Consider the following 121,896-nt stretch of genomic DNA (forward strand, 5'->3'; position numbering starts at 1 on the left):
TATTGGCGATATGGCCCTTCAAAGTTCATTTTTCATGTTTTCGGCACCCTTATAATTCCGAAAGGAAGCATTTTTGCACCCAAGTTGGACTATATTTTTCGTCTTATCTTGGTGTCAGGAATCACTTCCTAAACGTTGTCGGTGTAGTTTTGAAACACCCTGTTAATAATTTCGATTTCAAAAGGATAGGTCTTTGCATAAAGTCGAAAAGGAATTAATGTAAGTTGTATTGGGTTCATTGAATATAGCTGTAACAAGAATTACAATGTTGACTGTTATTTGTAATTATAAGTCAAAAGTAATACAGCGTCATGTTTACTTACTCTTAAGCTGTATTGAGTATGCATTACTTTTACTCCTCATATTTCTACGTTTTCTACTTTTCCTTGTTCTTTTTCGAATTATAAAATTTACAGCTCTAATAAGCACATTAGTGTAGTAATTCTAATTTGTACTATAGTTAATTATTTTATTACAGACAACCAACACAAAGATACGAAAATGACTGGGGGCAAATATTTAAGCAGAATAACACCTGCATAAAGTTAAGGAATATGACTAAGGGGCGTTTTCACTTAGTCAATTTATAGTCGATTCAGTTGAACTGACGTCACCTTCGACTCACAAGCGAAGGGTACGATATCAGGACTCGAGTTGCACAATAAGAGTTATATGTTCTTAAAGAGCATCAAGTAGTTAGTTAATTACCAAGTGAATTAGCTGCAGTCCGCCAATAGGGAAAAAGTTATGGGACTTCAAACGTAACATGGGAGTCTATGGCAAACACAAGGAAGAAAGAGTTTCTCCCGTCTCTCCTATGTATTTGATGTGAGATAGTGATTCAAATGACATGTTCAAGCCACAAAGTTAAGTAGAGAGTAGGAAGGGTCGAATGATCCGAAGAAAAGCAGTTTGTACAATGTGCACATCTTACAACAACGAAGAAAAACAACAAATTTCCGACAAATTTGTTTCTGCAAATGTCACAAGTCACGAAGAAATTGATCCTGGCTGGATGCACAGGACTAGTACAGCCCCTAGACGTGTGCTTTATCCGTTCTTACAAGAACTTTGTCAAGTTCGTCACTGACACAATCCTACTTTCCCAAGAAACCAACATCTGGCACCGTAACAAGTTCTTGAATCTCCAATCGTTTACGCTGTATCAGTTCTGTGCTCCCCTCTTCCACAACATGGTTCCACTTGCCTTCTACAAAGTGGGATACCAGGATATCGAAAAGAAAGCATTCCAGACACCATTCAGTACTGCTTCGACTTCCTTACCACTGAATTGTGTTATCACTGCGAGTCGATGGCCATTGTAAGATGTACACATTGTATCATATAAATTGTTTTTGTTTGGATCATTCGATCCTTTCTACTCTCGACATCAACTGTGTGACTTGAACATGTTATTTGAATCACTATCTCACCTCAAATACATAGGGGAGACGGGAAAAACGCTTTCTTTCTTGTGTTTGCCATAGATCGCCATGTTACCTTTGACATCCCATCACTTTATCTCTATTGGTGGACTGCAGCTAATAACTTGGTAATTAACTAACTACTTGATGCTCTTTATTGATATATAACTCTTATTGCGCAACTCGAGTCCTGATATCGTACCCTTTGCTTGTCAGTCGACTGTGTAAACAGGACTTCGACTGAATCGCCTGTTGGGTTAAAGGCGACTAATCGACTAGCAACTAAATTGAAAGACGTTCTATTTTCTGTGATCTATTCAATCAGATTGAATAGCGAAGTCGACTAGGTTGTCTAATGGAAACACCGGTGGAAAGTAGAACGTAAGAGCTTGAAATGACTCATTTTGGAACTAAAGAAGTAAATTGTAATAATAATAATAATAATTGAACTGAACACCAAAAACATGCCGAAGAAGAATTTTCAAAAAAAAAAAGTCTTGTGCTGGTGCGATAAACATATACCAAGAAAAAATAGTTCGGTTTCACGAAACTGATCGTATTTTAAGTCTCATCATACAAGGGTGAAGCTTCAAAAATATTAGACAAATCGTGCCGATTGTTGACCTGTTGTTGAAAAGAAAGCTACAGTTTTGAACTAAAGAAAGATTTTTATTTTATAATGGTAATTCTATTAGATAACTTACGGTATACCTGTCCTTGTAAGGTTACGACTTATGTTTATGTACAAATTAATGAGCAGAAATTTTCAAATCTTTCAATATTGCAATAAAAAAACATATATGAGTGGCCTTATACTAATAAACCGCTATTTCTATAGATCGTTAACATAAATAATTGCAGAATGAGAGCATCTTACTGTACATAACGGCAGAATGCTGGAGGCGCTGAAAATGAAAAAGTGGGCTCTACTTCAAGCCAATAGACCTTACAATATAATAGATACAATACAAGATACTGGTTGTATCTACATTGTACATGCCTGTTCCCTACGGACGCACCTGCACTACCGCAAAGTCATCAGCATTGGCCTAACTTGAACCGAAATGATGTACATATGGATTGTAGTGAGAATTTAGCACAGGTTGATGAGTAATTTTTGCACGACTAACCGTTATGACGTATTAGTTTCTAGATATATAAATCTGTACACAACTAGCGGCATGCATCAAGAAAAGGATTAAGAGCCGGCAAGTAGGTCCAGAAATATGAAAAATACATACATTTTACAGGAAATAATTTGTGAATCGGAGATTTCTCGTGTAATTCGAAGGCTAAACTAACCTAACTCAGTAACAGAGGAATATAAGGCAAACCAACTACCTAACCTAACCGAACCGAACTCAGTAACAGAAGAAATTAGAAAATTTTAACGTTTTAAGATTTAATATGTTGGACATACTCTGTGGCACAAAAACCCAAGAAAATAAGAATTCCAGAAAGCACTCGGGTATTAATTACACCAAAAGAGATATGTAAAATGTTTTATTAAGTGACCCCACTTTCTTCATCCACACTAACTATAGTTACGGATTTGGTGCTTGCATAATAATTGAGTTACCCTTCCTCATTGCCATCTCTTCAAGAAGAAACAGATTTTATTCGTAAATTTCTCGTTTTAATGCTGGGCTATTCTCAATGTGAACCCTCTGATATAGCATTTCCACGAAATGTTTCATAATTATTGGGAAATGAAACAGTTGGAGAAAAGGGTATGCAAAGCACGGCAGGTAAATGATACAGGCGAACAAAAGTACAGTACGGGTGCAACTAGTAGTATGGAATAGAGGTTTGTCAATAATTGGTTGGCGTATTTTACGCTTGTTTCGAGTACTCTCTTGAAATTTCTCTCATTCAAATACATGATCCTTCTAAGTACCTCATTCTCAAAATCCATTCTCTTAACCAAAATTGTTTTCTTTTCTTTTCCCTTGTTATTAGTATTTCACTTTCTTCTTGTAATTATCTTGCTATAACTTAATATTGTGATGCCTCATTTAAAAGAATGTAGAACTGATCAATTTTAGGTGAAGACATTTTCTAAGTACGTATAGGAAAATGTGTCAAAGGCACTGAAACATATAGTTCCACTTGTATCACACACATCTTTGTAAACGAACATTTACAATATTTGTTTCCTGAACAACGAACATTGGATTCATCATGATGTTGAACCTGATTTAAGACTAATAAAGGTAGCAAATATTGAACCAAATGTGGCAAGAATTGTCTGAAACGAAAAGAGTTATGATTTACCACCTACATTCAAATTCATATGTCGTATGTTTCTAACATAAAGGTTGGAAATGTAATTGTTCTTAACATTAGCTCTCAACTACTGCTTCGACGCAGATACCAAATTCCAAAGTGTACGGTTCCTCGTCCAAGTTAGTTTGTGGTGGACAATATTGTTTTCCTGGGTTTTCTCGGGGTATTACAGTTTCCTTCTACTCTTTCATTCCATTAATTTTCCATCATCATTTACTTGGACTTAGTCATCGTCTCCTTTAGCCTAAAAAAGGTATACTCGTGAGACATTAAACTGATTTTTTTTTTGGTAAAGCAGGGTGTCTATCAGTCACGAAAATCATGATAAAGTCACGAAATCAGAAAACGGTATGAAAGCAAAGAAATTTAGCTTTTGGGTCACGATTTTTTTATCTGTACAAATATAAGTACAAACTGTAAAATTTTGTTCTATAAAACGTCAGAATCCATCACCAAAAATATCTATGATCGGCTTTAGACGCTACCAAATCGCAAGCAAAGCACGCTTCTATCGCATGCATAAAAATTCGGCCTAATTCGCACCCAAATTTGCTCTTGAGAAGGCTACGCAGTTTTATGGTTTGGTAAAGAAAAGGTCACGAAAAAGTCACGAAATTTTATTTTGGAATTTTAGTAGATACCCTGTAAAGGGTAGGGTGAGTAGTTTGCCTTAAAAATAAAAATATAAAGAAAAGGTTCACAACTCTAAAGTAATTGGGAACCATTAAAATAGAGGATTCACAAAGGAAACAAAACCTAGCCTAGCGACATTGAATTCATATCGAACTATTTTGGGTACAAGTGAAGATAGGTTTGCAGGCAAGTTATATCGTAGGAATATATGAAAGGAAAGATGAAATAAACCAACATGTAAATTCATACTCGATTAATTTTCAAAAAGGCTTTTCCTCCGACGATGCTCGCAGAACTACGCGAGTGAAATGTCAGGAATCAAGAATAAATTAAAGACACAAGATATATGAAAACATTTTCTTATGATACATTATTTGCACAAACATGAAAATTGTAACTTATTGTCCGCAAATACAACGTTGTAATTTTATCCTGTTAAAGTTAATTCTAATTTCTGATTTTACGGCCGTACTTAAACCAGAACTTTTTACCGTCTTTTTAGTTTATTATTTGCCAGCGTCCATAATGACAAGCAACGTAATTTTAAAGCCAATAGAAGAACAAAGCCTCCGTGGGAAGTTACTTCACTGGAATTACCTACAGGTGGGACCGATCCATGCAGATTCTTTGTAATCCGTCGATGCTTTCACATTGCTCTCATCGTGTCATACTTCTAACTCCCATTTAATCGTTCCTTTTAAACGAGAGCAATCTTATATAACTGCCAGAAATAATGACGTTATGTATTTGATACGTTAATCACATCACCCAATTGAAGCGAGCCAACTAGCTGGCCAAGAGCCTTTCTGAGAAGACACTGTATTATTATTATTATTATTATTATTATTATTATTATTATTATTATTATTATTATTATTATTATTATTATTACCACCGCCACTACTACCAGGATACCCGTTTTTCGAACGGGAAGAATACGTTTAATTTTGGACATAAAGGGCTGGATTTGGATTTAAACTGCATTGGAAGTGTCACCGTTCATCTCAACGACCTAGAAAACTATGGATTTAACACTAATATCGGTCATTTTCGATCATTTTTAAATATCTCCTCTCCTCCGCCTCCCCTAAATTGCCGTCAAAGTGAAATGATAAAAATCATCCCAGTCCAGAACCTCATCTATGCTGAACATGTCATCGAGATCGGTTGTATGGTTCAAGTTATTACGTCACAAACTTAATCACTTTCATTATTATGTATTTTTATATGTGTCACCCCTCCACCAAATTGCAGTCAAAGTGAAATGATAAAAGAAGCCATCCCAGGTCCGAACCTCACCTATATAGCAAATTTGATCCAGATCGGTCGGGTGGTTCAAGAGGTACGAAGTCATAAATACAGTGACTTTCATTTATATATACAGGGTGTTTCAGATAAAACGTCCAGTGCTTATAAATCCGAAACGGCTGAGAATAAAAAGATGAAACAAAAACTGAGATAGGAAAATGTCATAGGGCGCATCACATGGTGTTGTTGTGGTGACTCCCAGGGCCCTCCTTCAAGGGGGCCCAGGGGCCAACTTCAAATTTTCAAATGGGAACACGTATTGAATCATACTTCATTCAATAGTACTTGAAAAACGAAACAACTTTTGTAGGAAACATTTTCGATTTGGGCCACCGTTTTCAAAATGGCCGCAAAAAGTGGGTTCTGTATCAGATAAAACGTCCAGTGCTTATAGGCCTAGATCAGAAACGGCTGGTAATAGAGAGATGAAACTAATACTGAGATAGAAACGATGATAAAGCATATCAAGTGGTGTTGTTGTGGTGACCCTAAGGAAACTCCGTGAAGGGGTCCCAGGTGCCAACTTCAAACTGATACAGGACTTTTTGCGGCCATTTTGAAGACGGTGCCCCAAATCGAAAATTGTTTCCTACAAAAGTTGTTTCGTATTTCAAGGACTATTGAATGAGGTATGATTCAATACATGTTCCCATTTGAAAATTTGAAGTTGGCCCCTGGGCCCCCTTGAAGGAGGGCCCTGTGGGTCACCACGACAACAGCATGTCATGCGCCCTATGATATTTTCCTATCTCAGTTTTTGTTTCAACTTTTTATTCTCAGCCATTTCGGATTTATAAGCACTGGACGTTTTATCTGATATAGGGCCCACTTTTTGCGGCCATTTAAAAACGGTGGCCCAAATCGAAAATTGTTTCCTACAAAAGTTGTTTAGTTTTTCAAGTACTATTGAATGAGGTATGAATCAATACATATTCCTATTTGAAAATTTGAAGTTGGCCCCTGGGCCCCCTTGAAGGAGGGCCCTGGGGGACCATAATAACACCATGTGATTCGCCCTATGACATTTTCCTATCTCAGTTTTTGTTTCATCTTTTTATTCTCAGCCGTTTCGGATTTATAAGCACTGGACGTTTTATCTGAAACACCCTGTATATAGATTATTATTATTATTATTATTATCAGCGCTGTTCACTTTCTAAGATAATTTTATTGTTTGTGTTTTTCGAATTGAATCAACGAAGAACAGAAATGGATATAAACGGTTAAGTTAGAATACGTACCTCATTAAATATTTTACTCCTTCGAGTCCTCTTGCTTTCTCACTTCCATTTCGTCTCTCAGATCATCATCGTCATCGTCGTCAAGAAGAGGTTCTGCGTTGAGCAGTAAATTATCATGTGATGGTGCCGGCCCTTGACTCAAAATCTGTTTTGCACTGCGCTTCTTTCGGCGCGTAAACACACGAGCTAGCTGGGCGAACTTTTTCCTTGATACTAGAGTAAACGGTACAAAAGAGAACAACGGTACATTTAAATACGAATCTTATTATTAAAAAAAAAAATGTAAGCTGAATTAAAAACTTAAATTTCAAAATTAAATAATAATAATTATGATAATAATAAAGCTTAAAGTAATCTAATTTTGCTTTATGAAAATACACACACTAGCAACCAAAATACCGTGTTCATTTAAAATTTTATAAATATTTACGAACTTGAGCTTTTCAAACGTTATGTCAAACAGGCATTTTCGGGTATATTGGAACAGGAAAATTACTAGTCAATGATAAAATATAGAAGAATTCCAATAAAGCATGTATTAAAGAAATCTATATACGGCACTAAAGATTATTATTTTCAAGTTCTGTTTTTAATGATAATGGCTTCAGTCCGAAGGGCTTTTCTATCTGATTGGCATTGGTTGCTTCGTAGCAGTTCTTTGCTACGGCTTAGTGAAAGCCATCGAACTTCGTTCGCGGCACTGACTGCAAATATTCTACAAGATGATATTACGATCGAAATACAAAAGGTTATCAAAACAACAAAATACTGATGAAAGTACAACTTTCCAAATTAATATAACATTGGACGTCTTTTCGCCTTCAGAACTGCTCTGATGCGACGTGCAATGGAGTCATGGAAGTCGTAAATGGTAACAAGTATAGTATTACACCATTTTGCGAACAGCGCATCACTCAGTTCTGTGAGAGAGGATGAAGGTGAAAATCTATGCCGAATATAAACAGTGAAATGTGAATTATAGAATATGAATAGTACAAGAAATTTAATTTTATATACGGGTGAATATTAGAATAAAGTAGTTATGTACGTCATAATATGTATAGAAAGCATGCAAACGGCTAGTATCCTATTTTGGATTCGATCTGCATATTAACATTGCATATATATAAAATACCAATTTAATATTTCATAAACCATGCACGTAAACACCTAAGCACAACCTTGTATGAAAATGTGAAATTTATTTTGTTTAAAAATTGAAAATTACGTAAGTATTGAAAACAGATTATAGCAAAAACTATTAACAAAATTGTACTTAATTCATATCAATTGCCACTACAAGGCTTTTCTTTTAAAACGCCTATGCTGTGAATAACGATTAACCTAATTATTGCACAATTTTATTTCTGTATTTAGCTAAATAATTTTCTTCTATTTTGGGAGTTATTTCACAAGAATTCTTCAGTATATTTTCAATTATGATATATTATTATTTTTAAAGACTAGCAACAGCAATTAAGTTTTCATGTGTAAAAAGATGAACGTAGATCATATCTTACGAATTTAAGGTGACGGGTTTATAATAAGTCAGGTTTGCAATTGCAAAAGAATAATAAGTATTAATTTTTATTTAAAGTAGAAATTTGCTTTTAGCGTTTACAGGAATAGGTGTATATCTCCTAACAGCCGCTAAAATGGTGGCCCTATATTAAATACTCAATTTACATTTATTATTATTATCAAAACATGTACATTTTAGGTAAGTAGGGGGAGGGGGACGGTGGCTCAGTGGCAGACGCTTACCTCTGGTGCGTGGGGTCCTTGGTTCGATTCCCAGACAAGTAAGTTTGTGGTGGACAACATCGTGTCCGTGGGATTTTTCAGGGTACTCCCGTTTCCTCCCACTTTCTCATTCCGCCAATTCTTCCATCATCATTCAGTTGCCTTAATCATACACAACGCAATTGGATATATCATACATTAATTATATAGATATATTTCGTAACAGACTCCCTATTTCACAATTTTCCCTTTGAAAGACACATTGTTTAAGCTATAACATCTCACCTGACATGACTAACTACTCACCTTTCCCCATATTTCGTAATCGTTCCTTAAACAAAGCATCATCATCGTGGCTTCCTGACAACGTTTTGGTGAATGGAAAGGCACCCATGGCTTCCTCTGGGGGACTTTCTGCATCATCTGGTTGATCTGGCAAAGCAAATGACAATATTAAGTGGACATAAAAATATACTAATCTAACATTCTAAGGTAATTTAATACTATAACTCTTTAAACTCTCTCTTTGATATTAAGACGTAATGCTTTATTAACCGTTATGTACTGTGTATAATATATTTTAAGCTAATTTCACGAATATTACATGGAGACACAAGGAAACTTAATGCCTTCCAAAGGCTTTCTTCATATGACTCCTCCTTCATTAATGATACATTAGCATAGAAGAAAACTGAAATACTTTGCAAAGGTATTATTTAAAGTCATAATAGCAATACATGTTTCATTCTTAAAAAGAACTACGCTTCGTCATACACCTACGTAGATCCAAGTTAAACAGCACAAATCAATAAATCAGATACCTCGCCATTAAAATCGATGCACAATTAATTGGAATGTATACATTAAGCTTACGTATTCCATATTTTCACGAAGTTATGCTTAAAAATATGGTTCTTGTCCTTTTCTTAAAGGTTTTATGTAAATTTAACTCCTTTGCTATTGTTTCAGAAACTACGACCTTCTGATCCTCGAAGTTATTTGAAATGTCAGCAAATAGATTTAGAACAATGTTCAACAAAAAACTGAACACTTACTTTTCTTCTGAATTATCTCTACCTGCCTCGTAGGAAGCAATGATTGGTTCTCACTGAAACAAGACTCATTTAAATTAAAATACCAGTACGCGAATCAATATACAAACTACAATTTCAGTTTATATTATGGCTTGAAAACCTGAACTTCAACCCTTTTGCTTCCTCCCCATACACACGTTAAAAAAAGTGCACAAATATCTACAGCTAACGAAGTTTTAACGTATTATTAATTGTTCTTGTACGAATATTAATATATTTCAATTACTGTGGAGAATTCGTTCTGTGTTGATATTAAGCATAGAATGCGAGAAAATGTGTAAGTTGGTAGTTGTAAGCAAAAAAAACCTACGAGAGAGAAATGATTATTGTCAAACAGATTCGCGATTAGTTTTTACTGCGCTGTTATGTTCCGTAACAGGATGGGCAATCGCCTAGTTTGGAGGTCGGTATCTTCTCTTAAAACTAACCCGTAAGTCCATAGTCTTAAGGTATTGCACGAGCCGTAGGTTTGTACCTCGTTCTTTTGTCGTTATGGCTGTATCATTTATTTATACAAATTGCTGGGCATTACCGGCATCTATGGCCCTCAACCCGTTACGGATGAGGGATAACGCGACCACATTATTCGGGGAAAGGGGAAGGAAGCTGCCTGTATATTAAGTACTATCCCAGCATTTGTCTGGTGTAAATGAGGAAAAAACACGAAAAACCTCACTCAGGATGGCTGACTTGAAAAAGCTTTTACAACTTTCCGACAGTGTGTTCCCATCAGGAATCGAACCCAGGACCACTGTTAGGGCTATAACCTTGAAGAGTAATGAAATCGAAACCTTGGGTACGAAACGTCCAAACCAGAGTTTCTCCTAGTTATACCTACTGATGAAAGGGCTTCCCTTGCAAGTAGAAATCTACCAGCATCGGGTGTGTTGATATCCGAGTGTTAAGGGAAGCTTACCTCACTTCATCGAACTACCAAGGTGTCAAATCTCACGGTACGACCACAGTCCGGCACAGACCAATCCAAATTTGGAATTTCTAGAGTTCCATGCCTACTTTCAGGCCCTGCCCACCCCATGAACATTTAATCTCGTGCTCTGGTACCACGAACACGTTGACGTACTAGATGCCTCCTCCTGGACCCAACAAAACGTGTCAGTCGCTATTTAGGAGGTGGAAACCTCACCCGGTAGGGTTATTCGAATCCACTCATCTTTGTTTAACCCCAACTACTTCAAGTTTAGGTCTTGAGGTACCAAGCACATTCACGTCGCCCATTTAGGAAACGGGTCTAAGCTTTTCTTCCTCCAGTTGGGAGGCAGCAGAATCAAACCTCCTCACATTTCTCAATTTATCGTGCTCAGGTAACATGCACACTCCCAGATCCAATGGCACGAGCCACTATCCTATTTGGGGAACGGCTGCCCTGGTAGGTTGTAATCCTCACTAGGGCTATATCTAACGAATGAAAGGAAAGATAGCAGGTAGCAGCACGAACATTACATAAATATACATACATATACATATGTTCTCTCCCATAGAGCTTCAGATACCGGTCACTGAGGAAGGGAACTCAACGAAGAATGGGGGCCGCTTCTCCTTTCTTAAAACAGACTAGGACTGACTACTATATCAACTCTTCCTCTGTATATATTCGTGTGAAAAAAAGTCATTTACTGAAAAAGGATTATACCTAACTTGCTACCTTCCAAGTACTTGCACGAATACAACAATAGAGTACACCATTGTAATGCTTACGTAGCAGTCTGCTTTCGATATTCTGCTCAATTAAGGGTGGGAAATTAGCAAATCTCACAGAGGTTAGTATGGAATCAAGAATGTAAGATTGTTATTAGATTAGGTTGGATTTGACTTTAAATTACTAGCTTATATCTCTATATCCTTCAACGTAGAGCACCATAAATGCATATGAATGATAAAATTGTAGACATTTCAAAGGAAGAAATAGAAGCACCATTAGATAAATCCCAATGTTATCCGGCCCACACACAGCACTAAGATCGAAACCTCGCACCAGATGTAAGAAATTTACACTGAGTTACCATTTAAAATCAGCCAGTAAACTTATTTCTTTTCATAGGACTGAAAATCTATAACTGAGTAAACTTACGAGCATGCAGCATCCGCATTGCTAATAAAATAAGAAATCATCGAATGACTCGATTGTTTTGAACAATCGTAACCTCAAAGCAGCTATATTATATTAGTAAATAGAAAAATTCAATATATAAGAACAAATCCATATGAAGTTACTCGTAAGAAATACAAATATTCTGTTGAAATTCCTGTTTACCTAGATTGATCAAATTTCCTGACCAACTTTTGAGTTTGAAAATTCCGCTAAGTGCCTGCTCTAATTTATGCAGCTCACATACAGAATTTAAAAACTAAAATGTTCAATGAATTAACCATATTTAGAATCAGAAGAATGCAAATAGCAACGCTGTAAACATTCATGCCTTATTGGTTTTCCATCTTTCTACTGTTGAACTCCATCTCGTTGGAATTTTTCTCAGCCACAAAAAAAAACGCAGTAATCTTCCAACCTTGGACTGGAATGATAACTTTAATGTAATTATAATTGTTTTTTTCAATCGTGTTACTCAGTACACGTCTAGTTTCAAAATTGGCTCTAAATATGTATTACTAAAATGAGAGCTCCATAACAGAACGCCACGGAAAAAATGTGTTTAGGAATCATGCATAAAGAATTTAGTACGAGATCGATTAAATTCGCCGTAACGGTGTTCAACCGTAATCCGGAACAAAAAGCAAAACAACTACGTTCTCTTTGTTTTTATAGTACATACTCACGTATTAGTGCAAATAAATAATAAAACGTCTTTCTACATGTGTCAGTTAATTACAAATCAAAAATGTTTCACTTAAAAAGGGATTACTCAACACTACATTTGGATAATTACATACATACATACGAAAAATAGTTGCATTAAAGAAGGAAACAAAATTTTCTCTTATAATACTTACAAATGTATTTTTTTTTTTTTTAACAATACCATGATTTGAATCAAAGACATTGCAAAAGGTTTACTTACAAAAAAAAAACTAATGATCTATATCTACTTTCTCAACACTACACCTTCATAATTACACACACAAAAACGAAAAATAGGGGATCGGGAGAGTTCCAAGTTCTTTTTGCATATCTGTTGGAATATGTGGCGTATAGTACGATTATCGAATGTTACAAAGCTACTTTAATCGTAAAATATATTATAAGAAAGCAAATTGGCACTGAAAACAAGATTTTAAAAACTCCACTTCTTAAAATAATAATAATAATAATAATAATAATAATAATAATAATAATAATAATAATAATAATAATAATAATAATAATAATAATTAAAAATAATAAATTCAGTTAACTCTTTTTGATTCTTGAACTTTTTGAGGAAAGTGTTGATTTTGAGGTTTGAATTTTTTTTAGTTTAACGTCCCACAGATATGCTCTTTACGCTGAAGGAGACGGATGACTATTGGAAATGAATGAATGATTTTTTTTTTCTGTAAACCAAAGCCATACGCGCTAAAGACTAGATCAGCAGGAGGGCTCTGTATTATTGGTACACGTATAATTAATGAATAGATCAATAACTATAAATTATGAACGCTTCAGTAACCTGATTCGAAATAGTAGTAGCAGATGACTTATCAATGTTCAGTATGGTTAAGTCCAGAGATCAGACTTTTCTATATTATTCCATCATTAGGTGTTGATGTTTGGAGTTCGTCGTATCTTTTCAGCATCGAGATGAAATTCAGTGATAACGTTTTGCTGTGTTATTCCATCATCATTTCATGACTATCACGAGTGCCTTTTGGTACTCGAGGTCCCGAATTAGATATCCGGTAAGAGTGTATCCAACATAAAGGGTGAACAAGAAATTCGTAGACTGGAAAAACTAGAAGGATTGAAATTTATTTCCAAATTCGGATAGTACATGAGAATGAGGAATCCGTACATCATCATCATCATAGGTATTGGCAGGTCACTTGCCACAGCTAAGCTTCCATGCTCCACGGTTTTCCGCTAATCTCTTCGTCTTCACGTATGATCTTTCTGTTTTATATAGTCCATTAATTGTAGCCTCCTACGCTGTCTCCCCTTCTTTCCTGCCACTATACCCTCTAGCACGTCCTTCATGATACAATTTCTTCTCAGGCAATGTTCTAACCAGTTTCTTTTCCTCTTCTCAATAATATTTAAAAGTGTTCTTTCTTCCCCACCATTTCTAACACCCTCTCATTCGTCTTCCGCTCGACCCAACGAATTCTTTCCATTCTCCTCCACACCAACATTTCGAAGGTTTTCAGTTGTTTTTCTTCACTTTTACTAATGTGCATGTTTCCTGCCCCATACAGTACAACACTCCACACGAAGTATTTTATGTCTTTCTCTCAACTCTTTATTCAAGGTACCACAAAATAGCCTTTTCCTCTTCCTAAAGACTTCTCTCGCCATTCCTATCCTTGCTCTTATTTCACGTTTGCACTTCATTTCATTACTAAGAATACTACCCAGATATCGAAAACTATTCGCTTGTTTCATTTTCTCCCCTCCCACCTTTATATTTGACACAGACCGCTTCGTTCCAACACCATGGCTTTTGTCTTTCTAACATTCATTTTCATCCCATATCCTTCAAAGCCCTTCCCCAATGACTCCGTACAAAATAATTTAAATAAAGTTGGTGTTTTGGAGGCCTTTGTACCCAATTTCCCGCAGATTATGTATCGCCTTCCGCATCAAGTCGAGTTCTGTAGTTCGCGCAACTTCTTGGCTGAGAGATTTCCAAGTCACGAAGATTTTTGGCCTTGTGGGGACATTCAGCATATTTCTATTTAATAAAGCCCAAAATGGCTCTATGGCCCGCGCTTGGGGTACATTAAGTGGGTTCTTTGCTTTCTCAACGAAGGGGATACCTTCACTACGAAGAAACTTGACAACATTCTTGGCGTAGTGCGACATAGCAAGGCCTGGCCAAAACAAAATGTTGTCACCTCTTCGGCGTTCGGATAAAAAAAGGAATCAATCTCTTCTTCAAACATTCCGAGAGATACACACGTTGGCGTTCATGGTGCCTTCAGATATGATGGGCTCCGAAACCGTCCCTCGCTGTCTATTGCTTTCCATATCAATATTTTCTTGAAAAATTTGCAAATGGTGTTTGTCCATCAAAAGTCCACTTGGCGGGGCCTTAGATCGAAACAAGGATCTCTTCGCACAACCATAACCGGAACAAAATAAGACAGTTCAGATCTAAGCAACTTCCGGAAGATTCAGTACACAGTTTAGAAACAACACAAATAAAAAAAAAATAAAAAAAAAAATTAAAAATACGATAAACAGTAGTAATAGTACTAGTATAACGCTGCATTATGAATTAGTCATAGTAAGCAATTGGTACACTACTTCTCAAATCTTTTCGAACACTTTTTTACTACTTTATACCTTGTTGATGTGTTAGCTTAAGTCAAGAGTACCGTTTGTCAGTGTTTACGACGGCCAATATATGACCTTCTGTCCTCAATTATCGCTTAGTGGGAGCGTACATGCAGTGCTTATCGCTGCTATTCCAACGACCATAAATTGGGCGCAAGAAACCATCGTAAACATGTTTCAAAGTATGGTAATTTTGGCCTTTAAAATGCTAATATATCAAAAAGTTATAATTATAAAAGTTGTAAAAATAGTCTTCCTTTCGAATTCCTGTCACTACACTGATCCCATTAAAAAAAAAAAAAAAAGATATGTTACCTCAACTTTCACACTTTTGTTTATAGTGTGCAATATCTATTACAATTCGTCTTTTAGTGAGAACATTTCAAAAATTACAATTAGACATATTACATGCAATATCTCTCAGATTCCGATCCTATTGTCGAGAAATTTTATGCTTTAGACAGTATTTCTGATACCCGGTGGCAAAGTTCTTGTGCTAAAATAATACGTAAACAATAGATGCTCACTCAAATCTAAGGTGTTCGAAAACCTTTCAGTGGTAGTAGTTTGTTAATGCTACAGCGCACAAAGTGTGTAAAATTAGATATTTTGTGACCTTTTCTGTGTAATCCGAATCTCAGTCCTATTCACCTGAAATTATCGTGATTCTAATGTAACTCTTTAAAACAAAGGTTTTCACCTTTCTATTTCCTACAATTAAGTCTCGTCATGTAGAAGAGCTATTTTTACATTCTAGGTTTAGAGATATAGTATCTGATCTGTTATTACTCAAAAATATGGTTTTACCCAGTAAATGTTAGAATATATACATGTAATAAAACTAATACACCAAAAAGCCTTACCATTAATTTATGTAACTATTATCTTACTAGTAAGAACAGCCGGTGTTGTCTTCGTCTATTGGTTACGGGTGAGATTTGGACAAAAATCATATCCACTATGAAGAAAATCAAAGGCACATGCAAAGGCACACTTCCCACTAAGTAACTCATAAAATGAACACCTAGTAGAGGAAAAGAAAAACCACTAAAATGGATCTAAAATAATAAAACAAGCTGGGTTAACAAAAATGTAACAGAAATATTTTTAATTAATTAATTTTTTCGAAACCGCATGCAACGTAAGCATTACACAGCACATAACAAAAATTATACATATATAAGAAAATAAATAAGCATTTAACATCCAATGGTGCTAAGTCTACGAGTTATGTTGCAAATTATAAGTGTTATACGTTAAAGATTTAACAAAACAAAATGAAATAAGATATTGTGCAGTATAATATTTTTTTTTAAATATAATAAAAACTGCAGAAAAGATACTGACAGTAAAATAAAATATGACAAATATGAATCAGCACTTCTATGATTGTCATACTTATCAGAGGGATTTTTTTTATATGCGTCCACGTAGAAGAGGAAAAACTAACTAAAGGCAATTTAATAAAATCAAAATAATACTTTAAGTTATTTTTAAACGTTATCGTATATATACACAGAGGATTGTTTCAAGTTAATGGTAACGAATTATATCGCTAGGTAGCAGCAAGCGCCAAAACGCCCGGCAAGTACTGAGGATAACTCAAAAGTGGTTGGTTGCTTTTGAGTTTAGCGTCCCTTTCAGCATCGAGGCTATATGAGACGGGACCTACTGATTAACATGGAATCCGAACCATATGAGCTCCCGCCGGGAATCGAACCCGAGTTTCCCACGCCTGTGTTGTCTTCCAGGAAGGAGGCTGTTGTGTGTGTGTATGAGTTATATTACGACATTTTGGGAGGACTACATTGTGCCTATTTCTACATTGATTATAATTACAGCCAAATAAAGAGAAGTCTTTGAGAAAACCTACTCACTGCACCTATTATCAAATTCACATATGGAGTGACATCAGAAAAAAAACAACTCACTTAAAAAAAGAAAGAAAAAGAAAAAACTACTCTCCATTATGGAGTCTAGTTTTCATATTACGCACTTTTTCGGTCCTATTTGCTCATATTTTCTTCATGATTATCCCTATTTTATTCAAATACAAAGCAAGTCACCATGTCGTCTTCCCGCACTGTATTATATCACTAAGTACACACAGACAGTTAAGATACTTTTACACAGACTATGTAATAAATGGAAGGGCACACACGAAGTAAATTGACAGAAATCTTTCCACAGAAGAATGAAGAATGTTCGACAAAGACACACAAATATTACAAAGATAGGTGAACTCTGCGTTACTCAAAGTAAAATTCGCTACATTTTTTTTCGTTCTTTTTCAACTTTCAAAATTACTATACACGTTAGCAAACCTAAAATTTTAAGAACAGCGTAAAACCTAGAAAGTGATACTCCTTTAGTGTCTTGACTATCGAAGGCTGCAAGACTGGTTGCAGAAATCGTATCAGGAATATAATCATCCGATTATGATTTCCAGGGAAATATGAAAGGTAAGTTAGTTAATTTTAATATTATAATGTGCCAAATTGTGTGTTAAAGGTTTCGAAAGATTTTTAAAGCTGATTAGTACGTCATAATCACATGATGAATAGAGAAAATAACTTACTTTTTCTTCTCATACCATATTTTCTGTAGGAAGAATAAAACAATGGACAATTGAACAAAGAATCGAACCAAGAACTATGGCTGATGGTTAACATATCAGCACGATTACCCGAAGATCTGAGTTCGTTTCCCGATCCAGTCATGCAGTTTTTCACCTCTTGTATTTAATTGAATTTCACGTCACACAATCATATTTCACGATTATTATTTTTATTTAAGTATTTATTTGTTTTAAGTGAATGAAATAATGGGAATTATTCTTTCAACAACTCCAAGAACTTTCATCTTCCACTACAAAATGAGACGCGAATCTGAATGTTTTGCCTTCAAACTTACTGAAGTTTTTAAACTGGTAGACGCGTAAGAACATGCTCTCCCTCGTAAGGACAGTGTGAACAACAGAAATGCTAGATATAATACCATAAAGTACATTATATACGCTCTACGCAGCTGAAGTACGCTACTATTCCCAAATAGTTTAATAGCAATTAAAGAAGGTATTTACAGAGAATAAATGGAAAACTTTTTTTTTCTTCACGGATTAAGTGTAGCTAAGGAGAGACAATCAAATAATTATTATAAACTTACATTACACTTAAGACACAAAAATACCCACGACATCACTACTTAGTTGTAAACTTTAATATAGATGAATTCTTTCCCTAAATAATATGAGCTAATACCACTGAACAATACAGAAATCAACTACATAATAATCCATTTCTTCTTTTTTTCTTAGTTGATACTTATATAGTACATGCAGTCTTGGATGCTAAGCAGTACTCCCCGATTATCAACCTGTCTTCACATTCAGAGTGAAAATGTCAAACCCTGGCCGAGTAGAGAAACCAGGTAACATTTGTAATTCAAATATAAGCAAGGCTGTTATCTAGAATTTTTCATAACTCTCGTCATAAATTCAAAAGTCTGAGGGAGAAAAATTCTGTGCAATAGTATAAAAATAGCCAACCACTCTTTTTCCTTCTTAAAAGATTCTATTCACATCCTTGCATAGAAAGTTTTAATATGAAGACACTTAAAAGGCTTTATACCATTGTTAAGTTTTAAAGCTACCAATAGATCAGACTTGAGAAGTTTTAAAAATGGAAAGATGATCAAAGTTTATTATATAAGAGTATACTTCACCATATAGCTTCGTTCCAGTCAGAAGTTAATTGGGATAAATGAGGAGAAAGAAAGGTTTCATATGGTTCTTTATATCTAATTATCATCTACCGGTTTCAGCTGTACTTTTATGACTGGTTTCGGATTAAAACCAACATTTCTAGAGATATCAATAGCATGGCTTTATGAATTGAAAGTAATATTTAAAATGTAAGCATTTTTAAGCAAAGAGAAAAAAGTCGAACACCGTAGCTTCAAATTTATCTAGTATTTCATTTATACTCAAAATGAGTAAATCTTCAGCAATATATTTCAAAGATGCCTTGCTCTCTATCCTCGAGCCTTGATAATGTGCTCTCTTTCCTATTAAAACATTGATTATTAACATTATAGTCCTCTTCTGAACTTGATATATTGAGTACGCTCGAAAATACAACTACTACGCGCAACAGAAAGCCGATGTCCTGTATGATTTCAGTCGCATGGTAGCATTTATAACAAACAACAGTCACTTAATTTATGGCGCATCTTATCCACGATAGAAATAATCGATTTTGAACCACTTACCTGGCTAGTAAACTCCCTCTCCACCATCGATTGTGCTCGATGTGACAGCCACAAGCCCGAAAGACTGCCCGGCAGCGTAGTTCCTACAGCAAACTTCTATGTAGAAAGGAAAGGAGGATTTGGCAACTTTTGAAGACTTTGTAAGGTACGGAGACGACGTCGATCAACTGTTTAAGGAGTCCTAACCCACAGCAGTTCATCGATGAGGCGTCCGGAGATTTCACAGGGATGGACAAACATGGAATTACTCGAATTCCTGCCTCTTCTGCCTTCTTCCTTGAGTAGAACGCCTGAGATCGAGTGGTATGGTTGGACAGCTTGTCCGTGTGTGTTATAGAGAGAATCCATGGCATTCTCTTGAAAGTTGCTACGATTTTGGTGTTGGAAGATACTTCGACGAGTGAGAACCAGAAATTCCTTCGAAAACTTTTCTTTGTATTGAAGCACAAAGTCAGGGTGACTTTTATGTTCTCTTTGACGGTAAAAATGAATTGAACTCTTTTGGCCTTATCTAGGTAGCGCCATATGCATATATTCACTTGTCCCCTGTGAGGTGTGTTCCTGGCATCTGTGAACCTCTCTCATGGATATTGCGCTCTGTTGAGGTGGTGTGACGCGCTTCCAATGTGAGGTTCTTCTGAATATGTAGGAAACTGTGCCTTTTGAGATACCATCAAGTTTTATGGGTTGAAAGATTGTCCTTTATCACTACTTTCATAATGGCGCGCACTGTATTGGGAGGGATTCGAATGTGCTGGGGTCATATTCTCCTCCTAATTTCCGGCCGACCATGTACCGCATGAGTTTATTGGGCACATCGTCGGATGATGAGATCCTCACCACTTTTGTTGACGATTATATCCTCTTCTTAGCACCGCTTCACTACAGTAGAGTGATTATAATGTGCAGTGGAAAATCCAAAAATGAATCCCTCCCAGAAAGCTGTCAGTTTTATCTTCATCGTTCCATGGATCGTGCTCAACTGATACTATTATCAAGTACAGACCCTAGTGTAACCAGCAATGTATCGGGACATAACAGTGGTTAAAGGAAGGCCAGTGAAGGTCGACTATTTTTATCGTGGACAATCTTTTATACACACATCTCTCACCATTTATACACTAGTATTATTTGTCAGTAAAAACGTACTACGAACTAATGTAAATTAAATTAGGCATTCAAAACTAAACAAAGTCTATGTAGTTATGAAAAACCAAAAGTGTGTTTAACATGCACCGTACAACTAAAGAACTGTTGCTTGTAACAAGTGTTAGCATAGTATGTGAATGGAACGCACTAATATTTTGCTTCTATGTACATAACTCTACATTTTCAGCTGTACTCAGCTTATCAAATTTATAGAACTATAGTGTTATTCACCAACAATGCAATACCAAGACGATGATGTATTTAGCACAATATCATGACCCGAGGACGGAGAGTGATATATCTCCGAAATATATCGCCAAATATTTGTTTTTTTTTTCTTTCTTTTTTTTTAAAGCACAGAAGGAATGCTAGGTATGTTTCAAACTATTGAGTACGTTTTCCTCGCGGTTTTTTGACTAATTAAATCGAACAAAATATTTTTACTCAGGAACTTCGTTCAATATCTTTTTTTTTTTTTTTTTTGTTTTTTTTTGTTTTTTTTTTTTTTTTTACTTACCTTTTTCGAGTGTGGATAAAAAGTCTTTATTCCGTCGAAGTTCTTGCATAAATTCTTCATTTTGTAGAAAGAGAGCAATCCGTTCATCTTCTAAATAGCGCGTAAGATCAGGATCACCAACTTCACCCAAAGCACCACGGCATTGTTGATTTTCAGCATATTTCTGCTGCAGCATTTGATGACTTAGAATAAAAGTCTAGTAAAGAAAGAAGGTACTTATTACTATTAAACAGAAACCAAAAAAATCCACATTAACAGTAACAAAAATTGTACTCTCAAAATTTGAAATTTCACACAACCACTATGAAACTTTTTTTGATATTAATCAAATATTTCCTGGATGATGCAGATGTGTATATAATTTTATTACTAAAGGAAATGTTTTTTATTATAAGTCATGTTACACGATGAATTCCCTGTAGATGTTTTAAGAAAACACCGCTGAGGAAGATCAGAGTTCCCATTCAAGATTTTGAGAATTACTAAATAACAGACGTACGCTAAGATCAGTCAGGTGAATATACCTCGGCACACTATTACAGTGTTCACACACTTCTATCTAAACATTAGTTGCTATATTACCAAGCAGATGACCAAACTATATATTTGCAATATATATTTATTACCAGATCCAATAGATATGTATCTGAAGAAATATACAACTGTCTCTCTCTCTTCTTTCTTTCTTCTTTATATGCATTTTATTCTGTTTCTATCCAATTTTCTCTCCATATCAGAAAATATTTCTTATTTGCCTATACAATTTTAAAATAATAAACACAAATTAGAGAAATTATGTTTTTTACCTTTTTCTGTGTGGTCCATTGTGATGGAGAGATTCGAAGGAAATCCTCAGGCAGCGCACCAAGTAAAGGAGGATTCCAACCATGCACTGTTCTTAAAGGAACATCAGCCTTTTGATTCACAGGAGAAGTTTTGGTTTCAGATTCTTTGCTATTTAAAAAAGATAATCAAAATTGAAAAACAACTTACATTGTTCAACAAAAACAGGATACAGAAGAATTGCATGAATATCTTTTGAGTTTATTTATAAAACCGCTCTTGTAAAGGCTTAAATGAATAATAAATTAAATTAACTTTACACATGTACATTATCAGCATCAAAATTACGCACAAATAAAAAATAGTCCATAATGAACAAGTCTCTTAACTGTGAAGCACTATTAACGACTACAAAATCATGTCTTATATACACAATGATCAAACTTGTTTTTCTTTGACCAACAAAATACAACTAAAGACCAACAAAATAAAACACCAAAAATGGCAAAAAATAAATTTAAAAAAATAAAAATAAAATAAAATAAAATAAATAAATAAATAAATAAATAAAAATGGCAGTTTATATTGCAAAAATTAATATATTCACTATTTTTATGTCATTAATTTATCTTACGTTAAGTACACTAGTACAGTACAGTAAGGATCATAAATAGTACTAATTTGTAACTATAATTTCGAAAGTATTAACCAAAATACATCAAAGCAACAACAAAGAAAGTAAGTTACAAATCAAAGAAATATTAGTATCATAAACATAAAACTGTACAGAAAATATACTAATGAATACCGTATCCAAAGACTGCTTAAAAAAGTCCATACTCATTAAATTATACCTTCGCACTTAATAAAGTTGTTATGCTATAAAATTCACCTCTTATAGAACGATATCACAAGCATTTTCTTCAACCTGTCTATACAAGTTACATTGTCTATTGGTTAAGATGCGTTTGAGACTTGAAAACGGTCGTTTAACATCTTCCTATGTGACAGAAGCATATTTCAAAAATGTTAGAACCTTGGATTTCAAAACAACATCAACCATGTTTTCCATGTATTTGGTTCGTCAATAATGGTTCATTCATTTCGGTGACGAGCGTTAAATTCATTGTGATCTGCATTCTACAAAAACGGCGACCAAAGAGATTTGTATTTCCGGATGAAATGTGAACAAAACTTAACACCTTGACTGCCCCCATATCTGTTGACCATTACCATCTGTGCGCCACGGGCAACAGTCCGCCAATAATACTTTGGTTTCACCTTTGTTTTAGTCGCATAAATGTATAATTTTCTTTGTGTATCGTTTTGCATACTTGCAGCGCGGACATTAAATTTTGACTTCTACGCCATATATATGTAATTGAATATACACCTGTTATGCCCCGCAACTGGCCATAACAGCTCTGTTGATATTTTGTCTACTTGTTCGTTATTTATTGTTTGTGATGACATTTCGCACAAGTTCAATTTTCTACAAAGCTGGAATTTTGATTTAATTGTTAAAATGTTAACCTGTTCTATATCTGTACCAAGCAATATTACAAAGTACATTGTTAATATTTACTCTGAATAAGATACCGTGTATGATATATCTGTACCCTGGCGAAATGGTTTTCTTTCTCGGAACAAGAAGAAGAAAAATTATTGATTTAAAGGATACTGATAAACAAGTCATATTCTCTGTAACTATTGATTAGAAACAAAATAATTGGATTTAAAGTGTTAAAAAAAAAAAGAAAACCACATTGTTTAATCTGGTGATATAATTTTAATAGTATTTATTTAGAAAATATTTGTTAAAACTCTGAAGATATATTTTAATTATGGAAGGCAGGAGATTAATAATTATGATTAGTTAAAGAGCTTCTTCTGGAACTTAAGCCCTTCTCCTTATATGCCGCCGAATAACTGAAAATATGTAATTTCACGATAAACCATAATGTTTCAACTAAATTTCAGTAATTCTGTATTAATCGTGTGGTAGACATAGAAACTATTATGAATGATATTAACTCAATTATATTTATTGACGTAATATTTATTCTTTAAAAAAACTACGATATATTTTAATGGCATAATATTTCTAGTCAAAAGACGTTAACAATTACGTTTAACAGCACGGCACTAGGTTTAATCTAGTTAAGTTATGCAAATTCAGATAGAACATGTACTTCTTTGTGATGCAGTTATGAGGTCATGTCTAGTTTGGTTAGCAACAAAACAAGGATATCTACAACATAGGCAAAAGGTTTTATTTATCATACAAGATGACGATAATATTAAAATACATAAATGTATCAAGGATTAAATGAAGTGTAGTAAATATAATATAGTAAAGAAATATGTCCCATGTGGAATATATTAGCCTTTTCGCTGAACTGTTGTTATCCTATGATGTTAGCTGGAACAGGGCATGGATGAAAGCTGCGAAAGAAGAAGTTTAATCTTGAACACATATGATATGATGCATGTGTCCGTTGCTTTTAATCTAATTTCGTTAATTTATTACACGCCTATGAATGTATCGTCGATTACTTTTACAAAATTTAATTACTTGCGAATCAGATGAACATGATATCTACAATATTAAGGTATATGGAACAAAGCCACTATATGGACTACGTCCCAAAATTAACAATATGAGTAATATTTAAATACATGTACTACGCTAGTCCCTATAGGGCCCTATAGATGTATTGTAAAATTTCATTTTAACTTGTACAAATAATTTAATGTACATTGTTCCGAATTCAAGATCTTTATAAACAGGAGATGCAAAAAAATTTGGTTTGGTACTTATTTCTTTAATTTCTGAGATACGTTTTTTTTTATAATAGTGTACACTCATGTCCAAAATTATTGTCGCATGTCTATAAATATGTTGTTGTAGAAATATAATCCGATAACGAATTCGCTCGGTATTTCGTATAATGTTAGTATGTGTATAATCTGCAAAGACATGTATGTGGCAAATTTCATGTCAAAAGATCAGTAAGTAAGAACAATAAAACAAAAATAAACCTTTCTTGTCCATTTAGCAACATTTTGTTTTACTCATTGTAATTTTCGTATTTATAATTCTTTTCCTATGAAATTTACCACAAATACACATTTCCCGATTATATACATAGTATCAGTATTAAAAGTACCCTGCAAAATCATCATCAAATTATATTCTTACAAGAAGACAGTTATAGATATGAGACAAACATTTTGGACATGAGTGTACGTTAAATTCTTTCTTCAATGACTGTATTACATATTGAGTCACGGTTGTTATCTCGTACCGTGCAATGTGATCGAGAAATCTTCACGATTAACGTTACAGCCTCATCACCGTACTTGGATCTGAAACAAATAAAATTTTCCACGGTTTTTCTATACGTGGTGGCGACTCAGCATGTCTACAAGGACTAAACGGTTCAGTTGTCATAATATCGCCTTCGGTCGATAGAATGGATGACTGCCGTGCAGGAAGATGAGCAACGTGGAACGTTACACATCTATAGAACGAACGGGACAAAAGTGCAATATATTGTTTGTGTATGGAAAATCAGACGTGGAGCTGCATGGGGAGTTGTGTGTATGAAATTTCATACACATGGCAGTCAACGTGTTAAGAAGCAATCATAAAATGGCAAATACGGCCAATCATCACAATAAATGGTATGACGTCATCATTTGTACACGTTCTTGTACAAATGATACACATGACAGCCACAATTGTCTGACTTTAGTAAGCACACAGAACACAAATAAAAATGCTGTTTCATTCCATTAGCCAAATTGTAAAAGCTCACAGATTTAAAAACAAAACTAAGATGGACACTGTGAGAACGCAAAAGTAACTTTGTTCTGAAAATTTGACCAGTAGTATCGCTTGGGAGAAAGTATTTTCGTTCCGCCCAACAAAGAGGGAAACAGACACTTGAATCCTCGCCAGTCCAGCGTTAACACTTTTCTATGAAATTACACAAACGCGTATATATATCCTTCTATAGACTATTTACCCACGGCGATAAAGAAAATAAAGAAAAGAAAATCTTATGACAGCATTCATATACATATCTTAAATAATACAGGAAAATGACAAATTGAAGCAGAGATTGTCGTGAGTGGGAATACGTGAGTCGCTAATTCCAAACTCAATTGGATAATTTAGCCAAATATAAATAAGTATGAATTTCAGTAGTGTCGCCTTCTATGTATGTTTCGCTATTGGTTAATTTTTAGCGGACTTCCGAAGAGAAACATCAAAAGAATTTAATGACTGTGTCCGTAGGGACAACTCCCAGTCACGATCCCCCTTCAGTTTTATTAGAAATAGGAAAAGGAAAAGGGAGAAAGAAGAGAAGGTGGGGGAAAGAAGAAAGACAGGAGGAAGGAAGAAGGAACTAGAGATGAAGAATTACTGGATAATGGTGGAAATGTGGTAAAGAAGCTTGAATAGTTATTGACAAGGTGATTCATATCTGAATTTTATTATTTGAGAATCAATTCTGAATTGATCCTAAAGAGACATGTTCCCTCATACTGCCCTGATCTGGATCCAGGTGAATGCACAAGTGGGAGTTGCCCTGACCCAGCCCAGGTGATAAGAAGTTTTAATTTGATCGTTTGTCTGTTATTTCCGAATGTTGAATAACCTTTATGCAGTAGCTGAATTTCCACAATGGAGATCAAACATACATTTGAATTAGCCAAGGAAAGAAAAAAAATCCAAAGTGATTTACACATTTTCCACAAATAGAAGAAGTTTCCGAGATTCCTGAAAAGACTGTCGTTATCCAAGATCATCCTGCTTTTTGGCTTTCCCTTCCGAGCCGACTTAGTATAATTTAAATTTAGTTGTCTTTCATGACCTCGGCCACGTAAATCAAGACTAAAGACTACCACTTAAGCTAAATTTGTCATTCATTCACACACACACACACACACATATATACAGGACAATGTATTGATATAGGTGATCAATACACACATATATGTGCATGTATGTATTCATTAATCTCATCTATTGCGAGGCACTTCAGTTAGTAAAATGATTAAAAAAAGAAAAGGTTTACCTCGGTGTAACTTGACAAGAATCCGTTTCTTCAATAGTTGGTAGACTGGGTGAAGTAGACACTATAAGTGGTGGTTGTTGCTGCTTTTCACGCTGTTCCATTTCGTTCCGTAACTTTTCGTTTTCGTTGTCTATACTCATGGCTAGCAGCTGATCAATAGTCGCATCAACAGCTCCTTGGTTAGCTCGAAGAACAGCCTAAACAAATACAAGAAACACGATTAACTTTACATAAAAAAGTCTTTGCATTTATCATCCTTATCTTCTTTGCATAACCAACTACGTTTCGAATCTATATATGGTTCTATTTGGTTTTTGATACAGGAAGAAAATAAAAGAGAAACCTGGAGGGTCTAAGCAGGTTTCTATTCTTTTCCCTTTCTGTCAGGATTCACTGGTGACCTAAATCAATGTGACTATTTAAATAGAGTGATCACAAAGGAAAAAAAAATATGATTCGAATCAATTTATCTCGCTTAAAACAGAAATAGAATCCATTATTTCCGACCACTCTTGGACATTTATAAAATCTAAATCTGAAACTTGCATCTTAATCTGTACTGCAATTAACTGATTAGGTCTTTATCGTTCCGTTTAGCAGCAACGCTATATGAGACATGAACCTACAGCTAGCCTGGGATCTGAACTACATTAACTCCACCGGAAATCGAATATGGATCTCGCGCGTAAAAGACGCATACGCTAACCATCTAATAGTGTAAGTAATGTAGGAATCTAATAATGTAAGTATGAGCAAAATATTTCATTATTTAAACTAAAGTTAATGGGCCAAGAATATTGACAATGTACTTCATTTAACCATTTTATATTATACCAGAGACTTGAGGGGAAAAGCATGAATTCATTTAACGTTAAATATTCACAATTGTTAGTTGCGAATTGTAAATATCGTAGTACTGCATATAATATATTCCGTTTATTGTAACTGAATCGTCTACATATTGTAATGTTTACGGGTAAAGTTAATGATGGACCGAGATGGATTTTTTATTAATTTTATTAAAAAAATAATTTTTTTGTGTTTATAAAAGTTTTAATAATAAAGTTTTTTAAAAAAATAATAACCAAAGTTTGCTGGTTATAATGTTTTGTACGGGTAATTTTTTAGTTTTATAGCAGCCTTTATAAAATACGGTATTGTTTAAGGTAAACCTCTTAGGTTTATAGCACCCTTTAGAGTTTAGTTGCAGTTAGGATAACCCCTTAAGTTAATAGCAGCTTTTAGAGTTTAGAATAGGTTGTAATTAGTTGGTTAACTAAAGCTTGGTCCTTCTCGGGTGGCTCGTCCTCTTGGATTTTTTCGTGTGGTTCTTTTTTTTTTTTTTCCTTTGTGTTTTTGTGTATTCTTTGCTTTCTGTAAATAATCGCTTTTGTTGTGATGTGAAAATCCTTTTACAATATATATAACGAACTGAACCCTTTTAAGTTAATTTTTGAACATAGATAGCACTTGACTTAAGCGGGGTTTTCATCATGTAACTTTCATCAAAATGTGAATCCTAAGAGGGGAGAGGAGTTCAAATGTTATATCAAAAATACAATCTCCAGGGCCCCTCAATTTAGGAAGACTACATCTCGTATATAAACTATTTATTTTTAAAAAATTAAAAAAAAAAAAAAAAAAAAAAGTATTCTGATGTTTTTTAGAATTAGCCTAAGAGGCAACACTTCGACAATATTTTAATTTCTTATTTTTTTTTATTCATAAAATGATGAAAACGGTTGAACCTTTTAAAACGAATCTTTAAACATAGTTGGCACTTGGGTTGGTCTTGGTGTTTATCATCAGGCCTACATTTTGAAATGCGTATTCTACGAGCAAGGAGGATGTAAACTTTTCGCAAATAATAAAAGGCTGCACTGTCTGAAATGAATTTTTGAAGATGTTTTAGCGTTCTGATCAGAGCGTTTTGATATTTAGCATTTCGATTCAAATACGCATCCTAAGAAAGTGAGAAAGCGGGTTCAAAAATTAGTACTGATTCACTTAGTACTTATTTCATTGGTTAAATATATTATAAACTCAGCACTGTATTCTGTGAATACTATTTTTGGTTATTGAGTAATTTCGGATCACGCTGGAACCTTCTAGTGAACAAATCCTCTTTGCTACATTGACCTTTCCAGAAACGTCATTATTCTTATTCATGCAAATAACTAATTAAACGTAGAAACAAACATACGTGAAATAACATCAATCAAACAACTAAGTGGGCCTGGCGTCAGACCTTTCTTAACAGACACAAGTTAAAATAGTGAAATCATATAAATCACTTAAGGAAATGTCTCTGACATATTGGGAAGTAATCTGATACTTGAATTTGTGTCGCTTAAATTTAAAACACATATATAATTAGTTCTCTATAATATATATGTATATAATAGATAATATATGGCATATATACTTTCAAGTGAACATTGCCACTCTTGCTTCGCTCCTTCCCGGTCTCACCCGGGGAAAGAATTAAAAAATCCTAACGGTTTCCTTAAACAGAGCTACACAAGTAACAGAAAAAATATAGAGACGATTCAATATCTTGGGAAGCATTTTTGTATTCGTGAAAATTGAACGAAAAAAATATTTATACTTGGTATTAATTATTTAATTAGTTTTCTTAAGTAATTTACAATTATTGTACAATTTATACACAAAATTAATATTCTTGATCACATTAAATTATATTTCCCAACCTACTTTCTTTTAGACCGTCAGTTCATTCAGCCGAGCGGTCGGTATCCATTCCGGAAGAGGACTCATTCGATCCCTGACCGAAGCAAACTTACTATTCTATCTTTGTCGCCAGCTTACTCGACTAGACGACTGTTTTAAAATGGGACCTAGCAGAAGACTCACTCGATCCTCTACAGGTTAAAAATGAAATTACTCTTCCAGCTCTAATTCAGCTGTTCCTACTTAAAACTTCTTAAATAATAGAAAAAATCCGCAGCTATGCATCAGTCAGATAGCTGAGTTTAAAAAAAAAATCAAACCGAATGTCCCCTAATTCAAGAGACAATCAAAAATGCATATCTAAATGCCCCCTCATTCATGAGACAACCACAAGATTTAAAAAGAAATCTTCGCAGCCGACATCATTCAGGCGACTGGGTATTAAAAGGAAAAAAGAACAGCGCCTCCTCATTCCGAAAGCGGTTCATTAAAAAAAAAAAAAAATCTGGTTCGTCGTATAACGACCGCCATCACCTATAATAATAATAAAAAAAAATGACTCAAGTTTCTCTCTATCAAACTCCCTTCCAGGCTCACTTATCCCGAAAGAAGAGTTATCATTATTACATTAAAATAAACAGTCTCTATCACTCAAGAGAGCTGCCCAATAAAATTTAGCACAATATTTTAATAATACTAGTTCAAAAATAAAAAGTAGACTCCCTTATAGTAGGAATCTAACAAAAAAATCCTTATTTTAGCCTATCTAAAAATATCCTAAGTTCCTAAGAAAAAAAAAAGTGATAGGGCATGTCTCAGAGCCGACTACTCATTCTGTAAGTCCGGATGAGAGGTGAAAAACTTCATCCCTGCGTCCCTTCAATTATTGGAGGCGCAAAGGGGTAAGGATCTCTGGGAGATGTGTAGAAGTCAGTGGTCGAGTAGAGAGTGCCATCCCCACAAACATGGATCGTATTTATACACTCTGCCTCCGAACTCACCAAGCAGCCATATGTTATAGTTATATATATATATATATATATATATATATATATATATATATATATATATATATATATACGCACACACACACACACACAAAAGACACTTTAGTCTTAAAAAAAATCTTTGGCTTCCTCTTCTAACTAATGCTAAAAAGCAACTAAAGCGCAAATTATTATAAATAAAAGAATTCTTAAATAACACCAAGAAATTAAAATTTCATGTCATTTAATAAAACCTATATACTATCATTAATTATGTAAAAACACAAAAAATGAATGTGTGATTTTATAATCAACACAAATTTAATTGTTATAGCGTTGTAACGTACACAGGCATATGTAATGGACCCGTTTGGTTTCCATTACAGTATAGGGTTATTTTCTTTGTATGTGTCATTATTGTTTACCTTTACCATTGGCAAAGGCATATTAATTATTGTTAATATTGCATTCATGCCATTATTTTGTTGTTTAGTTATATAAGTTAATGTTGGGTTATATTTAATCTGTGTCACCGATGTATTGGCGTTAATGACCAAGAAATTATAGCCAGTTATCTTCACTTTTTTCTGTTAAATTGATATTTTCTGCTGTTTATATTATTAGTAATTGAAATAGAAATAACTTTATATATAGTAGTGTTGATCAAGAGAAGAAAATCCGTGAGGATTCCGCAACTAGGTTGTATTCTCTCCTGTTTATAAATAACATCAGGGAAAATAATATATATTTGGTTCATCACAAATAACAAATCGGATGCCTGTACATTTGTTTAATATATTACTGTGTTTGCCATGTTGAATGAATCAATTTGCTTCCTGCACTAAATGATCATCCTTCTGCTGTTACGCGACGAAGTTAGTAGAAATATAATATAAATGTGTATTGGTGTATGTATATGATGAAACACGATGATTTAAAGGATTAATTGATGACATATACTGAAAAATATATTAATTATATGTATTGGTGGATGACTCATATCGAGAACAGGAATGCTGTTATGTAACTTAATGTGGAGAAATTTGGATACATGTATAAATGTTTGCATTATGATCGTACTGGTATAACTGTGTTAACTGTAGCCGATGTGATGAGACAATAGTTTGCTATATACAGTGACGGTAATAAAAGCAGCCCAATAATCCGTGGTTGTATTTGATTTTCATCTTTATCTTATGGAACGCACTGTGTATTCATTCCTGATGTACTTTATTCGATTCTAGTTTCCTGTTTCTTTTCCTTGTTAGCCTGTCCTACGTTGGCAACGAACTAGCTCTCGGAAGTCCGATGCTCTAATGTTAACCGAGCGATATTTCTAGCTGATCATACAATAAGCAACACATATTGTGGGATTTCCTGCGCCGTACCAGAACGGCGGAAGAAAGGGCACTACACATAGTTGAAATAAATAAAAGAAAGGTTTCATTTAACGAAATTAAATCAAAAAAATTAAGGGAGACACTGGCCGACTATAGCGTAAATGAGTAACAGCGAGAACTATATACTCTCCGGTTACTAAGATACTAAATTAAAAGAAAAAGAAGTCATCATTTGTTTGATTAGACAGTCGAAAAACTACCAAACCTTTCTAATACTATCTCAAGACGGCAAGCTGAATGCGTCATGCTGATTACGAACGCGAAGATACCAAAAAAAAAAAATAAAAAATAAAATAAATAAATAATAATAATAATAAAATAAAAAATAAAATAAAATAAATAAAAAAAAATAAAATACATACCTCTATGACGTCATCGTCCATTTCTGGGAACATTGTTTTGAAATCAGCCATGGCTTGGTGAAATTCGAGTTGAGTTGTTTGCTGCTGAACAGCTGCCATTATGAACACCTTGAACAGTCAGAAAAATGAAAGATCAACAGGTATATGAGAAAATAAAAAACACCAAAGCTGTTGTAAATTCACAACCTCGAATTTTCGTTGAATCCATGGTTAAAAAAAAGAAAATTTTAAAAAATAATTCTTTATTTTTATTATTTAAATCGAGTTTCGTAACTTGTTACTGATTCTCTTAAGAAAGCGTTTAAGCATAGTTTGTTTTGTAATAGATGAATTTCAGAGATATCCGTCTCTTTACATTACGATTACGTGATGTATTTGAATGACAATAAAAGGTTTTATACGGGATAACAGCGCTTATTTCTTATCATCAATTTACTATTAGCATCAGTAGACTCTATTATTTCACAGCTTATTATTATAGTTCCAATTAATAAGAAACTAATTCTGAACAAAATATAAAAGACTTTACAGTTGATATAAGTAATTTGGTATAATACAGGATCATCGAAAATGAATGCCGGGAATTTTATTAGTTACTATGAAAAAAACGGTTAAAAGTACTTCAATTGTCTTTGCCTTAAAATGTGTAGAAAATATTAAAGTTTTTGCACATAGTTTAGTAATTTTCAATGTGTGCTCCGTTTGTTCCTCTGCATCCGTCTAATCTGTAGTCAATTTCGGTCCACGTGCGTTGAAGCATATCAGGAGTAACAGTCAAGATGGCGGCAGAAATGCGCTGCTGAAGATGTACCAAGTCGTGAATTTTTTCTGCATACACAATGTTTTTGATATATCCCAGAAAAAGAAATCCAAAGGGTAAGGTCTGGACTTCTGGGAGGCCATGCAATGAGGGCTTCTCCGCCAATCCAACTGTTTGGAAACTGACTATAGATTATACCTATGCAGAGCGACAAACGGAGCACACATTGAAATTTACTAAGGTATGTACAAAAATTTTGATATTTTCTACACATTTTAAGGCTAAAACCATTTAAGTACCTTTAATGGTTTTCTCATAGTAATTAATCAAAATCCCGGCATTCTTTTCCGACGACCCTGTATGCACGTAACATGAAAGAATGCCTATGGTTTTCAAGCAGGAACTGCACCTTTTCTTTCTTTATCAAAATATTAGGGCAATAGATACAAATTAAATCCAAATTGTATATATTTACGTAATACACAAATTAACTCTTTGTTAAAATTCTTATCATATTAAGCCTTATCAAGAAAGATTACGATTTCTATCACTAAGAGATTTCTAGAATAAAACCGAACGGAACAGCAAAACCATCTGACTCAACAATATCGAGTTGCGTTCAAGGAAGATTTTTCATTTATAAAGGTAACCAAGAAAGTTCTGTCGCTTTTTGTGGAGGCCTGTGTTCAATTGGCCCCCACACCGTAAGTTGAATGCAAATAGAGATAAGGCAAAGGTCAGTTGCTGGTGTGGGCATATCCAACATACTATCTGGTTGTGGCAGTTCAGTTATACCGTGAACTTGCGAAGGTAAGAGTGAACATGGGACCTCCACAGAGCGTCATAAGAGCGTGTATGCTGTACGAGTTAAAACTGGTGTCAAATGACGCTGCATCGGGGCGGAAGATATGCCAGGACTTTGGTGAGGGTGTCGAAACTACGTAGACAGTGTAGCAGTGGTTTAACAAGTTTAAGGACGGTGACGAAACACTCGAAGACGCAACACATGTACAAAATGGAATCTTCAGGCAGCAATTTAGGCGAACAGTGGCCAAACATGTAAGAAACTGGGACTACAATTCAGTATGAGTGGAGAAATCATTCGGCAGCATCTCGATCAACTTGGGAAGTACTACAAGTTGGGTCGATGGGTCTCACATGATTTGACTTCGACCCAGAAGACAATGCGAGCAGACAACTGTGTTTCTTTGCTGTCTCGTCTGAGGAAGGAGCCATTTCTAGACAGGGTGTTGACATATGATGAGAAGTGGTCCTGTATGAAGATCCACGGCGCCGTTATCATTGGTTAGCATCCCATGAACCGGTTCTAAAACAGCCGAAACCAGCACTGCACCAGAAGAAGGTCCTCTGTGTTTGGTGTACTACTCGCTTCCTTGTGCATCGGGAACTGCTACTAGCTGATCAGAGCATCAATGCAACTGTGTACTGTGAGCAATTGAGCTGTGTTCAAGAAAAACTCAAAACTCTGGAGCCAACACTTGTGAATCGCAAAAGGCTCCTTCTGTTACAAGACAAAACTAAGCCGCACGTGGCTAGAATGACCCGGGACACCATTCTGTGCCTTGGATAGGAAACACTATTGCATCCGCCATACTTCCCAAACATTGCACAGTCCGATTATCATCTGTTCCATTCCTTGTCAATCACCTTAAAGAATGCAAGTTCAAATCTCTAGTAGAGGTGCAAAATGCACTTGATATCTTCTTCGCTTCACGGCCCACTAAGTTCTACTGCGATGGAATCCATGGCCTTCCAGAACGTTGGCAGAAGGTCACCAATGCTGATGGGGACTATTTTTGATCTTCCATCGTGGGTCTTAGGTGACATATCGATGTTCGAAGGTGGTAGGTGGACAAGCGACAGAGCTTTCTTGGTTACCTTTATGCGTGTAAGATATATAATTCATTACTTACCACAAAATTAAAAAACCTTCCGTAACTTAAAAAGTATATTACAAAGTTTTTGACTAAACGCTTAATCAGATACTAAATTTATGGTAAACATCATATCCATGGGTTTTCTCAAGTTCTTCCATTTTCTTATTCTACCTATTCTTTCACAATCATTCACTCTCATTAATTATCCTTCTTTAGCCCACAGAGCATATCCGTGGGACGTCAAATTGAAGAATTCTTTATTGGTTCATCAAATACGCAAAGGGAAAAATAGTGAGAAACTGCATGCATTTATAAGCATTCACAGAATACTGAGAAATACTGCCTATATTAAATGAAATCTTAATTAAGGTAAAGCACAGCGTTTTATAAGTACAACAGTAGTTGATATGAATGGCTGATCTAGAAATAGACTGGGTAGTTTAGTGATTAGGGCATAGTCTCGCTAAACCGGAGAGCAGGGTTCGATACGTGCTCATGTTAACTTTTAGAATTTTATATGCGCATGGCATTGAAAAGTTTCAGTCCATTTGTTTTATAATATTAAACTGGATCAAACAGTTTACTAATTTCTGAGAAGTACTTCGTTTTCCGTGTTCGCCTCGTGATCCTTTTATTCCAACCACAAATAATATCTAATTATGTTATAGTTTTTTTTTTCAGATTGAAGGTTTCCAAGATAGTGCTCAACTGAACACTTTACAATTACAAATTAAATTCTTTGTGCTCTCCCATGATGAATCGAACCTGCGCATGCTCCAGCCACTGACCAGCAGGGTGGACTGCGGAGTAAATGGTAACAAAGAAATATTTCAAATAAATGTTGAGCACATTGTCATTTCATGGAGTCCCTTTGATTGCAACAGTGTAACCTTGTACGTCATAACTAGAACACGAACATTTTTAAATTTAACTTCCAGTATCTGATATGGTACTTAAAAGCGATAACAACACTGCACTGTCTACCTATTTTAAAATATGAAAGCTAAAGTTAACAGTGATAAGGAGCACGGCAAATATAAATAAAGGCCGTAGAAACAGACAAGCACGGAATGAAATGGAATACTTGTTGTTTTCTGTAGGCTAACAGGAGCATGATGATTAGTTAAAATGAATGATTATCAAATAATTGATGAAATCATAACATGAGAGAAAACGGTAGACAACGGTGTCCAGAAAACACACACGGACACGATGCTGTTCACGCCAAAAACTCACATGGTCTAGGATCTAACCCCTCCCACCAGAAGTAAGCAGTTTAATCCTGAGCCATCGTTCCTCTCCAGGCACGATGATTCATCAATTTGTAAAAGTTGGTAGCTGCAAACAACAATATCCTTGAAGAAAGAAATAAGAAAAAAAATTGGAAGTAAGCTACTTAATCTTAATTAAAAAGTGTATCAACCGCGTACTCTAACTTTTCAATACGTTACTTATAACATACATTTGTCAGCAATTTCTCCAATTTGAGGAATTTCTTGTGTTTGTAAAGTCAGAGTGCATTTTAGCTCTCCTTAATATATAACTCTCTTAGCTCTCCTTATGAGCTTTTTGCTCATAACTCCTAGAGCTGGAGCTTGAATCCTAATATGCATTTTTGCTTGCTTTTATATTGTTTAATTTTTATTTACTATTTTATAGTGTTATTCTGAAAAATGTTCCATTTTGTTCATTCAGAAGAGAAGGGAAATGGAGCTATTTCGAAGATATTGAAATATACTTATATAATTCGGAGCCAATCACACTACTGCAGAATCTTTAAAAGGAAATGTATAAGCACTATTGTTCCAATTGCTTCAAACACTCTTCGCTCAATAATCTTAATGTTCGTGGACATTCTACGGGATGCATAAATTCAGTATTTATTAATACAAATTATTTAGCTTTATTTTCTCTATAAGTTTCTAAGTGAAACTTACTATTCTTTCTGCATCCAGTAAGCTGGTATTTCTTTTTGCTCAAGTAGAAAACAGCGATACTATTTGTTCAAGCGTTAGTTAGGAATCAATAACACAAAATACTAAATTAAAGCCAGCTAGTTCTTACTGAGCTTTTATATTTCTTGGAGCATTTCGGTTTCTCAGTGGAAACATTTTTATTTTTAATTAAGTCTGAAATAAATTAATAATAATATAATTTTAAAAAAATCCCTTCAAACACATATACATACAACCTGAGACTGAAAGTTAGAAGAGAAGCGATTTAGTATATACCAAAAGTTTGGGCCAAAGTCCAACTCTGCTATAAGCAGAGATACGAAAAAATGGAAAGAGACGAAAGTTGTTGGAAATAGGTTTTCAATCTAAAATGGTAGAAAATTTCAAGTTGCACCAGCCATTTGGGCTCCACACTGGTAACGTACCCTATACCCCCCCCCCCCAAAAAAAAAAAAAAGCAGCGTTACCAGTTAATCAGGTCGTTCCCTTGGACTTTCACCATAACGAACAATATAGCATTGTTGGAAAACGACTTTGAGGTGATCAAGACCCCCCTTCACACAACAATGCGTATGTTCTCCGTATCATTCTGTTGTCCATTTTACGTTCCGTTTTAACAGCTTGCTGAACTGAAAACATTTAATGCTGGGCGCGCTACTAGTATGGAACCCAAACGGCTGGTGTTATTGGAAAATTCCAACAACTCAGACTGCAAACCGCCTATTATCTACAACTTTCCTCCCTCTTTCCATTGTTCGCATCTCATAACGGATTTGGCCTATGGCTTCAGATTTTTGATACACCCGGTATAATCAAGTGTTTTGTGTGTAGTTTCCACGAATTATGACCTCCTTTATTCCTTATCCCACTTTTAACATTTCTATGAGTGGGATATACCAGGCTTTGGAATTTACGATGTTATTTGCTCCTGTGACCAACATTCGTAAAAGGAAACAAATGTAATTTTTTACATAGATCGAAAGAATGTATTGATGTAAAATATACTCCATTTTGGCTAGAATCTCCAAATACGAAACAAGTAACGACAAATGATATACAAAGAGTGAAAAATGCACGACTTGACCGAAATTCAAATCCAAATCCCGTGTCCATACGTTAACTAGTATGCTACCCAATGGGCACAAAAAATAATAGAATAATGACTGTTCACGAGTGGACTGGTGTTCCAGTCGTGTACTTTTTCATTTCTATATATTATAACTAACTGCTTCACGATGTTTCGTCAACATCTATACTACTACTACTACTATACTACTACTGTTCCCATTACGAATTGACTCTGGTACCATGCACCCTAACAAATCGATCACAATTTGATGTACCTTTCAAATGACCACAAGTAGCATGCAAAATAAATATACAACACTTACCTATAAAACTACTTATTTACAGAAGAAATTGTTTCCACACAGTATTATATGGTTTTCTACAAATTACACGTGTAGACACCGTAAGCGTAAGTGCTTGATGAGGTATGACTTCAAATTAGTAAAGTTGCACAGACTAGTATTATAAATGCTAGAGTTGCATATTGTTCGTGTTTCACTAACAAGCCTTACAGAAGCTTTGTAACTATTCTATTTATTGAAATAGCCAAGCTTCTTGAGGGCAGTAGTCAATAAGTATTGATTGGTTATTGTTTATACTTAAAGAGATTCGACGTGTACTTCTCTCTTTAAGAATTTTTTAGTAAATGTCTTCTTCATGCTGAAAGCATCAGCATCACATGTATCACTTTACTTCAATTTTAAAAACTTCGGAGATCCATTTACTGCATCGGATATGTAGGAGCATAACCATTTTCATTTGTTTTGCTCATACTTCAGGGCTAGAAAAAAAAAAAGAAAAAAAAAACAAAATTAATTAAATAATTTTGTAAACATATAACTGAATTGTAGTCTTTACCTCACAGACATTTATTCTTCACTTTTCTACTTAAATATGTTAGCATGCCTTATCAAACTAAACACTTTAACTAGATTCTTTGTGAGACATATTACTTACCTGTCTTTTGCGTGTTATATTTACCACCACTTCAAGGTGGGCACAAAGTCGGTTTCCCCAATATGTGAAGAAATAAAAAGGGAAAGCTACTTTGTGCTTACCACGTATATTTCGCCCGCATATTTTGTTGCAGGCATGGCAGGAATAAAGAAGGTAAAACTATGCAGTCTGTCACTTCGTGTGACGGCATCTTTGCAACCAAATCACTGACTTTCCGTACAAGAAAATATTCTCGCGCACTCTCAGCTGATAGGTTATTGGTTATATTTTTGTTGCATATTTTCTACGTTTTCTTTTTCTCAAACCATTTGGTTAATTTGTTATACACTGTTATCTATTTTTCTGTGTGTAAATATTGTGTATTTTGTAAGGCAAAAGGAGAAACAGTTACAGAACTAGAAAAGTTGACTGTCATATTATTTGACGGACTTAATCAAAGATCGCTTATAACATTAGCGATGAACACTACATATTGCAAATTTTGAACAATAAAATGCGAAGTTTGCTGCTCATGCTATCATATACTGTAGCTAAAGGATTCATGTGTTACAGAGATAATAAAATGTTATGTGTTGTCCAATTCCAACTGCTGACCTTATACAGTGTATGAACGACTGATTCGAAATTTTTAATTCCTCCATGCTGTTCGACAAAAAGTGTGTACGAAAAGAACTTACAATGAAAGAAAAGCAAGTGTCGAACGTAAACTAAGTAAGTAAACGTATGAAAGATTTTAGAGTATGCGGAAATAAACACAAACTGCCTTTTAAGACCGGATTCCAAATAAATTAGAAATCTATGTTCAAATCTGCGCAAGAAAAGTTCGGAGTACAGTTTCTTTCGACAAGGAAATTATATCAAGATTTATGGGTTTAAGCAATGACCATTCGGATTCTCTAGAATATATTAGCGTTTCTCACGAGACGAGGCAAGACAGAAATAGTTTTTTCATCGTCTCTCTCAATTCTCGGAAAGTTTTTCTCGAATCATCTCGAAATTTTTCTCGGCTCGTTTTGTAAATTTATGCCCTGACTTCCTCCTTAATTTTATCTAGAAGTTATCAAAATCTTTTCGCGTCACGAGAGGTTCACAAAGAGTGTGCTATAACAACATTAAAGATTTATTATTGGAGTATGTTGTATAATGAGTTGTGTATCATTAAACGTGGACAAATGGTTTCCATTGTATTCATTAAATTGGTTCATAATAAAGATCACTATAATTAATGTATTTTTTTAACTATGCACCATATAACACTATAAAAGAGAGTTTAATACTTGGGTTAACTAGAGTTGCACATGAGACTCAAGAAATTTCCAGTCTCGAAAAAGATACGAGAATTGTATTTCTCACCTCGTCTCGAATTTGAAAATGGAATTTTCGTCTCGCGGGCAACATCAAATATTTAAGTAGACAATAAAACGTTATATAATGAGAAAACATTTTGCTCCTTTATCTATCCACGGTAAAAATTTCAAAGCCATTGAAAAATCTTGTACATAGTAGAAAATCGTAGCATCTCAATTAAGATGTGTACTTGAAAAGCTCCGCACTGCATAACGAATTATGTACAACAGTACAACTCTTGATCATATTTTACCAGAAGAATAGAGTAAAATGAAGATCAAACGTATTCGTTTAATACAAATTTATCTTCAAGAGCAACGTCTTGAATTTGTAGCTTCGCGAGCAGTTTTCAAATTTAACATCAAATATGAGCTCTAAAAACCTCTTCAGGGAATGCTGCGCAACTATGCAATTGGATAAAATTAATCTCAAAAGGAGAATTGATATTTTCGTCAAAGGAATTTTTAGACAATCACATTAGCCAACAAATGTATTCTTCACTATCATGGTGAATTTTCCCGCAAAGCAGCGGACATCATTACAAAATTAACAGATATCATAAATGAAAATTTTTAGTTTCACGTCCAACGGCCATGCCGGTTAGGCTTAAAGAGACTGTGACTATGAAAAAACAAACGAAAATAGCGGAAATAAAGAAAGTGGAAGGGAAGGGGAGGACCGAGAGGAAACAAAAACACACACACACGCACAGTGTTCGTTCACCACAAAGTACACTTGCTCAGATATCATAATAACTAACCTTGATAACAAATGTGAATCGGAAGTTATAAACATATTCTATTCGGTTTAGTATGTACTGTACATAAGAATAAATGAACTGAAAAGCTCTCCTTCAAAAGATCTGTATGACCGTCAGGTCGGGCATAACAATTCACTTCTTGGACAAACTGTATATTTTCGCAGATTTGTAATCGTCATGCAAAATTAATATTTTATTCATGTGAACGGAAGTTATTTTCTTGCTTTGTTCTGAACGCTTTCGAGCCGGTGAGAAACTACTTATGCACACAAGTGTTCTCTAGACAGACCGCTACCGTCAATAATACAAAGACATTCTTTACTGAACTAAGTGGTTATCTCATTAGCAAAGTGCTTCGAAATAGCAAACTTTTTTTATTTTTCCGGGTGAAGTTACCAACTCAAGATTTTGGCTATTAATTGTAAGACTATTTTGTATATACTTTTCATATGGATGATTATCAACACTTGGAAATCTTTTTAAATACGAAATTGTTACATTGCAGACCAGATGCACATCAACCATTGCAGTCCGACACACCGACACTTTGATATCTCAACTACCGTGGGAACTGTGCTCGTAATCTGTGTGAATTGCAGAAAGAATGGTCAATCTCCACAATTGCCAATCTGTATTCTTTTTTATTAAACTGCTTTGTATTGAACTATTATGTGAAAAATCCATCAATTATAGACTGAATTCTTAAAATTGGTCTGCAACACTTATTTTAATTGCAATTTCGAGTTCTTCGTTCTCATGGAACTAAAGGACGTGTTGCCAGAACTACTCAATATACCATAACTATATTTGCATTAAGTATGAAAATATAAACTTGTAAATTTTCCATAGTAAATCTTATATATATATATATATATATATATATATATATATATATATATATATATATATATATATATATATATATATATATATATATATATAAACTGCCAACCAGTGACACTGTGCCGGGATTTTCTCGAATGTTGGCAGAAGCGAGGAGTTCGCGCTTGGTGTTCATAAAGTAAATCACATAAAAGACTACGTTGGACGAACTTACTTATGTTCTAGAATGTAGATGGCTACAACTAAGTATTAAATTTTTTGTGTATGTGATTGGGTGAAACTGGTGTTTACCCAATCTCGATACTCATTGCTCCTATTTTGCAGTGAAAGCCCAACTTCGACGTAAATAGTGTTTTAGTAAATGCATTAAAAGGAATAACCATAAGGGTCATATTCTAAGTTTTTTCATTTGCTATACGTATATCTTGTGTTTCTTTCTCTTGTCATACTAAGTGTTTTATATTTCTGAAGTGTGTGCGCAGTGTTGTTCGTTCACGCATTCATGCTGTATCAAGTGGAAATTTGTGTGTTATCAGTACGGTATCAATTCTTTTAATACATAAATATACACATGCATTCAATAAATAGGAATTCATTCAAGGTAATTTTCTCTCTTTTATTTGTGAGTGTGCGAATACTTATGGAATTATCAGCTTGCCAGTCGTATATACGCATACGTGTGTACAAAAGTAAAATACAGTTAAAACTGAATTTCCGAACCATTGAGGCTACCCACGTCGTATCACTTATTTGTTTATTTATTTATTTATTGTTGCTAATTTGCGCTTCAACAGAACATAAGCTCTGAGCCAGGTTGTTATCAACTGTTTCTTTAGGGATTATTCTAGAAGCCAGTACCCAAGAGAGACGGTAGGTAGCATCTGTTTATCAGAACATGAATAGTTGTGAATTTAGAAGATTGAAAGAAATTCAATAAGGACATTCTGATTGGCAAAAGCAAGTGAAGAGCCCACTGGGGAAACCTCTTAAAGAAAAAAAGAAAAAAAAGAAAGAAAAAAACGCACCACAGATAATACCTGTAGACTGGTAAGAAAACGTGTCTTATGAGTCTTTTATTTTCATTTTTAAAATAAAATATGTTCCCATGCCATTTATGCTTAAAATAAAATTCCAGTAATGTAATAGGCATCACCCTACTTCCCTTTATATTGGGCGTAAAATCGTTTAGAATATATTGTTGTAAAAACATACTAAAATCAGTTGCTAACCACCACTACCAGCACCAGTAAAAAGTGCTTGTCATTATTTCCATTGTTGCAAGGTACCATACTTTCTTAATATATAAAATAGACACGATAGCTCAACGTGATGAATGCTGCGCAGATCTCTAAAGACATTTGTGCTGTTTATGGGCAATGCACGTTATCAAAAGTAACAGCCAAAACACCGTTCAGTTGTTTTCTTCTAAAAATTTGGATGTTAAAAATGCTTCTCGCAGCGAGCGACCGATCATAGCAAAAGTGAATGATATACTGGCAAAAGTCACCAAGATCGTCATGTAAACAGTCATACATCGACAATGACCTAAACATCCAACATCATACAATGTTAAAGCATTTGCAGAAAACTGGCTACAAAAAGAAGCTCGCATTTACTCAATCGAATTTCTATCTGTGAATCTCCACCGAAACGTAACCATTTCTGAAGCGGTTGATCATGAGTTTTGAAAAGTGGATAACATACGACAATGTGCGGAAAAGATTGTGGTCGAAACTCTACAGTTTTTAGCAAAGACCACACTAACGTGCAGAAAGGTTATGCTGTATGTTTGGTGGGATTGGAAGGGCATCATGCATCATGAGATAATACCAACGGGCAGAACGACGAACTTAAACATGTACTCTTGAGAAGTAGCGCGAATGCACCTAGCAATTCAAAAGGGGCGGCCAGAACTGGTCAACAGCCAAAATGTCGTATACAATAATAAAACCAGACCACCAATTGAGAGAACTTGGCTGAAGGGTTCCAATATATCCACCCACCGACAGAGTTTCATTTGTTTTGCTCTGCATAACTCCCTATATTGTGTAAAGTTAGTTTTCAAAGAGGAATGTGAAAACTATATGTTACAGATTTTTTCACGGAAGCTCTTTAGCGATGGGACTATGGTATTGCTGAAAAAACTGCAGGTCATTAAACAAAATTATGCATATGTGTTTTCATGTTATTTTCCAATAACAATATATGTATTCTCGGTTTTGAACTACTAAGGTTCAATACTTTTCAGACAACCCGATAGAACTTCGAGGCATAGATTTCTGCAAATCGGTTATAAAGAACTAACGGTCATACCACTGATAAAAAGTACACAAACCAGTGCATACATTTTTAATTGCGCTTTTTACACTAAGCAGACGACAGTAAACCTAATGGGGACTATTTTTAAGCAGTCCCGTCCATAGAGTCGCGAAGAATGTGATCTCAAAGCTGGGACATAATCATAAGTATCTCAATTTTGACGTCATTTTGTTTTCGTCACCCCATGAACAGATATTTAAAAAAAAAATTATTGGATTCAGCATTTTCAAATAAATATCTAGGTACAATGCGCAATTAGAAATTTATCCGATCGTGGTCGTGGTCATTTTTATGAGTGACATGAGCGTTAGTCCTTTATTCTGTGATTCTGCTGATTAATCATCATTACAAATATATGGCATTGCCAATTATATCCGTTGTTTCCAGCTAATAAATAATAAAAGCAACAGAAAGGTAAAAACTTTAATTACATTATACTTATATGATCCGAAATTTTACAAACTCAGAAACTTACTATACTTCACTGTTTAACGATTAATAAACTATCAGACGATTTACAATACAGCCTGTTAGTTTGCCTCACAAGAGGAGTGGAAATCTGTTGAAGACACAGATATTGTGTTTAATATACAGTTTCATAACTGCAAAAGGAAAAATAATCCCGTAGGCACTCTTATCAATACTACTCAACACTTGCAAGTTTTATGTCTAAACATTGCCAAGAAAATAATGTCCTAAAGAAAACCATCTGAAAGTATAAGATACGATTTCTTGCAGGGTGGATTGATTTAAATCAGTCTGATTTAAATCACTTGATTTTTTAAATAAAAATCGTTCATTTAAATCAAATTCCGAAATAAATTAACTTAAAGTGAAAATAAGTAAAATCCCGTTTCTGTTATTGTATTTCAATTACGGAAGTTAATAATCATAATACATTGAGACTCAAATGTACAGTCTAGTATGAAAACAAGTGTCATACAGAGGATGATTAGGGAAAATCCCGTTTTGAACAGGTAATGGAGCAATCCTGCTTAATTCTCTTCGTAACACAGGGATTTTAAATCGTTAACTATTGCAACGGGGAAATCACCATTGACATTTAAGATGAAATTGTTTCGCGTGCGCGTCTGCTTGTTTGTTCCCAGATAATAGGGCGTATTTAGAGAGGTCCTATCCCCTCTCCGATTTTTTTAAAGATTTATAACTTTAGGCGAAATTTGTGTATTTCGTGCCTCAAGCTAGTTCCATTTTTTAAAAACAATATGCCCCTACCAAATATCAGTAACTTTTGTGAAAAAAAGTGACATTTATTCTATTAAAAATCGAATCTTCATTATTCGATTGAAAAAGTACCAATAAACCTTTTTACTTCGGTTTTTTTTTTTTTTTTTTTTTTTTTTTTTTAAAGACTGAAGGCATTGTAGGACATGTTACATATGCTTTCACGCCTTTCTGCGGCGAGTCATAGTTTGTGATGACATCATAATTTAAAGATTTTTTTTTGTTATGCCTATTATTCTTATTTTTTGGCAGGCTTACATTTTGCACTCAAAAGACTGAAATTTTGCACCGTCGTACACTGCACCGCTTAGTAGTTTTCAGATGTTATCAGATCTCTGCGTGAAAGAGGGGTCCAGAGGGAAAAATGTAAAAAAAAATATATTTTTTTTAACAAAATAGCTTTTTTCGCGATTCAGATGGAGACATATGAATGTTACCGTTAGAAAGGCTGTTCTATTCTGAAGAGAATGATGTCCGTACTATGCTCCTAGGATAAATAGGGATGTCTCAGGAAACTTTTACGTGAAATCCTGTTTTATACGGGAATCTGGGGTATTTGGGGAATATTATTTTTCACGGGCTTACTTTGCACCTAGGAGATTGAAATTTTGCACATTTATTCAATGCACCCTTAGTATTTTTCAGTGTTTCAGATCTCTACCTTAAAACAGGGGGTTGGTCCAGAGGGGTAAAAAGTAAAAACGGATATTTTTTAACAGAAAATCCCTTTTTTCGTGATTTTTCCGCCCCAGATACCCTATGGAGACATTTGAATGGTATGATTGAAAATCTTTTTTATTCTGAAGAGAATAATGTACAAATCACGACCCTAGGATAAATAGAGATGTCTGAGGAATTTTTTATATTACAAGCGGGTTATCTGGGGCATTGTGAGCATGTTTTTAGCTCACTGTTAAATATTTTCCCCGCCCTTACTATTCAAGATAGCTTGAAATTTTATACACACATTTAGTACACCCCTTAGCATTTCCCAGTTGATTTTGAGATATGTGCGTTAACACAAGGGAGTTCAGAGGGGAACAAAATTTTTTAAAAAATCAGAAAAATCCCATTTTCTCTCAAAATTTCCCGCTTCAGGGACATGATAGGGAAATGTGAATGTTACCGTTTCAAAGGCTGTTCTTTTCTAAAGAGAATGATGAATGAACCATGATCCTAGGATAAATAGGGATGATGATGTAGCTGCTTGACTGAAAGTCTATAATTTTCCTTTTAAAAAAGCCATAATTTAAAAGGGTTAAGAAACATTGTTTGGGATTGATATAGGTTAACAATTGGGGATTAATTCAAAATTCAACCCTAATACTTTCACTTAACTGACATAATTAGCATTTAATACTAACTCCTAATGCTTTTTCTTCAGTTTGTGACTTGTAATTTACGAGGAGAAAGATTTGATTTAAATCAAAAAAATCGATTTAAATAAAAAAAATCAACAAAAATGATTTTTTTTAAAAAAAATCATGATTTTTTTCCACCCTGATTTCTTGTTTAGAACTACGTACCCAACAGCACACTACTGCATGACATATTACTTCAAAATGAAGTATATTTCTTGCGAAAATTAACGACGTGGAACATATTTTTTAAATAGAGGTGCAAAGTGATTGACACTTTCACTCTAGACAAACTTAATCAAGTAGTGGGTATGACTGGGAAGTCTTAAAAGAAAATATACATCGTATTGCATCAAAATCGAATAAATTTGATGAAAATCATTTTCCCATCATTTTATAAATAGAAAACTACCACGTTTGAGAGAACTTATCTCCTTTTATCTGCTTATTCCTGTTCGCGTTTAGTCGTAACCAACCAGAATGACTGAAATGTCCTGATAAAAATGTTTCATCAAAATCGAATAAGTTTTCAAAGTTCATACTAGAAAATCGTATTGAGCGTATGTGCAAATTTGCAACATGGGATGGTTTTTGTCCCCTTGTTAAATTCCGAACAATAAGGTTATTTCTGTTGGTTGAATGAAGGTACATACAAAGATTGATTAAAATCTGATGAATTTTACAGAGATTGGAATAGAAGGAGAAACACATAAAAGTAGTTGAGTCGAATAGTAGAAGCTCGCTTCAGTTTTTTTTTAAGTTATTTGTCGTTAATAAGGTTATATTTAAACATTTATCAAAATTAATGTACATGAGTACTCGGAAAACAAGAAACAGAAACCTGAAATAAATATGGAAAGATCTTCTGTTCAGGACTTTCGATTTATACAGAACAATAGCGCCACTTACTTCAATTTTTATGTACAGTAATCTGTGACGATGAAACTCACCGTGCTGATCTCCCCCACAGAATTAAAAAAAAAAAAAAAAAAAAAAAAAAAAAAAAAAAGCCTTATGCGAGTTATAGTTTCTGCTGGACGCCGCCACTGTGGCAGCAATCTAATGATTAAAAAAAAGGTAAAATTCTTTCTAGAAGATTTTGACCAAAAAAAAAAAAAAAAAAAAAAAGACGCTGATGAAATGATGTTCTGCACGATACTGCCTAACAACATGAAAGATATATCTAGGATTTTATGTAAGAGAATTAGTGTGAATTAAGTCGAAGTGTAAAATAAGGTAATAATACACCACTCAACATGCACAGGCGACGTAAGGCGCAGAGATGTATAAATAGCAGAAAAATGACACCTGCTAGCAGTGGGGACATAGTTATATGTAAACTAGCTGAAAGTACTGAACAGAGACACACATGTTAAAAATAAGCATTTTCCTCTTTACACTATCTGTAATGACATATTCCCTTCACCCGTCACGTCCCCATGCTTCTTCCTGTACAGAAACAATTGCCGAGAATTTGCATATTTTTTTTCTTTTAAATTGCAGCCTATAAATTCATTTGTATCTTTCGAGTACAAACTACTAACGCCCTCCCGCAGGTAGTTCTCCAACTGAACCCGAATACAAGGGCCACGGTGGTTCAAGTGCTAGAGCGCTTATCCCCGGAGAATCATACGTTACGCCAAACGGGTTTTGTGGTGAACAACTATCGTATCTTATCTCCGGGTTCTTCTCTTTCCTTCAACCATCTCATTCATTGTCATCATCATCGTCGTCTCCCTTAAACTCAGCGTGTAATTGTAAAACGTTAAACTAAATAATCGAAATATGATATGTTCTTATCTGTGAGATGCATATCTACGTAGATATACTTATTGACACTCTAACTGTTAAGCATTGATTCGCACATAAAGTAGCCATTAATCACAGTATAGAAAATGAAGCGGACTGAATTATCTGCAGTCAGTGTTTTAACTCATGACGCGCAACCATAGGCTTGCCCGAGAGTTAAGGGATCCTATTAAAAAAAAAAAAAAAAAAAAAAAAGTAATTTTATGGTATTTTGGAACACAAATGTGCAATGAAAACATAAATAACAGCATATTACCTATAACGTTCTTAGTAACGTACAAGTGCATAATCTGGTAATTGTTTAGTAATGGAGGGCAAACACGGCTATCGTTAAGCTTTGGGAAGGGGGGGAGGACAGCTTTTTCACCTACTTTTTCGCTATATTCTATTCCGATTCGGTCCGATTCGATCAAATTAGGATTCACAGAAGAAGAAGACGAAGTAGTAGTGGAAAGAGGAGGAGGAACGGGTTAGAAGCCCCGCAGGGGTTCGTTGGGTTCTGTTCTCGACATAAAATGGGCAATCATTTCTGCTTGCCTTTACCTACTGCTTTTTAAAAACTGTGTACGATATTTTCTCAACACTATCAACTCATTTCCTCCTGTAAATCATCCTGTTTTTCAGTAAGGGTTAAATTCCAAAGTTGGGCGTCCGTTTCTAGCAAAATTTTTAAAATTTACAGGAAATATATGGATAATTTGATCGTTTGTGTGCTTGATAATATATAAGAGTCTCGAAAAATCTGTTTATTTGTTATATATAAGCGGTTATAAACATGGGACTATATGGCGAGCGGAGGGAACTACTTGGCGCAAGGTAACCGAACAGCTGCATTGTGGGAAAGAAACGAGCATTTATGTTACCAATATGGCGAATGTACAAGGGCAATGAACTAGCAATTTTAACATTAGTCAAGGAATACATTGATAACGAGCAAAATCTTTTAAAGGTTTGTGAAGAGCACGGATTAATGAACCTAATAACAAATTGCAGAAAGTGTGGAAAGGAGATAACAATAAAAAAAACTTGATTAAAGCGGACGCCCAACTTTGGAATATATGCCTTCAGTAATATTGGTCCCCCATTTCTAAACAATTACCGCCAACACTAACAAAGACAGAAAACAACGTGCCCTGCAGGGCTCTAACCCGCCTTCACTCGCTAACGCTCATTCCGCAATATTGTCTGAATTAAATGTTATTAACCTAACCTAACCGCATGTGAAAAAATATCGTAAAGAAGTCAGTTAAAAATCTGGCCACCCAAAGCTAAACAATAGCCCATAATCCAACGTAAGGTGTTTTTATACCATATACAGAATTTTGCACTATCCTTGTTTGTGTATGTTCACCGTTACTAACTAGCCTGCTCCCTACGGACGCACCCTTGCAAAGGCCCCCTGCCAGTCTCGGATTGCATTTATACTTTTTAACTGCCACCTAGCACACGTTGGTCAGGGTCTTTTGCACAATAGTTCTTATAATGTACGTATACTCAAACCCTAATAAACTGAATCTGCGCAAAGGAATGCAACTCCACACCCGAAAAACAATAGTTTTTAAGATACGAAGTCTCGGTGCCTTTCCTTTAATGAAATGTGTTTTCCTTTTTTTTCTGTGCGTGTATGTCTAAAGTTACTTATAAGTTGATTAATATGTTTACAATAATAATTCTGGGGGCAAAATCAAAGAAAGGATCACACCGGTTAGGCTAATTATTACGATACGTATGATTTAATTTTGATTACAATCCTTTCAATAAGAGTCAAGATAACTCAATTGTGCTTCTCGCAATGTTTAAACAACAAATCATCTAACTACTCTATTTAGATTATGATTAATACCCTGTTCGATTCAAGCATATGCTTTCCAAGAATTGATTGAATGAACAGACAGCAGGGATCACTTTACACTGGTGAAGACAGTAGCTCCCAATACTGTTACTTCTGTATATATTTACGAACTACTAAAACATAGGTTTCTCATACTGTAATGTTTACATTCAAGTTCATTAAACAATTTCAATAAAAAAGGAAAAATAATCAGAAATCCGTACGTACCACATACCAATAACATTGGATTACTATTCTTTGGAGTAAACAGCTGAGCATCGAGATTTTCTTTTCTTTCTTTCTTTTTTTTTTTTTTCCCCTGTATATGCGTATGTGTGACACAAATAGCAATATTCGAAGGGTATACTTATTTCAGGATAAATATTGACAAAATTTGATTCGTTATTTAACATTACTGTAAACGCAAACGAAAAATTAATTTTTTGCGGTAACATTCTCTAACGACTTTCGTCTACACAAAACAAACTTCTGCGATAATCGTATAACAGACACGGTCGTTTCATACCTGTCTTCGCAAAATTCTGCGGTGAATTGATATATCAGAATTTTACTACGACTTGTACGGAATTACTTTCTTGGCGACGGTTATTCCGTATCAACTTCGAAAAATCTGCGTGCAGCAATGCAACGTAAGAAATACAAGTCGATATAACTCAATGACGATTATTGCAAATTTCGCGGTGCATTGACGCAAACCGTATCGTAATCAGCACGTAGGTAATCCATACACAATCGAATAATGGCCCTGTCCATTTCAATTCAGGCAGATTTTAGAAAATCTGTTAGGGTGATGTCACAGATATCCATCATTCTGAAATATAGTGTTCTAGATACAATAGTGTTCTAGATACAAAATGATGTGACACATATTTCTTTGTTTTGTAGAAAAAATTGTTGGACCGACTTAGGGCGCTTCAGAGTTCAGGTCCATTTTGTCACAAGTTTTGGCGCCAAAAATTGTAAACGGCTGTTTCTCAGGAACTATTAAAGATATTTCGGTCTTTTTTTTTTTTTTTTTTTTTTTTGTATGTGAAAGGTAATGGAAAGGCCTTGCAAATGCATATACAACCAACGTCATAGGCAGGATTTGGGATGTGCTATTAATATAAATACCAAAAAAAAAAAAAAAAAATGCCCCCTCTTGGACCCGCAAAATCTCGAAAAGGCCACCCTAAAAAATTATGTAACTTGCAGGACAATTATAGCAATGCCTCAAGTTTCACATCTATAAATTACAGAGGGTGAATCTTCCTGGTTTCAGTTTTACAAACGATGTACATAAGCACATTTACGAGCTGAAAACGTGATCTTCACATTTGATGTGCAAGATAGGCAATGTGAACTAGCAGTGCAGAAGCAGCTTCTAGACTGGCTGTTTCAGTATCACATATATCATGCGGCAGTGGCGGTCGGTGGTTTGTGGTTTCGGGTGTTGCAGTACGAACGATCGGAGACAGAAGATATAAAGGGGACTCATTGACTAATCAGCATAACTTTAGATGCAAATGCTATGCGGCATGTTAAATTAAATAAAAATCTGCTTTTAAAAAATAAAAAATGGAGAACATTTAATCCGATTAATCACCTTATTTAATTAATAAGTTCATTCTTCTCTCTTTGATTGGAACAAATCTGCCTAATACATGCTGGTTGAACTCTAGTATTCTTATTGTCAGGTCTTTTTCGATGGAAAGCATAACCAATGGTGATAACCTTTCTTGGGACATTCAATTTCTTGAAAGTGTCAATTCTTTTTGATGTGAAAAAGGACTTTTCTTCTTTTACTGACGCCATAGGTACAGTTAATATTAAGTGCAGAAGCTTTGTAGATTCACTAAATATTTTTTCTAGATTTTTGTGAACAATTCATTCTAGCAAATTCAGTCCCTGACAGTGATCCGAATTTCTCTTCAGTGTAGACTGAAGAGAGTTCGTAGCAGAGATTAATGTTATAAAAAATGTACATTGAACACGCTTTATTCACAATTTATCTAGGAAAATTTCAAATTGTGGAAATGTGCCTAGTGCATACAACATTACTGCCATAAGGTCTCCTGTAAACTTAAACCGTTTTTTTTTTTCGAACACTCTCCTGAATTGCACTTTGCTTGTTTTGTCTAAGCCTTAATTGTAAGTTTTCCTCAGTTGAAAGCTGGGCAATTTTTTTTTTGTAAGTTATTTACAGAAGTCATGATATGCAATTCATTCAGAATTTGTAGGTTATGTACAGAATTAAAGCACACATAATAAAATTAAATCTAATAACTAATAACCAAAACAGCTGATACAAAAGAGATACTAGTATATGAATTGCGAATGTCACATATTCATAAATAGGGCTGTAAACTGGCCGGCTTTTCATTGGCCTGGCCGGAAAAATTGATGTTATTTTGATTAAAGCCGGTGACGGGTATAAACTTCTCACCAGCCCCTTTATAACTTTTTTCTTTTTTTTCAAATTTGTATCTAGTTCGAAGTATAGATATTGAAAAGTAGCTGTCATTCTGTAAACTCAAAACTGTTACCTTTCACCATGTATCAACGATTAATATATTTTGTTCACCTGTTTAGAAAATTTTAGAGAGATGACAGGAACTGTATCAGGGAAAATTTGAAATTTACTTTCAAGGAATTTTATACATTTATTAAGAGTGGAAAAGGACTTCTTAAAGCAATTTCCTATAGTTGAAGTAGAGACTATATGTTTAAAGAGTGAATTTCATTTTCAAATCCAAAATTGTCACGTAAAGATTATTATACTTTTGTTCATCTGTTTCGATAATTTTAAAGGAATGGTAGTTACTGGTAAATACAATAAATTGATCAATGCCGATTGATCAATTTCTTTTTCTCATTTATAGCACAATGTATCTATTAAGGTTATTAGTGAATCTTCTAAGAACATACAGAATATATGTATTAATGCACTTTCGTTCACGATAGTACATTTCCTTTCCATGGATAGGTCCGAACAGAGATACTTCACGCTGAGACCTATATCACAGAGAATTTTGAGGAAGTGTCGGTTCTTTTTATTTTACAGAGTTGGCAACCCTATTCATATATCAACACACACATACACACACACTTGTGCGTAAAAGAAAAAAAGAACTACATTCCAAATCATCCGTCTTGGTTGTTACGCAATGCACGATGAACACAATATACTTCCAGATGAGGCGAAACAATGTTTATCAACGTTCTGGAAAGCAACCTTGAAACCCGCCAGATATAGGAACAACATGTTAGCTGGGAGGGGTGGGTCCAAAGTATTTGAGGAAGGTCCAATACGTCTACGTAATAACGAACCCGAAAAGATCAGTAATTCTTAATTACTGTCACCTATATTTTTAGAAAAAAAATGATAGAACGATTTCTATAAGAAAAGAAAGAGTACATGATGAGGCGTAAAATAAAATATTTACCTTACATCAATCATTTCTCTGTTAAACAAGTATAGTTCGTTAAGAAAGTCTACAAATGCTAGTCGAGTTTCAAAATTTTGGGGAGGTCCGGGACCCGGTGGACCCCCTCGTGGCTACGCCTCTGAGCATTGCTAATTAGTCCCAAATTCAATGTGGCGTTCCCCACCATAAAGTTCTTTCTATCAAGAGTATAAAATATACTTATTTTATAAAAGAAATATGTTTATACTAAAATACTATCTACAGAGGGGAGGGGGGGATTCTGCATATTGACTTATTAATATTTGTTTCACAAATTACTGTAGAAGAAATTTTCATTATCTATATAAGCTAAGAATGAACTTGTAAATGCGGATCTACTTTCATTTGATTTCTGCTCTACTATATATTTTCTTTTTTATTTTGTAATTCTGCTATCACTTTTTTTAATTGTCATTATATTGATTTGCTTCAGTATTAGTACCGTAATATAAAAATATGAATGCATAAAAACAAATTTCATTTGTTAACTGCTAGTGAAATAAAATTTAGAAATCTTATTTAGCGCGAAAACCTTCTCGTTCACTCGAAACCGTGCTGTGTTGCAGAAGCACTGCAACGACCAGTCCCTTTAACTTCTGAGATAGGGGAAAGGAGACTTAACATTTGCTCCAATTCCCGCGCTGAAGGAATCAGGTCGTTGCATGCTCGCTGCAACACAATATAAATTAGAGACTCTGTGACGGATTATTTTTCGCTTTTTAAAAGGAAATAACGAAACGGACAGTTAGAGAAGTAAAAAAATATGTTATTTAAAGTATATATGGGAGTATTAGAAAGTATTTTTCTGTTCTTTACTACTATTGCTAATAATATTTTTTTCTTGAAATACTTTGGTCGTTGCGCAACGCTGCAACACTAACATTAGCCGCCACTGTCATGCGGTCTTCCAGATTGTTCAAGGGGATGTGGTGGAGAATGAACTTGCAGAATATTTCGCAAAGATATCACGCACTGATGTTCGTGTTGCCGAATGCTATCAGTGAATTTATAGCCCTTTCCAGGTCCATGTGGCAGCATAAAATTTACATGCACTTCTTGTGTCTCGAAGTTAACTATTTCACAGCCATTTGTGAAGCATGCGGTCTGGCGTTGTCATGGAGCATAATTGGTTCTTTGCGACTGACCAATACTGGGCATAACTGTTTCAGTTTCTTGTGCATTCTGTCGAGTTCCTGGCAATACCTAGCTGATGTGATGGTTTCGCTAGGAGTCAGGAAGTTATAGTGAATGATCACATGTGCTGACCACCGAACAGTCAGTAATCAAAACCTTCTGTGGATGCAGCTTATGTTCGGAAAAGTGTTTCGATGCTTCACCCTTATCCAGCCATTGCGCAGAACGGCATCAGTTGTAGTATAATATCCATTTTTCGTCGCAGGTCACAATGCAATCAAGAAATGGATCAGTTTTGTTGCGAATATGAAGCGCGGAGCACACTTCGTTTCGGCGAAGTTTGTGGTTTTCGTTCAGCTCATCAGGCATCCATTGACCCATTTATCGATCTTATATGTTTTCCCATTAAGTGCAAATGTCGAACAACTGTTCAATTGTCAACATGTGTAGCTCTTTTGCAACCTCTCCCGTTGTTTTGCGTGGGACCGCTTCAACAATGATCCTCAGTTGATTGTCGTCAATCGCAGCAGGACGTCCGCGTAGTGATAAGTAGATGCAAGACCAAGACCAACACCGGGGTGGTCTTGGTCTTGGTCTTGCACATCCAGTCTTGGTCTTAGCCTTGCACTGGAAACCTTGGTCTTGGTATTGGTCTTGCATGCAAGAGTCTTGCAAGTCTTGCATGTAAGAAATCTCAAGCTTTTCATAGGTAAATTTTACTATGGATATAAGGGATAATAAACTCTACAATGCGCCAGTAGTAATGGAAATACAATGTATGTTTCTAAATGTAATATAGTTTAACTTCGTGTAAGTATGATGATAGTGTACAACATATTTGATGAGCTTTATTTTTTTAATTGGTGCCCACGCTTCACTCTTATAAGATATGCATAAATCACAATGTTTCGTAATCTCTCTATATTTTTTAACAGACCCAACACTCCACTGGTTCCCAAACTGGGAGGCTATCCCTGAGACGCATGAAAGAAAATCAAGACGGCACAGATTATTGAAATACCATGAATTGCAAATTATTTTTACACTCTAAAAGCATCAGATCTTTCTTTTCAACCACGATTAGCTAATCGTTGTGTTAAACAAACTTCCAATTAAATATTGAGATTTCGTTTTACTGATTCCAATATGTACTCTATGGAGCAGAAACATTGACATTACGCAAAAACGATTTAAAAATTGCAGGTTCGAAACATGGGCATGGAGAAAAATAGGAGAGAATTAGCTGTGTTGAATTGAAAACGAATGGTGTTAGAAATATTAGCAATAGGGGGAAAGAAGAAGAATTTTAGATATTGTTAAGAGGAGGTAGAGGAACTGGTTAGGATATGGCTGAGGAGGAAGAGGAACTTATTAGAATATTGGCTGAGGAGGAACTGTATTATGAGGGATGTGCTAGAGGAAATTGTGGAAGGAAAGAGGGGGAGAGAGCGAAGGAGACTAGCTAAAGGAAGGTATTAAAACAGAAAATTGTTACGTCAAGACGAAGAGACTACCTGAGGACCGTCGAACCTTCACAGTTGCAGCAAATAACCTGTCAATAATGGCAGAATAGCTATTATGATGATGACCATATGTTTAGCAATATTGCCCAAAAAAAGAGAGAGAAAATTAAAATAATAATTATTATTATCAAATCACTTAATATTTTAGAATAATTTGAGTAAAAACTGAAAACGACTCAACTGTCTATGTCTTTTGTGTAAACTCATTTATATCAATACATTAGACCTGTATTAGAAATACAAAATAACGTCAGTTAACTCCAAGTTAATTGAAGTCTTACTTGTGAATACAGATTACTAACATCAATTACCCACTTCGTTGGGTTAAACTAATAATAATAATAATAATAATAATAATAATAATAATAATAATAATAATAATAATAATAATAATAATAATAATAATAATAAATATATTTTGTTGGTCAGTCACTTTTTACTATTAGTAAAGTGCTCTCTGATATCGGTCATTTTCGATTATTGTTATATTTCTCTCTCCTCCTTTCCAAGTTGCGGGACTGAATTTGGATAATTTAAATGGCATCAGAAGTGTCACTCTTCGTCTCAGAGACCCCGAAAACTATGGATTCGGCACTAATATCGGTCATTTTCAATGAACTTATATATCTCCTCCACCCCATGTTGAGAGGCGCGGCATTGTTCATCTCAAGACTTCGGAAACCATGAGTTCGACATTGATAATGGTCATTTTCGATAATATTTATATATCTCGTTCTTCCCTCAAGTTGCGGGGCTGAATTTGCATTTAAACTGGATCGGAAGTATCAGTGTTCACCTTAGCGACACCGAAAACTATGGATTCGACACTAATATTTGGTCATTTTTTAAATCATTATTATGTGTCATTTTCGATCATTTTTATCTCTCTTCCCTTCCCTCCGCCAATCTCCGGGCTGAATTTGGATTAAACATCATCAGAAATGTCACTGTTTATCTCAGCGACCTCCAGAACTATAGATTCAATTTTTATATCGGTAATTTTCGATCATTTTAAAATATATTTCCCCTCTCCCTCCCCTAAACTGCACCGTCAAAGTGATATGACAGAAACCATCTCAGGTCCGATCCTCATCTATGATGAAAATGAGATCGATTTCGGTCGGGTGGTTAAAGAGGTATTAAATTTTATTTATCTTTGTACGTTTTCCATCCCCTCCCCCTCACTAAGTTCTATCTCAAAGTGATTTCATAAAAGCCACCCCAAGTCCGAACCTCATCTATGTTGAAAATTTGATTGAGATCGATCAGCTGGTTCAAGAGTGATGAAGACACAAAGACAGTCACTTGTATTTTTTATATTTTTACATATATCTCCCTCCTCCCCCTCCCCTACGTTGCACCGTCAAAGTAAAATGATAAAAATCGCTCCAGGTCTGAACTTCATCTATGTTGAAAATTTGATCAAGATCGGTCGGGTGTTTCAAAAGTTATTAAGTTTTATTTATTTTATATATACCTCCCTTCCCTTCCTTCGACCCTAAGTTCTACCTTCAAACTGAAACAAACTAAAAAACTTTCCAGGACCGAACCTCATACATGCTAAAATTTCATTGAGGTCGGTTCAAGAGTTATTAAGTTACGAACTTAGTCACTTTTATTTTTATTTATATTGATTTTTGTACATCTACCCCTCCTCCTTCTCCCCTACGTTGCTCCGTCAAAGTGAACTGACAGATAACATTCCAGACTTGAACCTTATCTATGTTAAAATTTAATCGAGATTAGTCGTTTGGTTCAAGAGTTATTAAGTTGTATTTATTATTTTATAACGCCCACTTATCCCCTCCCCTAAGTTTTACCGTCAAAGTGAAATGATGAAAACACTGCCAGGCCCAAACCTCATCTATGTTGAAAATTTGTTCGAAATCGGTCGGGTGGTTCAAGAGATTAGGAGTCACAAAAATAGTCACTTTCAATTTTATAATATAGATAGTATAATGTTATATCCAGGCGCGAAACCAGCCACAGAGGTTTGGGGGGGGGCACGAATATGTTAGGGGGGCAAGTCATTACAAATTTCCTTAAAAATATCTTAATTGTGATTTTTGTACTGATGTCTGGAGGGGTAACGAAAAGTTTACGGGGGCCAGGCCCCCCTAGGCCCCCTCTGGTTGCAGATCTTGTTATATCGTTCAATCCTCGATGTGCCGTATACCTGAGGAGGCTAAAATTTATATTAATAAACAATTATTCAACGTATAAGCATCCTCCCATGAAATCAAATTTGCGATCACATGCTCTAAGTTTTTGTCAATGTCATGAAAATGTTATTTTGATATTAATTTTATGAGCACATATTAAAAATTTCCAACAAATGCTTGAGTCTTGGAGCCAAGGTCATACCCATGTAGTCGACACCTATAGTGTACGGTATTACCGATGTTCATTACTTCATTTCTCTTTAGTTTTGGAAGAAGAACACCACTAATATGCTTTGAAATGAAATGAAGTATTAGTTTAACGTCCCACGTTATACACCAAGGCTAAGGGAGACAGTAATGATGAGAAATGACTGAAATGGTAGAATGAAGAAAGTAGGAGGAGGAAACAGGAAAACGCCGAGAAAATCCACGTACATTGTGTTTGGCCACCAAAATACCTCACGTGGTGCAAGATGACGCCTGTATGGCTTGAAAACGATCAATATCTACTGAAAACCAATTCAAAAAACGACATACTGTAGCTAATGCTACAGGGGCAGATCGACTCACACGGATTGCATAAACTACAGCGAACACATCCACTTCAGCAGAATTTTTACTGAAGCCAAGAAATTCATCTCCTTCTTTTTTACATTCTATAAAAAAATTCAAGTAGTGCCGGTACTTGTGCAAGACTCTTGGTCTTGGTCTTGCAGGTATGGTCTTGGTCTTGGTCTTGCACCCCTTGGTCTTGGTCTTGCATCGGGATTCCTGGTCTTGGTCTTGCATGCAAGACTCTTGCAGAAACTGCAAGACCAAGATTCTTGCCCTCCACAACACAACACTCAACACTGAATATATATAATTATTTTCACTAATAAAAACACACTATGCTTTTTCGCGACACTATAGCTCTTTATCACTTATATAGAGCGTTCAAAAAGTCTCTATACACCTGAATCGTGGCAAGTCAAAGTTTGAAGACTCATGGGGGACATTTCCAACATTTGCCGTGAAAATGTGTGTGTATATGCTACGCCCTGTACATAGTGCTTTTATGCCATAAAATATAATAAATTTTGAGTAAAATAATTTTGTCGTTGCTTTGAATATGTGACAATTCAGGTGTATAGAGACTTTTTGAACGATATATATATATATATATATATATATATATATATATATATATATATATATATATATATGGAAGATTATGATTGGGATTCCACTATCGATACTTTTCTCACACCATTAATGCACTTGGGGAATTAGCACTATGGTAGTAATATCGGTATGATCCAACGAAGAAATATGGTTGCTGCTCAAAAAATGTTTGGAGGTCGACGTTAGTCAGTCTTCAGCATAAGTATATAGGTAGTCACCAAAAATGGAATGAGAATGTAGAAGGGCGTAGTAGTGTAGTAACTAAGACGCACTAGGTATATGAACCTTGGATTTCACTGATTGGGGCTAGCCATAACTAGGTCCTTGACTGGTTAATAACGTATACTCCTTAGCACAACATTATACTTGATGCCCGATGCAACATACGTGGTTGCTGCTCACAGTTACGGAGTAAGATTCCTCGAACTCAAGGGTTCGAGATACGAGCTGAACTGATCGCCTGGTTAATGCTGGCAGTTCATTCTCAAAAGCACTCAGGTTAAATCACCTGTAAGTACATGCAAATAGAATATAAAAAAGAATGAACATTAATTTTAGTCCACTTCCCACGACGCACAAGACATTGAGATAACTTGATTGTGGGAACATTTAGATTATGAACTGGCAAAATGATGTGGCTGGCGTCGTTCTGTCGCTCCGACACCTGGTGTGCTCTCGATCGCAGTATTTCCATAAATGATTGGAAGATACACTTAATTCAGTTCCAAATAATCATGGAACATACTCTTTACATATTAATAAGTCAGGGAGAAACACTGAGAACCTTCATCGCCCACTATAAAATGTTCTCACCACAAAGCAACGTTTTAGATATACAGGGTGGAAGGTAACTCCACCAAAAAACTTTCGGAGATAATTCCTTATAAGAAATGAAAGAAAAAAAGTTCTAATGAACATGGGTGGAGAAACGTTTTCTTTCAGAGTTATGAAACGCCGAATATTCGAAAAATCACATTTCGGAACGCCCTGACTTAGAAACTATAGGACCTATCCCAAGCGGTTTTAGGAATTACACAGGAACTAGTATGCGCTCTATCTAAATATCCATGTTTTACCATCCTCTGCTATCGGCGAAACGAACTTAAAAAGGAAATTGAGGTATTGGGATACTCCTTTAAGTTCTAATGGTGTGTTCGTTTCGCTGGTACCGGTGATTTCTGAAACATGGATATTTAGACAGAGCGCATACTAGATCCTGTGTGATTCCTTAAAAACCGCTTGGAATAGGTCCTATAGTTACTAAGCCAGGGCATTTTGAAACGTGATTTTTCGAATATTCGGCGGTTCATAACTCTGAAAGAAGACGTTTTTCGATCCATGTTTATTAGAACTTTTTTCTTTCATTTCATGTAAGGAATCACCTCCGAAAGGTTTTCGGTGGAGTTACCTTCCACCCTGTATATATGAATAAACGATAAAGACTTTTTTGTCCTGTTGCGTGGGAAGAAAAACAGTTCCCATCGAAGAAAGAACTTATTTGTGTCGCAGAATAAAGTATAAATCGAAAAATAATTACTGTCTTTACAAAATATACAGAGCGTTCACAAAAATACTCCTATAACCTGGTCAGAGGCGTCTCTGGCGGGGGGGACGAGGGGGTCACGTCCGCCCAATATTTTGAAGTACAAAATATTCAATATTTCATTCTAATTCAATTTATTTACTAACGACAGAACAACAAATAAACTTTCTTCGATGTCCCCCCCAAATTTTACATGCCAGAGACGCCAGTGAACCTGGTGACGGTTATAATCTGACTGCAAGAATTCATGCAAGGGTTTTTGTTCACTTTGAAGGCGTTAAGGGAGAAGGGTAAAATTCACACATATTAGTCCTTTCCCACATACTTACTGTGCAAAGTAACCTCTGCAGCCTGCGTTTCAGCTTCCAGCCCTTCTCTGTAGGGTGTATCAGATTGGCTATACAAAATCAGTGCAGTGTTTCACTTCGGAAATTACCTGCGGATCTAAACGAAAATTCATTCTTTTCAGGGACAGCTTCATTTTGGTAAACAAGACGACGACTGACAGCACGTCAAGACGTCAGAATATGACGAATGGAACAATAATTGCCATGGCCGTAGTTGAAAGGTAGTCCAACAACATACTAATTTGATAAGTTGAACTTTTTCAGAGGCATATATCAGGCAATTTGGAACTGGTCTCAGTTCTCAACATGTGGCTCTGAAAGTGCATGAAAGTACTCGTTTATCTCGTGCGCATGTATTTGCATGAAACGGGCGTTTCAGGAAGGAACAAGTGCCAACTGAAGGCAACGAACATCCGGGTGAAGCAAGGACAGTGGGAACACAGGAATCGGTGGAGAAAGTGAGAAACACTGATCACGGAAGACCGAAATGCGACACTACGAATTCTTGCTGAGCTGTTGCGCGTAAATAAGGAAACTGTGCGGCAAATAGTAATTCACGATCTCAACAAGAGGAAGGTGTGTGTCCGTTTCGTAGCTCATTCCTTAACATATAACCAAGAAAGGGATCCTTGATCCCTTTAATAACTGCAAAGAAGTGATTGGCACTACCAATAGAGACACTAACTTGCCCCTGAATATTGTTACTGGGGATAAGGCATGGTTTTTCAATATGACCCGACGACAAAACATCACAGGGCAAAGTGGAAGTATTTAACTCTCCACAAGCCAAAAAACCGCTCCTTGTGCATAAGGAATTTGTGCCTATAGGACAGACAGTTAATGTCTCATTTTATCTTGAGGTATTGAAGCAATTACTGCAACGTATCACACGTATGAGGCCCGAGTATTGGAGTGATGTTCAGTGGTGTCTACTCCATAAAAATTTCCCAAGTCATAAGGTAGTGGTGGTGCATTTTTTTTTTCTTTTGTCCCAAAACGGGGTCTGTGTTATCCCACTCTCTATTCACCACATCTAGCCCGGGCTATTATTTTATATTTCCTAAACTCAACTCTTGCTCAAAAGTTTGTACTTTGATTACGTATCGGTCATCAACAGGGATACAAGGGTTATCAGCAGCAGGGCACAACGATGTGTGGAGGCAGGAGGGTCTACTTTCAATGATCCAAGGTAAGTAACTTTCAATTTTCATTTTCATTTTTCTAAGCTTCAGTTTCGATTTCAAATTGCCGCACTATTATACTGCGTTTACTCAGTGGCCCCCAACTCCCCCAGATTTCCATTCCCTCCTACTATACAAGAATAGTAGCAGGTACAGGACACCGAAGTTGGTTTTGAAGAAAGAAAAAAAATAGATCTGTAGACTAAATTATACTCAATTAAACGTTCATAAAGGCATCATGATAAGATTTTGTACCATTTTGAATGAAAAATTGCATCTAAGAAAAAATATCATTGGCGCAATCTATGCCCTGTAACTCGCCTGTGGACACGTCACCCTTCACTTTATTTAAATAAAATGAAAACACTTTTTCAAGAAAAAAAATAGAAATGTAATGTCATGAACATTACGCTCCAGACTAGAGTTGTAAATAGAAAAAAAGAAACTTTCTTTTCCTTTAGAAAAACTTCACAAGTCTCCGTTTTTTTTTTTTTCGACAAATGTGGAAAAGTCTCTACAAGCAAATAGAATACAAAATGGTACTCAGAATGTTCTGAGAGTAGTTTCTAGTGTAGATTTACAAAACAAGATCAATAAAATTTGAATTTATGCCCCCATATTTTATGTAATCAATTTAAAATATATTGTTTGAAGTGTGTTTTAATTTCAGTTATATTAACAACTAGCTGAAATGCCTATTCTTCGCACCTGGGGAATAGGTTTCTGGGAAATATTTGAATCTCCTTCTCCCTTAAAATATTTATTTCAATGAAAGTGTAATGATAAAGATACAGAATATATTCTACTTTTTGGCATTAATATTTAAATATCCACCCCCATAGAATCCGCCTATAATCAAATTGATATGATTAAAAACCCAGCTTAAAGGGGGTACCTCATTTCAAAACAGATCAGACGTTTTCCCGACTGCAAAAACTATGAAATCAACACAAATCTCAGTCATTTTTAACGTTTTATTTTCTCCTTCCTTCTCCATCATATGCCGATGGGGAAGAACTGAGACCTAAACGGCATTGGAAGCATCACTATTTATTTCAGTGACCCCACGAAAACTAAGGGCTGCACACTAATATCAGTCGTTTTGCATTATTCTTACACCTCACTCCTTCCAACTCCCAGAACTTTGAATGTCTTATTCCCACAATACTTTTCCCAGATTGAATCATACAGGGTGACCCAAAAGTAGGCATACACCCCTGCATTGATCAAGTATAAATTTCTAGTTTATGGATTTATTCGCTTCGGCTCTTCCTAGCTTAAGATGCAAGTAAAAACAAATTAAGAACAAATAATAAAGAAACTAAGTCTACCTGATGGATAATAATAAAAAATGATATAAAATGCAATGAGCTGATCAGTACGGTACTGTATAACTACTTTGGGGCCACCCTGTATGCCTACCAATTTTGTGTAAAATTGCTCCAGACATTCCACTGTATGTATGTGTGTGAATACCATATTGTACAATTCTTAATGAAATTCTAAAATATGAACCAAATTGCGGGTCATTTTTAAGAAAGGATACGCACAATCCGTATGGAAATTGTTTTTCGGTGAAATTGGTTGAAACAGTAATATGTTGTGTTCCCGAGAAAAAGTCTATATGGGCACAACCACTAACCGTTTGGTCACTACAAGGCAGGGGCGGGCGACTTCCCCCCAGAAGAGGAAACTTTCTTATTTTATATATATAAGTAGAACACATCCCAAAGTTTGGAGTTCTTAAAAGTAGCAGTATGACAACCCACCGCCGCCCCCAGAAGTCGGTCCGGGATCCGTCCCTCCTACAAGGTCACTTTTGAAAACAGCCAAAAATAAAGATATTCTGGATTTCGGTGAAAATGACTGAAACCATGATACAGGGAGTCCATAAAATCCTGCAGGAAAGTAAAACTCTGTAACTTGGAAATCGATATGTTTAAGTGCATAAATATTTGGAGTTGGAAGAAGGGGAGTTTCAAGTTTTGTTCTGGCCACAATGCTCGATGACGTTTGCGCTGGTAATCACGTAACTTAAGATGACATCTATTAATGAAAATGCACAATGTGTTTTGTGGTTTGCGGAATTAAAATCGTGCTTTCACTGCGGAGAAAGTTCCAAACAACGTATGGGAAAACATCCCCAGCAGAAACAAGTATCAAGAAGTGGTACGAGAAGTTCAAAGAAACGGGAAGTGTGTCAGATTTACGATGCAGTGGGAGGCCAGGAACGAGTGACGATGTGCTTCACACGTTGCAGGACAGCGTAGCCAGGAGTCCAATGAAGTCGCTTAAACGTAGGTCATTGGAACTGGGAATACCGAAGTCAACGTTACACAAGATCGTACGCAAGAATTTGACGGTCCGGCCCTATAAGTTAAAATTTGTGCACGAGCTGATAGGGGAAAACTGTGACATGAGAATGGAATTCTGTGAGTCAATGCTTACCCGCTTACAAGATGGTGACCTGCCTCGATTTCTGTTTTCAGATGAAGCCACATTTCATGTGTCGGGAAAAGTGAACAGGCACAACTGCCGAATTTGGGGAGTGGAAAATCCACGTGAATTCGAGGAGCACACGCGGGATAGTTCCAAAGTCAATGTGTGGTGTGCTGTTTCAATGGACCATATTATCGGCTCTTTTTTTCTTCAAGGAAGAGACGGTAAATGGTAACAATTATCTGAACATGCTACAGACATTCCTTTTGCCAGAACTTACTAGGTTAGGCATCCTTAATGAGGTCCACATGCAACAGGATGGGGCACCGCCGCACTATGCCCTTCGAGTTCGACAGTTTCTTAACGAAGAATTTAAGGAGAGATGGATTGGCCGAAGAGGACCAACACCTTGGCCTGCAAGATCACCAGATTTGTCGCCTTGTGATTACTGGCTGTGGGGACACGTGAAGAACAATGTGTATTCGCAGAAGCCAGCTAATCTGCACGATCTCAAGAACAAAATAACTGATGTGATTTTGAACATTCCAGACGAGCACCGTCAACATGCAATTCTTGGTTTCCCAAAAAGACTGCAAGAGTGTTTGGATGTGAATGGTGCACAATTGGAGGTTTGGCGATGAACCTTAACTACCTGAAACAAAACTTTGAACCTTTCTGTAAATACACCAAAAAGTATTTGTTAATACATTACGTAGTTTCTAAGTTATAGAGTTTTACTTTCCTGCAGGACTTTATGGACTCCCTGTACATTGTGATTTTGAGAAGTCTTAATGGGCACAACTACCAATCACTGACCATTTGGCCACTTTTTTTAAAGCAGCTGAAGATAATATTCTGGAATTCTGAGAAAATGACTGAAACTGTGATATGTTGTAGATATCGTGATCCTGAGAAGTCTCAATCCACCAAAATCACTGACTTTTGGCCACTACAGGACCACTTTTTGAAAACAGCTGAAGATAGGGATATTTTGGATTTGGTAAAAATGAATGAAACTGATATGTTGTAGATGTCGTGATTTTCAGGAAGTGTTAATTTGTGGCTATCGAGCAACGGTAGGTTAGTTGTTAGAGAATTTCTTCGCATTCGGAGATTCGGCCCGGGCCGGTCATCCAGTCTAGGATTTTCCTGGATCTCCTTTGTTCCCCAAGATGAACATCCGAGATGTTACCTGTTTAAATGATGTTGGCCGCTACTCTCCCCTATCCCCTTCCGGATTATTGAATAGGATGAGATCTAAACCTTTGCAGGTTTCATATAATTCCACCAGAATCCCAGAATACCGTTACCTTCTGCTGTTTTCGAAGAAAAAAAAAAAAAAAAAGGCCCTGTAGTGGCCAAATGGTCAGTGATGGGTGGTTGTGCTTTTTCTCAGGATCACACTATGTACTGACAACCTCACTGCATCGGTGCAAGAAATTTGGGGATGAAATGCTTACTGATGCAGATAGGTTGCTTCCGTCCATTATCCGAAATGGACAGGAATTAACCAAGTTTACTGTATGTTTAGCGAGAGGTTATTTCAAATGATCAACATCAAATAAGTTTAAATAATTAATGTATTCTGATTTAATTTCGTTATGTGTAAAGTGTGATGTTTAGCGTTAGATATGACATGACACTCTCAGATTCAGTACTTATAAACTTCTGAGAATTTAAACATAGGCCACAACGTAGCCGATGACATACCTGGATCTGCCTGTTGTCTGAAACATGGATGATGACTGGAAACTGGATAATTGTTGACTCTTCGACTGTTGTCCAGCTGTCAACCAACAACTGGAGACCGTCTGGTCTCGAACCTGAGACTGAGGTTTCACACACCTCGCTCACCTCTTCTCTCTAGACTGTTAACGCTTGAGTACCTCTACTCAACTTCCCTCCCAATACCACAAAGATTTGGTTTTTATTCCATGTTCCAGACGATGGAATTCGTCTGCTCATCTCTGGAGTGACGTCAAATGTCTTAGCTGTTGGAAAACTTTCGTTTCTCCATTGTTGTGCCATGTCCAAAATTCTCAGACAGTTTATTTCTGCCAATCTGCATATTATGTCATATCCGAAATTATGTATTCTGTGAACAAGCTGAATACACAAATATTTTACATCATTTTAAAACTTAAAGCTTACAAGCTCTTTTCTTAATTCTTGTCTTTTCAACATAATGCAAACATTGTGTCTAGACGACATCACATAAACAATAACAACATCATGTGTAATCTCTTACTCCATGTTAATGTTTACCTTTTCTCTGATTCTTTATGAAACAAAACTCGACTTTATTACAATACGATTTTGAATCGGATTAATCTTAAATAATAAACAATAAAACGATAATGATAATGATTGATTATCGGATGCATCTACAGTATAGGCCGCAGCAAAAAACCTGCAACATGAACATGTAAGTTTATTGTGAAACGACGAAGTCTTTTGCTCCAAAATAAGTGAGAGGAGAGGACGCCGAGCTCTCTCCTGGCATGATTCGTGCCACTTAGACGTTATGTTGTTTCCCTTGTTGATTTTCAATAGAAATGACTTGTCATAACTAATGTTGTTAATGGAACATTTACTTACGAAATATGAACAAAATCACCTACGTTGTTTTTGAAAAAAAAGTACGAAAAACATTTATTCCCACAGTGGCTTACTCCTTGTGGATTTTCTTACAAGGATAACATCCTGGCGTGACACTGAAATGACACGCCACTGGTAAAAAGACGTTCATGACAACACAGTGCCATCTATGGAAGAAATACTGTATCAGTTTCAATTGTCTTGCTACATCATTTTATTGGAATCAGTCACTATGTCGTAAGGTTGGGTACTGCATGACAATACTCCAGTTCACACGGCTGTTGTTGCTAAGGCTGCAATGAAAGACTGGGCTCCGAGGATATTTCAACCATCCCACACCCCCGATGTAGCACTGCAGCCTTCGCAACAGTCGTTTGGACTGGAGCATTGTCATACAGTATACGAGCTCAACGAACAGCGACTGATTCAAATGAACGTCTCCAACGAACTGATGCAGCTATACTGCTGAAACTCTTCCATAGATAGCATGAAAGGTTTATTACCAGTGGTGCGATACTTTAGTGTAGAGCTGAAAACTTTTGGAAATACCTACATGTGATGCCACATCCTAGGGTTTAATGAGATATTTATTTAAGGAGTATGAACAACATCGCCTGAGTCATTTATAAAAGGTCTAAAAAAACAACTTTATAATTAGGTATTTGTTTACAGAATATGAACAAAATCACTTGAGCCTTTATGACAAAGTGGTCTAAACAAACTAATCTCCAGGAGTGAACTACTTCTAGATTTTTCTGAGGGGAGTGACTTTTAAATATAATCGTTATATATATATATAATAAATTTTTTCCGGAAGGGGCATCGGTAACGCGCAACCGTTGTTGTGTTAAAACAAGGAAATAGAAATCTACCACAAATAATTAAAAAAAAAAAAATACGTTTTTCCCCACCTCGTAAGCTTCTATTTTTAGAAAAAAATACTCCAACATTTTTCCATTGTTGTCTGTTCAGTTTTATTAATTAAAACATTTTTTTCCTTGAATGGTCAGCAGAAAATTACCAAAAATATCGGTCACACATTATTGGTCAAAATATTTCAGAACGAAGATGCAGATTGAAATAGAGTACTAAAGATAACAATAAGATTGAGCAGTAAAGCCTTTCGTCCCTAGACCAATGAAACGAATGCTTTGTTCGATGTCAAAGTAGTTAAATCGTGAACTAAATTAAATCCATGTTTTATGTATTCAAGTTTTATTTTAATTTTATTTATTTATTTTTAACTTTTGAATTGCCATACTCAGAAATTGAAGAGAATACCTAATCCTGTGAAAAAAGCAAACTATAATACTTCTTTCCTCTTTTCTTAGCTGAAATCCGGAACATTTAAGCATCCCGAGAAATATTTGCGGAACGCCTGGACGCAGATCCCGATTCCGTGACGGTCCCGGATTTTCCGGGACGAATGGCAACCCTACGTTAGAGGAATCTTCAATTTTAATCCCCGAGTAACCTACCCTTATCTTCAAAGGAGGGGAGAGAAAAAATTCGAATAACTCTTCTGCTGGGGAACCTTACAGAAAAGTAAGTCTTAAATATAGTACAGATCTGTTGAGCAGTATGGGTTCTAGGCGTGTGTACATACAATCGGATGAATGGACGTCCAAGAATCCAGCACGTAGGACAGGCACGAAACTTCAGGCCTATGTCCAGTAGCCATAAGCAAAGCAAAGGCCAAATGCTTTTCGCCAAATTAAAACATTTGGTCATCAGAAGTGACCTTCTCACCCAATATTTTTCTACCTGATATAGGGGTTATGAAGTTTCGAATTCGACTTTCTTTCACCATCATAAGATCTTTTCTATCATCACCATTCAAAATATTAAAAAAACATATTTTACTTCGGAAGCTCTTTACTCTCTCCTCAGATATGATACAATAATATATAATTAAATGAAAATTGTACTGTAACACACAATATAAACAATTTATTTTATGAGATCTTACCTGCAAGTGAGAGTACAGTTCTTCCAAAAAAATACGACGTTAGCTTCCTTTATTTGAAACTTTTCTGAATTCCACAGTCTTCATTCAGTGTTTTATAAATTTTCATGTTTAATACATGTATAAATATTTACAAGTTACTTTATTTTAAAAATGCATTTTCTTCTAAAAAAGATTTATCAGTAACAGAACATGATGGATATGTATTATATGAGTACTTGTTGGAACAATTAAAATTCACTAAAAATCAACATCAGTCAACTTCGAATCACTTCTGAGGAAAAAAAAAAAAATAATCAGTTTGCTGTCAAAGTTGGAACACATACTCGATAGTAAAAAATTAAAACAACACAAAGTTAATGTGTTTATAACGCTTGCAACAACAAAAATTACAATACTATTCTTGTTTTCAGATTCGACACCAAATAGCATAAAAATAAACTCATATTTGTTGCATATTAATCACTAGATCCACCTTCGTCTGTACTTCGTTTGATTAAATTAGTACGCGACTCCCGCGTATGTCGCCTAGTAGTTCGCAAAACAGGCTTTTCTATAGTTTCATCGCTATCGGAACTATCCTTTCGGTTATCAGGTACACTGGGCTTTCGCTTTGATTTCGCTGATCGTTCATACGTGGGGCGAAGTTTTTTAATCAATGGAGCATCATCACTATCTTCCTCACTGTCTTCGGAATAGGTACGTTTCCTTGGTTCACTTGGTGTTTTGGGCTCTTCCTGAGGAACTGTTGAATCATGTGGACTTTCTGGCGGCGATTCTTGAGTGTTCTCAACAGTTTCCTGATGCCCTTCTTCCTCCTCGGTGGCTTTACGCTCCAGCTCCAGCATTTCCTTCTCTTCAATGTTCAAAGCCAAGTTCACCTCTTCCTCATCCTCATCTTCCGGTTCTTTTGCCTCTTCTTCCATCCGTTCAGGCTCTTCTACGTTTGCCTCTACACTTTCTTCTACATTGCTACTTTCTTCCTTCTCTTCATGTTGATCCGCTCTTTCTGTCGTTTCTTCCTCGGTGCCCTCTTCCATTGCACTGTAGTCCTCTTCCTGTTTCGATTCGTTCTCCGGTTTGTCCACAGGAGTAGGTTCTCGAGTCCTTGACTTTTCAGAGTCATTCCAATCTCTAGAATCTTCTTCATATACTTCGGAAGCATTATGAGAAACATTTTGCTCACTTATGCTGGCCTTTTCTTCGTTTTCCACGTTCTGGTCTCCAGACGGAGAATTCTTCTGCACAATATGTTGGAGCATTTTGTTTTCTTGTTCAAGATTACTGATTGTTTCTTTTGCTTTGCGAAGTTCTTGTTGTAAATAATAAATAGTACTTTGCATACCTTCAACATCTTCATCCAAATCTTGCAGAAACTCGTCAAGTTCTGAAAGTAATACAACATCATATTAGTATCCTTAGGATTATTATTATTGTTTATTACTAGCAAAATTATTGTACAGATTAAGTGTTGTTTATCAGAGTATCTGAACTTCGAACTTTCAAATGTTTACGTGCATATAACGAGTTGAGTTGATTTTGAGTTCAACGTCCCGTTCAGCAGCGAGGCTACATGAGACGTGGACCTACGGATTAACGTCGAATCCGAACCACATGAGCTCCCGCCTGTGCATATAACGATGTGTGTCTTATATATGCCGGGTGTGTCATAGGTTTCAGCAGGCTGATCAAACGGAACGTAAGGGCATAAAAAAATGATAAAAATAAACGAGCACATTGTCGTGTGAGGGAACACAGAACACTTCAAATCCGCTTCGCAGCAATGCTGTATTGTTGCTATGGTAAGAACCCAAGGGAATAGCTTCCTGAACTGGCAACTATTTTTTCATTTAATATAGCACCTTACCAGTGTGGAACCCAAACGGCTGGTGTAATTGAAAAAAATCCCCATTTTAGATTGAAAACCACCTATTTCTAACTACTTTCCCCTCTTTCCATTTCTCCATATCATTATTCATAACGGTGTTGGCCTATGCCAGACTTTTGATACACCCGGTAAACTAACTAACTAAATATATATATATATATTCCAGATGTTTCCGTATTCCTATCTGCATTTATCATGCCATACTGTTTTTAAACTTGGCTAGTATTGTATTTCCTGGAAATAATGTAAGACAGTCAGATGGAATTGTTTATGTGGGTGGACATATTATCTTTCCACCCTTAGAAAAAAGTGGATGTAAACAAATCCACCTGATTACAAGTCGGTCGATGACCAGTGATTGGTTGTTGATCTCATTGCACTAGTATCCTACCGCAATATAATCCCTAGTAAAATAATAATTTCGAATAAAGATGTCTGAATTTATCCTGCATTTTGTGATAAGAAACGCAAAATACATAATATTTAACAACAGATGTAGCTTTATTTCAACCATACCTGTACTTGGACATATAGTATTTACTGCGCATGCGTATGCGTTCGCGCGCCGACCCCGCTCATTTGAAATTGTAGAATGCAGAGTTTCATGGCAACGATGAGTGACAATAATCCAACTTCGTCTCATTTTATAAAAGACAAAAGAGGACAACACGAACAGGGGCAATCTCGTTTATATAACAATTTGAGAAAATACATATTTCCAGCATAACAGTAGTTAGTGTCAGTGCGTTAATTATTTACCAACCAACCGTAGCCTTACACTTCCGAAATTATGCGACGCCATTAAGCTAGCAGACGATCTTTGCTGTTCACGTCTCTCGCTGCTGCAGCGTGTGAGCCGCGGAGCAATACATTTTGCTTTGTTTACGTCTACTTTGTTCTAAGGCTGGAAAGACTTTAGTTACAGTGTCGAGTGATATACTCCATTGGGATTTGCTTCAGTTTGTTTCAAAAATAGACCGTTAATGGGACAAAGGAGACGGTAGTAAAGGAGAGGAAACATGTACCATTGCGCTTATTTGATGGTGCACTCGCCTGAGAGACATATTTCTAAAGCGCTGCTGTACTTCAAACAGCATTGGTCAACAACTGACAAATACACTACAGGAAAGTTCGAAATGAAACCACTTCGACTAACTTTTCTGACTGATTTATTGGATGATGACATGGAACAGCGGATTCTAGCCTGCTGCTTTACTTGTTTGTTTATTCAAGTTTGTGTTCCTTGTAAGCACGGAGAATACATGAGACGTGGACTGCTAAATCTAACCTAACGTAATGCGTCCAGCCACCGGGACCTCGTGCAGTATCCACTAGCCCAGCAAGGAGGACGCCTTATGTACTTTATGCTATCTAAATCCTGTGTTTGATAAAAAGTGCTGCTTTCTTTTGATTTTTTATATATATATATATATACAAAGGGTCATTCTCATCGCGTAGAGGAATTGGAAAGGAACCAATCGCATGTTATATGAACTGGAATAACATCTAGACGCTTGTTTGGACCTTTTTTTATTTAACGTTCCTTGACTGATGATTCATGCTTGGATATCTTGGAAATATATTTAATACCAAAGCTGCAAAAATAGGATCAAAGAACATCTATGGATACTACAAGATGGAATTCCAGCTCATTTTAGCCTCATTGAGATTTACTTAGAAACCTTCTCCACGCCGTTTTAATTAGCTATGGTCTCAGATTCATTTAAATAGTCACAACGAAACCCCAATCTTACCAATCTCGAAAACTTACTACGAAGAATAATCGAAAAGCACATATATTAACAACATGGAGGAACCCCTCTGAAACACAACTCCACCCATGCTTCGCAACAGGTCACAAAGAACATGTTGATGAATAAAGGTGTGTGTTCACTACAAACGGTGGATACACATATCTACTGGATACGTAATATTTTGATGGGTTGACGGGAGTTCGACGTCCCTCTTAAGCTATGAGATTACACGAGACGAGACTTTCTGTTTAAAGCGAAATTTAAATTATTACTCGCGTTTGCATCCGTCTAGCAAAGTCAACGTCATTTTATAATGTAAAATAATAAATATTAATGCTTCCATTAAACTAACAGCAAGTAAAAGAATCACAATTTCTATATTTATACTGAGAAGCATTTCTAGATTAGCGTAGCTGTCCTTCTTTCTCTTCTTCACAGTATTCAAAATTAAAGAAAACCCAATAATAATGTTTCAGAATATGGACTTCGCAGCGAAAAGACTGCATAGTGCCTCAAGGTACTTTCTACGCACTAAACTAAAACTAAGTTCAAAATGTGTTATTTTTATTTCCCGTTATTGTCAATACTGTGAGGGAAAGAAAGGTGACCATACTGAAATCCCCTCTTACTGATAAAGTACATGTGTTATGTCCCTGCATTTTACTGACACTTGTAAGGTACTCACTTCTGCTTTTATACTTAAGTATAACATGAACTTTAAACAATGTGCTTAGAAACACAATTTTAGGTCCTACCAAATTGAACAGCAGGCAACATTAACTCACAAAATATTTTCATACACAAAAATTTGCCTTAAAAATGTACATTACAATTTCGTAACGGCATTCCTTTATCGAACCTCGAGAGTGAAAGTGGTTAGCTAGTCAGGTCAGTTAATACTGGCTCGCAGATCGGAGATCGAACACTTCAATTTTTTTTTCGTTCCATTTCAACTGCGATGCTATATGGGACGATGTGAATCACATGCGCTTCCAGCGAGGATCGAACGACGACCATTTTAGTCACGAGGAAGCTCTTAACATACATGTAATTCCATGCATCGTTCCTGTTTGTCAGGCCTATGTCCACACCTTCATTTCTTCTCTCTCCCGGTAGGGATAAGGAATACGGAAATAAATGTTTGTCTTGTTGCAAGTACCACGCCTTATTCTTCTAATACGAAATAACAGTAAAGAACACTCCAAAAATCGAACCTACAATCAATACAAATGAATAATAATCTTATTCTAAGATGATGTGACAAACGACATTAAAAATATTCAACAGACAATTTATGTGTATCACCTCCTGTCCAGTGTGTGCATTCCACGAAATCTATTAATATCATCAGGTAGTGTGAAAATATCATGGTATGTAAAGGATATTGAGTCTTCGAAAGTCAGAATTGAGAATACATTTATTGCGATTAGAAAATAGCATTAGAAAGTAGCATATGAACCACTTTGTCCGATGGCCTGCCATTTTTCCAGCAACACCATAATCCCGTGTTTTAGAGCTTCTGTGGTTTCTCGTTAAAAAATTGTGGCACGCGGTTTTCACAGGCCTCTTTTGAAACTACGTTAACATCATTTAGGAAGTTCTGCAGAGATCCGATGGTGCCAGTTCCGGGATGCAGGATAGATACAGTAATATCCTTCAGCCAAGTTCTCTCAAGGGGGAGCACGGTGGCTCAGTGGCCAAGCGTTCACCTATAGTGCATGCTCCCAGGTTCCACAGGTTCAATCCCAGCTCGCGCCAAGTGGGCTTTATGGTAGACAAACACCGTGTTCGTGGGTTCTCTCGGGGTTCTTCCGTTTTCTCCCACTATATCCATTCCATTATTTCATTCATTTCTCATAATCACCGTCTCCTTCAGCCTAGCCGGCATAACTGTGAGACGTAAAACTAAAGATCTCATTTCATCTCAAATTTCCGACAATCGTTCTAGATGTATGCGGTTTGGCGTTGTCAGCTCAGTACACGACAATTTTTTTGTTTACCACTTGCAGCCATTTCTCTTAAATTGACAGGTGGATTCGTGCTAATTGTCAACAGTACAGGTACGAGTCTATTGTTCTGCTCGCCGGCAGCAGCTCGTGATGCACAATGCCCTTCCAATCCCATTAAACGCACAAATTAATCTTCGTGGGCACCACTGTGGGCTTTGTCACACATTATAGAGCCTTCGACCACGATCATTTTCGCACACTGTTGTTGTACATGACCCGCTTTTCATAATTCGTGATCAATCGTTAAAGGAGTCTCTACTTCGTTACTTTTCAGTAGAAATTTGATCGAGTAAATGTTTTTGCATCAGATCATGTGGTACCTTCTTTTTTGTAACCAACTTTCCCAAATGCTTTAACACCGTTTGATAATAGATATTTAAGTCATTGGTGATGTCATGACTGATTACATGCCAGTCTTGCTCAGCTTTTACCAGAGTATCACACTTGCTGTGCTACAATGTTCATCTTACACACTGAAACTTCCAGAACGAAAGCCACTGAACAACCTTTTGGCTATTGCTTTTGATAACGTAGCTTGCCCATAAACAGCACAAATCACTTCACGAGCCTGCGCTAATTTATGCATTTATCGAAATAAAAATGTAGCGCAGTTTTGAGGAAAGTTCATACATCTTTACGACGCAATACCTTATTTCTGATTCTAAGAATTCTAACACTTTTTGCACATCTACTAGCTTCAACTGGCAGCTGTCGAATGATGTTAAGCCCGACCCACTGCGACTCATGTACCCTGAAGTTTGGATCACAAATGCTGTCTTGTGCGCAAAAGGCTCAATAATTTTCAATCTACCTGCTATTTCATACCAATCCAGCGATTAGATTTTTATGTTATTTCAACATTGCTCCATATTTAATGATAGTCAATGGAAATAACTTAAATATCTGTAGTATGAAGGTTTAAATATTTGCAAAAGTTATTCTCAAAATAAATTTTGGAGACAAACTTTAACTTTGTTTAGAAAACAGAAAGCACTATGCACATATTAGCAGAACAAAGTAACGAACAATGAAAACCTGACTAGAACCGTGATTAGTTGGTTAATCTGTGAAGCTTAACGTCCCGTTCAGCATCAAGGCTATACTGGATCTAAAGCTTAACATCAGATCCTACCATATGAGATCTCACCTGGAATTGAATCTGGGTCCCCAACACTGAAGGTTCATACGCTAACCATATTACCAGAAGAGAGTTCACTAGAACTTAGACTTTTTTTTTTTTTTTTTTTCAAAATTCGAATTTAGGACATTTTTTTAAATGTAATTTCAACTTGATTCCTATAGTCAAGGTTCTATTGGGCTTTCATTAACTGACAAGACATTAACTGACAACTCTCTTACCAGATTGAGATTTCTTCACTTCTTCACTGAAATTTTTCTGAAGAGCCAGTTCACCTTCTAATTTAGCTAAACGCCCACTCGATATCATACGGCCCAGTTCCTCGTTTTCCTGATACAGCAGTCGACACTTGGCCATTAAACGCTTACCGGTATTGCTGAAAAGAAATATTTTAAGTAATAATGAGACATACTATACCAAAATATAGCTAAGAATTTGATCAGTGGATTTGTAAAGTATAAATGTAGCAAATTAGCTTTGGCTGAATTAATATATAGAACATGTACGAGGGCGAACAAAACAAATAGCGACAATTCATATACAAGAAAATGTAATAGATAATATAACAAGAATATACACAAGGTTAGACTCTATTAGTAAGCTGAGCACAACAAATTGGACTTCAACTGACTTCGTCATCTGAATTGAAACGATCGCCGGTCAAGAATTTCTTATCTAGTCAAGAAGACGATAGTCTGAAGGTGCCAGATTAGGAATGTATCGTGCGTGCTCGGGCACCTCCCACCGGTACTCAAGAAGACACAACATGAGGGCAAAAAAAATCTTACATTTCCAGCAATAATGTTAGAATTTGTCACGAAGCGCATGCAACTTTGCTAATGTTGTTTCATACGATGTAGCATTCACAGTGGCCCTGCGTGTTAGAGAATCCACCAGTAGAACCTCTTGGATATCAGAGTACAGTTACTAGCACTTTACTCTCAGAGTCACCTTGAATTTTTTCTAGTGCAGGATCCGTATGTTTCCATGCCATGGAAGACCGCTTTGATTCAGGCGTGTAATGCTACGCCCAGGACTCGTGACCTGTAACGATATCTTCCCGAAAACCAGGTCTTCTTTCAACATACCATACTAACTGGTCCGGACATGTCATTGTTCACTGGCCTTTACATGCGTCTGTAAAGATGTTTGGAAGTCATCGAATACTCGCTTTAGCGAAATTTCAGTTAGTCACATACCATATAACACACTGTTCGAAGATGGATTTCCCGATCATTACGAACTGCCTCTTCAATGTTCGTGACTTTCTGTTACTGGAAGCCTGGTACGTAAAAATCTATATGGTTAACACAGCCCTCTTCAAAGAATTTAAACCATCTGAAAATATTGCAACGGTCTGTCAGTCTTCCTCCATATACGCACACTATGTCAGTCGGGTTTTGTTATTTTGTCCCCAAAAAAACTATACCTCTCTGATCTTCACAAGTAGACAACAGATGCTGCATCTTTGCTAGATATTCATGCTTCTGTCGTTGGTGGTATATCTAATCGAATAACTGCCGACTACAGTGTGAACTGGTAACTTTTCTTTCAATTTTCACGTCCTAGATCAATATAATATTGCGTGGAAAAATTGTTGTCCATTATTGATCGTTCTCGTCATTTTGTTTTGTGTGTCAGTACTTAGACAAACAAAATAAAAATAAAATCATATCTTACCATGTCAATTCTTAAAAGCACGTACTACTTACTCTAAAAGAAGATTTCGTGTTAAATAGGTTTATTATAATTATTGATGGTAGTATTTAAGCAACTTCTGTTTAGATTCCTCTGCGGTCTTACAATTAGATAAACGAAAAAGAATAACACATTTATATCTGAAACACAATATTACTGGGAAACAAGTTTTCAAACTTTTTAAAAAATAAAATAGATAAAGATGGAATGCTTCTGTTCGTGTCAATGAAATGGAAGTGTCAAGTTCATTACTGAACTTCCACCCTAGAAAAAAAGAAAGAAGAAAAAAGGAAAGAGAAGTCAGAAGACATTACCTTTGGAATTCCCTAAAAGCATAGGATTTACCATGTCCCTGGCAACTCTGAAGAAGTTTGATCCTTTGGATTCTCATAAACAGTGAGAGTTGAGAGAGGACACAAGTGCACTCCCAGTTCATTTCCTCACCTGAAACTTTTATTTTTCTCTGCAATATACACCGACATGAATGCCGGAATCTGTGAAGCAACTTGTATGATCAGTTTAAAAAAAACAGGTCAGAAAGCTAATTTCAAACTTACGAAAAAAAGAAAAGTCCTTAAGCTTTCTGTTGTCCAGGATACAAAGTAACACCCATCCATTCTCTCAACCACGTATTTTTTTTATATAATTACAAGCACCTACTAGCAAAGATTTTTAAAAATATTTTTTACTTATATCAATGAATTAAGCAAAGTATTGCTCTAACATCCATCATTCTTTCCTACGGAACACACACACTACATTTCCTAATATAAAATGGAACGAAAACAGTAAAGTATGCAAAATCAATGCAATAATTATGACAATAACGTTTATCTTGTTCGCAAACTAAATGAACGAACTGAACTGCAACTCTGACTTATTCTTTCAACTGAATCAGAACAATCTAACCGGCAAAGTAAAAGAATGAAGATCTCCATCTCTAATTAATTTTAAAAAATAAAAAATAGTATTAGATTCCTATAGGATAAGAAAATAATAGTAGTTTTCTGTCGATTCTACGTGAATTTTACTACTTTCTAATCTACCTTAATAATGTACTCAACAAGTACTTAAATAATATAAGAAACCATTTAGAAAGAAATATACCTTAACTTGTATCCTACAGAAAATAAAAACTTTCCATACCATCTCGTTGTTCAACTTATGAATAATTATCTGTAATACTTCAATAACTGTTCCAACTTCATCTTCAGGAAGTCACTGGTCAGTCTGCTAGGACATCACCGTAAGAAATCCAGAGCAACCTGCACGACGCCAGTCTATTGTTTCGGTGCAGAAGGCATTATCAGTGGTTGCGCGTCAGGCGAGGAGTCAGTTTAACTGAGAATGGTACATACACAAGAACTTAATGAGTTCGATAGGGGAGTCACCATCGGTTGTCATATTGCAGGTTTGTTGAATCGTGCCATTAGTGCCCAATTACGCCACTCAAAAACAACAGAGGATGATGTAATCCTGATATGGAAACGTCACGGTGTCACCAGTGTCCCTGAACGGCCCGGAAGATCCTAGAAATTGACGGACAGGGATTTCTTGACGCACTCGCTGTCAAACTGTATCTGCCATCCAGCACGAGTTCCACACTCTATCGGGCATATCAATTCATTGAACACTGTCAGGACAGAACTGCATGACTTGTTTTTCATGGTAGAGCAGCTGCCCACAAGCCACACATCCCTCCAACGAACAAAGCCAGGACGTTGGCATGGTGTATACGAATCATCGAAACTGGACCCTAGACCAATGAAAACGTGTGTTTTGTGTCAGATGGTCAGGTGTGGGTGTGGGTGTTGCGACAACCCGGGGAACGCTTCTTACCAGACTGTATTGTGCCAGTAGTGAAATTTGGTGGTGGTGGTGTAATGGTGTGGGGTGCATTTTGTTGGTTCGGCCTAGGCCCGCTTGTTGTTGTGCCTGGTAACGTGACAAGTACAAATTATCTCGACATTTTGGACAATTCAGTGCTTCCCACATTGTGGAAATTCTTTGGAATGGACCCAATCGCCTGATTTGAACCCTGTGGAACATCTGTGAGATGAATTGGAGCGGTGTTTAAGGTCCAGACCAACTCGTCCAAATTCACGTGTCGCATTTGGAACAGCCTTGCAGGAGGGGTGGGTTGCCATCCCACCTGATACCTATCAGCAAATGTTGGAAAGCTTTCCTCGGAGGATACATGCTGTGATCCAGGCCCTACCAGATATTAGTACGTCACGATTTGCTTCATTCCAAAAGTTGTAGTGTAAAAGATGACTTTTGGTAGATAGCGTATATATAACGGTAACAAGAAAGTTCTGTCGGTTGTTGTGGAGGTCTGTGTTCTATTGGCCCTCACACCGTGAGTTGAATGCGAATGGAGATAAGGCGAAGGTCAGTTGTTGGTATCAGTATATCCAACATACTATCTGGTTGTTGCAGTCCAGTTACACTCTGAACTTGCGTAAGGACACAGTGAACATGGGACCTCCACAGAGCGTCATAAGGGCGTGTATGGTGTACGAGTTCAAACTGGGGTTGAACACCGCTGCAACGGAGCGGAAGATATGTCAGGCCTTTGGTGAGGGTGACGTGACTACGCGGACAGTGCAGCAATGGTTTTAAAAAGTTTAAGGACGGTAACGAAACAATCGAAGACGCACTACGTACCGGAAGACCACACATGTACAAAATGAAGATCTTTAGGCAGCAATTGATGTGAATAGCGGCAGACATGTAAGAAACTGGGACTACAATTCAGTATGAGTGGAGAAACCATTCGGCAGCACCTCTATAAACTTGGGAAGCACTCCAAGTTGGGTCCGAGGGTCCCACATGATTTGACTCCGGGCCAGAAGGTAACGCGAGCAGACACCTGTGTTTCTTTGCTGTCTCGTCTGAGGAAGGGGCTATTTCTGGACAGGGTGTTGACATATGATGAGAAGTGGGTCCGGTACGAAGCTCCACGGCGCCGTCATCATTGGTTGTTAGCATCCCTTGAACAGGTTCTAAAACAGCCGAAAGCAGCACTGCACCAGAAGAAGGTGTTCCTGTATGTTTGGTAAACTGTTCGCGGCATCGTGCATCGGGAACTGCTATCACCTGGTCAGGGCATCAATGCAACTGTGTACTGTCAACAGTTGAGCCGTGTTCCAAAAAAACTCAAAACTCTGGAGCCAACACTTGTGAATCGCAAAGGAGTCCTTCTGTTAGAGGACAAAATAAGCCCCACGTGGCTAGAATGACCCGGGACACCATTCTACGCCTTGAATGGGAATACTATTGCATCCGCCATACTACCCGGACATTGTACCGTCCGATTATCTCCTGTTCCATTCCTTGGACAATCACCTTAGAGGACGCCAGTTCAAATCCCTAGTAGAGGTGAAAAATGCACTTGATACCTTCTTCGCTTCACGGCCCACCTACTTCTACCGCAATGGAATCCATGGTTTTCCAGAACGTCGGCAGAAGGTTATCGATGGTGATGGGGACTATTTTTGATCTTCCAGGTACATTTTAGGTGGCATATTGGTGTTCGAAGGTGGTGGGTGAAAAAGTGACAGAACTTTCTTGATTACCTTTGTATAACTAACTAACTAACTAACTCTATAGCCTATGGAACCCGGAGGTTCAATGCCGCGTTCACAAAAGCTCTCCACTGACTTCTATCCTTAGCCAATTGGATCCAGTTTCTACTTTGTATTCCTATCTCTGCGAGATCCATCTTAATACTGTCCTCCCATCTAATGGCCTAGGTCTTCCGAATGGTCGTTTTCCAGTCAAGACTTTGAAAGCGTTTCCACTTTATTTCCATTCTAGCTACATGACCCGCCCACCTAAGCCTCCTAGACTTGACGACCCTATAACCATATAAATTATGTAGTTCCTCGTTATGAAGTTTTTGCCATTTCCCATTCCCGTTCCTCTTGGGTCCGAATATTCGTCTCAGGATCTTGTTCTCAAATACTTTCAGTCTATGTTCTTCCCTCAGAATAAGCGACCATATCTCGAAACCATACAGAACAGCAGGCGTGATTATCGTTTTGTATATTTTAAGCTTCAAATTCCTCGACAGAATTCGCGACGACAAGAGAATTTGAACCGATTAGTAACACGAGTTCCCTGCTTTTAGACGACATTTAATTTCTTCGTGAATATCATTTTCGTCTGTTAATATTGATCCAAAATAATTGAATATTGAATAATATTTTATCAAAAGTATTATTTATTATTTTAATGCATCCATAATTTGCCGTATTACGTTCCCGACGCACTTCCATGTATTTAGTTTTCTCTGCATTTACTTCTAAACCCATGTCCCTGCAAGCGTTTAATAAGATCTCTGCATTTCTTTCTATTGTTCTCCTATCATCCCCTATTAAATTTACATTTACATTTTACATATATATAAAACTTAAGGGAAAATTAACTCAAATAACTCTATATAATACTTTTCGAGGTTCAGTGTTCCAACTAGCTAATTTAAAAACGAATTACCTAAAAAAAAATCCACTCAACTCAGACAAGTTTTGTGCTGAATCCGTTGTTTAGACTAGTTTGCAGTTTCGTTGAAGTATGTCCACAAAATTAAAATTATAAACAAAAAAATAATGCATCATACTTATAGCGCACCATTGTTACAAGTAGTATGTGTGTATAAAGTATATTTTTTGCATCATCATCATCCTAGGTATTCTGCCATCATTGGCAGGTCACTCGCTGCAATTGAGAAGTTTCCATGCTCCACGGTCTTCCCCTAACCTCTTCGTCTTCACATATGATTTCTTTGTTTAGATATCGTCCATTAATTGTGGTCTCCTTCGCCCTCTTTCTCTCTCTCTATCTTGCCACCATACCCTCTAGCACGGCCCTCATGATACAGTTCCTTGTTACTCAACGTCCCAACCATTATCTCTTCCTCTTCTTAATAATATCCAAAATTGTTCTTTTCTCCCCCTCCATTTCCAACATCCTCTCATTCGTTTTCCGCTTGACCCAACTAATTCTTTCTATTCTTCTTCACATCCAGATTGCGAAAGCTTCCAATTTTTTTTTTTTTTTTTTTTTTTTCATCCTTTTTGCGTAATGTTCCAGATTCTGACCCATATACTCGTAGTACAATATTCCACACGAAGTATTTGAAGTCTTTTTCTCAACTCTTTATTCAAGGTTCTACAAAATAGTCTTTCCTTTTTCCTAAAGGCTTTTTTTCGCCATTCTTATCCTTGCCTTTCTTTCACGTTCACACTTCATATCATCACTAATACTACCCAGATACAGAAAAAATACACCATTCAGAAAAGATAAACCAGGATCTCCTAGTAAGCAGTATATTTTGCTACACAAAGTACATAAATAAATAATTTCTACCAGGAAAATGAAAACTCTAAACTGTTACTAGTAACTACTTAGCGCCAAAAGTTTCTTTTTCGATTTTCTAGAAGGTTACTTTGTTCAACTCGATGTGATTGTTCGACTGATCCATGTCTTATAATTGGATGTCATTTTGGTTAAAAAGGAATTAAAATTTTAGGCTATATTTAATTGACTATACTGCTTATTTCGATTGGATTTGAGTTTAGCGTCCCTTTCAACCAGAAGGATATATGAGGCGTGGATCTACGTGGGATACGAACCAAATGACTCCTACCGGGAACTGAACCCAGTTTTCCGCGTCAAAGATACATACGTTATCCACACAGCCACGAGAGAGCTCTTATACAATGCGGCTCTCAATTTCACTGTCGTCTTGCTAGTGTGACAATGAAGAGCTTAGTGAGAATATATTTCAATATAAGTTTTATTTCTTGGGTTTACAAACTGACTGATTTTTTTCTATTTCTTCTAAAACTACGCATCAGATTTCACAGTCACGCAAAGCATTTTATTCAGCTCAATAAGTTCTATCGATTGGTATAAGACTCATTTTTAGACGAACACTTTTTTCTATTAAACACTAATATTATAGAATTTTCTGTTTAGTCATTTACATATCATAGATGCAAATCTGTTAAGTGCAATTTTCTTATTTGGCAATTTAAAAAAAAAAAAGTAAAATATAGTATTATTGTCATGAATAAAAGAGAAATATTTTTCGTTCTATTTTATTTATGTAATTAAAGATCGTAGCCTCCCATTCCAAGATTATTTTCTCTATTTACTGATTAATGCTTACTGTCAATTTCTTAAGTTTGACAGATTTTCAATAAAGTGAACGTGACTGGACGATCAAAAAAAGTACATAAATTTGGCGCCTTGAGTGCAAAAAATACACTCAACATCTTTTAAAAAGAAGTATCAAGTTTTACACATGCAACAGAAACTAACATCGGAAAATGGATACGAAATATAATGAGACGTGGAATTGAATTAAAAATAATTAAAAAAAACTTGTTCATACAAGACAGACTTTATTACCTGTCAGGTGTAAATTTCCACGCACTGAGTTCATTTTGCGTCTCCTCCAGCCGAGCTCTGGTTGCCTGTAGCTCTTTTCGTAGGCGCTGCAATAATAAATTGACTGCTGGATCAAGCAGTGTGGAACGAAGGGCTGCCGCTCCGGGGACTTGAGCAGCTTTTAACTCAGCAATCTGGTTCTGCAATAGAATTATCGGTGAAATATGTTAACTATCTGTTTAACAGAAAACAAAGACAAAATAGAACTTTATTAGCCCGATTATTTTTACTACAAAACAATTTCGAAAAACTATGTATTATAATTGGAGTTCTTTTTACTTGAAAAACAAAAGTTTATTTCATACCATGAAGGACTGTGCCATCTGCATCTCTCTCCCACGACCGTGCAGTGACTTGCGTGATCGTCAAGATCCGATGTATATAGCAAGTAGAGAATAGTAATGAATCGATTTGATTAACACGTAGAATTTGTTATTAGAATATTTCCATTACGCTTTCACCGGGTATTCTAATCAATCTAAGTTTACCACCACAGCACTAAATGTTCAACGATTTATTTTAAACAACCCAATGAGGCGAACACAAAAAATAGATAACGTCGATAAGAAACAGGTTTCCATTACGTTTCTTCTTCAGTTCCTCTCGTAACCATTGCCACAAGCGCAAAGAATGATCCCTTTACTCTCATAGGAAGGAAGACAGGGAAAAGGAGTTTTTGTTTTTGAAATATCTTGCATAAATCTATTTTTCTCGTATAAGAAAGCCTGAGGTATGGCAGAAGCTGTGGAATGAAGAAAGTGGGAGAAAACGAGAGAACATGTTATTTCTCAAAATTTCTCACCCTCTATGCATTTTTATCCTCAAATTAAACGGCACTGAAAGTGTCATTATTCATTTCAGCAACCGACAAAAGTATAGATTGGACATTCGATCATTTTAGATTTTTCAATCTCATTTTCTTCCCCCTAAAGGTGCTAGGATGTCTTACTCCCACAGTACATTTTTTTTTTTTTAGATTGTAAGTCAAATGTGTATCAAGTTTCGTTGAAACTGCTCCAGGCATTCCAGAATTATGCTGGAACATAAATACATCTTTACATACAGTACACTTTCGACTATCCAGTCTATTTCAAAAAGAAACTTTACAAACCCACAATGAAGAGGAATAATTTTCTGAACAATCTACTCGACTTGTAATGCCTTTATAAAAGTGTGAATTTGCCAATGTGAAGCATTGATCTATCAAGGACTTTTTAAAAATAAATAAATAAATACAAAAAACGTGTAAGTTTTGACTCTTTTACCGTAGGCCTATCTTTTTACATCTGTTACCATTTGTCAACACATTTTTTTTAAGAGTTAAGCTTAAGTTTTATGTTTACATTTCGTTTATTATAAAATTGCAGGTGTGTACAGTATACATCATTATATGTTGCCTACACTTAAATTAGAGATTATAATATATATATTCCTAGACCCTTTTTTTCGTAATGAATGTGTAAAACGTACAATACAGTACGAAACAAACTGCTATAACAACGCTACAGCTGGGTTTTATGTTCCTTTATCTATATGCTTAACTTTGTAAACTAATCCTTTCTTATTGTTTTCTGTGTATTCAAATTTTCTATTAACGTTTATATGCTAACGGCAAGTTACTCGCTACTGTTGCGTCAGTAATGAGGTCATGTTACGTTAGTAATACTTTTTTTCTGTGTATTAAGACTTCTGCACAAATAAACTTATAACCACGTCAGTACAAGTTTGTTCCTTATAATTACTATGTATATAGTTGCACCTTCAAATTCTAATTTTATTCGCAGAAATAATCCAGTACAGTTTTTAGCTAAAGTCAAGAATGATGCTATTTTAGATTTTTTTTTAAATCTATATTATAAAATTGAAGGAGACTATGTGTGTGACTCCTGATCTCTTGAACTACTCCACCGATTTCGATCACATTTTTAACATAGATGAAGTTTGTGCCTGGGAAGTTTTTTTTTTTTTTTATCATTTCAATTTGACGGAGCAACATAGGGGAGGGGAAGGAGGGAGAGATATACAAAAATCAATATAAATAAAAATAAATGACTAATAACTCTTGAACCACCAGACCGATCTCAATCAAATTTTCAACACACATGAGGTTCGGGCCTGACATTATTTTTGTTCTTTTACTTGACGGTACAACATAGGGGACGGGAAGGAAAGAGATATATGCACAAAAAATAAACATTAAAGTGACTGTTTTTGTTACTTCACCACTCTTGAACCACCCGACCGATCTCAATAAAATTTTCAACATAGATGAGGTTCGAACATGGGACGGTTTTTATCGTATCATATTTATCGTATAGTCGAACTTAGGGGAGGGGGAGGAGAGGGATATATATTTATATATAATTTAATAATTCTTAAACCACCTGACCGATTTCGATCAAATTTTCAACACAGGTGAGGTACGTACCTGAAATGGTATTTGTGATATAACTTTGACGGTACTTAGCAGTGGGGGAGATATATATAAATAAATAAAACTTAGTAACTGTTGAACCACCCGGCCAATCTCGATCAAATTTTCAACATAGATGAGGTTTGACCCTTGGATGACTTTTATTATTTTACTTTCACGGTGCAACTTAGGGGAGGAGAAGAGGAACTTATAAATGATAGAAAATGACCGATATTAGTGTCGAATCTGTAGTTTTCGGGGTCGCTGAGATGAACAGTGACATTTCCGGTGCTGTTTAAATCCAAATTCAGCCCCGCAGCTTGGGGGAGGAAGAAGGGATATATATAAAATGATCTAAAATGACCAATATTAGTATTGAATCCATAGTTTTCGGGGTCGCTGAGTTAAACACTGACACTTCCGATCCCGTTTAGGTCCAAATTAAGCCCCAAAACTTATGGGATGGGGAGTTACATAAAAATGATCGAAATTACCAATATCAGTGTGAATTCAGTTTTTAGTGTCGCAGAGATTAACAATGACACTTCCGATGCCTTGCCCCGCAACATGAAAAAAAAAAGCATAAAAAATGACCGATATTAGTTCCGAATCCATAGTTTCCGGGATCGCTATGATGAACAGTGACACTTCCGAAGCCGCTTAAATCTAAATTCAGCCACGCAACATGGGAGGGGAGGAGAGGGAAATATAAAAAATCATCGAAAATAACCGGTATCAGAGAGTGCTTTGGTAATGACTCACTAATGAAACATATTACTATTTTCTCTTAATTTAAACCAACGAAGCGGGTAATTGATGCTAGTATAATCTTATGTATCTCTTTTTCTTTCCATCAACTGTGCACACTCTCACCTTAACGTAGCAACTCAATCAGATTTGTATTTAAATTTAGTGTAGCGGCAGAACATATAATACGTCCCAGAAAGCGCTCAAGTTGTTACGTCAGTAACGATGGAATGCACCAACCAGTTCTGGAATAAAACAAGTGTGTTTAATGGTATAAGTAGGGCAGGAAGTGAGTAATAAAACTCCGGGATGCCCTTCCACCTAAGATGGATAGTCGGGAGTCTAAATGTATACAGATTTCTTTTCTTTTTTCAATCGTTTTACCTTATATTATAGGGTCAGTGAGGGTAATTATGAGACACTGCCTATGGAGGGTAATTATGATACACCCCTGTAAATACAACTTAAGAGCACAGACATTTAGTAACATCCTTCGCAATGCACTATCTATATTTTTGGATAAATGAGTGTTGGTGGAAGCCTGGTAGGTCAGCAGTTATAGGTTAAGTTGAATTTGACCTTGGGCATTCGTTTCAGTTACAAATGTTTTTGTTGTTGTAACTCATTTTGCTTATATGGAGGGTAATTATGAGACGCATGCTAGATTAACATATTTGAGAAATAACTGTATACTAGACTGTATATTTGAGAAATAACATACTAGGATACATACTGTATCCTAGTATGTTAAGTTTCAAAAACGTTGTGGTTTAGGCAGTCCTATAATCTTGTTTCTTAGTAACGTTCAAAATTGTAGACCTACATTTCCAGGCCTTGAAAAATCCACTCGCCTGCTCGCCATTGGCGAGTACTTTTTACATTTGGCGAGTAAAGACATTGTGACTGCAAAATGGTCTGCCTAGTAGATTGTTTTGGCTGGCTAGTACTTGCAAGCACGAGTTTTCAAGCCGTGCACATTATTTTGTTGAAACTAGCCTAGGCTGCTTATCAATATACTAAAACATAAAGAAATAGAAGTAGTCTAAGTCGTTTTTCAGTGAACAGCCTACAACTTGTTTTAAATTTGTTTCATAAGCCTGTTTTGAAACCTGAAAAACCACTATTTAATATAGGCTATTAGCCTACAGGCAAATTACAGTCAACTCCGAAATGTTAGAATAGCATCAATAGCTATTTCCACTTTCTTTCTTAGTTATTTTCTTGTAACTCAGTCAAATATTTGTATAAATTTATGTAATAAACACAAAATAACGAAGAAGACTTCTTTCACTCACAATTGGACTCCTTCGTACCTCAATATCACATACACAAAGCTGGGGACAAGAGGTGTCTCATAATTACTCACCCGGTGTCTCATAATTACCCTCTTGGAGGGAAATTGTGAGACAGCACGAACTTGACATTTACTCATCAACTTATGAGATGATAGAAAATTTCTTAGCAGCAAATTGTTACTCTATTGGCACCATAAACTGCTTCTTAGGTTAACTGCTTTCAAGACTAATGTAAGCTGAGTAACATGGAAAAGTTGTGAAATCTGTCTCACAACCCTCACTACTCTATACTATTTATTTACTATACCTTTTTTCTCCTGCGCTCTTACCGATCTACCCGTCCTTTTATCTTCTTCCACTAAAACTATCTACTTTCATACTATTAACACTTATCACATGACTCTGCATCCAATGTGTCCACCATTTTATTGTTTATTGTTCTTTTTCAGTTTATTGTTCTTTGAACTTCTCTATACTTCTTCCTCACCCTATATGATGACATGTTAGCAAACAAGGTGGATTGATTTAAATCACGATATAAATCAAGATTTAAATCACTTGATTTTTTATATAAAAATCGTTTGATTTAAATCGAATTCCGAAATAAATTAATTTAAAGTGAAAATAAGTAAAATCCGGTTTCTGTTCTGTTATTTCGATTATGGAAGTTAATAATCATAATACAATGAGACTCAAATGTACAGTATAGTACGAAAACAAGTGTCATGCAGAGGATGATTAGGGAAAATTTCGTTTTGAACAGGTAACGGAGCAATCCTACTTTCTTCGTTTCTTAACATTGGGTTTGGGTTTTAAAATCGTTAACTATTCAAACGGGAAAATCACCATCGACATTTAAGACGAAAATTCTTTTTTGTGCGTGTCTGTTTGTTTGTTCCCAGATAATAGGGCGTATTTAGAGGGTCCTATCCCCCCCCCCCCCTTTTTTTTTTTTTTGTTAATTTTATAACTTTAGGCGAGATTTATGTATTTCATGTCGCAAGGTAGTTCTGAGTTTTTTAAAATAGACCCCTGCCAAATAGTAATTTTTGTGATAAAAGGTATCATTTTGATAAACGTTGATGTACTTTTTCCGTAATGCTTAACCTTTTAAATTATATCACCTATTTTTAGGTGATAGGGTAGAATCTTCATTATTCGATTAAAAAAGTACCAATAAAGATTTTTACTTCGTTTTCCTCAAGACTGGAGGCATTTTAAATCACGTTACATATGCTTTCACGCCTTTCTGCGTTGAGGCATAGTGTGTGATGACGTCATAAATTTAAAAAGATATTTTTGTTATGCGTATTATTATTTTTTGGCAGGTTACATTTTGCATTCAGAAGACTGAAATTTTGCACACTCGTTCAGTGCACCCCTTAATAATTTTCAGATGTTTTTAGATCTTCGCGTGGAAACAGCGGGGTCCAGAGGGGAAAAAATGTTTTAAATAATAGGATATTATTAACAAAAAAATAGTACTTTTCGTGATTTTCTCGTCTCAGATGGAGACATATGAATGGTACCATTTTAAAGGCTGTTCTATTCTGAAGAAAATGATGTACATACTACGCTCCTAGGATAAATAGGGATGTCTCAGGAAACTGTTACCTGAGATCCTGTTTTATACGGGAATCTAGGGTATTTGGGGAATATAATTTTTCGCGGGCTTACTTTTGCACCTACAAGATTGGAATTTTGCACATTTACTCAGTGCACTCCCCAGTATTTTTCAGATTTGTTTCAGATCTCTGCCTTAAAACAGAGGGAGGGGTCCACAGAGGTAAAAATTAATATATATATATATATATATATATATATATATATATATATTTAACAGAAAATTCCTCTTTTTTCGTGATTTACCCGCCTCAGATACATGATGGAGGCATTTGAAGGGTACCGTTTGAAAATTTGTTTTATTCTGAAGAAAATGTACAAATCATGATCCTAGGATAAATAGGGATGTTCTTAGCTCATTGTTAAATAGTTTCCTCACCCTTACTACTCAAGATAGAAGCTTGAAATTTTGTACACACATTTAGTACACCCCTTAGTATTTCCCAGTTGATTTTGAGATCTGTGCGTTAACACAGGGGAATCCAAAGAGGGATCAAAATTAAAAAAAAAAAAAAAATAAAAATAAAAATAAAAAATGCCGATTACTCTCAAAAGTTTCCGCTTCAGGGACAGGATAGGGAAATGTTAATGTTACCATTTCAAAAGCTGTTCTATTCTAAAGAGAGTGATGTATGTACCATGATCCTAGGATAAATAGGGATGATGCTGTAGCTGCTTGATTGAAAGTCTATAATTTACCTTTAAAAAGAGCCATAATTTAAAAGGGTTAAGAAACATTGTTTGGGATTGCTATAGATTAACGATTGGGGAAAATTCAAAATTCAACCCCAATACTTTCACTTAAATGGCATAATTAGCATTATTACTAATTTCTAATGGTTTTTCTTCAGTTCGCGAATTGTGTTATACGAGGAGAAAGATTTGATTTAAATAAAAAAAATCGATTTAAATTAAAGAAATCAACAAAAATGATTTTTTTTAAAAATATCAGGATTTTTTTTCCATCCTGTTAGCAAAAGATCTTATATCGCACTTCTTAGTGTTTGATTACGTCTTGAATACTTCGTGGTAAGTAAATATAATCTCTTTATACAAGTATACTTACAGCGAATTCCTGCATCTGTTGCTCTTTAGTGGTTAATCTTCGTACTAGAACCTTTTCTCTTTGAGTAGCTTCTACTTGCTGTTGCCGCAGACGCTCTTCCGAGTCACGTAAGCCGACTATTTCAGCTGAAAAGTTCAAATATTAACATAATTACAAGGACAAATATTAAATAAATCATGTAAGTGTTGAATCCCTAATAGATCTGACAGCAGGGTGCGAAATCGTAACAGTAAAGGAAGAATGAAGTTATTAAAAAAGAAAATCTTCGCACGGGAATATTTCAACATACAGAGTTTATATATTTGAACACCTACAATTAGTAAACGATGATATATATATATATATATATATATAGAATTAGGAATACCTCAAGTCACTGGTTTACTCATTAATTACATATGAAATACATGCTAAATATGTATGAATTATTGTAATTAACACGCAAAATTCTGGTAATAGTGTCATTTTAGTCACTCCCATTCCCCTAGTAAGCTATTACTGGAGACGGGACATTTTCTTCCAAAAATATTAAGTTGGCTGAATTCCTCCTACCCTCTCAGGATATCGCACCTGACTTAACACTTACATTTACAGGTTCTTCTATTCAGTAAGTGATCAAAGAAATGATGGAATACGTTTCAAGGATAACAACTTGGAGCTGGAGCATATACCCGAAAGATCTACAGATAATATGCAGATTACCCTATATGGATCAAATGAAAAAAAAAGTTAAAAAAAAAAAAAAAAAACTTTATAAAAATAATAAACTGTAAAGAAACATATTACAACAATAACGTTTCCTATCACATAGTACAAATAGGATCCTATTATTTTGTAAATATGACACCAGTTTATGAAACTTTATCATTATATTAAGCATGGAGTAAGTTATATATAGTGAACCGGCTAGTGAATAGTCGAAAGTATGAACATAACAGTAAAATAAGATTTAATGAATATATCCAATCAAAATCAACATTATATCCTGCTGCTGAATATATAGAAGGCAGGTAGTCTGTTATTGGCATCAGCAGTCACATGTGTCTGAATAAAAGTTGAGTTGATTTTGAGTTTAACGTCCCTTAAAGCAGCGAGACTATATGAGACGAGACTTACTAATTAATGTGGAATCCGAACCACATGATCTCCCGCCGGAAATAGAACCCGGATCTCCCACACCAAAGGCGCGTACGCTAACTGCTTAGCCACGAAGGTGCTCTGTCTGAATAAAAGATGGCGGACAAAGAGTGGTATTTGCACCCGTTTTTGTTATAACTAAGATATTTAAAATGGATGGCATAATACAATAAACCAATAAGTAATCGCTTTTAGTGTTGCAATGGTTAACAATATCGTTTCTTGCAAATTTAAGCCTTAAAGATTTTTGTTGTTGTTATTGTTGTCAAGATAATCAATCATTGCAAAAGCATGAACAAATGGGGTGATCAACTTATTGGTCATTCACTGGTTTAATGTTGTTTTACGCGACAAAACAATAAAGATGATGGTTTTTGGTACAATTTAGATGCCACATTATACTATATCCTTAAAATGATCAACAGGTGTCTATGGTCAGATGACCACCATGGTCATTTACTGGTCTGTGACAAACTGATGTGTGAGCCCGGAGTAAATATAAAAGGAAATGTGTGATTGGGGTTAAATGGGAATGATCGAAGAAAAGTGGAACTGTAATAGCGTACTCGCTTCGTAAGAAGGAGTTTCACAAATCAAATTTCAGGGTGGTAATTCTAGTTTTTCAGACCTTTGTGAAATATTTTCTTTGTGAAACCGAAGCCTACATATGTTACGTTAGGCCGACAGTCTCTCAATGATCTCTCTCTGTCTGTCTGTATCTCCCTTTCTCTTTAAACTTCAGTCACACGTATTTGCACAAGTGATTTGTAAAGCTTTTTTCTTTTTTTTCTGACTGATGGTAAAACATCCAGAGAATAAAACGTTTCGTTACACGGGAGAACAAATGATGGACGCTCCGGAAGCAGTACGAACAAAACGACTTAGTGTAAATAAGACAGCACAAGTATATGCAACTCTAAAGGGTACACTTATCAACAAGTTACACGGGAAGAAAAATGTGTTCACTACCTGTTCTTACATTTGCTGAAGAAGATTAACTGGAGCAATGGATTATTAAAAAGAAGAAAGAAAAAAAAAAAGAAGGAAAAAAATGGATTTCCAATGTATCCGAAAGAGGTCAAAGATGCAGTGCCAAAATTACGGTTGAAACTTTCTCAAACGAAAACCTAGTATAAGCACGAGTAAGGTTGAACTCATATCGAAAGGAGATCTCAGTGTCACAGAAAAAATGATCCGTGATTGGTCTTGTGATGTGGAGAGCTACGAATTATGTGAAGAAAGCAGAATGCCTTGATGTACTTCTTGATGGAAGCAGATTATTTAATGCTGATGAAATAGGCGCTGAGTCCTAAAAATTAAAAGAAATTTTATTAAGTTGCTACACGGAAAGAAAAAGACTACATTACCGTGCTAACCAATATTTCTGCTTATGGAAAAGCTGTGTCTCCTATTTATTTATTTATTTATTGAACAAATTCTCAGATACAGCATAACTTTGCCATTTTACACAGGGAAATGTTAAAAAAACAACAACAAAAACAATGTCAACAAATAGTGCAAAGGTAATATTATTTCGGCAAAACTCGTTTAACTGCTCTCTTTCAAACACAGGGTAGGTCGAAAAAAATGTCCACATCACTTGTTAAATGATTATAACAGTTCGGTATTCTGTAAAAAGACCTCTGTATAATTGCCAAACTAGGGCGGGTAAGGTGGAATAGGTAGATGTGCCGGGTTATGCGGGGAGGGACACGTAACGATAGTACCTGAAGTAATGTTTCCGATCTTAAGTTTCTTTTCTTTTTTTTTTTTTTAAATGAAGAAATTTCAGGTCAGAATTATTTCTGCATACTCCCGGAGTCTGGATATTAAGATATCGCAGGCGTTCCTCCTTAGATAATATTCGAAGTGAGGGAACACAAAAGTGAACTATTGCAATAAAGAAATTAAGAACAGAATCAAATCTAGAGAAATGTGTTGTTGCGGCCATGGCCCATATGGGAGAACAGTATTCGATCTTGGGCGCTATTAGAGTTTTATAAAAAGTTGCTAAGGATGAAACAGTGCGTAGTTCAGTAAATCGATAAAGAAGTCCTAGCATGCGCACTGAATTCTTAAGTATTGAGGAGATGTGGTCAGAGAATGTGAATTTGGAATTAAAACTGCCACCAACATCATTGTGACTAGCAGAATGTATAATGGGGGAATCGTTGATGTGGTATCTGGAGGGGATACGAGACTTTTTCAGTGTAATGGTAATACGGTCACATTTCTTATTGTTAAGTTTCAAGTGCCACATTTTACACCATCCTATGAGGCAATTTACGTCTTTCTGCAGGGCAATCGTGTCTTAGAGACACGATACTTCTCTGCATAACTTACAGTCGTCAGCAAATAGTAAAAGGCCACTAGAATGAGCTGATAAGTGAGAGTAGAGGTCACCCATATACAAATAGCAGGGGCCCAATTACACTCCCCTTGAGATCACGGGTTCGGGGTTAGAAGTCACCCCTGAAATAACAACTCTGTTTACGGTTTCTGAACATGATTCTGCCTAGAGACCTTCTCCAGCTTCCAAGTAAAAAATGTATTGTTAATTTTCATTTTGCACACCCATTTCCTTTAAATAGTTTAATTGGTCGTTCAATGGTGTTGTTCATTTACTAGCTCTGGCGTTCATTCACTTGGATTTTGGCACGCTTAATTTTTGTCATTATCATTTACTCTCTACATAAACTATTAAAAATGAAATTTCTCCCTACCCCCTAAAGGAAGGATTTCTAAGAAACTAATAATATATGCAGAATTTGATTTACCCTTACTATTTTGGTTTCACGATCTGATATGCAGAAATTATGTTAAATGGTCATTCACGGGTATTCGCCCTATGATACTACGAAGAAACAATTGACTTTATATCACACCAATTCCTCCAAAAGTGTGATGATATACAAAGAGTAAAAAATACACGACTGGACAAGAATTCAAACTCGGGTTTTCGGCTGTGTGTCGAAGCGTTAATCAGTCCGCTCTTAGAACAGCCATATATTCTATCGCTCTGGAAGTCATTTGACAACAGACCACTGGACTGTAGGGCTGTTCAGCGAGGGGACTGGGTTGTATACCCGTTAACGCACTGGCACGATAAGCAGAAGATCCAGGTTTGAATCTCGTTCCAGCAGAACTTTTCACTCTTTGTATATTATGAAAAAAAAGTTATTTGGCTGGTTACCCGGAGTTCAAAATCTTTGTCAATAACGATGCAATATGATATGTGCTTCCGCATTTTAATGTGAGATCTACATCAGAAAAAAAAATTTGGATTTGAATTTAGATCCCGCACGAGGAAAAAAGTACATTGTGGATACAAAACCTTAATACATCTTCCTTCTAAAGTTGAGTTTAACACTTCTCACACCTCGTGAGTATTAATTCATACCACATACCTTCATGATTCCTATTCTGCAGTTCAAGTATATTGATATAGGAATCTTGTTCGTGCCATTTCATAATAAGTTCTTCCAGAGTGATTGTCTCCAGTTGCTGTTCTGTAAGACATACTCTTCTGGGAAGCCTGCTGTGAGAATTAGGAGTTTGTGACTGTGATGAATCATCTTCAGTCATTGCACCTTCTATAAAACAAAACAAATATAATGTTTACATGTATGACTAATCCCACAGACTAAAAAGGAAAATAATATAATAAGCAAAAGAAAAATAAGGAAAATTTTCTCACGGTAACATATTTGCAAAAGAAAAATATTTGAATTGTACGTATACACAGTCTGGTCAAAAATTTTGGTCCCAAACATGTACGAAAATTGCCGGTAGCTAGGAATGATGTACGAAAATAATCTAGCACTACTGTAAATCTCTAATGTTGGTTGAACTTACAACACCATTACTGTTCTTCGTTTCTTGCAGAGTGGAGATGGAGTGGTAAAAGAAAGAAGATAATGTTGCAGTTTTGGTCCTACACAAGTGCGGACACCCTCCACGTTGGCGTGAGAACGGAGACCAAAGTGTATCAGGAGGAGATTCTCGACGAGGTGATGAAACCTTTAGGCACTACTATATTTAAAAATAAACCTTGGGTGTTCCAACAAGAATCAGCACCAGGCCACAAGGCGAAGACGACGCAGGAGTGGTTTCGTCGCAACAAAATTGCGTTCATCACCACCGAAGAATGGCCCTCGTTCAGTCCAGACTTAAATCCTTTTAATTACAACATCTGATCTTATTTCTAGGAGGTGTCTCAACGTCACATTGCTGTGGACAGCTTGAGGTCTGCTATAGTGAAAACAATGCTGCAATTGATGATTGGCCGCGTCGTTTACGAGCTTGTGTCTAGGCACAATGACAAAATTTTGAATAATTGCTGTATCCATTGTGGAGTACGTATTTCCTTCTGTTCATACCATGTTTCATGTTTAAGGTTCGCTAATCTTGAGACAACTTTTGACCAGACTGTGTACACACAAGCGCAAGAAACTAATGATCCATAATAATGTTAAAATAATATTTGGAGTGTTGTACAAAAACTAAGAAGACGACAGAAAAGATGTAAGTGTACACAGCTACCATTCAGCGAATTATGGTTTCAATTTACGCAATTACTGATTTTGACTACGCATTTCATTTCATTATTCAACTGAAAACAATAATTGACTTGTTACGAATCCAGAAAGTTTCCCGCATCTAATTCTGAAGACTAATTAATGTTTGAGATGGAAATTATTCCCCCACTAGATCTGATGAATCCAATTTTACAAGTTTGGAAACTATCTTCGATTTTCACATCTTACAAAACGTTGTATCAAATCTACTTTCATCGAAAATTCTTTGATTTTTTAAAACTTTACCGGTTATCAAATATCATGTATTCAAGCTGCATGGAACATTGTGTAAAACTGAAGTTGACATCCATTTCGTTCTTGGTATGAAAATCTCAATAACTACGGTATAATCACTTAGACCAGAATTGCTCCTTGTTCTGAATATTCTACCTATAGCAACAAATTTCCCCCAAACAATCAATACCTTGTTACTACTTATTTGCGTAGGGGAGGGGGTAATATTCAAGAATTGGGATGGTAAGAATTCTGAAATAGTCTCCATTTCTTCTGACATAATCATATTTTCAATGGCTCTCATATTAAATCAGATTTTATGAACAACTTTTTTTGTACGGAAAAACTACAATCACTAGCCTATAGAGAGGAGAAGCAACTGCTACTTTACCCTACAAGTACTTAATTTTCCCAATTTTAACTAATTTTGAATTTTGAGGAAAATGGACGCCAACTCCAACCTTTTTACACTGTTGAATTAATATTGTAATGTCACAGCACTGTTTGCCTACTTTTTTTTATGGAATACGACACAAATACGAAATTCAGTGCTCTATACAAGCCCCGATGTGGCCCTACTATTGTTCATTTCAGCATCTGCTGAAATTATGTTAATAACACACGCAAATTGTGTAATAAAGAAGCTCACAGGCGAAACATGAGTGAAATATAAGGGCATAATAAATAAAATCAGGGTTGGCTGGTTTAAACCAGCCGTTTAAAAAAAAAGGTTAAAAAAAAAGGTTTAAATCGTATAAACTGCATGGTGACGTTTCCACATATCAAACCATTTGCATTAGTTTTATCTCCTTTTCGCCTTTTAATCAAGGCGTCCCATGTTCAATTCTCGAAAGAAGGGTTCGAACCACAATCTTTCTTTCAAGTGTGAACCAAGTAGTGGCTCGGATGTCACTTTAGCTCTTTCAGCCCTGGTTTTTTGTTTACTTTCCGATTTTAGTTTTATTTTATGTTATTATTCTTTTTGACTTAAATTAAATACAACCGTCAATTTGTTTGCGGGTGCCATATTTAGAGAGTTATGGACGAAACATTTTGCGTGCACAAGGGTTGAAATACGTACGTAAAATACAAAATGACATTTGTAAACATCACTGTAATCTGTAAACATCATTGTAAACTTACAATTTTGTCAACATCATTGTAATCTACATAGTTTAGAAACTCAAAACACACCACTAAAACAGGAGAATTTATTGCGAATAGTTTGTTTTGCCAAGAATAAAACAGCCTACGCTGAGCTTTGCCCATTGTGATAGCCCCTGCAAGCACTCTACAAGAAATGTGCGTTACTTTCTGACAACAAATAAAAGCACCAGAGAAGTAGCGGAAGGTGATTTAGACAAGTTCAAAGAATACTGACATGAAAACCCAGCCATTTTGAATACTCCAGAGTAATTATATTAATCTTAAAATATGATGTATACAAATGTTACCAGCAGGTCTGAAAGGGTTAAGCGAAAGTCTTCTTAATAACCTAGATATTACATAAGGATGTTAAGCCTAAACATACGAACGAAACGAAATTGTATATTTCTGCTTGCCTCAATGCCTGTTGCTTTATAAAGAAACCAAGATTGCTTAAATATATTAATTGGCAAAATTTATCGACTGCCTATGCAGCTTCCAACATTAGCTTGGATTGGACTTTCAGTTTTAATTTATTTGAATGATATCTACATACTAAATTTGTAATTTAACACCCCAGTTTTAGCGTAATAATTATGATACGTTGACCATAAAATTTTACATGCCAAGCAACAACGGGATTTTTCCGTTATTGTTTACATCTAAAGTAATAACAGGATTTTCCCAATGGCTAAGGCGGGAGTTTCCGATTTATATATAATTCTGTATAATAGTTTTATTTGTGCAACTGTTTATTGTTTTGTCCTTCTGAGATGACTCTTGATAATTATATTAACAGGTATGTCAAGATCAGTGCAACGTATTTTTATCAGGAGTCCTTCGTGAGTGAGTCGGCAGACTCATCGCATTTGTGGCCAATGAGTCCCGGTTTCGAGTCCAAATGGAAAACAATTTCTCTCGGTTTGGATTCCGCTTTAAGCTTATGTGACCCCTTGCAGCACAACCCCGTCGCTGCATAATAACACCAAGGCGAAACAAACTTATTTCTGTCCATACGTAATATAAACACAGAGAGCAAATTATTTAAACAAAAACAAAAAACTGGTTTAAACAAAAAAATGTTTTTTTTAAACAAAATCTATTAGTTTTTGCCAACCCTGAATAAAATTACGCAAGTACAACTGATCTCGATACTTTCACACTACGACTTTTGCAATTTGGTTAGTAAAAGCCCAGAGTCATACCAAAATTGCCAGCAAATCCAAATGGAACCGCTGAAACAATCAATCAATCAAACAAACAAACAACAAAAAAAAAAAAAAAAAAAAACGAAAAAAGCATAATAGGAATTACTCTCCTGATATTATTTCTCCAGCCTAAGGAAGACAACTACAACTTGTTCTCACTGTAAGCATATTACAATCATATGTGATAATCAAAAATAAGAAGTAGAAATTAATAGAAATGGAAAAAAAAAGTACATAAATAGAGAGCTAAGAGGACTGACTGTCAATAGAATAAAGTACCTACTCTGAAATGAAGGAACGAATATTCTACTTGCCCTGGTTACAATAATGAGGTATTAAAGCTCGTCTTTCTAACACAAGTATGTCAAGAAAAATGAGTGAACTATGCCACACGAAAGTCTAAAGGTAAAATTAAGTGTTTCATATACATCAGTGCTAATTATATTTAAGCCACCAGTGAACCGAAATGAAATGTCAAAAAAAGAGAAAGGGACTGACTTCAACTGGTGAATTACAAAAATTAGCACGCAATCTTGTATCATTTCGTCAGGTATAACGCATATGAACAATTCTTATTGTGTTCAAGAATACATGTAATATATTATCAGTAAATTGTAAAATATGTTGTGACAACACAAAATAAAAGTGAAAATCAACTTGGAACATACTGTACATAGTAAGTGTTCTTTTACACAACATACACGAATACCGGTCACCTCACTTTGAAAATAGCACTAAGTTCACTGTGTAACGCTTAACACATGCAAAGAAGCCGTCCTAATGCCACTAATGAGTGAACCAAATATATGCAAAGCTAACAATACTTTCCAAAGTTAACTCAATGTAACCGAGTAGAATTCTCACGAAAATAATTACAATCGACTATTAAGAACTCATTCCAAGTTTTCAACAATTTGAACGCTTAAACTAGAATTATTCTGCCAGAAACCCGGTGCAAGATCCAAGGTCTATAGGGTGCAAGAATATCGGGGAAACAACTAGTAAGTATATTTCTAAAAGTGCTATGCGAACAATTCGCATAAATACAGCATGAAATGCTGAGAGAAACTAACCATATGAAAACTATTATTTTTAAACGTCCTCCTCCAAATAACGGAGAAGTACAACGAAACTTACTAAAAGTGCAAATATCGATTGTAGATTATGTAGCAACGTACAGTTTAGTCTGAAGTTGTGCAGTAAACCGTGACACCTACCTGTAATTTCAGACTGCTTTATGTACACTGTTCTACACCTTGACAGAATTCTATTGGAATCTAAACGCTGATTTTGTATAACATTACTATGAAGTATTTATTGACGACCTATGACCTATACGGAATTATTTCATGATTGACGTATAGAACTATTCATATCTATATCTTAATGAACTTAGTATACAAGAAGATTTAAATAGTCCAAGAATAACTTTTGGGTTAAATGCCGCAGAGTAGGCCCAGGAATATGGACCCTAACCGAAACAAAACTAACCTAACTTACCCTATCCTATGTGTTAACATGCTGGACCTACTCTGCGAGAACAAGGCTAACTTTTCCCGTGCTGTCCCAGTTTAGATAAACATAGATTTGCACAATTTACGAAAGAAATGTGTTATGTTATTTTGGAAAACCAATATACAAGTACACGAAGTACATCGGGAACTTATCTGTTACGTGTATAATAATGTAGAAATAGGGATTGCAAAGTGAGATCTTTACCATGCAATATCTCAAAAGAGCCCATAATGAAGCGAAATGCAGTATGAATGTAATGTTCAAGCTGATCATGTATGTGTCGCAAAGCTTATGGCATGGCATGTGTTTTTATGATATATAGGTATGTAAAGTGTTCATCCATTATCCTCGTTTATGTGCATACTCATTATCACTGACGCGCCTATTCCCTACGGAAGAACCCGTGCGGGCCTATAGCTGCGCTCCTGCCCTGATTCAGGTAGATTTCTTCTTTAAAGCCCATCAAGCTTAATTTGGTTAGTGTTTATTGCACTTTACGTTTTATGGTATGAGTCACCCTACTCATATCCTTGAAGGATAACCCCTGAAAAAAGTGAATTTGAATCCAGTAATGTAACTTCCCCCTTAAGGAATATTTGCTAAGGGTTAATTGCTGTATCGCTGGACCAATTTTAGAAAAATTACCAGACGAATTGGAAAATTTATTTTGGTTTGTGAGATAGAGGAGTAAAAGTCAGGACACGGCAATAGTTGAAGTTAAGAAAATACTTGTTGTTGTAAGCGGTATTATATGTGGAGGCAGTCTGGTAATGGTACGTTAATGACAAGATCCTCACATATCGAGTTATACAGAGATAAAGAGCGTCTACTACATAGACAAACAGTTTGTCATATGTGTAGAGACGAATCGAAACTATCTAACCAAACTTAATTTAGTACACTTTGGTACTTCATTTGTACGGTATTTATTATCTCCCCCAAAGCTGTGCAACACATAAGCCATCCATTGTAAGACAAAGTGTTTTCCACTATCCCCATTATGCGTATACCCACCGCCTCTGACGCGCCTGCTCCGTACGGATGCCTCTCTCCCAAGTTACCCTTCTGCGACAGCCGTGACTTGGTTAGATAGCATTCGTGCTTTTTGGTGGACACTTAGCACAAGTTGGTTCGTATTTGAAGCACTAGTTTTAATGCCACATTGTATTGTATTTCGAATAATAATCGCTACTAAGTGAGCCAGAGTCAGAACCTAGTATTTTCGGGGAGAAATATATATTTTTTTTTCGATTTTCGTGTGGTTCGGCGATACAGTAGTAATGTCTTTGCTAAGATATTAAGAGTGAAGTTGGTGCAGTTTTACTATACGGAACCACAGATTGTAAAATACACGAAAAATGTCGGGAAGTGTTTAATTTGCCCATTTTATGTCGAGAAAAGTACACAACGAACCCCTGTGGGGCTTCTAACCCGTTCCTACTCCTACTGCTACCTCTAATCCTACTCCTACTTCTACTTATACTATGGATCCGTACAGTAATACTGCACGGTGAAGTTCCTGATTAACGAAGTTAATTGACCATGAATGTAAGTATTTTTACTAAAATGGGACAGCACACTTTTCCTACATACTTCAACCATAACAGAATAAGCCATTGAAATATTTAGTAAAGTAACTCACCCTCATTTATCCTTGCATGCCCAATCCCGGTTAGCCACAACGCAGTTCCATGATTTCATCGTTAATCATTATTTCCCCCCTTATGCAAATAACTCATATCAAATACATACCACTCGAATACAAAGCAGCCAATTCTGCTTCTGAGAGCTGACCGTCGTTTGGTTTTAAACGCCTCAACACACGCATCTTGCTCGAGTTGAAATATGTACCGCTATTCCATATAAACACAGACTATATTTATACACACACGTTAATTGGACGGCAAGCTGTGCACACAAAGTAAAACGAGTTAAAATACTACAAAATCATATCTGTCTTCGTCACGCAAACGCAGTACCCATAATTTTCAGAAGAAGCGAATGAAAACCAAGAATAACATGTTTTTGTGTATTCACTCAAGGCCTTCCTTCACATTTGAAGAATATTTGCCGCTTACGGCCACACAAATACTCGCCTTTCTTCCAGACCCGTCCTCTTCTTCTTCGTCTTCTTCTCTTTCTAAATTCAATGTAAATCAATCCTGAATTAAATCGATTATAAGAGTTGCCAACTATGCAACTATGCCTTATTGAGAACCAGGCACCCAGAATGTAAACTGCTGAAAGACTTATTTACTGGGAATTTGCACTAAAATACAGATTTAATATATAAATTCAAAAATAAATCTAAAACATTGATACAAAATGTTCCTTAAAATATTTCGTGCTACCCCATTTTATGGAAGCATACTTATATTCATGAAATATAAACTTTCCCAAGCAACAAATAGGAAGTGTCTCATGGTATAATAGCAGTTGCATTAACCCAGGGGCAGATAGGACCATCGGGCAACCGGACGGAGCCCGATGCGCCCCCTAGATGCAACATATAAAAGAAAATTTTCAACTGAACGGAACAAACTTTAAAACGTGAAAATAGTGGAAACCAAGAAACATATTAAGCGATATGCAGAGTCGTTTTGAGGAATGATTAGTGCTATACTAAACAGTTGGACTAACATATGTTTCCTAGAGTAGGCAGGCCTTTAATATGACGCTAATCGTTCGTCAAAACGACTCTGCATAAAACCCATTTTGTTTCAAGTGGGGCTCATACTACAAAACCCGTTGAATTTCTTATTTTCTGGATGTTTAACCTCTCCCCGACCGTAAGCACAAACATTTCGGACGTCTCTGTGTAAACTTAGCTTGTTATATACATTATTTTAAATTTGAAATTCACATGTTTTCTTATAATGCTACTTGACAATATTCAACGTTTGATTTTCACCTCTGGTGCTTGGGGTCCCGGGTTCGATCCCAGCCCCCGGCAAGTGAACTTTGTGGTGGACAAACACAGTGTGCGTGGGTTTTCTCGGGGTTCTCCCGTTTCCTCCCACTTTCTTCATTCCACCATTCCATTCATCACTCACCATCACCGTCTCCTTTAGCCTAACCGGCATAGCCGTGGGACGTAAAACTTAAAGATTTCATTTCATTTTCAACGTTTCATTTCAATTCTTTGATTTTCCACCCATGCATATACATGGAGTGTACGGTTTTTTTTTTTTTTTTTACGGCGCGACTAAGCGTGTTTTGATTCACCACAGTAGATTCGGTAACATTAAGCCTTATGCAGCAGAGAACAGAGCAACGAACACTTCATACGTTCACAAGAGAATATCATCAAATTATTATTATTATTATTATTATTATTATTATTATTATTATTATTATTATTATTATTATTATTATTATTATTATTATTATTATTATTATTATTATTCCATCCTCATCAACCAAAAGAAAACACCCTTTAATCCTGAGTTTGCTTATAAACGAGCAGAAGGCATCAACAGTGCTTTGCTTTTATATTGTCCTGCTCAAAATACGTTTCTTTGCAGTGTGTGCATAGCTTATTTTACAAATTGAGTCAACACATTTGTTAAAGGTTCTGTACGTGATACTGAACACGCTTATCAGCGAATAGGAGAAAACAAGTCTTCTAAAATCATCAGACTAGTGTAGATGCCTACATACAAGGTAACTAAAAAAGTTCCTGCCGTTCTAGAGCAGTGATAATCAAAGGGCAATACAGTGGATGGTATGTTCCTTTAGATTTCGAAGTAATCTCCATCGGCATCCAACATAATTTGCTAACATTTCTGCAGGTGCACAATACCCTGGTGGTAAAATGGGTATCGTGGATACAAACAAGTTCGTGAGTGCGTTCCCAGACAACACGTACGTGTACGACACATGCGCCTATCTATGCATAAGCCGTACATGTGCACATGTGCATTTGTGTGGATGATGAGCACATACATAACCAGTGCATAAGCAGTACACGTGACTTTACGTGGATGAAGCACACATACATAACTCGTGTATGTGCACATGTGCACTTGCGTGGTTATGCACACGTACATAACAGTGACTAAGTCGTGCATGTGCACATGTGATTTGCAAGGATAAAGCACACATTTATATAACCCGTGCTTATCCGTGCCGCTGTATATTTGCATGGATACAGCGCACGTACGTAACCAGTGCTTAAGTCGTTATGTGTACATGTGCATTTGCATGGATGAAGCACACATTTATATAACCAATGCTTAAGCCGTTATGTACGCATGTGCATTTGCATCAATGCAGCGCATGTGCGTAACCCGTGCTTAAGCCGTTATGTGCACATGTGCATTTGTATGGATGAAGCACACATTTATATAACCCGTGCTATAGCTGTTATATACACATTGCATTTGCGTGGATGCAGCGCCCGTACATAACACATGCTTGAGCCGTGCATGGGCACATGTGCATTTGCGAAGATGAAGCACATTTAAATTACCGGTGCTTAAGCCGTTGTGTGCACATGTGCATTTGCACGGCTACTGCACGTGTGTATGAGACGTCCATAATACCGTGCAAGTGTATACTTTTACTTTCATTCTTTTACTCTCATTTTCATCAACAATATAAAGAAACGTCCAGTTTTGGTAGGTGTCGTTTTTCCTCCAGGCGGTGTTATTGAAACTTTTCGTCGAATGACAGTTGAGTGATTGTTGAAACTCCATAACTTCCGCTGAGCTAGGATACAAGATCAACAGATGACAGCACTGTACTGTTGTAACTACTGTCGGACAGTTCATAGTTTTACAAAATTATTTTCGTGACCGATTACAGCAGAATATGTTGCGTTATTTGATACTTGGCAAACATGTCAAAGAAGATACTACTTAAAGCTTTGCTCGTTGCAAATAATAAACTCCAAACGTAAAATTCTCACTGACAATTAATAGTTACTTGTGGTATACTTTGAAGGTGATGCCTTGGTGTTATAGGACTCCAGATCGATATTCATTTCGATCTATCAGCTGTGACGTACCACACGTCAGTACGGCTGTTTTTTGCTACCTTCCTGCTCCTCATCCCGGATTTTTTCTCTTGCCTCACTTCCGAGCACTGTACGTCAGACTAATCCAGCCAAGGGCGTCTAGTGCTACGAGTTTGGCACCTGAAACTACTCACCCTTGACGGCTATCCAAACGGGTCGTCTCACCTTACATTTTTCATCTCATAGTATCACATCATCGCTTTACTAGTTGGTGCGGCTTTGTGCCCCCCTTCATCGGCTTCTCTGATGGCGGACCCTGGCTTAGTTTCTGGACAATCCTTAGAATGTCGTCACGATTTTTTACCGCCAGTTGTCCCCGGTCCCGCTGGTCACACTACGAAGGTAGAGAAGCGGAAAGACCGCAAGGAGAGACATCGCCAAAACTCCGAATGCTCTACTGCTTCCGCAGCTTCTGGCACTTCAACTCGGACGAGGTCTCGATCACCTCAGAGTCGTACGAGTTTCGCTGCCAAGGTAAAAAACTCACCACCAGCTAAGAAACAACACTTTGTTTCCGCCTCTGAATCGTCAGATATGGAAGCCGAAGGCACTTCAGCAGTACGCAAAACATCTGACCAAATCATTCTTTCATCAAACGCTACTCCATCTCTGCACTCTTTCTTACTCCAACACTATGACTCTAAGTTCTCCAACGAAAAACTCATTATCTTACAATTACGAAAATATCTACCTAGCCTCCCACTTCACGAAGTAGTAAAAACACGCAATGGCTATATCTTCAAGTCTCCCGATCCAAATTTCGCAACTACTGTTCGCAACAAAGCATCCTTTGAAATCTTCGGAAAACAATCAATCCTCACCAACCTCACATCTTCCCGTCGTAAGCAACCTCCTCCTCCGAAGCGACCCCCCATGTTATCTGTTGTAATTCGAGGAGTCGATCCTACCTATTCAGATGAGGAAATTACGGATGAATTACAATCCGAAGGACACAAGATTCACAAAATCATCCGCATTCGTAACAACAGCGGTGCCACCTACATGGTGCGTGTCCTTACACCATCACAGGAAACTATTGACCGCCTCCTTACCCAAGGGGCATACATCTATAAACGCAGACACCGCGTGGAACCTTCTCGGTCACCTGCACCTATGCCACTCAGATGTGAGAAATGCCAGGCGTACAACAGCCATTCAACGGCTCAATGTACAAACCCTGCTGTTTGTGGCTATTGTTCCGGTCCACACCAAACACGTCTCTGTCCGAATATGCAGCTCCCTCCTCAGTGTTCTACCTGCAAAGATCAGCATCCTTCTTATAGCTACAAATGTAAAAGCAAACCTCTTCCTGACCAGACACATCCTGAATTAGTGGCTCCCTTACGCACACAGTCAACCTCAACAAACACAGATCAACATGTTGATGATCCCGTGACAGTAGGCAAATTGTTGGAATTCCTTACACTTGCTCTTCAGAATATTCACCCCTTCCATAGACAGCATGTTCTCCAACAACTCACCTTAGCAGCAAAACAAACGTTTAACGTTTCTCTCTATGCTACGTATTCAAATAATTACGTTCATTTTCATACCATTCGATACGAAACTTCCGTCTAACTTCATACGCATCATGGATTTAAATTTTTTATTTCTCAACATCCGCTCACTCCCTAAAAACAAAGACCTTTTCGAGGCAGTACTATTAGAAGAGCATGTCACGGTATTTCTTCTAAACGAAACCTTTCTTAAAAAGTCCATCACGTGCAGAATCCCTCGCTATGCCTTGATCCGACATGACAATACCCTACCAACCCTTCGCGCTAATGGTGGAGCTGCTATTGGATTTCGCAATAACCTGCCATACAGGCAGCACTCTTGTCCTCACCTTCAATTACCTGAATATGTAATCACAACCATTTATTTCAAGTCCATAGCAATTACGTTCGCTACAATCTATGTTCGACCTGGCAATCCCATTCCAACCGCCTTCTTTTCATATATATCCGATACGTACAAACATTTCATTATCCTTGCAGATATAAACCTTCTCAGTCGATCAGCCCAGGAACGCACTCAGTTTTGTGACTTCATCACCACTCATACTACTGGCATACTCCTTGCACTTCCTTCTCCTACTCGACCAATCTCAAACACCACCCCAGACATCGCACTTACTTCCAATACATTAGCTACTCATTGCACTGTCACAGTCTTAGATTTGCTCGGTAGCGATCATGCTCCTATAAAACTGACCTATCATACGGGTCTTGCGTGTCCACCACGTTTGCCTACTTCTCGAGTCACACCTCGATATGACAAGGCTGACTGGCTTAGCTATCGTACTTATATATCTTCTACTATAGAACCCTACCAAGGCCCAGTCACTTCTGAAGATCTTACTGAACAAATTGGCACTCTCACTACAACAATCCAGCGCGCATCTACACTCTATATCCCGCAATCTTCATCCGTTCCATATCGCCCCAAACTTCCACCCCATTATCTTGCTTTGGTTCGACGCTCTCGCCAATGCTATCGCGACTACCTTCACACACAAAATCCTGATGCACTTATACTTCATCACCAATTGCAGCGTACTGTCCGGAATTATCTCTCCGCCTATAAACAACGTCAGTGGATTAAAACATGCAATAATCTCGCAGACACTTCACATCCAACAATCTATTGGAAACGTTTCAACGCTTTATGTGGCAAAACCACTAAGACAACATATCCTCTCATTGTTCATGATAAGCCGCTCCAATCAGATCTGGACATCTCAAATGCCTTCGCTGATCATCTTCAAAGCACTTTTACACCATCAGTTTCCGATCATACCTACCGCACTCATCCTACTGCTCAAGTAAACACTGATTCACCTCAATTGCAGCCCAACATCACTCACACTCTTCCGCAGCATGTTCTCACTGTCCCCATTACACCTAATGAAATCACCGCTGTACTACGCCGCAAGAGAAACACTGCTCCAGGATTCGATGGCATCACTTATAGACATATTAAAGAATGTCCCTATGCTCTTCTCTCGCTACTTGCTCTGATATACACCTTTATTCTCCGCACAGGTCTCTTTCCTACTGACTGGAAGGTTTCGAAAACACTCATGTTTCTCAAACCTAAAAAACCACCATCCGATGTTTCATCTTATAGGCCAATACAACTCACCTCCACTTTCAGTAAAATTTTCGAACGGATCCTGGTTAAAAGATTACACCCATACTTAAACGATCATCATATCATTCCACCACATCAAGCTGGCTTTCGGCCCTCATATTCAATTAACGACCAACTCCTTCGTCTTACGTCACTTGTCACCCATCATTATAACTCTATTCAGCCATCTTGTCTTGTTCTATTCGACCTTGAAAAGGCGTTTGATAAAGTTTGGCACCTAGGACTCATCTATAAACTTATCAAATTACGACTTCCTGTTGCATATATCCGGCTTATCTTTCATTTCCTTACCTGCCGTCTTGCCTATGTTGCCATCAACGACCAGCTGTCACATCCGATCTTCTTATTATCAGGCGTTCCACAGGGTTCGGCATTATCACCACTCCTCTATCTGCTTTTTGTCGCCGACTTTCCTGAGCTACCTCCGAACGTCTCTTTATTCCAATACGCCGATGATACAGCATTTCTTGCCCTCTGTCGCACAATAGCACAAATCAATCTTGCTCTTCAGGAAGCAATTAATCGTTTCACGGACTGGTGCCACACTTGGCAACTGACCATCAATGCCGCCAAGACACAAGCCATCGTTTTCATTCCACCCCGAAAACGTACGAAGGTCCATCGCAATCCTTCCAAGCTATCCTTACAAGTCAATGACGTACCGTTACATCCTACCAAAACAGTTACCTATCTAGGCATCACATTCGACCACCACCTCACCTGGACACCACATCTCAATTCAGTGAAGGCAAAAGCATATAATAGACTTAATCTTCTGAAACGTTTAACAGGTACCACATGGGGTCTCTCTTCGAATCTTGTTCTTAACACTTACAAAGCCTTTCTTAGACCAGTACTGACATATGGTTTTCTTGCCTGGATCTCTGCACCAACCTCGTATTACGAAAAACTTGCCATTCTCGAACGTCATGCATTTAGAACTGCCTTTCGCATCTCATTACCTAGTCCTACACAAGACCTATATTCTCGTATTTCTTTTCCTATTCTCAAGTATCACCTAGAAACTTTACGCTGCAAGTTCATTACCGACCGCTTCACTCATCACCAGCCACTTCTTTTTGACACCATTCATTATCTTACACTTCATCCCTACCGAGCACGCTATACCTATACACCTCTACATTTACTCTTCACGCTATATTATTACACATTACCTCCTAATCATCCAGCTCATGCTCTCATAGAGGACTTTTGCATTCATGCTCATCTACCTCATATATTTCCATCTTATATCGCACAGTGATTTCCTCTGTTACTAACAGGGCTTCCCCATGTCTTCATCAGCCTAGAGTCGCCCCTAGGCAGAAGTTAACTGCATTCGTTTACTTAACATCTTCCTAGTGTTGTGACGTGTCTGCACCTCATGCCATCTATCATGCTCATAACATATTTTCCTTGCCGATTAAATAGAATCTTACCGCCTTTTTACTCTTCACTTTGCTTCATTCATTGTTTTGTCCTTTCCATCACCATGTATCTTTCCAATTTGTCTGTAAATATCTTCTTATACCCTGCTTATATTATGTGTTAAAATCTTTGTACCGTACTATAATATTTGTATTGTATTTGTAATATGACTGTTCCCAATTCCTTCCACTACCGCTGTCATAATGATTATGATCGCAAAGATCATAATGTCCATGTTGTTCGATTTAATAAATAAATAAATAAATGTATATAATGAAAACTCTGACCTGATATGCTAGCCTCCCTTAGACCATCCACAAATAATCCATGCATCAAAATTTTTCCTGTAACTTCCCATCCCTGAAAGAGGGTGTACCCCTCTTAGAGGTAGCTAGCTTTCAAGCTAGCCTTAAAAAAAAAAAATGGTGTTATACATACCTTACCAAGAAACCTAACCTCTCTTGTGTCAGTTACTGTGCCAGCGAGGACCAAGTATAGCATACGTACTTGCGAGCATAGCACAATTACAGCAATTAGGGGTCTGAGGAAAGTTTTCACTTTCGGAGGGTGTCTTGTTTTTTGAACTTCATCTAACATTTTTTTTCATCTTCATCTGGGCTTCGTCCCTCGGCTACTCTATCACGATGACAGGCACTAGCAACGTTAACGGATCTACGAATCTCGGACAGGATCTAGGATTACAACCTCCACCACTTAACATCGGGCCTAACGGTCGCCAAAAGACGCAGCCAAGGATAGTTACGGGAACACCTCGTTCAGACCGTAACTCTATTCCTTCGTCTACCTATGCTGACTGCATTACTAAAGGGCATAGAATTCGTTCTCGATCTTTCTCTGATGGCGAACAAGCGCTAGATTCAAAGAGGCAACGAATTACCCCCAATGTTAATCAGAATACAACTGACAGTCATTGTATGGATTGGGCATCCACTTCTGCCGATAATCATCATCAGCAATACCAGTCAGATCCCGTGTACAACTTCTTGCTAACCGACTACGATCAGAAGTATGACACTGTTCGTGCTGTCTTCCAGCAGTTAGTCAAGTACGTCCCTCGGCCTGAGATCCGTGAAATTGTTAAGACACGCCGTGGCATCATTTTGAAATCCACTAACCCAAATTTCGCCACGCATGTTCGCAACAAGGCAACTTATGAAATTTTTGGGACGAAAGCAAAGATTTCTACTTTACAGCCGAGTACACGCAAAACTCCTCCTCCACCACGGCGACCTCCTATGCTGTCTGTAGTTATTCGTGGTGTAGAACCTGATCTTACTGATGACGAAATTCTTGCTGAACTCCATCAAGAAGGGCTACCTATAAAGCGTTGTATTAGGATCAAGAACAACCAGGGACCAACTTACCTCGTTCGAGTGCTGACTGATCAACAACAGCTGATTGATCAACTTCTATCCAAGGGCGCATACATCTATAGACGCAAATATAAGGTTGAGCCATCTCGCACGCCAGCACCACTACCTGTTCGCTGCGAGAAATGTCAACAATATAATTCACACCCAACAGCTGAATGCACAAACAGCACCAAATGTGGCTATTGTTCCCGCGAACATCCTACAAAAAACTGTCCAAACCTTCAAGAACCACCACGTTGTGATCGCTGTTCTGATCGTCACCCAACGTACAGCTATAAATGTAAAGCTAAGCCTCAGACTGATCCAGCAAAGCCTGAACTCGTTGTTCCAATACGTTCGGTCGATGCACCAACTCCACCAGCAAATTCATTGCGCCATCCAGTTACCGTCGAAGATCTACTCCGTTTTCTCACTATTTCACTACAGAACATCCACCCATTTCTTCGCAACCATGTTCTAACTCAAATCATGCACGCAGCCAAACTGTTATTTAATCTACAACTACATGCAACGTATTCCGGACCAACCGTGCATTTTCAAATTCAACCACTTGAAGTTTATGTTTGATATGGACAACTCTATCTTCGGACTTATATTCACTTTCATTATGAGTTACAGTTTACTTTTCCTTAACATACGATCACTGTTGACGCACTAACTGCTCTTTACACAGCTCCTCAAGGAGGAACAAATTGCCGCATTTGCTCTTAATGAAACTTACCTTGCACCATATTTAACATGCTATATACCGAAGTATAATTTACTTCGACACGACGCTCCAACTGGACCACGTCTCTACGGAGGCACAGCTATTGGTATTCAACAAAGTCTTCCTTATCGAGCAGTTACTGTTCCACCTACTCTTCACCTTCCTGAACATAACATCACGACAATTTATTTTAGAGGCAAAACAGTTACCTTTGTTACTATTTACTATCGTCCAGGCAGAGTTTTCAGCTATGATTTCTTCCGCTATATTGATACCAACTTCCGGTATTACATTATCATGGCCGACCTCAATTTTCATAGCCGTTCCCAACGTGACAAAGACAACTTTCTCGATTTTGTTCGGAACGAAACAAGAGCTGAATTTCATACTTTACCAAAACCTACACATCCTATCAGTGGCACTACTCCTGACGTAGTCATAACTTCATCTTCACTATCTCAGTCTATTCACATATCTGTACTTGACTCCATAGGTAGCGACCATGTTCCCATCAAAGTCGAACTTCATTGTTCTTCCAACACTCAGCCGAAGCCTCCTCCTCAGAAGGTCTACTGCTACCAAAGGGCAAATTGGGAACAATATCGCACCGATTTAGACACTGCCGTAACTACACTCACAATGCCTAGTACGCAATACGAACTCGATCGAACAATCACTGGACTTACTACAGCCCTTCAAGACGCAGCACAACGTTCCATTCCAACAATCGAAGTTCAGCTCAGTGTTGGACAAATTTCAATTGAATTAACAATTAACAATTAATCTGTAAATTTAATTGTTAATTGCAATTAACAATTGAAATAAGTAATGGTTAATTGTTAATTGCAGTTGGCCATTGAAAAAGGAGAATCAATTGCAATTGATCAATTGATTGAAAGTAATTGCAGTGGAAAGTAATTGCAATTGAATTCTGTAATTCAATTGCAATTGAAATTAATTGGCAATTGATTCAATTGCAATTGATTTCCACAGTAATTACTTTCAATTGATTGATCAATTGCAATTGATTTTCACTGATTAATTTTCAATACTGTAGTTCAGAGAGGGCGTGGGGCAATGAAAACTTTAGCCACTACCAATTAACTCACCACCCGTCGTGACCCACGACCCACCGTGACCCACTCTGACCCACCACCCATCATAAACCACTCTTACCCACTGTGACCCACAGACCCACCAAAACCCATTGTCATCAACTCTGACCCATGATTTACGCCCTCTTCTCTACTGATTAAAGAGTTTAAACTTGTAATAAAACAAGCCTATAAAATTATCACTCATCGGAGTTTGAATTTCTACTATCAATCGCTCAAGCACCGCACTAATACAATAACGGCGGATCTGACCTTTCTAATATAAATAGAATAGAGTTTGTTCGTGTGTCTGTCTGTCTATCTTTGTGCGGCCTGTGGACGAGACGAGTGGACCGAAACATTTCAAAATTTGGTCACGGGTAGCTTGGTCTAGGCCCCAGAAGAAGACGAAGAGTTTTTTTTTAATTCCTTACTAGGGGGTCTCCAGGGGACGTTTACCGGGACCGGCCTGGGGACCAGAAAAGTCGACCGAGAGTTACCAAATTTTGGTCAAAGATACCTTGGTCTAGGTCCCACACCAAGGCAAAGCGTTTTCAACAAAATTCGAACCAGGGGGTCTCAGGGGGGCGTTTACCGGGACATGTAAAAGTAAAACGATATCAGTGTCGATTTCATAGTTTTCGCGGTCGCTGAGATCAATGGTGAAACTCCGATCGCATTAACTTCCAAATTCACCGTATTCGGCTGCGGGGCGTGGGTCAACGGGGGGGGGATACCGAAACGTAAAGTAATCCAAAATGACCGATATTAGTGTCAAATCCATGGTTTTCGCGGTTGCTGATATCAATGGCGACACTACCATTAGCGATGACTTTCAAATTCATCCACCGTTGTATGCGGGCCTTGGGTCACCAGAGGGGGGAATTCCGAGACATGTAAAAATAATCGAAAATGACCGATATTAATGTCAAATCCATAGTTTTCGGGATAGCTGAGCTCAATGGTGAAACTCAAGACCGCGTTTACTTTCATATTTAGCCCCCATCAGCTAAGAAAGGGGGCATTATAAAGGGGATCACGAGACATGTAAAAATAATCCACAATGACCGATGTCAAATCCGTAGTTTTCGCGGTGGCTGAGATCAATGGTGATACTTTCATTAGCGATGATTTTCAAATTTAGCCACCATTGTATGCGGTCCGGGAGTCACCGGGGGTGGGGAATTGCGAGACATGTAAAAATAATGGAAAGTGACCGATATTATTGTCAAATCCATAGTTTTCGCTGTCGCTGAGATGAATGGTGATACTTCCACAGGCGTTGACTTCCAAATACAGCCCCCATCGGCTGTGGGCCAGAGGCATTGTTTTTTTTTCAAAATTGGAACCAGAGGATTATAGGGACTTTTACCGGCATATGTAAAAAGTAGTAGAAAATGGCAGATGTTAGTGTCACATTCATAGTTTTCGCGGTATTGGTTGGGGGTTGGTGGGGGCCAGAGGAAATTTTTTCACAATACGAACCAAGGGGGTCTGAGGGGTGTTCATCGGGACATGTAAAAGTAGTACAATTTGTGTCGAATCCATATTTATTGGGGTTGCTCAGACGTATAGTGACACTCCCGATAATGTATACGTTCAATTTCAGCCCCCATCGGCCTTCCCAATGAAAACACATATACGTTGTTGGATATATATTCACACAAAATATATCCAATTTTAGAAATGTTTTTTAATTGTTCTCCCGTTGTTCAGTTCGTTTAAATTGATATTTTATCTGATCCATGCGAAGAACGGGCATAACAGCTAGTACGAAATGGTAAAGTGTTTGTTATGGAACAAATTACAATGAATTCAATTATACAGATAATAATTATAATTATAATTAATAATTATTTCCTTGTTGAATTATAGATACTTTTCAGTGGAAAACTGAATAAAATTTAAAAGTCCCAAATCAACGTAAAGTAGACCAACGTAAAGGAAAAAAAGTATAAAATCTTCCATATAATTAAGCTTACAAACTTAAATGGAAATTTAGCTTAATTACATGGAATTTTTTTGTGTCGTTTTGTGCGCCTATTTCCTCGTTTTCTGCGTCACCGGAAATGGGTCAATGTTATCCTACAAATATGGCGGAACAAGTTAATGCTGTTCCGTCAGGAACGATTTCGAGGTCGTTTCCTTCACATCATCTTGTGCGTGTTTTCTACCGTTTTGTAAGCCTATTTCCACGTTTTGTGAATCAATGGTAGTGGGTCAAAATGGGCATTCAAAGTGGGAAGAAAAATGATCTACTCTCCCACCAGTATCGAATTTCAAGGTCGCTTTTTCGCATTGTTTAGTGCATGTTTTTACCGTTTCTGCTGATATTTTCACGTTTTGTAGGCCAACGAAAGTGGGCCAAAGACGACCTACCAATATGGCAGAAAAAGACATATCCATTCCACTTTCAAGGTCCATTTTGACCCTCTCCCACTGATGCACAAAGCGACACAAATCATGCATAAAAAATGTGAAGAAAACGACCTCGACATTCGATGGTGACGGAACAGCATTATGTTATTCCGCTATACTTGTAGACCCTTTTGACCCATTTTCGTTGTCGCACTAAAGTGGAAATAGGAGCACAAAACAGTACAAAGCAGGCACTATACGATGCGAAAGAAACGACCTCCAAATTCGATAGTGGTGGAACAATGGCTCTATTTCCTCACACATTGATGGACCATTTTGACGCATTTCTGGTGATGCTCAAAACGTGGAAGTAGGCGAACAGAACGGTACAAAATACACACTAAACGATGCGAAGAACCAACCCCGAAATTCGATAGTGGCGGAACAGTGAGCCATTTAACTCCCACAAGCCCCGTTTAACTCACCTCGGGTGATGCACAAGACGAGAAATAGGCGCAGAAAACTTAAAAAAGGGGCACTAAACGATGCGAAAGTAACGATCTAGAAATTCGATAGTGTCGGAACAGTGGGTCATTTTCGTCACAGCTTGGAGGCTCATCTTGACACACTTCTGGTGACGAACAAAACGTGGAAATAAGGGCACAAAACGTAACAAAACAGGCACTGGTCAATTCGAAAGGAAGGACCTCGAAATTTAGTAGTGGCGGAGGAGTGAGTCATTTTCGTCACACTTTGGAGGCCCATTTTGACACACTTCTGGTGACGCGCAAAACGTGGAAATAAGGGCACGAAACGGCACGAAACATTCACTAGTCGATGCGAAAGGAAGGACCACGAAATTCGGTAGTGACGGAGAAGTGGGTCATTTTCGTCACACTTTGGAAACCCATTTTGACACACTTCTGGTGACGCACAAAACATACAAAACAGGCACTAAACGATGCGAAAGAACCGACCCCGAAATTCGATAGTGGCGGAACAGTGAACCATTTAACTCCCACTTTAAAGGCCTGTTTAACTCACTTCTAGTGACGCACAAGAGAGGAGGTAGGTACAGAAAACTTTTTTTTTAAAAAAATAGGCACTAAACGATGCGAAAGAAACGACCTAGAAATTCGATAGTGTCGGAACAATGGGTCATTTTGGTCACACTTTGGAGGCCCATTTTGACACACTTCTGGTGACGCGCAAAACGTGGAAATAAGGGCACTAAACGGCACGAAACATTCACTAGTCAATGCGAAAGGAAGGACCACGAAATTTGGTAGTGGCGGAGCAGTGGGTCATTTACGACCCACATTCGAGGCCCATTTTGACCGTCTTCCAGTGACGCACAAAACGTCGAAATACGCGCACAAAAGGGTACGCGATGTGAAATTAACGACCTCGAAATTCGATACTGGCGGAACAGTGTGTCATTTTCGTTCCATCTTGGAAGCCCATTTTGACCCACTTCTGGTGACGCACAAAACGTGGAAATGGGGGCATGAAACAGCACGAAAATTCAGTAGTCGAGTAGTCGATGCAAAAAGAAGGACCTCGAAATTCGGTAGTGGCGGAGAAGTGGGTCATTTTCGTCCCACCTTCCAGGCCATTTTGACCGTCTTCCAGTGACGCACAAAACGTCGAAATAGGCGCACAAAAGGGTACGCGGTGTGAAATTAACGACCTCGAAATTCGATAGTAGCGGAACTCTTGGTCATTTTCGTCCCATCTTGGAAGCCCATTTTGACCCACTTCCGGCGACGCACAAAACGTGGAAATAAGGGCACGAAACGGCGCGACACATTCACTAGTCGATGCGAAAGGAAGAACCTCAAAATTCGGTAGTGGCGGAGCAGTGGGTCAATTTCGTCCCACCTTTGAGGCCCATTTTGACCGTGTTCCAGTGACGCACAAAACGTCGAAATAGACGCACCAAAGGGTACGCGATGTGAAATTAACGACCTTGAGATTTAATAGTGGCGGAACTCTTGGTCATTTTCGTCCCACCTTGAGGACTCATTTTAATCCACTTCCCATGACGCACAAAACGGAAGTAGACGCACAAAACGGAACAAAACGATGTGAAGGAAACGACTCGAAATTCATTGGTGGCGGAAGAGCAATAATTTGTTCCGCCATATTTGTAGGCCCATTTTGACCCACTTCCGGTGATGCACAAAATGTGGGAATAGGCGCACAAAGCGACACAAAACACGCACAAAGATGCAAAACAAAGTACCTCGAAATTCGTTGGTGGTGGAACAAGTTAATGACGCAGTGAGCACCAATATAAGTATATACTGTAGTTCTTACCAGGGAGCGCGGTGGGTCAGTGGTAGAGCGTTCACCTCTGGTGCTTGAGGTCCCTGGTTCGATCCCAGCTCGCGCAGTTTGGACTTTGTGGTGGACAAACACCGTGCTCGTGGATTTTCTCGGGGTTCTCCCGTTTCCTCCCACTTTCTTCATTTCATTCATTTCCCATCATAACCGTCTCCTTTAGCCTAACCGGCATAAGCGTGGGACGTAAAACTAAAGATTTCATATCAGTTTTTGTAGTTCTTACCATCAAGGCTGAGAACTGCACGGTCCAATTTTTTAGCCAAAGTAGAAGCCCAACCGGAATAGTGATGGTGTCAACCGGCCCGGCTCGGTTCAACTGAGCGTACAGCTTGAGCTGGCTTGGTTGGGATTACCCATCGACTGGTCTCAATTGAGCCAATGGCTTGAACCGGCTCGGTAAAGACGAGTTATTGACTCGGCTCGATTGGAGCCAATGGCTCGAACCAGCTCCGTTGAAACGAGTCCATAGGCTGGGTTCGAGTTAGCTTAACTAAGCCAATGGCTCGAACCGGCTCGGTTGGGGTAAGCAATCAGCTCGGTTCGGTTCGGCTCGAGCTGGCTCGGTTGGATGAGCTGTTGGCTCGGCTCACTTCTCGGTTCGGCTCGATAAGTGAATGAGCTGTGAGCGAGCCGCTTGAGTCGTTGACAACCCTAAACCCGGGTCGAGCAGTTTTAAACATGTTTGGCTGGAGTCCCATAACTTCTAACAATTTTTGGCTCGAGCCCGAATACTTGCTCCTCCTGAACTCAAACCAAGAACCTCGTGACCGATGTCCTTGCCTCCTGAAGATTTCTTGACTACCGAGATCGACAGTTAACTAATTTTTAGTATTCCGATACAAACCGCCTATATTCCATGTTTATACATGTACACGGTGTTATAATAATAATTAGTTATAGTAGTAGTAGTAGTATCATTGATAATTATAGTGTCTATGTAGGATACTTGAAGATAGCAGTACTTGGAACTACACAAAGGATCTAGCTCGAATTGGCTCGACTCGACTGGAAACTCGATCCGAATTCGAGTCGAGTTGGGGGAAATTTTTCGAGCCGAGATCTCGAGTCGAACTCAAAGATGTCTGCTTCGAGTCGAGTCGAGTTTTAATGAAAACTCACTCGAACTCGCTCGTGCTCATTCCTATTGTATGCATGACGGGCATATAGAGTTCTTTCGAGGGAGATAGAACCATAAACATAATATATTTAAAAAATACTTAGTTTCACGGCTTTCTTCCCAGAGGGGAAAGGGATGGTAGGTATCCAGCATTTCTTATAAATACCTTATTTGAAATATGTAAAACAGTAACAAGTGAACAATACAATATACACACATCTTCTTATCTTCAGTTTTAATTGCTGATTTCAATTGCAATTAACAATTACAATTAACAATTACAAGTTTCAATTGTCAATTGCAATTAACAATTGAATGTTTCAATTGCACCTTTTGCAATTGACAATTAACAATTAAAAGTTTCAATTGCCTGGTGACCAATTAACAATTAACAATTGCCGAAAATTTAATTGCAAATTTTATGATTGAATTCAATTGCAATTGAAATTAATTGTCAATTACAAATTGAAATCAATTGCAATTGAAATCAATTGCAATTGATTTTCAGAGCAATTACTTTCAATTGATTGATCAATTGCAATTGATTTCAATTGATTTTGCCCAACACTGGTTCAGCTACACAAACCTAAGTTACCTCCGCAATATTTACCATTTATTACAGCATCCCGGAGAGCTTTCCGTGAATATCTCGCTACGGGTAATCTTGAAGCGCTTCGGCTTCATCGTCAGTACCTACGGATCACTCATAATTATATCGTTGCGTTCAAGAGACGCCACTGGATTCAAACTTGCAACACGCTAGCTAATGAAACCCATCCTACAAAATATTGGCGCAAGTTCCATCAATTAACAGGTAGAGTTTCTTGTACGCCTTACCCCATTGTTCATAATCATCAAGCAGTCCTTACGGATGCAGAGAAGGCTAATATTTTTGCTTCCTATTTTCAAGATATCTTTACACCTCTACCCGGTCGGCATACACCAGATCGCTTGCAATCAACTATAAACCGACATACCGATGCAACTTCTCCTTTCTTTCGTCCGTCTGCTGATCATGAATTAGAAGCAGATAATCCTCTAACCATGACCATTCAACCCGAAACTATTAGTAATACACTTAAAGGCAAACGGAATACTGCACCAGGATTTGACTCTGTTACATATGTACTCATCAGACAAGCGCCTCACTCTTTTCTACTCTTTCTTAGCACCATTTATACCTTTATTTTGTGAACTGGATATATTCCACTCGACTGCAAATACTCAAAGGTGCTTCTCTTTCCTAAACCAAAGAAACCTCCATCAGAAGTCACATCCTATCG

At 36.8% G+C, this 121,896-nt stretch overlaps 2 protein-coding genes across 10 annotated transcripts in view; both read right to left on the minus strand.

The window, feature by feature from the left end:
- Positions 1-50,903, minus strand: part of LOC145694692 (CUE domain-containing protein 1) — a 57,490-nt gene extending 6,587 nt beyond the window's left edge. For 2 of the 7 annotated variants that reach the window (XM_081771200.1, XM_081771203.1), the window contains exons 1-8: positions 50,798-50,903; positions 38,424-38,881; positions 32,420-32,527; positions 26,981-27,177; positions 21,917-22,064; positions 21,111-21,306; positions 8,942-9,067; positions 6,893-7,105 (exon numbers count right to left, since the gene is read on the minus strand). In XM_081771200.1, coding sequence (XP_081627326.1) covers positions 6,906-7,105; positions 8,942-9,067; positions 21,111-21,306; positions 21,917-22,064; positions 26,981-27,177; positions 32,420-32,518 — 966 coding nt within the window. In that variant the 5' untranslated portion in view covers positions 32,519-32,527; positions 38,424-38,881; positions 50,798-50,903 and the 3' untranslated portion in view covers positions 6,893-6,905. Of the gene's footprint in view, positions 1-6,892; positions 7,106-8,941; positions 9,068-16,038; positions 16,200-21,110; positions 21,307-21,916; positions 22,065-26,980; positions 27,178-32,419; positions 32,528-36,313; positions 36,420-38,423; positions 38,882-50,581; positions 50,723-50,797 lie in introns of those variants that run through there. The other 5 variants (XM_081771205.1, XM_081771202.1, XM_081771201.1 and 2 more) reach the window with 5 other exon arrangements.
- A 19,081-nt stretch (positions 50,904-69,984) lies between these two features.
- Positions 69,985-104,231, minus strand: fl(2)d (Pre-mRNA-splicing regulator female-lethal(2)D). Of its 3 annotated transcripts, none has more exons than XM_081771209.1 (6): positions 104,094-104,231; positions 96,725-96,910; positions 92,181-92,305; positions 84,998-85,176; positions 77,104-77,258; positions 69,985-71,480 (listed from the first exon to the last, which is right to left on the minus strand). In XM_081771209.1, the coding sequence occupies exons 2-6, from the start codon at positions 96,900-96,902 to the stop codon at positions 70,552-70,554; spliced, it is 1,566 nt and encodes a 521-aa protein (XP_081627335.1). In that variant the 5' UTR covers positions 96,903-96,910; positions 104,094-104,231; the 3' UTR covers positions 69,985-70,551. The 3 variants fall into 3 exon arrangements, with proteins under 3 accessions (XP_081627335.1, XP_081627333.1, XP_081627334.1); XM_081771207.1 differs by having other exon boundaries at positions 103,750-104,125; XM_081771208.1 differs by lacking the exon at positions 104,094-104,231 and adding an exon at positions 103,640-103,777.
- Between the last annotated feature and the right edge of the window lie 17,665 nt (positions 104,232-121,896).

The sequence above is a fragment of the Thermobia domestica genome, chromosome 9 (genome assembly GCF_964235325.1).
Source record: "Thermobia domestica chromosome 9, izTheDome1.hap1.1, whole genome shotgun sequence".
Taxonomy (NCBI): Eukaryota; Metazoa; Arthropoda; class Insecta; order Zygentoma; family Lepismatidae; genus Thermobia; species Thermobia domestica.